The sequence below is a fragment of the Monodelphis domestica genome, chromosome 2, assembly GCF_027887165.1.
Source record: "Monodelphis domestica isolate mMonDom1 chromosome 2, mMonDom1.pri, whole genome shotgun sequence".
NCBI lineage: Eukaryota > Metazoa > Chordata > Mammalia > Didelphimorphia > Didelphidae > Monodelphis > Monodelphis domestica.
This window is the reverse complement of record NC_077228.1, coordinates 137,466,170-137,610,348: the sequence shown is the minus strand read 5'-3', so window position 1 is coordinate 137,610,348 and position 144,179 is coordinate 137,466,170. Positions and strand designations below refer to the sequence as shown.

The 144,179-nt window shown below is 36.3% G+C and overlaps 2 protein-coding genes, 1 long non-coding RNA gene and 1 pseudogene across 5 annotated transcripts; 2 read left to right on the top strand and 2 right to left on the bottom strand.

The window, feature by feature from the left end:
* The first annotated feature begins 33,632 nt into the window (after positions 1–33,632).
* LIN9 (lin-9 DREAM MuvB core complex component) lies at positions 33,633–130,685 on the top strand. Of its 3 annotated transcripts, none has more exons than XM_007481500.3 (15): positions 33,636–34,016; positions 75,124–75,156; positions 79,468–79,562; positions 81,381–81,485; positions 93,552–93,685; positions 98,601–98,726; positions 103,370–103,527; positions 106,444–106,577; positions 110,637–110,756; positions 111,061–111,162; positions 114,427–114,507; positions 119,376–119,501; positions 120,654–120,833; positions 120,981–121,078; positions 126,269–130,685. In XM_007481500.3, the coding sequence occupies exons 1-15, from the start codon at positions 33,938–33,940 to the stop codon at positions 126,282–126,284; spliced, it is 1,587 nt and encodes a 528-aa protein (XP_007481562.1). In that variant the 5' UTR covers positions 33,636–33,937; the 3' UTR covers positions 126,285–130,685. The 3 variants fall into 3 exon arrangements, with proteins under 3 accessions (XP_056671997.1, XP_007481562.1, XP_001376942.2); XM_001376905.5 differs by lacking the exon at positions 126,269–130,685 and adding an exon at positions 121,584–123,046 and having other exon boundaries at positions 33,638–34,016; XM_056816019.1 differs by lacking the exon at positions 120,981–121,078 and having other exon boundaries at positions 33,633–34,016.
* On the top strand, positions 62,740–63,774 carry LOC100019457 (glyceraldehyde-3-phosphate dehydrogenase-like; annotated as a pseudogene).
* LOC103101670 (uncharacterized) lies at positions 103,318–120,116 on the bottom strand. The gene is made up of 4 exons (XR_461761.3): positions 119,851–120,116; positions 118,841–119,065; positions 114,983–115,089; positions 103,318–103,750 (listed from the first exon to the last, which is right to left on the bottom strand). It is a non-coding gene; the product is annotated as an uncharacterized LOC103101670 (long non-coding RNA).
* On the bottom strand, positions 127,144–133,664 carry MIXL1 (Mix paired-like homeobox). Its single transcript, XM_016429517.2, has 4 exons — positions 133,541–133,664; positions 132,664–133,395; positions 132,466–132,482; positions 127,144–127,449 (listed from the first exon to the last, which is right to left on the bottom strand). The coding sequence occupies exons 1-4, from the start codon at positions 133,662–133,664 to the stop codon at positions 127,144–127,146; spliced, it is 1,179 nt and encodes a 392-aa protein (XP_016285003.2).
* Between the last annotated feature and the right edge of the window lie 10,515 nt (positions 133,665–144,179).

Below are 144,179 nucleotides of genomic sequence, written 5' to 3'. Positions count from 1 at the left end.
ACTGTTTTCATCATGTTCATTGTGGAAAGGATTATTCTTCTTCCTCATTGCTCCATTTAGTCATTTCCAAAAATACAGATTGTAATTATTATCAGCAATGCCACCTTTAAAAGAGAAATATATGTTTAATTCATATATGGGCTATCTTCCTCCACTGAAATGAAAACCCATTTTCAGAATAGATAAAGACCTACAACTAGGGCAGGGTATCTGGGTCTTTGTCCTAGAACACTGAAATATAGAGGGTACACAAAATTCAAACACACACCATACATAATTGAGCACCTCATTAGCAAGAATAATTTGTTAAAATAGGATGTCAAAACAACAAATTCTCCCCACCCCTATCAACTGAATTTGTTTTGATAACTTCTTGGTTTATATTCATATAAAGTTGATTCAAGGGCCCATTTATGGAAAAACAGTGTGAGGTTGCTTGACAGGATACTAGATTTGGAATCAGGTTGATGATGATCTGGATTCAAATCCTATACCTGGTGTCTCCTAAGTGAGTGACCACAGGAAAGTCACTTAATTTCTCTGTGTTTTAGTTTTATCACCTATAAAATGGGAATAGTAATACTGATAGAACCAATAGCCTTGAAGATTTATTATGAAGCTTCAATGATTATAATAGGAATATCATAGAGGTTGTATGGAAAGTTCATTGTATATGTTAAAACACTTCATAAATGATATTATTATTCATGAGACTTATCCTAAGTACCAAAATGTTAAAGCATTATGGAAATGATATTCTTACTCATGCAACTTGTCCTGTGTCTCTGGGTACTAATGCTGTACAATGTTGAATGCATGTGCTTAGGTTTTATGTAGTGTGTTTTGATAATTTGTTACCAGGAATCCCAAAATACTCCAGTGAATGTTCAACTAAATTTCCGCTTTTAAATTTTGAACAATGCTGCTAAATAGGCGGTCCAATAAAATATTAAAAGGAGAAAGCATACAATGCAAAATGAAATATACAAGTAGTCTTGTGTTAATTGTAGAGGGTCTGTAAGGGAGATATAGTAAGAATTGTAACAACTTATGAATTTATCTAAAAACATATCATTGCCCTTATATTATGAAGATACTGTATTCATGTATCAAGGGATATCTATAATGATCATCTAGCGATTGTTATATAAGTTTTACCTGTGGATGATAACTTGAGAAGGAGAAGGGAGCCTGAGGGAAATGGGTGAATAATAATGACTCAAAGACAAGTTAAAAGATATGAGGAGAGGAGCTTTCTCCTTAATATTTTCCTTTGGATAATTAATTAAAGGAAAATATGAGAAATAAGAAAACACGTGGGAGTAAGAACTCCTAGATAGGAAGCATGGGGGCGACAGTGTCGGGAGGAAAGATAAAGAAGAGGTTAGGACAGAGAACCTTGAGGACCCAGGCAGTAAGAGAGAGATCAGCTCTCTTTTCCTAGTATTTATTGGTAGTTCCAGGAATGTGGATTGGAAGGTGATCAATGAATATGTAACATGACATAGGTTTAAACATTGGTTGAATTGACAATGAAGAGATCAAAGAGGTAGAGATTAACCTGACATGCGCCTTTCAAAGGAATGTGGTTTGATAAGGTAAGAGCTAGGCCTTTGTGGCATCTCAGAAATTTTCTTGCCCTTTGGACTGTCTATACAATGATTATTAACTGATCTGACCATGTATCTGGTAAATGAATATATATGCAATACATCAATTATACTTCCCAAATGCCAACATGCCCGGTATGCTACAATATCTATTATATGCTACTCATTATTTTCCAATTTTTTTTTGCTTGAAATTGAACTAACCATGAGGGAGCATATTGTAGAAAGCATGCTGTTGGACTAGGTGTTGGAGCACCATTGTCCAAATCCTGATTTTGCTGCTACAGGAGTCATCTTCTGAGCATTAGTTTTATCCTCCATAAAAATGAGGCTTTAGATGAGACTCTCTAAATTCGCTTCTAATTTCTGGGCCAAGATGGTTTCAGAGTAGAAGCAAGGATCTTCTTCTCCTCACCACCAACCAATATGAAGCTCCTCAAAAGGTCAAAAATCAAAATCAGATGAGCGCAGGGGCTCTACTGTAGGGTACAGCCTTGAAGGTAGCCAGGGTTTTGGCATTTCCACATTATAAGGGAGTAAAATTACTCCTACCAAAGTGACCCCTCCCCACTCCACCTATAGTGCCAGAGTCAGAGTGAGTGCAGGGTAATCTCTAGGTTGTCAGGGACTGGCTGAGGACACCACAGACTTACCCCTGAGAGAAGTAAGACTTGGGATGCCAGGAAGATGAGGAACGTGGAGCTTGGACTCAGAGGTAGGGCAGAGAGGGGATACCCACAGCAGATGTGGCAAAAACTGAAAAATAGCCTCAGGGCAAAAACCGTTCTGTAGCTCAATACACAGAGACTAGCCTACCCTCTTCATTTAGATTTCTGACTGGGAAGGAAAGAAAAAAATTAACACAGTAATGGTCACCAACACCCCAAAATTACAGTCTACAACTACTAAAAAAAAAGAAAAGAAAAGAAATTAAGAAAGAAAGAAAGAAAGAAAGAAAGAAAGAAAGAAAGAAAGAAAGAAAGAAAGAAAGAAAGAAAGAAAGAAAGAAAGAAAAAGACTCTCACTCTAGATAACTTCTATGGAGGAAAACAGCAGACTATAGAGGAGACAGCAGAGGGCAACAAACAAACAAACACATCCAAATTTTAGAAAAAGAAAATAGAAATTGGTCACAAGCTCTGAAGGAACTCAAATTGGAGTTTAAGAACCAAGTAAGAAAGATTGAAGAAACTTGGCAAGAAAAGTGGAAAATAGTTAAAAAAGAAAATAGCAACTTAAAAGACAGAATCTCCAACTTGGAAAAAGAAGCCCAGAAATCAAATGAAATGATAAGCAAATTGGTGACCAAAATTGACCTATTAGAAGCCATGAAAAGCAGGATAGGCCAAATCAAAAAGGAAAATCAAAAGATCATAGTTGAAAACCAGTCTTTAAAGACTAGAATTGGGCAAGGAGAAGCTAATGATTTCACAAGACAGCAAGAATTAATAAAACAAAGTCAAAAGAATAACAAAATAGAAGGAAACATGAAATATCTCATTGAGAAGAAAACTAACCTGGAAAACAGGTTGAGGAGAGACAATTTGAGAATCATAGGTCTACCTGAAAACCCTAGAAATAAACAGAAACCTTGACATCATACTACAAGAAATTATCCAAGAAAACTGCCCTGATATTCTTGAACAAGAGTGCAAAATAGATATTGAAAGAATCCATAGATCACCCTATACATTAAATCCTCAAAAGACAACCCCCCAGGAATGTAACTGCCAAATTCAACAGCTTTCAAACTAAGGAGAAAATATTGCAAAAAGCCAGAAAAAGACAATTCAGATATCAAGGAGTACCAATCAGGATGACATAGGATCTTGCAGCCCTTCACACTAAAGGACTGCAAGGCTAGGAATATAATATTCAGAAAGGCAAGAGAACTGGATCTTCAACCAAGGATTACCTATCCATCAAAACTGACATATACTTCCAGAGGAAAGTATGGGTATTCAACAAAATTGAAGATTTCCAAGTATTTGTAAAGAAAAGACCAGAGTTAAATGGAAACTTTGATGTCCAAATACAAAATTCAAGAGAAACATGAAAAGGTAAACAAGAAAGAGGGGAAAAAGTTTTTAAAGGGCTTCAGTAAGGTAAAATTATTTATGTTCCTATATGAAAAAAATGATATTTGTAACTCTCAAAAACTATTCACTATCATAGTAATCAGAATAATTATGCATAGGTAGAGGTTGGGGTACTAAGTGGTTCATGATGATATGTAAAAAAAAGAAAAGGGAGGATAGAAGATGGCACCAAGAGAAACTTGAAGGAATAATAAAAATAAGATAAATTATACCATATAAAGAGGTGCATGAGAGGGGGAGAGGGAGAATACTATTATAAGAAGGAGAAGAAGAGAGTGCTAATAGGTAATACTTAAACCTTACTCTCAGTGGAATAAATTCTGAGAAGAAAGAGCATCTAGATCTATTGGGGTATTGAATTTTATCTTAACCTACAGGGAAGTTGAGAGCAAAAAACCAAGGGGGGAAATGAGGCGGGGAGTACCAAAAGGGAATGAAAGAGAGAGGGGAGGGTATTTAGTAGACCCTAAAGAAAAATAAGAGGGGAATAAAACAGAAGGGGATGAGAAGGGAAGAATATTATTGTGGGGATTAGGGGAACTGATTAAAAGCAAAACACTGGTATTGAAGGAAATAGTTAAAGAAGAAATGGCAAAACTAAAAGAAGAAATCAAAATTATGGGGAATACACAGATAGTAATCATAGCTCTGAATGTGAATGAGATGAACTCACCCATAAAATGGAAGCAAATAGCAGAGAGGATTAGAAACCCAAATCTACCATATGTTGTTTACAAGAAACACACATGAGGCAGGTAGACACACACACATAGCGTACAGGTAAGAGGCTGGAGCAAAATTTATTGGGCATCAACTGAGAAAATGAAGGCAGAAGTTACAATCATGATATCTGACAAAGCCAAAGTAAAAATAGGTCTCATTAAAAGAGATAGGGAAGGTAATTACATCCTTATAAAAGGCAGTATAAACAATGAGGAAATATCAGTACTCAACATGTATGCACCAAATGGTATAGCATCCAGATTTCTAAAGGAGAAACTAGTGGTGTTGAAAGAGGAAATAGATAGTAAAACTATACTAGTGGGAGACCTGAACCTTCCTCTATCAGGTCTAGATAAATCAAACCAAAAAATAAATAAGAGGTAAGAGATGTAAATGAAATCTTAGAAAAATTAGAGTTAATAGATACATGGAGAAAAATAAACAGGGACAAAAAGGAATACACCTTCTTTTTGGAAGCACATGGTACATTCACAAATATTGACCATGTACTAGGGCATAAAAACATTGCAAACAAATGCAAAAAAAGCAGAAATAATAAATGCAACCTTTCCAGATCATAATGTAATAAAAATAATAATCAGTAAGGGTACATGGAGAGGCAAATGAAAAATTAATTGGAAATTAATTGGGAAGTGCAGATCTGAGGCCAGATTTGAACTTAGGGCTCTCAATCCACTGAGTTACATAGCTGCCCCCGGATGAAAATTTATAAAAATATAAATTGCCTAGATTAGCAGAAGAAAAAATAGATTTACTTAAATAATCCCATATCAGAAAAAGAAATTGAACAAGCCATCAAAGTACTCCTTAAGAAAAAATCCCCAGGGCCAGATGGATTCATAAGTGAATTTTATCAAACATTCAAAGAACAGCTAATCCCAATACTATGCAAAGTATTTAACATAATAAGCAAAGGAGTTCTACCAAATTCCTTTTATGAAATAAATATGGTACTGATTCCAAAGCCAGGCAGATTAAAAACAGAGAAAGAAACCTATAGACCAATTTCCTTAAAGAACATAGATGCAAAAATCTTACATAGAATTCTAGCAAAAAGATTCCAGCAAGTGATCACGAAGGTTATTCACTATGATCAGGTGAGAGTTATACCAAGAATGCAAGGATGGTTTAATATTAGGAAAGCCACTTATATAATTGACCACATCAACAATCAAACCAACAGAAATCACATGATTATCTCAATAAATGCAGAAATAGCCTTTGACTCATTCCTATTGAAAACATGAGAAAAATATAGGAATAGAAGAGCCTTTCCAAAAAATGAACTGGAGGAATTCCATGTGAACTGTCATGATCTCCAGGAATTGATGCAGTGAAAGGAGCAAAACCAGGAGAACATTGTACACAGAAACTGATACACTGTGGCACAATTGAATGTAATGGACTTCTCTTATAGCACCAATGCAATGATATAGGAAAATTCTGAGGGACTTATGAGAAAAAATGCTTTCCATATCCAGAGAAAGAACTGTGGGTGTAGAAATACAGAAGAAAAACAACTCCTTGATCACATGGTTTGATGGGGATATGATTAAGGATATAGACTCTAAATGATCACCCTAGTGCAAATATCAATAATATGGAAATAGGTCTTGATCAATCTACACATTATTTTTACACATGTAAAACCCAGTGGAATTGCTCATTGGCTTTGTGAGGGGGATGGGAGGAGGGGGAGAAGGAAAGAATAGGAATCATGTAACCGTGGAAAAATATTCTAAATTAAATAAACAAACAAACAAATAATAAATAAATAAATTTGCTTCTAGGTTAAAATCTATGCTCCATGTACTATTTTGATGATCAAATATCTTACCATATGTCACTTTGCTCAAGACACAACTCCAATATTACCCCCACCACCAAAGACCCTGATGACACTTCTGCCCCGATGAAACTGATTATTCTTTCACTTAATCATATTGCCATTTATAGTCTTATTTTCATTGTATGTATTAAAAGGTATCATGTGTATTAAGATGCATTTTCATTCTATATGGTGAGGCATCATTTGGTTTAAGAGGCATAACAGTGTAAGCGGTATTAGCTTTGGAATCTGTTGCTGGTTGGAACTTAGGTTCTGTTATAGGGAAAGGAAGGAGCAGTAGAAAGGAAGGAGCAGGAGATTCTGCTGTAACAGTTTCAAGGCAGACTTAGGTTCAATGTATGGAAGTATTTCCCAACCATCAGAGCTGACCAAAAGTGGAAGGAGCTACTTGACTATCCTTAGGAGATAATGGGTTTTTCTTTACTGCAGTTGCCACAGCCTGTATGACTCCTTATCAGTTATACAACTATCACTCCACTTCTTCCATTCCACTCAATCCATAGTCCACAATCCTTTCCCCTTCTTTGGGTCCTCATCTCCTTCCTAGACCATAAGCCCATGTTGGCGAATCTATGGCATGTGTGCTAGAGGGGGCTGGTCCCGTCCCCCCTCAGTGTGCCTGAGGATGTTTCTGACAGGACCTGTCCCTCTGCCCAGCAACCCAATGGGAGCACTTCCTCCCTCCCTGTCTCAGGTAAGGGGCAGCTCACATGCCTCATGAGGGTGCAGTTTGGGCATTTGGTCTCTAAAAGGTTCATCATAACTGCCATAAGAAATAATCTTGTAATGGGCTCTTTCCTCTTCAAGCCATTCTTCCCAACTATGCCCCTAAAAAACCTTCCTGAGGTACAGGTCTAGTGTGTCATTTGCCCGATCAAAAGTCCATATCATTCCTCTTAGCTTCTAGGAAAAAATTCTAGATCTCAGCTTGGCATTTTAAGCCTTTTCATAGCCTACTTTCAGTTTAGCTTTCTAGACTTGTTGCATGTTACTCTGACCTTCCTACATACATACAGCCAAACTAGTCTTTTGCCTGGGCTATCTCTCAGGTGCCTTGAATGTATTCTTCTCAATTTCATCTCTCGGGGATAAAGTGAATTATAGATAGAGTATCACTTGAAGTGAGAAAGATCTGGTTTAAAACTCAACATTTATACTTTATTTAAGCCTATACTTCCCATTTTAGAATCAACACTAAGCATCAGTTCCAAAGCAGAAGAATGGAGAAGGCTAGGCAACTGGGGTTAACTGGCTTGCTCAGGGTCACAAAGTCAGGAATTATCTGAGGTCAAATTTGAAAGCAGGACCTCCTATTTCCAGGTGTGGCTCTCTATTTAGTGAGCTGCCTAGCTGACTACCTTTATAATTTAAAAAAGATATTTTTTTTCCATCCATAGCTCCTGTCTTAGAATCACTACTGTGTGTATTGGTTCTAAGGTAGAAAAGGGCTAGGCAATGGGGGTCAAGTGACTTGCCCAGGGTCATATAGCTAGGAAGTATCTGAGGCCACATTTGAATCCAGGACCTTCTCTCTCTAGGCCTGGCTCTCAATCTGCTGAGCCACTTAGCTCTCCCCTTCTCCATCTTTATACTTATGGCTTTGTGGTCACAATTTTTATACTTATTGCTATGTGACCACCCTAATTTTTCTGTGCCTCAGTTTTTTCATCTGTAAAGTGGGGATAATTATACCTATAGTACCTACCTCACAGCACCATTGTGAGATTCAAATGAAATAAGGTATATAAAGGGTTTTGCAAACTTTAAAATGTTACATTAGTATTAGTTATTTATAATTAATAATATTTCAATCCAATTTTTTCCAAGTTTGACTGCCACTTCCAAAATCTTTTCTAATCTCTCTCCCATCAAATTTACCTTGTACATTATTATCTGTATAAATGTTGCATTCATCCCCGCTCCCACCACTAGCGGTATGAAATGTCATAGAGGACCAGAAATCATTTTCATTTTGTTTTTTGGATTTCTGGCACTAAGCACAGAATGTCTTGCATATAGTAGGTTCTTAATCAGTGCTTGTTGAATTGAAATAAATAGAAATATAGAGGGAATTACTATTCAGGTATAAGTACTCTTCTTTACAATTTTGAGATTCTATTATTCTATGAAGATCCTAATTAAATGAAGAGAGGGAAGCCAGCATCAAATTGGCTTCATTAAGTACAGATCACCTAGCCTCAAATAATTATATACTAAGTTACAGAAGGAATTGGCAGTTGTGACTGATGAGTAATTGCTAATGATATTGGAGAAATCTTGGTGAATGAAGAGAAGCCAAAGGTCTCGAGGAGAGCAAAAAGCCTAGGAAAGTTGATCTTAGTTCAAGGAATCCTTCTAATATTTAAAGGACTGTCATAGAGAAGAATTGGACTTGTGCTGCTTAGCCACAGAGTAAAAAATAGATCCAGTGTTGGAAGTTACATAGAAAAGTAAATATTGGTTCAACATAAGAAAACACTTCCTAACAGAGCTTCCCCAAAATAGAATGGGTCACCTCATGGGGCAGTGAGTGAACTTCCTGTCACTGAAGCCTGATGATCACTTATTGGAGATGATGCAGTCACAATTCCAGGCAAAATTAGATTATTGACACCGGAAGTTTCTTCCAATTCTATAAATCTGTGATTCTATGAATGAGACTAACAATTTGAAAAGCACAATAGGTCTTCACCAGAGCCCCCTTATGACTTTCTAATAACTAAGATTCAGTGACTATGGGTCTGTATTTAGGGTGGTTAGTGTGTTAGTAACGTTCAGACAAAAGTTGAGTAATCTGCCTCAAAAGGATCTTACCCACAGAGACAGTGAGGTAGTACAAAGGACAGGATGCTAGGCTTACAGTTTGGAAGACCTCAGTTCAAATTGAGCCCTAGACAGTTACTAGCAGTGTGACTTTAATCTTTGTCTCAGTTTCTCAAACTGTAAAATAAAGGTAAGGACATCACCTACCTCACAGGAAATTGTTATAGAGATCAAATGAAATATTTGTAAAAAGCATTTGGCACATAGTAGGTGCTATATAAATGTTTATTCCCTCTCTTATTCTATCTAGGCTTTCAGACTAACTCCATTGTTTCTTGGTTTACCTCTGAGAAACTTTCAAATTGTGCAAATTCAACACACTCAGATAAAACCCTCAACATCCATCAGGTATTCTGTCTAGAGAATTTCTCTCAAAATTTCCATTTGAGAGTGGCCACACCAGACCATCTCTTCCCCTTACCATGACTATCTTCCCCTTCATATATGTGTATTCCCAGGGCTAAGCATGGTGCCTGTAAGATAGTAAATGCTTAATAAATGCTCTGTCTGACTGTTGATGTTGTTAAGTCTTTTTTTGTGTGTGTGATCTCATTTGAGGGTTATAGACACAGGAGTAGTCTACTATTTCCTATTCCGGTTCATTTTATAACTGAGGAACTGAAGTAAACAGGGTTAAATGATTTACCCAGGGTCATACAGGCCAGATTTGAACTCAGGAAGATGAGTCTTTCTTGACTCCAGGCCCACTACTCTATCCACTGCACCATCTAGCTGCCCCTCATTATACTTTAGGTCTTTTAATAGTTAAACAAAAGATTTACTTGGCCATAGTAAGAGAAGAAAGTTCAATAAGGATAGATTCCAGGAACACTTTGAGTTGATTCAAGCTTACTTGTGTGGATTTCCTGTTTTTTTTTTTTCCTATCAGCCAAGTATCAAAGAGAACATCTGGAGCTCCTTGAGGCTGTTTTATATTTTGATGATCAGGAAGTGATGTCAAAATTTTGAGCCAACCAGGTCTCTTAGGCCAACCAAGTCTTCAAGATGGTCTCAATACCTTTTAAAGAAAAACTACCCCAACTTACATGGGGGTATCATATTGCTCTTAGCAGACTTTTCATTTTTTGCATTTAATTATCTAGTGAGTAATGTATTGGCATAGTAATTGTTAGCACAGTGCTTGCACACAGTAGATAACAAATGTTTGATGGGATGAACTGAATTAAAAGATCTCCTATATGGTGCCTCAGGAATCTGCATTTGGCCCTATGTTCTAATTTATGATTTAGATGAAAGCATATCAAGTTTGTAGATGAGGCAAAGCTGAAGGATAGCTTAAAGAGTGAATAGCAGCACCAGGATGCAGAAAGACCTTTTTGTCTTCTTTTTGTGTCCCTAGTGCTTAGCCTAGTGCCTGGTACTTAGCAGGCCTTTAATAAATGTTTATTGGGTGGGGATAAAGCCAAGATGGCAGAGAAGTGTAATAATTAAAATTGGTGGCCAAATAAAATTAGTTAAAAATTTGGTCTGACAAAAATAATAATGGTTAAAAAAAAGAATTGTGCTCACTGTATATAAAATTAACTTATTAAATAAAAATTTTGTTAGCAGTTCTTAATAATTTAATTTAATATAAATATAGTAAAAGGAGGGAAATGTATGAGGGAAGTAGAAAATATTTCCTAGCCTATCACCCTAGAGCTCCTATCCAAAGAAATTCAATGCACTCCCTGAAAAAGTTCCAATTTCCATATGGAAGTCTGGTAACCTCTTCAACAAGGGTCTCACCAGCATAAGCCCCTTCCTTCAGTTCTGTAGCATCCCAAGCATATTCACATCTATGAATCATAAATGACTGTATGGCAACTGTGTCTCCAAGCATAAGGTTTTACCTATAAGGTTTGTGAAGGTAACCTTGACCTGACCACGCGGCCTGTTGCCTAAGACAAACTCATTAACATGTTCGGAGCACTCGCCCGGGAAAGTGCGGGTTATAATCTACACGCCCAAAAAGGTGTTACTCTCACCCCACTATCCAATCCTTATTGTCCATGCTTTGTAACGTGGTTACTACGTGCTTGAGAATACTTCCCTAATCAGAGGAAGGCAATAAATGCAGAGGCGGCAACCTTGAATCTCTCTCTCTCTCTCTTGGATCTTCAATCTTCTCTAGCAATGACTCTGTCTCTCTCCCTCTCTAGACCTTCTTCTTCCCCGAGGCTGTAAACCATCCCTGCCTGCATTCTCTCCCTTAATCTCCTCATTCACCTCCTGTTCCTTTCTACTCATACTTTCCTATCAAAGGGAGTATCATAGGTCTGCCTGCCTATTCAAACACTGACTTGTCCGTGTCTTTCATTTCCACCCTGGTTCTCGGTTCCTACCTCTCCTCGGGTCCCATCACAAAGGTGAGCCCCTTCCCTTGTGGGACCCTGCTAATCAGGGAAGTCCATAAGTGACACCCCACAAGTTCAAGTCACAATGCCAAATCTATGCAGCACAGAATGCTTCTTCAGCCTGACTCACCAATGCCGAATTTATCTTTGTAAAGTGCCTCACAGAATGAATCACAGAAAAAGCCTCCTCTTCAGCTGAATTCCTCCTAAAATGCCTCCTCAGGAGTCTTTGGGCTGGCTTTTTATAAGCAGTTTCTCCACATCACCTCCTGTCTCTCTCCCACTTCACAGGAAACAATCACAACCTCCCAATTTGTCTGGCACAGCCCAGGGGACAATGCTTGTGGTCTTTGGGGGTGTGAACTTTTTCTAGTAAAAGGCTCTTACTAAGTAAGTGTGAAAGGAGGGGTACTTCAAATTCTTGATTGCTTAATTTAAATAGACAAAGGGAATAAAAATTCCTTTTCACAGAAGGTACACAGACCCACCTGATCAAATTACCCTCCAAAAAACTATGGCATAATGCCTCAAAACAAATTCTAGAGCAGCATAACCCATAAAAAAAATGAGGTGAAATAAAAACAGAATAGGTCAACTAGAAAAAAAAATGCACCTAAATCCATTAAGGAAAAGAACTTTTTAAAAAGCAGAATTGGCCAAATGGAGAGACATTTAAAAATGCCCTGAAGCGAATTTTTTAAAAGGCAGAATTGACCATATGGGAAAAGAGGTACATAAATTCACTAAAGAAAAGAAGGTTTTAAAAAGTAGAATTGGCCAAATGGAAAAGGCGGTACAAAAGTTCACCCAGGGAAATCACGTCTTAAAATTAGAACTGGGCAAGCAGAAGCTAATGACCCCATGAGACATCAAGAAACTAAAGTCAAAAGAATCAAAAGAGAGAAGAAAATGTGAAATATCTCATAGGAAAAACAACTGACCTAGAAAATAAATCCAGGAGACATAATCTCAGAATTATTGGATTCTCTGAAAGCCATAGTAAAAAAAAAAAAGAGTTTAGACCACATCTTTCAAGAAATTATCGAGAAAAACTGCCTTGATATTACAGAACCAGAGGGTAAAATAGAAATAGAAAGAATCCACCATAGTCAAACTCCAGAACTTTCAGGACAAGGAGAAAATATTAAAATCAGCCCAAAACAAACAAACAAAAAACCCAGCCCAATCCAAATATTGTGGAGCCATAGTCAGGATGCCACAAAATCAGAATTAAGTTAATGAATTAAGAATTAAAATATCAGAGAGCCTGGAATCTGATATTTCAGAGGGCAAAGAACCTAGGACTTCATCCAAGAATCACTTGCCCAGCAAAACTGAGCATAATCCTTCCGGGGAGATCATGGTAACTGTCTTGAAATATGTAAAAGATTATTGTTTGGTAAAGGGATTATACTTGGTCATTTTGCTTGTTCTAGAGTATAGAACTAGGTACAAGGAGTCAAAGTTGAAAAGAAGCTGAAATAGAAGGAGAAAATTCCCTACAATGAAATTTTTCCAAAATGGAAAGAACTGCTTTAGGAGGTAGTGTGATCCCTTTTCACTTGAAGGTCTTATATCAAGAGTAGGATGGTCACTTGTTGAGTAATGGTCAAAAAGATTTTTGTTAATATATGAGTTGGATAAGATGGCCTCTGAAGTCCTTTCCAATGCTCAGACTTTATAATTGTCTCTAAAACAAAAAGGAAGCACCTTCTATTAGAGTTCTCCTGCCTCTGCATTTGCTCATCCTGTATCCCAATGCCTGGATTGTTCTCCCCATTCTAGCTCCACCTTCCCTTGAGTAAGCCTGTGAAATTTGCCAAGAAATATTTCCTGGTCTTCACAATTGGAAATAATCTCTTCCTCTAAATTCTTATAAACCTTTATAGAAATACTTCTTTTATATGCTTACTAAGCTCTATTTTGTTTTATAGTTACTTTTGCTTGCTTCTTATCTAACTTGTTACATTATATGCTACATGCAGGAAGAATCTGTGTCTTACTCATTTTTTTTTGTTCCTTTCAGTGCCTAGAACAAAGTTGATGTTCAGTAAGTTAATGCATGCATGCATGCATGAATAAATGGAGAGTTAATCTCAAAAAGTCAAAATGGTATTTGACTTGGTACACATATTATGTACCACCTCTTAGCTTAAGAGTTAAAAAAAAAACAGGTATTAAAAGGGCTCAAGAAAAGAACTCAGCTTAACAGAGAAAATGAATATTATTAAATAATATATTTGAGAGCCTTTTTGAATGGAATTCAAAAAGGTCTGCAAATATTAAGTTCATAAATCTGAATCTATGATTTTTTGAATATCATTCCTGGAAGTTTACACTGTGGTTGATAAGTGTTACAGGAATCAAAAGAGATTAATAAAGAAAGGGTAAGAGACCAGAGCTCATCTAGGCTCACAACTGAGGTGTTATCCTTGACTTCTCATTATTTTTCCATCCTATAGTCGATCACTCATCAAGTCCTATCATCTCTATCATCATGCCATCTCTTGTGCAGTTCTTTTTTCTAACACTCCTACCTCCTCTAGGCTCTCATCCTCTTCATGCCTGATGTAGCAGTCCACCCCTAGCTATGGGCAAGGGAAACAGTTGGTATGTACAGATTGCCTTAGAAGAGAGCATGCTCAGTCTTGAGCATGCTCAGTATTGCAAATGGCTGGGAAAGCCTCTGACCCTTGACCCCAGCTTCCCCCAGGTTAGGCGGGAACACAGGTTTCTTTGTGTTCACCTGGTTAAGAGAAACCACACCTATACCTTGTCATTAACCAATGATGATCATCCCTATGTACTGTGTATATTTGCATATCAAAGAGATTAAATATGCCTCAGCCAGCTCCGCCTTTCTCTCTTCTGCTCTTCCTCCCTTCCAGCTCGCACTGATGCCTGTCCTTGCTGGAGCCTGGCCCTGGGCCAGGCTCCATCTCTAATCTTTCTCTATCATCTCTCTGACCTGTGTGGTATTAAATCTGGATCTCTGGACTGGTAAAGGCCTTCAGAATGGTCCATTGATCGGAGCTTGGCTGTGGCTCATTGGTAATTAATAAAGACTCATTCCTGCCACCTCATATCTCTACTTCGACTCCGTCATCCCCCTCGTGGTATCTAAAACTTCTATCCTTTCTCTATCTTCCTACCTTAAAGCTTCTCTCTCCCCTCTGAGGAAGCTTTACCTGGACTCTTCCAATAGCCTCCTGGTTAGTCTTCCTACCACTAGTCTCTCCTATGTCTCATCCATCCTCCTCTCAACTGTTATTGATATTCCTAAAGGTAAGTGTAACCAAGTCACCTCTCCCCATCCCCATATTTAATAAATTCCAGTATCTCTCTATCAGATATTTAAAAAACCCTTCTGTTTGGCTTTTAAAGTCCTTCATAGGGGGCAGCTAGGTGGCTCAGTTGATAGAGAACCAAGCCTAGAAGCAAGAAATCCTGAGTTCAAATCTGACCTAACTGTGATACTGGACAACTTACTTAACTCCCATAGCCTGGTCCTTAATGCTCTTCTGCCTTCTAACTAATACATAATAATGATTCCAAGACAAAAGGTAAGAGTTTTCAAAACAATAAAATAAGATAAAGTCCTTCACAATGAACCCTTCCTGTTTTTCAGGTCTTCTTTTCCTTTAAGGTCCTCCACATACTCTGTGATCCAGTGACACTGACTTCCTTACTTTTTCTCAAACAAGATGCTTTATCTCCCAACTCCAACCATTTTCACTGGCTTCATCTGCAATGCTTGGAATTCTTTCCCTTTTCGTATCTCTCTCTTGGTTTCCTTCAAGTTTCAGCTAAAATCCCACCTTCTGTAAGAAGTCTTTCCCAGTCCCTACTTTTAGTGCTTTCTCTCTGACACTATCCCCAATTTATCCTTTGAGTTGTAGATTTGATTTGAAATTGTTTGTATGTTGTCTCTTCCAGTAAATTGGGAGCCCCTTAAAAACAGGAACTATTTTTCTGCTTTTCTTTGTATCACTAGCACATAGCATAATGCCTAGTACATAGAAGGTGCTTAATAAATGCCAGTTGATTGACAGATTGGGTACCTAATTCTCAGAAGGAGTAGGACTTATGGCAGCCAAAGGATGATGAAACTTTCTTGATACCAACAAATTCTATTTGTCCACAAGGTGTTGAGAGCCAGTTTTTTTTTTTTAGAAGATTCTGGCACTTAAGTCCTAATGAATCTGATTCACTTCAAAAGAGGATCATTATTTCATCAAGTGTTCATCTGGGACAGAGTGTGGTACAGATGTTCAAAATCTTACAGTGGCCCTCCTAGAGATGATGTTGCTGAGGAAACAGACAGAATCTGCCAGGAATTCAGTTGCAGGAGATTCTGCAGCTGGTTGGGACCAACAGTATGAGCTGCTCCTTTTTCCAGAATATTATACAGAGGGGAAAATTACATGTTTGGCAAGAGAAGAAGGAAAGAGATCATAAAAACAAGACTTTGGGCTTTCTTGTATGAGTTTGTTGCAATTATTTCATATAGATACTGGAGTGTTTCCTTTATTTTGAATTTATATTAAATACTGTGGGTTTAAGACACAGATATCTTTTTTTTTAGTCTTTCTATCCCCTGGGTAAAGTAGAGTTTTATAAAATGTTTGTTGAATTGAATTACTTAAATGTTCTCTTGGTGGAAGAGAATTTGATAGAAACAAATAGAATGAAAATTATACGCCTATGATTATCTTGAATATTGAACACTTGACAAGTTTAAATTAAGCCAATAGACAAAAAACATATGTAGAATAAGGTTTCCAACAAAAATTAAAGCCACAATTTTCAAAAGGTTGATAGTTATCTCAACTAACTTGGGATTCTAGCTCCACATCTAGAATATATAATTTTTAAAGAGCATTTTTCAAATTAATACCTCATTTTTTTTACAATTCTGTGGAAGAAGGTAGCCATTATTATTTTTCCCTTGTTGATAGGGAAATTGAGGCACAGAGAAAGAAATTAATTTATTCAGTGATATAAAGCTGGGTAGACATGGAATCAAGATTAAAGCCCAGGTCATCTGGTAGCTTTTCCCCCTAAACAAAGGGCACAGTCTGCCAAAAAGTGTTTTGTAAGAGGATTTTTCAATCAAACAATTTATTATTTGTGTTTTTAAAGGTGGCTCTGAAAGAATCAATCAATTAATAAGTATTTACTAAACATCTACTTTGTGTGACATATTTTGTTAAATTGATTGATTGTCATTCATATTTGAAGAGGGTCAAAATGACATCACTATATTGGGGGTCAATGTTTAGAATGTTTGACTATGGCTGATCAGACCAATTTGAGCTTGAAAGGCTCTACCACAGATAGGGTACAAATAGCCTGTATGAATATTTGGGATGGAGAGGTTTCATTTTTTTTTTTGTTTTTTTTGCTACTATAATTCTGCTTTGCTTACAAAGCATAGAGCCATCTTTGATTTGGGCATACCAAGCAGGATAATCCTGTGCCTGTGTCTTCCATGTTTCCATAGCCATACTAAAGTTCTTCAGAGACCTTGAGAATGTCCTTGTATCATATTTTTTTTTAATCCTTACCTCCTGTCTTAGAATCAATACTGTGTATTGGTTCTAAACAGTAGAAGTAGAGCAGGAATGTCTACACAATGCGAGTTAAGTAACTTGCTCAGGGTCACACAGCTAGGAAGTATCTGAAGCCACATTTGAACCCAGGACCTTACACTTCTAAATCTGGCTCTCAATCCACTGAGCCACCTCGCTGCCCTTGTATCGCTTCTTTTGATATCTCCATGATTGCTTTCCTTCTGTGAGTTCTCCACAAAATAGTCTTTTAGACATACCTACATTTGGTATTAAAATAAATGTGGCCAGCTCATTGGAGATGTGCTCTCTGCATTCGTCTGAATACTTGGCAGTTCAGTTCAAGAAAAGACCTCAGTGTCTAGTACTTTATCTTACCAGGTGAACTTCAGAATCTTCCCAAGGCAATTCTATTGGAAGTGATTCAGTTTCCTGGCATGGCACTGGTATACTAGCCAGGTTTCACAGGCACACAACAGTGAAGCCAGCACACTGGTTCTATAGACTTTTAGCTTAGCCAGCAATCTAATACTTCTCTCCCACACTTTCCTTCAGAGCCTCCCAGACTCTGAGCTAGATCTGACAGTGTGTGCATCAACCTTATCGTCTATGTGGACATCCTAGGAAAGTATAGTGCCAAGATAAGTGAACTTCTCCACAGAATTAAAAATTTCTCCATTTGCTGTAATTGATGTTTCCATGTATAGATGATGTAATATTGGCTGGTAGAGGATTTCTGTTTCTTTGGTGTTAATTGTCTGTTCAAAATGAGCACAAGTGTCAGAGAACAGATTCATATTCTGTTGCATCTAAGTCTCAGAGGCTGCACTGAGTGCACAATCATCTGTGAATAGAACATTCTCTCCCTTCACTTTAGTCTTGACTTGTAATCTTTTCAAGTTAAATGATTCACAGGAGTTGATCAGTGAAGTAGTAGACCTTGATATTATTTTCATCCTCATTGTCCAATAGCATCACTGAAGGCATCATGCTAAAAAGAATGTGTTGTCAAAGACATCACATATAGGAGAAAAGACCTTCTTGTACAAAAATATTTATAACATCCTTTTTGGGGTAGCAAAGAACTAGAAACTGAAGGGATGTCCATTAATTGGGCTGAACGAGTAATGGTATAGGATTGTAATAGAATGCTATTTGCCACAAGAAATGATGAACAAGACAATCATAAAAAATCTGGAAAGACTATATGAACTGGTGCAAAGGGAAGTGAGCAGAACCAGGAGAATATTATACAAAATAACAACAATAATATACGATGTTCAACTGTGAATTATCAACAATGCTATTATCAACAATGAAAGGATTCAGTACAATTCCAAGGGACTCATGATGAAAAAGGCCACCTACCACCATAAAAGGAACAGATGAGTCTGAATGCAAACTGAAACATTCTATTCTTCACTTTATTTCCTCTGTGAATTTTTATCAAGTGTATATAATATGTCTTCTTTCACAACATGATGAACATGGAAATATGTATTAAATTATGCCACATGTACAACCTGGGGCAGGGGGTAGGGAGGGAGAGAACATGGATTGCAAGTGGTCAGAAAACATGCATTAAAAATTATATTGACATAAAAATAACTTTAATGTGTTATATGTATGATGATTTTGTCATCATGTGTGATGAATTTTGTTAGATACTGAGGATACAAAGACAGGTAAGAAATAATCCCTGCCTTAAAGGAGTTTAAAGTCATTGAAGGAGACAATATATACATATATATAGATGACATGGGCACTGTACCCCAGGAACCCAGGTGAACTGTTATCAGGGAACTCCCTTGTTTCTTTCTGACTCTGAGACTAAAAACACCCAATGACCCCTCTAGGATCCTGAGATGACTATCTTCCTTTGATCATCCTCTAGATAGACAGAAAGATGCACCTTCAGGCCACACCTTGATCCTATCAGACATCCAGTATGATCACCCCACCTCATGCCTGAGTGACTCTCTTGTAAAAAAATGTATAAAATCCTCAGAACTGATGTCGTCTAGGGGATAGCCTCTCCATCCATGCTGTCCCCATTGGGGAACAGCTTTTCCTTTCATGCTGTCCTCCCAGGGAACTGCTCCCCACCTTGCTGTTCTACCTTGCTATCCTCCTGGCCACTCTCAACATTACTTTCTAAATTAATAAATCTCTTTTTGTTTTTAAGCTAAGTTTTGGAGTCATTGCATGCTTGCAAAAGGCATCCTTCCCGAACTCAAAAGGGTATCCTTCTGTGCCCATAACATATATATATATATATATATATATATATATATATATATATATATGCATACACAAAATCAAAAACATACACTGTAATTTCAGATGATGGGGATTAGGAAAGTCATATGGGAAATTATATTTGAGCTAAACTCTAAAAGAAGCTAGAATACTAAAAGGGGGAGATAAAAAGTGTGTACATGTCAGATATGGAGAATGACCTGGGCAAAGGAAAAGAGAGAAGATGGAATGTGAAACAGCAAGAAAAGTTGTTTGGCAAGACCCATAAATGCATACTAGAAAAGTAGGCTGCAGTCAGGCTGTAATGGATTTTAAACTCTAAAGAGAGGAGCTTATAGTTAATCTTACAGTGAAAAGGTGCCATTGTACAGGAGAGTGACTCAGAAAGATCTCTACCTTAGGAAAATGATTTTTGTAGCTTTGTGGAAGATGGATTTGAGAGGAGAGAAACTTGAGACAGGTTAACCATTTAGGAGAGTATTAAATAGCCAGTGAGGGACGATGAAGACTTGAACTTAGGTGGTAACTTGTGGGCAGAGACAATGGCGATCATCCTCTTCTCTTTGATGGTCTCTTCTTTCTAAGTTATTGTGGCACTGCTCTCTCCAGATCCTCTTCCTACCATTCTTAGTGCTTCTCAATCTCCTTTAAAAAACGAACTAGAAAATCTGGATCCTTAAGGGAATGTTTGATAAAAGGATCTTTCTCTTGTCAACATGGAATCTAGGAATCCCAAACTTGTGGCGTAGTGAGATCTGATGAACCCCAAGTTTCAGGACTAGCTTATAGGTTGGAGACCCCAAAGCTTATCCTTGTTCCCTTTTCCCATGGGAATCTACCGGGAAGGGAATTCCAAGCTGACAGTTTCCAACTGAGTGGGAGACCCTCAGGGTAATGACAATCCTCGTTGGATGAGACTAAGCATATGCTAAGGATCCTTTAGTATCCATTGTAAGTAGCCACTTCTCAACACCCTAGCCTCTAGCTAGCTGATTCCTTTCCCAAGCTTGATTGTATCCTGTCCTTGTAGTTTGAACACTCCCATTTTCTTTGTAGCTATAGTGATGTCAATCATCTTTCCTTGTCCCTTGACTCCCCAAGTGCTATATAGGTTCCCCAAATTCTTTTGTTCCCTGGAGTCCATCCTGAGTTGGTGGCACTCCCAGGGGTCAGTGACCAGGGCACCAGGGCGGCCAGAGTTCAATCCTCTGACTCTGTGCAGTCGAGTGTGGTGAGCAGCTCTGTTGTTGAGGCTTATTAGCGCTGAACCCCTTTTCCCCTTGATTTTTGCCCTTGATTAAAGAGTGATTTTGACTATTTAATAGTTCTGTGTTTTTTCCAGTAGACATTCTCTTCTTCCTTTGTTATTAGAGGAATAAATGGGACCAAATTCTCTTATCACTTTCTATACATTATTCTATTTAATCCTTTTTACATATCTGTGATTTAGATATCAGCCAATCATTCCATAAGCACTGATTATATATCTACCATATGCCAGACCCTGGAGATACAAAACCAAAAATAAGGTGGGGTTGGGGGCTCAATGAATTGAGAACCAGACCTAGAGATGGAAAATCTTGGGTTCAAATTTGACTTCAGACACTTCCTAGCTGTGTGATCCTGGGCAAGTTACAAGCCCCATTGCCTAGCCTTACTGATTTTTTGCCTTGGAACCAGTATTTAGTATTGATTTAAAGACAGATGGTATTAAATAGTAGGAGTTGGGAATTAATAGGAAAAAATAGAAATTAAAAGTTTTTAAAATAATAATAATAAAAATAAAGCAGTCTCAATTCTTACTATTTCCAAGGCAGAAGAGTGGTAAGGTTTAGAATCTTGGGGTTAAATGACTTAGCCAGGGATACACAGCTAGGAAATATCTGAGATCAGATTTGGACCCAAGTCTTTCTGATTCTAGGCCTAGTGCTCTATCCACTGAGTGATTTAACTACTCTTTCAAAGTTGTTTTTCTTTACAATATTATTGTCATTATATAAACTGTTCTATTGGTTCTGTTCACTTTACTCTGCATCTGTTCATATAAGTCTTCTCTGGTTTCTCTGAAACTGGCCTTTTCATATTTGTATACCATAACTAATTCCCAATTGAAGGGCATCCCCTCAGATTCCAATTCTTTGCAGTCTCAAAAAAAGCTACAAGAATTTTTGTAAATTTTTAATTAGGGTTCATTTTGTTTAGGACAAACCCCTCCCTTAACCAATCATTGTTCTTCCGTTGTGTCTGATTCTTCATAACTCCATGAACCAAACCAAACCAAACCAAAAAAAAAAAAAAACCCATGGATTTTTCTTGGCAAAGATACTGGAGTAATTTGCTATTTCCTTCTCTAGTGAATTAAGGCAAATAGAGGTTCAGTGACTTGCCCAAGGTCATATAGCTAGTATCTAATGTCAGATTTGAACTCATGTCTTCCTACCTCTAGATTTGTTGCTCTATCCACTGAGTCACCTAGCTGCTTCCTCCCTTAACCTAACCTCTCTCAAATTCCCCTTTTAAAAATTTTCTCCTTTCATTCTATTTCCCTTTTAGATGAAATGTATTGCTGTGGTGAACTCTGTGTGCATGTGTCCTCCCTTCCTTTGACCACTTTAGATGTGTGATGTTCAAGTGATATCCATTCTCCTACTCATTCCTCCCTGTTTATAAAAATTTATATTTGAAATCTAATTATGTGAGTTGGTTTTCCATAGCTTCCTTTTTCTTATCCTAATAGTGCATTAATTTTCTCTTCACTTTCCATTCTTCTTTTAAGATCATCAGGCATAATAGAACTACTCCTAGGTCCTCTAAGTGGATTCTATCATCCATGATAATGATATGGTTCAAAGGGGACCTCTTTATCATCTCTTCATATTGGAATATAAGCAGCTTCTCCTTATGATTGTTTGTACATGTTTATCTTTTAAGTTAACCTTAATATCTGTGATGGCACTTCAAATTTTCTATACAACTCTGATCTTTCCATCAGGAATGTTTGGAAATCCTCTATTCCATTAAATATATTTTCCCCCTGTAGAATTATCTTCAACTATATTGTTCTTGGCTAGAAGCCTATATCCTTTGCCTTTTGGAATAACATTGTCCAAGCTCTCAGCTCTTTTAAAATAATACATACTAAATAGTGTATGACACTGATTATGACTCTTCAGTCCTTGCTTTCTTGCTGCTTGCAGTATTTTTCCTTTGATCTAGAAGCTCTGGATTTATAATGATGCTAGGAATTTTAATTTGGGGATTTCTTTCAGGAGATGACCCACCTTTTCCTTTGGTTTTAGAAGATGCTTCATGTCTTCTGGGAATTCTAAATGAATTTGTGTCTTTGTGGCTATTTTGGAATCATTCTCTTTTTGAGTTTTGTGTCTTGATCAGGTCTGCCATCATAACTTTTTATGTGGCATTAATTTTTTATGTGCTCCTTCATACAGTCAACTTTCTGACTTCAGACTTTATGTTAGGACCAGATTGCACTGTTTGGAGGGAAGGTCTAGTCTAGTCCTATTGCTTTCAGGCAGCTCAGACTGGGGCCTTGCAAGTTTTAGTTCTTCTAAGGTGATCTGATCCAGGATGAAGTCTGATCACTTCTCCCACCCGTTAAGCCCTTCAAATTCCTGAGATGAATTTGAGTTTGAGCAATAGTAGACTGCTGCTGGACTTAATGGCTGGGAAGCTTTACTGAAGTGACAGAACGATAGGTTCCTCTTTGGGATGGGATTCCTGCTCTATGATTCCTTTTCAGGCTTCAGACTATGATAAAAGTTAGAATTGAGACTCTACTTTGTTTCTGAGATCTGAGTCACACAACTTCTGCTTGTTTCTGAACTTGCTTTTAGCTCAATACAGTCATGAGCTCATAACTATTCCTGACTCCAGAATGATACCACTGGGCAAAGGTCCCTTCCTCAGTCCACTCTTAATCTGTTGCTCAGAACCGAGTCTTGGGATGGAATTTGCCAGTTGGCACATATTACCAAGCTCTATATGAAGTCATCTTATATGAGACTTGTTCTTGGGTATATAGTTCCTGGGTGCTGAAATGTTCCATGAAGTCCTAACATCCTGGCAGGATCCTATTTTTTGGACTTTGTGATCAGGCTTTGGTCTGATGTTTTCTAGATCTATTTGGAGAAGTTTTGGTGGGATAACTCGGCTGTACTTTATCCTGCTAATCTTGACTTTATCCACCATCTTGACTTTGCCTGCCTCTATCTCCTTTGCTGGATTTTCATCTAGGTCAATTGCTAATTATTGGTGTCCTCCAAGACTCTGTGCTCAGCCCTCTTCTTTTCAATATTACTTCACTCTGTTGTCTCATCAACTTCTCCTGATTTTCATATCTATTTGTCTAGTCCTAACCTCTTTCCTTCCCTTCATTCTCTCCTCTGACTGCCTATTATGAGCTGGGAGTTTCATAGATATTTAAAACTCAACATGTCCAAAACCCAACTCATTATCTTTTCCCCAAACCCTCCCCTTTTCCTAACTTCTTTATTAGTGTCAAAGTTACTATCATCCTCCCAGTCACCATATAGGCATCATCACTATCTCCTTACTCTTTATCCCCCTTAATTTTTAGTGCCTTCCTCTAAGATTGTCTCCAATTTATCTTGTATCTCTTTTGTTTGTACATAGTTGTTTGTGTATTGTTTTCCCAATGAATTGTGAACTCTTTGATAACAGGGACTCCTTTTTTTGCTTCCTTTCATTTTATCCCTGGCATATAGCTCAATAAATGCTTATTGATTTTATCAGAAAAATTTGCTGCAAAAAATGTACTTCTAATTAGCTGCTTCCCTTATAATTTTAATTGCATTGATTTTGTTTGCTCAAAAACTTGTCCACTTTGTCCTCTAATTCTCTCTTTTCATTACTTGATCAAGAATTCTTCTCTCATCCATAATTGTGAAAAAGTATCTATGTCCCTGATGATCTAATTTGTTTATTACATGATCTTTCATATCTAGGTCATGTATCCATTTGGGGCTTACTGTTGAATATGGTATAAAATGGTATTTAACATGCTTGGTTATAAGGTGTGTCAAAACCTATGTCAAAAAACCTGGATTCTAATTTAGGCTCTGCATTTACTAGTTGTATGGCTATACATAAGTTAATTTACTTTTTCATTTTTCAGGATGACGGTTTGCAAAATTTAGACCATATACTATATAACAAGATTATTGTGAGAAAAACATTTAGTAAACCTTAAAATATTATATAAATGAGTTATTATTCATAGTTCCTGCTCTCTGATTTATGAATGATTAGTGACCTGTTAGAGCAGGGTTTCTTAAACTTTTGGAGTCAGAGGTCTGTTTGGCAGTCTGAAGAAACCTTTGGACTCCTCAGAAGTATGATTTTAAATCCATAAATAAAAATACATAAGGTTAAAAGTAAAACAACTAAATTGAGAGATATTTATCAAAATATTTTTTAAAAATACCACATACCTGAGGTTAATAACTATTATTCTAAAGGCAGACAGACCAACAACAATCAGAGATAGAGTCCTAACAACAATAAGGGCTAGAAAAGTTGTAAAAAAAAAAGATAAACTAAAAATGTTTAGCAACACAGGGTCATGTAGTGCCGGGAGCAAACAGCTCTTTGCTGCTTAATGGGCCCTGAGGATACTGCTGTAGGAGGACATATGGCACAATACAAATAATTGACGTTCCTAATGATTGTTGAGTTAACATTAAAAGATTTTATTATTATGTCATGGTTAATATGCTCTATTTAAGAAAGCAAGAATAAATAGATAATTTTCTTAGGAGATATGGTATAGGAGAAACTAAGCTCTTTTCAGTTTCAGGAGACTGACTTTCAAATTTTGCTTTACTACCTGTTATAATGCTTCTTCATATCCTAACTCTTATTACTAGTGTGCCAACAGGCAGTCCACTTAATATCTGTGAATCTGGATTTCATCTCCAAAAGACAGGAATAAAATAGCTGTACTTACCTAACTTAGAGGTCACTCTGAGCATAAGGAAGATAATATGACCAACAGAACTCAGGAGGTTTTATGTACTGCTTATGTACTGGGACTGGAGGTAGGGGAGGATTGAGATATGATTGATGAAGAGAATGTTGAGTGTGACACTCTATACATATATAGGAGACATTCTAGAGATACTCATGGAGAGTATTTGGCAATGAGAGATGTAGAGAAACTGTAGACATGTAGGAGAAGTTGGCTCTTCAACAGATGCCTGATTTTGAACTTGCCTTCCCAAAGACTTTGGAGAGAAGACTTCACTTTAGGTGAGATTGGATCCTTTTTCCTAATTTGAGCCAAGAACTTAATTTTGCTCCCAGCTAGAGAATTCACACACACTTTTGTATATTCTAATCTATGTAATTCTCAGATTTGTTTGGTTAAATGGGCTGATTGGCTATTTGTGATGATCTCTGGTATGACCAGGATTTGCTAGGAAGGACCAAAATTAGTGAAAATAAGCTAAGATCAAGCCCATCCTTTAAGAGTGACTAGGGCCAGGCCTAGGGAATAGGAGTCCTGGGTTCAAATTCGGCCTCATACACTTCCTAGCTGTGGGACCCTGGGAAAGTCACTTACCCCTATTTGCCTAGCCCTTCCAATTCTTCTGTCTTAGAACAAAGACAGGTGACTAGCAAAAAAGCTTTCCTTCTGAACTCAAACTCATAGCCCTACTCAAGAAATATTTGAGGAGTGACAGACATATAATTCTAGCTTGGTACACTTTGAAGACTGTAAGATTTTCTAGGTTTGACTTTCCTAGACCTTGACTACCACTCTAATCATCCATTCCTAACTTACCTTGCTTGCTAATAATGTAGGCACAGGCACATAATACATGGGGCTAAGAGGAAGGGTGGACATAATCTTTGCTATTTTGGGCTGTCCCACATGATTGGAATGGACTCTCTCCCTATCTACACATCACAGAGTATCTCTCTTCCTTTCAGTTGCAGATCAAGTACAATATTCTACAAGAAATCTTTCTTAATTGCCCTAATTATTAGAGCTCTCCTTCTAAAACTCCTCTTTGTTATCTATTTCATATATGTTTGCATTTATTCCTTTGTATTATTCTGTACACATTTTTATGTATACTTATCTCCCCCCATTAAAATGTAAGCTTATTTTTTTTAATACTTGTATCTCCTATCACAATACTTAATAAAAACTTGTCAACTGTCCACCATTCCTCTACTAATTTTGATCGGTGTTCTTTTGGGGTCCATTCAGTTTGTTCATACCACTCTCTGTTTACTCTTTGTTGTTATCAATTGACTTCCACATCATTCTTACAACTTTCTGAATGTGTGTAGGCCCCTACTTATAGTCTTTTGAGCTTAAATATTTCAGCATTTATGCTGACAATGCATCTTAACAGTTTGACTTCTCAACTCCTCCACCTAAACTCCTGCAATCTCCTGGTCTGTATATCAGTCACATACTGAAATAGCCTACATGCTACCATCTTTTGGAATTTAATTATTTGCAAGTTCTAGAACTCTGAAATTTCCCTCTGATCCCAACCTTCTATTCATGATATTAGTCTATTAAACCATCCCTATTCTACTAGTCCACCTCCTCTACTCTAGCTTCATTTGCTTCTATAATAGTTTGCAGTTATATAGCATTTAAAATGTTGCAAATTACTTCATATTTATTATTTCATTTGGTCCATAACAACCTCAACTCCATAGTATATCACTGTGTCACGAAAGTGACTACCTAAGTATCTGCTGTCCCTATGACCTTCTGCTTCCCTTGACCTGCAGATAATTATTCATTCATGGATAACCCAAATCATCTGATTTTTCTACTCTTGCTTCAGAATTGTGAAATTAAACTGATTTTAACCATTTTAAATTCATCGTACGTAGCACTGTCTAGGACTTTGCTAGTTTCCAATTGACAAACCCTATATTCTACCTTTATTGACCCCTTATTTAATTCCCTGCAGTCATAGCTTTTTTTTTTTTAAAGAATAGCTAAAAACCAGATGCATCACTTCAGTCATATTTAACAAAGTATTCCCTATCAAATATTCTACTAGATGAGAAGCAAACATGTTTCATCATTGGCCTTTGAAGTCATAATTGGTCACTGCATCATTAAGGGTTCAAAATATTTCAGTGTTGTTTTCCTTTATATTTTTTGTTGTTATCTTGCAAATGTTCTCCTAGTTCTGCTTACTCTCCCATCAGTTCATAAATTCTTACCAATTTTCTCTGAATTCTTCATATTCATTATTTCTTTCTTAAAATCAAAATAAAACAATTCTTGCCTTCTGTCTTAGTATCATTTCTAAAATGGAGGAGCAGCAAGGGCCAAACAATTAGGGTTAAGTGACTTGCCCAGGGTCACACATATAGGAATTGTCTGAGGTCACATTTTAACCCAGGACCTCCTGTCTCTAGATCTGGTACTCTATCCACTGTGCTACCTGGTGGCCCCCATTGTTTCTTTTTTATTTTTTAGGTTTATTTATTTATTTATTTAATTAATTTAGAACATGTTTCCATAGTTACATGATTCATATTCTTTCCCTCCCTTCCTCTGACTCCCCTCTCATAGCCAATGAGCAATTCCACTGGGTTTTACATGTGTCATTGATCAAGATCTATTTCCATATTATTAATATTTGCACTAGGGTGATCATTTAAGAGTCTACATCCCCAATCATATCCTCATTAAATCATGTGATCAAGGAAATGTCTTTTCTTCTGGGTTTCTACTCTCACAGTTCTTTCTCTGGATGTGGATAGCACTCTTTCTCATAAGTCCCTCAGAATTGTCCTGGATCATTGCATTGCTGCCAGTAGAGAAGTCCATTACATTCGATTGTGCCACAGTGTATCTGTCTCTGTGTACAATGTTCTCCTGGTTCTTCTTTCATTCTACATCAATTCCTGGAGGTCACTCCAGTTCACATGGAATTTAATTAATTATTGAACTCAAGTTCATTATTCCTTTTAGCACCATATTATTCCATCACCAACAGATAACCACAATTTGTTCAGCCATTCCCCAATCAAAGGGCATCTCCTCACTTTCCAATTTTTTGTCACCACAAAGAGCACAACTATAAATATTTTTGTACAAGTCTTTTCCCTTATTATCTCTTTGGGGTATAAACCCAGCAGTGGTATGGCTGGATCAAAGGGCAAACATTCTTTTAGCACCCTTTGGGCATAGTTCCAAATTGCCATCCAGAATGGATGGATCAATTCACAACACCAGCAATGAATTAATGTCCCTATTTTGCCACATTGCCTCCAACAGTTATTATTTTCCTTTGCTGTCATATTAGCAAATCTGCTAGGTATGAGGTGGTACCTCAGAGTTGTTTTGATTTGCATTTCTCTAATTAGAAAAGATTTAAAACACTTTTTCATGTGTTTATTGATAGTTTTTCTTTTTCTGAAAATTGCCTATTCATGTCCCTTGACCATTTATCAATTGGGGAATGGCTTGATTTTTTTTTGAACAGTTGATTTAGCTCTTTATAAGATTTAGTAATTAGACCTTTGTCTGAGGTTTTTGTTATAAAGATTTTTTCCCCAATTTGTTGCTTCCCTTCTAATTTTGGTTGCATTGGTTTTGTTTGTACAAACCCTTTTAAATTTAGTGTAATCAAAATAATTTATTTTACATTTTGTAATATTCTCTATCTTTTGCTTGTTCTTAAAATCTTTTCTTTCCCATAGATCTGACAGGTATACTATTCTATGTTTACCTAATTTATAGTTCCCTTCTTTATATTTAAGTCATTCACCCATTCTGAATTTATCTTGGTGTAGTATGTGAGATGTTGAGCTAAACCTAATCTCTCCCATACTGTTTTCCAATTTTCCCAGTTTTTTGTCAAATAGTGGGTTTTTATCCCCAAAGCTGAGATCTCTTCTTTCTTCTTCTTCCTTTTCTTCCTTCTTCTTCCTCCTTCCTCTTTTTCCTTCTTCTTCTTTCGTCTTCTTTTAAATCCTTACCTTCTGTCTTAGAATATCATTTCTAAAATGGAAGAGTGACATGGGCTAGGCAACTAGGAAGTATCTGAGGCCACACTTGAACAGTCTTCCAGCACTCTTCCATTGTTCTACCTAGCTGCCCCTCACCCCATCTCCAATGGCTTCTATTTGCATGTTACTCTGTGCTTAGGGTCCCTTCTAGGAAATTCTTGCTATGGACTCTCATGAATCAGATTCACTTTTGGTAGAACCTAAACCCAAGAGAGGAGATCAAGATTTTCCCTTATATCTGGTTTATTATGACCCAATACCAATACCAATTGATCCATCCATTCTGGATGGCAATTTGGAACTATGCCCAAAGGGTGCTAAAATAAAATTTGCATAATTAATTTAGAGTCTCCCCAAAATGAACAGGATCCTTTCTAGAAAAGCACTTAATGCACGAAGTATATATTAATTATAACATAGCTGTTTACTTGCTTCATCTCAACAGAAATTCTTAAAACTTGCAAAGACTCATAAGTGTATATTAACAAATACTTTGAAAAAATAACATATCACAGCTATTCTATTCTCCTGGGAGGTAAAGAGACTACTGAACAGACATTTCACTTTCAACTAATGCTTGTACTATCTGAGAGAGTCATAGGGACCAAATCTTTTAGGAAACCCCACCATGAATTGGGTTTTCTTAGTTCTCTCATTGAAGATTGTGATCATTTGAGTGATTGATGATCTGGCAGTGGTCATCATTTCTAAGTAATGATACAGTTACTGGAAGCATGTTCTGCAGAGCTGCAGCACGAAATCCTGATCTTTCAAATTCTCATGATTACTTCCAGAACTAGAAATATTCATTTCTCAGTATTATTTGGTGATAGGAACTTAGGGGAAAAAATCAAAATGGAAAAAGTGACCCTGGATATCAATTATAGTCTCAGACATATCTAGGAAAGCACATATTTTTGCTGCCATATGCTCAAATTATCACTACTGTTGTTGCTGAGAGGCAAAGATGAGATTTCTTCTGCAATCTATAGGAAGTAGGGCAATAAACTTTTATTAAGCTCCTTTTATGTGATAGGCTTTATGCCAAGCACTGGGGAGGCAAAAGAGAGGTAAAAGACACTTTGTTGGGAGCTCCCAATCTAATGGGGGAGACAACATGCAAACAGCTATGTACAAAAATGTCATATACAGAATAAATTAGAAATAGTCAACAGGGAAAAGGCATTATATTGTGGGGGATCAGTAAAGTCTTCATATAAGAGATTTTAGCTAGTATTGAAGGAACTCAGAGAAGCCTGGAGGTGGAGATGAAGAGGCAGTGAACTTTAAGCATGGAGAAAAGTGAAAGAAAATGTCCAGTCTAGAGATAGAGTATCTTGTTCAAGAAACAGCAAGGAGGCCCCTGGATTGCAGAGAATGTAGTTCAACTCGGGCTAGAGGATATAAAATGCAATTTGACTGGAGATGTGGGAGGGGAGGGTTACAAAGGGGTTTGAATGCCCAAAAGAGGATTTGATATTTGTTCTGGAGTTTATTGGACTAGAGGAGATAACATGATCAATTAAGATCACTTTGACAACTGAGGGGAGGATGGACTAGAATGAGAAGAGAATCAAGGCCGTGAGACCAATCAGCAAGTTAAGTGATGAGAGCCTGTATCAGGGTAGTAGCAATATCAGAGGAGAGAAAAGGGTGTATTCAAGAAATTCTTTGAAGGTAAACTTGATGTGATTTAGCCATAGATTGGATACAATGGGGATGAGACTGAGGAGTCAAGGATGACACTTGAATTGAGCTTAGCCTCCTGAGCTTCCTGAGGGCAGGGATCTGTCTTTTTTTAAAAACCCTTACCTTCTGTTATAATATCAGAAGAGAGCCAAGGGCTAGGCAATGGGAGTTAAGCAATTTGCTCAGGGTCACATTTGAATCCAAGTCCTCCTGATTCCAGGCCCGGCTCTCTATCCATTGTGCTAACTGCACTGATTGTACCTCATATAAATTTTGTATTATACCCTTCTTTTCACTAAGCACATATAGCACACCCTGGATATGTATTGATATGATATGTTGATCAGACACTGATCTAGTCTCATTTTACTACTTTGCTTCAGAGATTATGGAACATTATATGCTTGTAGAATTGTGTTAAGCATTCTTGGGAATATCTGACAAATGGACTATAGCAACAACTTCTGAATTGAAATAATTCCTTTATAAGCTTAGTATCAGGAGAAAGAAGATAAGGCACCTCAGGCCTGTCTCTCAACAAGAAAAATTGAAGTTAATGTTTGCTTTTTTCCTCCACTAAGGTCCCACTACAATGGATATTGTATTTCTTTAGAAAGCTGGGTCAGAGCAACACAAACTCTGGCAGTTTCTATCATATTAAAAATGCTTTGAATATGAGCCCAATGTCAAATTATGATGCTGAGGACTAGGCTCCCTAAATTTAGAGAGGATCACTTCAATTGGGAGAGAATCACCATCAGGTTCACCATAGGGCAATGCATTTTCAATCATACCCACTTTCAATACCTTCTATCAAATAGAGTAATTAAAGGTCTTAATCTGTGAAGGAAGGTATCCATGCTGACATCTCAGGACCCTGAGTTCCTTGAGAGCAGGGATTGTTTTTTCTATTTCTTTTTATCCTTAGCATAGCACAGTGTCTAGTTTATAGTACTAGGAGCTTTATAATTACTTATTGACTTTAAAGTATTGAGCAGCAAACTTGCTACTTCCTCCCAAGAATGAATAAGATGACTGAAAGTCCTCTCAGAAAGAAAAAAAAACCTAACCCATTAAGTTATTAAGAGCATAGAATTTCAGAGCTGGAAGAGATCTTGGAGACTATCCAATCTATCACCTTCTTGTGACAATTGGGAAAACTAAGGCCTAGAGAAATGAAGTTTGTGTGTTCAGGATCACTGGTACTAATATCATTAACTATTTGGAAAAGGGGAAAATGATAGAGGAGAAATCAAGTAAGATGTTTCCTATATAGGAAAGAAAATTGGAGACAAGGCTTGATTTTTTAAAATTTTACTCCACTTTTCCATACTTAAATCAAGAAAAATTTGAGATAAAATTGTAGGTAGCTAGGAGGCTCAGTGGATAGAATGTAGGACCAAAGGGTCAGGAAGTCCAGAATTTATAATCTAGCCTGGGCAAGTCTCTCAATTATCTGTAAAATAGGGATAATAATAGCCTACCTCCCCAAGTTGTCTGGGGGAATAAATGATAACTTTTTTATACCTCAAGGTGTGATATAAATGCTTTTCTTGTCATTGAATTGTTTCAGTTGTGTCCAATTCTTTGTGGCACCATTTGGTGTTTTCTTTGGCAAAGATAACTGGTGGTTTGCCATTTCCTTCTCCAATTCATTTACAGATGAGGAAACTAAGGCAAACATAATTTAGTGACTTGCCTACTGTCAGGCAGCTGTAGTGTCAGAAGCAGAATTTGAATTCAGGTGTTTCTGACTCTAGGCCTAGCAATCTATCCACTGTACTACCTAGCTGCAGGAACAGAGTGGTTATCATTGGTATAGGTTATACAGGGAGAATATGTGAAGTCTTCTTTCCTTCAGGCCAAATTTTAATCTGTCTAGGATGGATGATCTAGGAATAATTCATTTTAGAAGTAGCAAAAAGAGACTTCTGAAGACCTCATCTAGCTTTCTGTAATATAGAAACGATTAGAAAGGAAACCAATTATATTGAAAATTGTCAAAATATTAAAAAAGAAAAACATCAACTTCATAGACCTCTGGTTTAGAATCTTGATCTAGTCTACATCCCTGATTTTAAGGATAAAACTGAGGATGACAGCTGCAGGTCACACAGGTATTCGAAGACCTGGGTCAGGTTTCAAATCCAGATTGCCTTTTCTCAATCTTGTGCTCTTTAAGAGCGCTTTTTTAGGGGGAGTTACGCACTCCCGGGCGGCAGGAAGCGTTTCAGGCCACCTGTCATTCCGGAGACACTGGGGCTTGCAGCGACAAAGCCCGTGCCATCCGGGTGTCACCGGAGCCGTCATCTCCTCCCTCCCAGGCCCTATCCCGTGGGGGGAGGGGAGGCGAGCAGGAAGAAGTTGAGGCGTAAACAGGGTCAGGCTCAGCAGCCAGCGGAGAAGTGGGGGTGGGGGTGCAAATAGGGGAGGTCTCAAGCAGGCCAGGCCACCTGCACAGAAACGTGCTAGTAATTGGGCATCCTCGGCCCCGGGACCGCCAGGTCTGTCCCCTTTGCCTACTCTTCTTCCCGGCCCTCCCTCCCCTTTTCCCCCGCCCCGCCCCCCCTCCCCGCCCCGGCACCTCTGGGTTCCCTAGCAGGGCTGGCAGCTGCTGTATCAGCCTGGGGCTCGGTTGAGGGAACCCTGGGGCACCTCGGCCTGGGGCGGGAGGGCCGGCGGGCTCGGCTTCCCTGCCCCCTCCCCCCTTCCTGGGGCCGGCGCGAACCCCCGCGCGCCCGCCCCCTCGCGCGCCCTCTGCGCAGCGCCGGGGTGTCCCCGCGCGCGCGGGCCAGGCCGCGAGACTGGGGAGCCCGGGGAGGGAGGGAGAGAGAGGGCGAGCGGGAGAGAGAGTGAGCTCCTGCATTCGAACCTCCCTCGCAAAGGCTCTCTCCGCCCCACAATGCACCGCGGCGGGCAGCCTTTGAAAAAGCGGCGCGGCTCATTCAAGATGGCGGAGCTCGACCAGTTGCCTGACGAGAGTGAGTAGCACCTCCAATCGCCCCCCTCCCCCTCCTCCCCGCCGGCTGGCCGCCTCGGGGCTGCCCGGGCCTGGACAGGGGGGGGTGGGGGCTCTGCCCCGCGCCTGACGGGCGTGCGGGCTGCCGGACCTGCCGCCCTCCCCGCACCCTGGGGTTACCGCCGCTGCCGTCTCCGCCTTTGTTATGGTGTCTCTGGGTGTTGGGTTGTGTTGTTGTGAGAGCGCAGGGGCCGGAAACCGAAAGCCCGGGAGTCCGGGCTGTCCCCCTTCCCAACCCCTCCCCCCGGCCTGGGCCCTGTACCGGGGGGGGGGGGAAGGTGGGGGGGGAGAGCGGCATTCCCGGAGGCAGCCTCTGAAGGCGTAGTTGTGGAAGTCGCACATCCTGGGGCAGGGCAAGGTTGGGTTGGGGCGGCCGGTGGGCGCTGCCCCCGCCGTGGCCCCCTTGGCCCCGCATCCTATTCTGGCCCTCGCCCTAGCCTCCTCAGTCACTCGTGACACCTCCCTCCGCCCCCCTCCCCTCCGCAGAAGCTCGGGTGGGGTGGCTACCCCACTGGAAACATTTCCGTGTCAGGGCCCTGGTCCCTTCCCCTGGGTGTACAGGTGGCTTTCGTTGCTGTCCCCAGGTGACACAGGTGTCCAGACAGCCCCTTACCCATCCCCATTTTTGACGCCCCTCTGTGTGTACATGGGTCTGTCTCGAAGAATCCTAGAGTTCTATGTCAACATACAGATATGGCCAGCAGGCATACGTGACACCACACTGTGTCTACATGCAGGTGTACCCTCAGTCATGTTCACTCTATCATTCAGTTAAATGTTAAGCCCAGACATACTTGTGTTTAGTGAAGTATACACATCCACGGTATTTATTCGTACTTCTAATACAGGAGCTTTAACAGATCACCAGAAGAGACCTAGTGTACTCCACATATTGAAATATACAGAATGTTTTAATTCATAAATTCCTTTTGTAAATGCCCAGTGTTGCTATATTGATATATTGATGACATTGATGTATGTCATCAATTCAGTTCGTTACAATTACAAATTCTAAAGGATTTTTATTAGCATTTATTAAGCGCCCACATGGTGCCAGGCACTTTGCTTAGAGTTGAAGATACAAAGAAACAAGAAAGTCCCTGCTCTCGTGGAGCTCACAGTGTGATGAAGACAACGTGCAAACAACTGTGTACAATAAGCTATCTATAAAATTAAGAGAATAGGTTCAGTCACTGGTAAAAAATTCTTAGTGCACAAGGCAATTGGATGTGAGGAATAAGAAACTGTTGAATGCCTTACTTTTCTTTCGGTGGATCCTTAGCTTCTTTTTGTATTTATAGAAAAGGCCACAGGTTTTATGAATTTACTCTCTTCTAAAAGTGAAATAAAAGTTAGTAGTAAGAATTGTGTTAGTGTTTTCAGATTTTATAATTACTACAGACAAGTTCTTATGGCATTGTCAAAATACCTTTTTAGATCCTTGTTTTAATAATATATCACCCTAGGTGACCAGAACTTCATTGTGATCCAGATGTTCTAAAATAAGGGAATGCTTACTTTCTGCATTCTCTAAAGATTATATTCTCACTGCAGTTTTTGTGTTTCTTTTAATCCAGAAAGTCTGAAGAGCTATAGTTATTGATTACTTATCTATAGTATATGTAGATACATAAATATCTGCTGAAAATGAGGCCTGTTTCCTTTTGAATTAAGTTCATTGGTATGTTTGGCTTCATTATTTCATGTTTGATAATACATGTCTATTGAACATCTAATAGTCAAGGCACTTTGCTACAGGTAGGATGCAAAGAGATATAAAGTATGGTTCTTCATAGAATCATGGACTATCAGACCTGAAGTACAGTTTAGAAATCTTCTAGTCTATTTCTTTCATTTTACAGACAAGGAAACTGAGGCTCAGAGATAAATTCACTTGCTTAAAGTTCACATAAGCAGTTAGTAGAGCTAAGGCTTCAACCCAGGTCTTCTGATATCTACCTCTAGCGGTCAGAAAAATATATTGGAAAATAATTTGTCAAAAGCATAGATACTTTATTATGGATTATGTTGTTTGATTCTCTAAATATTGAAAATCAGAGTTACTTAAATTCATATAGAAAAAAGTTCTATATGAATTATAACAATTGTAGAATTTGACTACCTTCTAGGGTGTGGTAGTCTCTTCTTGGTGCAGCTTTGGAGAATATTGGTTAATTCTTTATAGGCATTATTGCTTGTATGAGTGCCAGTCTTTTGACTTATGAACCTAGAAGGTGAAGTGGGGCTTAGTTCCTCCAAAGTTCCTTCTAACTCAAAATCCTATGATTTTGAGCTACTACCTTTTCTATGCTTCTTTTGACTTTAAGGTGCTTACTATATAACTGAAAAGACAGGCTCTCTATAAGAGCATAAAAATATAAGGGACTATCTGATAAATGAAATATTAAAGGCAATTTGGAGCATAGTCTGTTTGCATTTTTATAAACCTTTTTTAGTTGATTGTTACTTATATATAAAATTAATGAACGTATACTCCTTAGTCAATATAAAAGATTCAGCTGAGATTATTTCAGCCTTATAGATAAATATGAATTATGTACAGTTCCAGAATCTTCCCTGGTCTTGGACTTATGTTTATCAGTTTAGCCCTTTACTTTTAACTCCATCTTTTATTATTCAAGATAATCATACTTAATATTTACCACAAAAAAATTGAGTAAAAGACTGAATTTCTACATTTCTATTTGGAGTGTTACTGATTTTTTAAAATACTAAATGCTAATTTATCTGGTTAAAGAGTTACTTCAATACTTGAGTGAATCTTATTGATGTGATGATTGCAGAATCAGTACAGTGCATGCTATATAACCCACACATACTCTCTTAGACTATATAATTCTTGTCAATGTATATGATAAATTTATATTTTTAATATTTTTAAAGAATTTTCCTTACTACATTAAACTAATTTTTTTGTGGGAAGGAGAATATATTTTAGAATCATGTAAATATTACCACTACTACTAATAATAAACATTTAGTAAATGGTCACAATGTGTTTAAGTGGCAAGCAGAGGATATGATTTGCCAGATGGAGAAACAGGTTATTCCAGCAGTTAAAAAGGAATGGAAATATGTTTCTGATGGAAAATAACCAAAGAAACTGAAAAGAATGGACTAATAAGAGTAAGAAAGGTAGGATAGTTAAGTCCTTACATCTTAAACCAAAAAATTTCTTTGCAGATTTACCTCTTGCTCTTCTCATGTGAATCCTGCACTCTAACCAGACCTACTATCTCTTAATAATACCATTTTCATTACTCTCTGATTTGCTTATACTGTTTCCTTCACTTTAGATGTTATCCTCTCTTCCCTCTCCTCTTTTCTGCTTATTCCTACTTGACCCAACTCAACTATCATCTCATTCATTTAACATAATTATTGAAAATCTCTTGTGTATATTCCATTGTTTTATTTTTTAAACCCTTACCTTAAATCTTAGAATCAATATTGTGTATTGGTTCCAAGGCAGAAGAATGGTAAGGGCAGTCACACAGCTAGAAAGTGTGTCTGTTGCCGGATTTGAACATAGGATCCACCATAATCAGGCCTGATTGTCTCCACTGAGCCACCTAGTTGCCCCATGTACATTCTATTGTGCCAGATTCTTGGAGGAATATGAAGAATTATAATACAGGATTCCTGTTTTCAAGGTGTTTATAATAGAAATATATATGTATATTACCAAGGGAGACAAAATATAAACATGTAAAAAAATAGCTCAAATGACAGTATTACATGCTACAAGACAGCATATGAGCGATAAGTGTTAAAACTTGTAAGACGGATAAACTTCTATATTCTGCAATAGTCAAGGAAGACTTTATAGTGGAAGCAGGATCTGGGTGGGATTGAAAGGATGTGTATAATGAGGAGAAGGTCCAGAGCATTGTAGACCATAGAACAGATTAAACAAAAATGAGAAAGGGCATAGTGTGAGTAGGCCAATCCATTTGGAACAGAAAGTTCTTGTAAGGAAATGGAATCATAACATTTTTATAACTGTAAGGTACTTTGGGAAGAGTATTTTAGTTCTAATCTTGACTTTTTATAGATGTTGAAACTGAATCTCAGGTTGTGATGTGTTCAGAGACACAGCCATAGATATAAAGCTAGAAGGGACCTCAGAGATCCCCTCATTACACAAATAAGAAAATTGCGATAGAAAGAAGCAACTTGTCCTAGTTTACAGGGTAGGAAGGTTGTAGAGCTGAGTTTTGAATTTAAGTCCTCTGACTCCACCTCTATTATTCTTTCCTTTGCACTACACACTGCCTTTCCAGTGTACTTCTTCCATCAGGGTAGGCCACTGCCTATAAAAAAATGATGCTTTTGTGGAAGGGCTATTTGTTAAGCACAAATTTGTTTGGGCTAATCAAAGCAAGGTATCAATTTTGTTTTTTCTCTTTAGTAGAGAAATGTCCATTACTGTACAAAACCCAAATCCCAGGATAAGTACCCAGAATATTAGGAATAGACTTTGGCTTTTTGTGAGTTCAAGTCAGCACTCAAAAGGAGTCTTGGTAAGCTAGTAAATATCAGGGTGGTGGGTTGGGGTGGGGAATGATGGTTCATCCAAGAAATCATTATTGGAAACTAGTTTCCTATAGTCTGCCTAAGAGTTTCCACGTTGGATTGGCTCATCCAAGTTCAGAAATATTTAAAAATTTTACATGTATCAGAAATATTTAAAAATTTTACATGGAATCGCACATATCTTGGTGCAGAGATGCATTAGAAGCCCAGAACAGAAATTATTATGGCAATATAATAGATCTAGAAAGAGTTGGAAAGGACCTCAGAGACCATCCAGTCCAACTCATTTATTTTATAGATGATAAAACAAAGTAATACCCAGTGCAGTACAATTGAAAGAACAGTAGATTTGGAATCAGAGGCAAGTTAAGTGATTTGATGACATTTTTTTACATCACCCTCCCCCTACCTAGCAGCCCAATGAGAGACCACAGGGAGTAAGGTGGGTGACTTATTACAGGCAGCAGAGTGGGGGTGGGGGTGGTGGAACTCTCAGGCCACTCCCCTTCCCTCTCTACACTTATTGAGGACATTCCTTACTTTACCCACCCTTTGTCCAGCAGCTCAGTTGGAGTGCTTTCTCCCTCCCCTGTGTAAAGGAATAAGGGAGGGGTGTACCCAGCATGTGGGGGCACCAAGCACCGAACTTGGTCTGGGGAATGGGGTGGGGGTGGAGCCCGGCACTTCATCCCTAAAAGGTTTTGCTGTGTCACTGGCCTATTGCCATACTTCACCTGCTTAATTTTAGCCTTAAGATTACCCCAACCCTCCTGATTTCACTTACTGCTGAACAAAACTGGAGAAAATCATGAAAGTACAGAATGGGTGGACTACAAATTTATCTTACATAATCTCAACTGAGTCCTTGCTGCAGTAAAGTAATCCTTTAACCATCCCTAAAAGATTCACTAACCCATTCACCTCAGCAGCTTCATTCAAACTTTTTCAGCTTCCCTCATGGTTTCTTCTCCTGCCATCTAAGCTGAGAACTTTGCCTCATATTATAATAAAGAACTTGATGCCATTTGGGGAGAACTCTGTCATCTCCCCATCTCATCTCATATGACTCAGATGGCTTCCATCACTGTATCCTTCGTCTCAGTTTCATATGAAGAGACTAAGGTCTCTTATAGGCAAGGATAAGCCCTCTATGCCCAAATGATCCAATATTATTCCATCTTCAAGAAATTGATTTTTCTATTTTTCATCATTTCTGTCTCCTGGCTGCTTCCATGCTGCTCTCCTATATTCTTATGCATCCTCCATCACCAAAAAGTCCAACTTGATCTTTGTCCATCCCTGACAATTATCATTCTATAATATTCTTATTTTCATAGCCAGACTCCTGAGAAGGCCATCTACAGTTGATGCCTTCATTTCCTTTCCTCTTACTCTCTTATCTCTGTAATCTGGCTTCTGACTTTATCATCATTACTGGAACTGCCCTTTCCGAAGTTACCAGTGCATGCTTGTAAAATCTAATGGTTTTTTTTTTTTCAATCCTCATCCCTTTTAACTTCTCAGAAACATTTGACAGTATTAATCACTTTCTTCTCTGGGATACCCTCTCCAGGTTTTTGTGACTACTGTTTCTTGGTTCTCCTACCCATATAACTTTTCCTCCTTATTTGCTGGATCTTCATCCAGTTTGAGTCCATTAACCCTACTTTTCCAGCCTTTCCTGACAAGGAACTAACTACCTCAAGCATTTTCTCTCTCTGGTTCTAACCTGAGCCCTCTTCTTTCTCAATACTATTTCACTTGGTCAGTTCCCATGGATTCAAATATCTTCTCTGTGCAGATGTTTCTCTGTCACTTTGTCTAGCCCTAACCTCTCTCCTGACCTCTATTCAATTCATATCTTCATCTGCTGAAACCAGAAGTCCCTTATTGTATCTTAAACTCATTGCATGTCCAAAACTGAACTCAATTATCTTTTCCCCAAAATACTCCCTTCTTCCTAACTTACCTATTACTATTAAGGGTACCACCATCCTCCCAGTTGCCCAGACTTGCCACAGAGGTGTCTTCCTTTACTTCTCTCATTCTCCATAGCCAATCAGTTGTGAAGACCTACCAATTCTACCTTTGTCACATCTCTCATGTATACCCCCAATTCTCTCCTCTGACCCTGAAATTATGCAGACCTTCATTACTTAACCCTTGAACTACTGAAAGACTGCTGGTTGACCTCCCTGCCTCAAGTCTCTTCCCCCCTCTAGCCCATCTTCCTCTCAGCTATCTAGCTAATTTTCCTAAAGTCAAGTATGACCATGTCTTTCCCTTATTCCAAGGACTATCACCTTCAGGATCAAATAGAAAATATTATTTTACTTTTAAAACTTTTCATAACCTGGCACCTTTCTAATCTTCTTACACCTTATTCTCCACATGCTCTACAGTTCAGTGACACTCATCTTGTTCAAGAAATTTCCATCTCCCAAATCTCTGAATTTTTACTGTCTTTCCCCAATACCCAAACTGATCTCCCTCCTCATCTCTTGGATACTGGCTTTCTCCAAATCTTAATTAAAATCCTACCTTCTGCAAGAAGCCTTTGCTAGTCCCTAGTGCCTTCTCTATGTAATCATCTCCAGTTTTATATATCTTATTTTTGCATTGTTATCTACATGTTGTTTTCTCCATTAAATTGTGAGATACTTGAAGGTTAGGATTGGAATTGTTTTTGCCTTTCTATTTAACATCAGGGTTTAGCATAGTACTTAGCACACATAATGTGTTTAATGCTTCTTGACTTCTCTGTTGTATCTTCTTAGTCTTTTACTTTTGCCTTTTCTGACTTCCACAGCTGTTAGAGATCTCTTCTTCTTGATGCTATTTTGTTTGTGAGCCTGTAGTAGAATGTAAATTCTATGTGAGCATGATTGTTTAATTTTTCCTTTTTTTATCTTCAATCCCAAGCACAGTGCCTTTCACATTAGTACATGTGTATGTATGACAAGCCAGTCAAGACATCATCCCATGATGTCATTGGTCTTCTTTGAAAATGAAGGATGAAAAACAACAGAACTATAATTTTATGTTAATAGAGGGAGTTCCAAGAAGCGTGTCCTTTTTTATCTTTCTTGACCTCTCTGCAACTCTTTTCAGTGTTACCCCTCCTGAGTGTTCTTTCTTTCTTGGCTTTTCAGACACTGTTCAATTATTGTTCTCCTACCTGCTTGTCTTCTTTGATCATCCATGTATCCTAAAGGCCTGTCCAAAGCCTCTCTCTTTCACTCTGTCTCTCTGCTTCTCCCTCTCCTTTACACTCTTTCCCTCTCCCCCCTCCTGTACCTCCCCGCCACCTCTCATCCCTTAGTTTCCATGGGTTCAATTCTCATCTCTGTGGATGATTCCCAAATAGACATATTGGTTAGTGTCTCATGGTCTTCAGTCCAACTGCATCTGTTTCTGCTGGATATCTCCACCTGGATGTCCCATAGACATCTCAAATTCTACACAGCCAGAATACAATCATTATCTTTACCACAAAGACTATCCTTCTTCCTAATTTTCCTAGTTCTGCTAAGGGTATCAGTATCTTTCTAGTTATCAAGATTTTCAACCTTGAGGTCATTTTGTACTCTTCCTCCTCTCTCCATATGTAATCAGTGACTAAATCTCATTGATTCTACTTCTACCCATCCTTTTCTCTACTCACATGACTGTAGCCCGAGGTCTGACCCTTTTGATCTCTGATCAAGTCTACTGTAGTAGCCTCCTAATTGGTCTTCTTACCTTCAGCCTTTTTTTTTTCCAAGCCAAATTGATATTCTTGAGCAAGTGGATAGCAAATCTGTGCTTTAAGGAATTCTGGTAGCTCCCAGTTTAGTTTTTTTTTTTTAATAAAATAAATCTTTGGCAATTAAAGCCTTTCAAAATGATTTCACATATTGTAGAGCTGGATTTAGAGTCAAGACTATGTTTTAATCTCAGCTCTGCTACACTTCCTGTGTGACCTTGGTTAACAATTTAATTGGGCCTCAGTTTCCTTGTCTTTAAAATGAGGAGGGTATTAGTCTAGACTTCTGAGGTTTCTTCCTCCCATTCTAAATCTATATTCCAGGTTTACTTTATATTATTCCTCTTCATACATTCTGTAGTCCAAACAAAATTTTGCCTATTTGCTGGCCTCTGTACATTCACTTTTCTGCTTCAAGTAGACTTTCTTCCTTTCCTGGTATATTCGTCCTATTTAGCTTCTCTTGGAATTCAAGGCTCAACATAAGTATGACTTGTTACAGAAGGCTTTTTTTGATCCCTCCCCACAATTGTTAGTACCTCAATTTGTATGTCCCTCCTTCCCAAAATTACTTTGTATTTATTTTTTTGTGTCCTTGTGTACAGATTGTTCTCCCTGTCCTCAGAATATATACTTCTTGAGGGCAAGAACTGTTTTCATTGTTATCTTTGTATCCTCAGCCTCTAGCAGAGTATCTGTTGTCAGTCAATAAGCATTTATTAAATGCCTACTATGTGTCAGCATTGTACTTAAGTACTGTGGATACAAGAACAGGAAAAAAAATATTGCTCTCAGAGCTCATAGTCTGAGGCGGAAAATAACATTTAAACAACTATGTACAAACAAGATGAATATAGGATAAATATGGGATAATCTTATGGGGCACAAAATTAAGAAAAAACCCTGTCAAAAGGGATTCTTTAGCTGAGACTTCCTAGCTATTTAATAAATGCTTGTTGAATTAAATTGAAAACTCCTCTACCAGTGCATATCAGCAGCCTTGTCTAACTTATAACCTTGAAGACTTTGACTAGGGACATTCAGAATATACTAAAGAAGAATCCAAAGTTTGGGAGAGGTGAAGAGACTTAGTAAAGTCATTTTGATCCCCTTTGTGAACAAAGGACAACAATCAACAACCAACTCACTTTTTTCTCTCTAGGATTTTGGGACATAATTTCTAATTTTCCTCCTACCTATTTGATGGTTTTCCTCATTCTACTTTGCTAGATTAGATAAATCACAATCTCTAACCATAGGACTCCTACAGTGTTCTTTCCTGGACCTTCTCTTTTCCCTTTACTGCTTTATGATCTTATCAGTTCCTATGGATTAATTACCATCTTCAGACTGATGATTCTCAACTCTACCTATCTTATACATATCTGTGTGTTGACTTCTCCAACTGTCTTTCAGATTTTTCAGATATCTCAAAAGTAGATGTCCAGTAGGCATTTTTAAACAAGTTTTTATTGTTATTTTCTGCTTCTTATATCCCTATAATTATTCCAAGGATTTGTCCCCCTACCCCTCCTAGAGAGCCATTCCATGTGGTAACCTTAAACTCAAGATATCCAAAACTTAATTCATTTTCTTTCCTCCTAACCTCTTCCCCCACTCCAAACTTCTCTATCCCTGTTAACACTAACACCATCTTCCTATTCCCCCAGACTCACTCACAAGCTAGGTGTTCACCCCCCTAATCTGTTCTAAGACCTGTCAGTTTCACCTTTGTGACATCCAACATGCCTCCTTTTCTCCTCTCATACTGTTACCACTCTGGTCTAAACTTTTGCAGTAACCAGCAGTTCATCATCCTCTCTTCAGCCACCAAAATAATTTCCTAAAGTATAAATCTAATAATAGTTTCTTAAAGAGTTTATACTACTCAATAAGTTCCACTGGCTTCCTGTCACCTCCAAGATCAAGTACAAAATCTTTTGAAGTACAAAGCCTTTCATAACCAACCTCTCCAACCCTACTATTTTTGTAGTCTTATGCCTTATTTCTTACCATGTACTCTTCAATCCAGTAACACTGGCCTCTTTGCCAATTCAGAAATGAGAAATTCTCTCACCTTACTCTGAGCATTTTCCCTGGCTGACCAGAGTCCTTGGAATGCTCTCCCTCCTCATCTCTGCTTCCTGGCTCCCTTCAGGTCTCAGCTTAAGTCCCATCTGCTCCAGGAAGTCTTTCCCATCTTAATTCTGGTGCCTTCTCTCTGGTAATTATTTCCTACTTATCATGTATATATATTTGTTGCTTATTGTTTTTCTCATTAAATCGTGAGCTCATTGAGGTGTCAGGGATTGTCTTTTGCTTCTTTCTGTGCACAGTTAAGTGTTTAATAAATATTTATTGACTGACTTCCTGTCTCCAAGGCCCATACCCTGCAAACTATAATACTTATAACATCTTGTCTTGACACATAAATGTTGGTTGAGTTGAATTGTGCAGGTTTATATTGGCCCCTAGTCAGTTTTATTTAATAAATCAGCAGCATGGTACATTGGAAATAATCTTGTCTTTGGATTCAGGGGATTTGGATTCAAACCTCAGTTTTACCATTTACTCTGCCTTTTTTTTGTGAATCAAATAATTTAAATCATTCTTGGTCTCCATTTCCTTAACTCTAAAATGAGTCATTTGACCTTTAAGGTCCTTTTCAGTTCAAAACCTAATTAGTAAATTTGTCCTATTTCTATTTTAACCTATTTTAAGTCTTTTGAATTATGACTTGACTATCATCTAACATGTTGTCTATCTGCCCAATTTTGGGTCATCTGAAAATTTGAAAAGCATCTATTATAAGCAGTTAGCCAATATAATGAAAGGAGCATTGTATTTAGAAGTCAAGAAGACCCGAGTTCAAATACTACCTTTCATACTTATTAGCTATATGATCCTGGAGAATCTATCTCAGCCTCAGTCTTTTCATCTATATAATAGGGACTGGAGACTGGAGCTGTGATTTCATTGGTGTATGAATCTACAAATGCAGGTGGATACCTTCTCTGTAACTTGTAGACTTAGTTGCCTAGAGCAATGAGAAGTTAAGTGGCTTCCCATGAGGAAGTCAGTTAATCTCAAGAGCCCTTCCTACATATAATAAATTAGGATAATCATATCCATAGTACCTACATCACAGAGTTGTTATGAGGATCAAATAAGATAACTTAAGTTCTCTGCAGAACTTAAAGTAGTATATATTTCTGTTCTTGTTATGTCAAGCATGTCCTAACTCTGCTTGAATTAATCAAAAAGCATTTATTTAGTGCTTATTTTCCATATGCTAGGCATTGTACTAGCTTTTGGGATTACAAAGAAAAATAAAACAAACCTTGCTTTCAATAAGTTTACTCTGATTCAATGACATTGGACTCCTTACTGTTCCTCAGACAAGATACTACATTCCTGAATTCCCTGAATTTTCATTCTCTGTCCCCCATGCCTGGAATTTCTGCCTCCTGGCTTCCTTCAAGTCCTTCTAGCTAAAGTCTGACTTCTAAACAGGAAGCCTTTCCTGGTTTCTCTTGTAGAACTCTTTCTAAATTTATCTTGTTTATAGCTTGATTGTACAGGTGTTTTCATGTTGTCTCCCTCCTTAGATTGTGAGTTTCTTGAGAGCAGGGACTTTTTAAAAAATCTCTTTGTATTCCTAGTACTTAGCACAATGTCTTTCATATAGGAGACATTTAATAAATGATTTTTAAAAACATTTAATAAATGTTTATTGATAGTCTGTTAGGGAAAGAACTTCTAAATAAGTACCTATATACAAAATAAATTAGGTTAATTTTTGGAGGAGGTTAGAAGCTAGGAAAGTTAGGAAGAAAATATTCATTCAGTATATGTATAAGGCTTCTGTTTAAGGATCAGCCCAAAATTTTTTTTCCTTTTTCTTACTTTAAAAAAAATTTCCCTTTTTTTAATCATGAACTAGAAAAAAGCAAACATTTCTATATACAAAGAACAGCATAAAGAAGAATACATATGAAATCATGAGTCTTTACTGTGTGTACAGCTTACTTTTTCTTAAAAGTATATTTTTAACATGGTAGTTGTAAAACTGCCTTGTCTGTTTGTGCCCTTCTGACTTTACTTATATTCTCTATGTTTTAAAAATCATTCATTAACATTTTTTTTTCTTTTCTATCCTACCCCCTTTCAAACTTTCCCTCTTTGCCCCTAAAAAAGGTTTCCCTTGAATAAATATGGTCACATATAACAAATCTTTATATTGACTGTTTTGAAATCATATCTTTCTTCACCTTTATTATTCTATTACCTCTGCCAAAAGATAGGAAACAACTCATCATCATTCTTCTGGAATTTTAACTGGTTCTTCATTGCATTGATAATGGTTCTTAATTTTTTTGAAATTGTTTTCCTTTATAGTGTTTTAGGATTCATGAAGAATCTAATGAAATGTTAGGGAAAAGAACAACTACAGTGTTGTAGGCATTATATATAAATGTTCTCTTGGTTCTCTTCACTTGGTTTCTGTACCAATTCACACAAGCCCTTCCAGGTTTTCCTGAATGTTTCTTTTTTTTTCATTGATGATATTTTATGACATTCATAATAATATACCATTACATTAAGATATCATTATCCATTCTCTAGTTATTGGATATCTACTTTATTTCCAATTCTTTGCTATAACAAAAAAGTGCTTTTTCTCTTTCTTTGACCAGTTTTAAGTATAAAAATTATATCATTGGGTCATGTAGTTTAGTAACTTTTTGAACAACTAGGTGGCACAGTAGACAGAATATTGATGACTTAGAATCAAAAAGACATGAATTTAAATCCACTCTTAAGACTGGCTGTGTGACCCTGGACAAATCACCACACTAGTATCTTTGCCTCCCCCTTACCCCACAAAGAAAAATCCTAAATGGGGTCATGAAGAATTAGATATAATTGAACAAGGAGTATATCTCCAAATTCCTTTTCAGAATGGTGAGGCCAGTTCTACCAGCAGTGCATTAATTCCTGCCACAGCAATTGACATTTTCTTTTTTTTGTTGTTGTTGTCGTCTGCCTGATGAATGTAAGATGAAACCTTAGAGTTTTTTTAATTTGCATTTCTCTTATTATTAGTGATTTGGAATATTTTTAAAAAATGATGATGGCATTGATTTCTTTTCATATCCTTTCATAATTTATTTGTTGAGAATGTTTTGTTTCTGAAAATTTGTTTTTTTATACGAAATCTTTATACGAAATTTTTATACGAAATTTCCTATTTATCTTAGATGTAACACCTTTGTTAGAAATTCATTATGAAAATTTTTTTACCCAACTATTTCTCTAGGCAGCTAGGTGTTATAGTAGATGGAGCTCAGGGCCTGGAGTCAGGAAGTTCTGAGTTAAAATTTGGCCTCAGACATTTATTAACTTGTCTTATCTCAAGCAAATTACTTAACCTCTATCTGCCTCAATATCCTCAACTATAAAACGAGGATAATAATAGCATTTGTTTTGCAGAATTGTTAGTGAAGATTGGATGTAAAGCACTTAGTACAGTACCTGGCACATAGTAGACCTTTAATAAGTAGCCGTTTATATATATATATAAATATATATACTGTTCCTTCTTTCTCCATACACAGTTTTAACTGTATTGATATTTGTTCAAAAACTTCTCAGTTTTCAAATCTGGTGATCTTCTTTATCATTTGCTTGATCAAGAACTCTTTCCCTACCCTAGTTCTGAAAAATACCTCCTTCCTTGTTCCTCCAATATGTTTATGATATCCTAGGTCTTATTTCCATTTGGTACTGTCATGGGACATAGTATGAGATGTTAGTTTATATTCAATTTCTACCATCCTGCTTTCTTGTTTTCCAGCAATTTTTGTGTTGGCAAATCTTTAATCCAGAAGTTAAAAGATACCTTTTGTTTTATCAAAAGCTGTGCTTCTCTTGCTTCTAGGTCTTGTGCACTTGTTTCTAGGTCTATGTTCCACTAAGTAGTTTTGTTTTGTTTTTTTCTTTTTTGAGACTTGATCTCCTTATTTCACCCATACTGGAATTGCAGAAACCTGTTCCCTTGGATGATTGTCACAGGAAATTTTGACCTGCTCCATTTTTCTAACCTGAGCCATTTTATCCCTCATCAGGTACCCTAATGCTGTTCTTCCTACTCCCAGTTCTCATTATATTGATGCTTGACTTAGTGTTGACACCCAGTTAGCTTTAGCCTTTTTTTAGCTCTGAGCCCGTAGCAATCTACCAGCCTCAGTCTCCCAGTAGGAATTTATAAGGAAATAATTTGCAACCACATTCAGCCAACTTTTGTTTTCCTTTTAGTTAGATATTTATTTTCCTAATTACATGTAACAATAATTTTCTACATACATTTTTCAGAAGTTATAAGATCCAAATTGTCTCCTTCCTTCCTCCCTCCTGGAGATGGTAAACAATTTGTTCTGGGTTATATGTGTATTATCATGCAAAAATACTTCCATACTGTTCATTGTTATAAGAGAATAATCCTATAAAGCCCAAACCCCAAAATAAGAGCACAAAAAAACTTAATTGGATGCTTTGACCTGCATTCTGACTCCAAAAGTTCTTTACCTGGAGATGGATAGTGTTCTTTGTCAAGAAATTTTCAGAACTGTCTTGGATCATTGTATTGCTGAGAGAAGCTAAGTTTTTCACAATTGATCATCATATATAATTGCTGTATACAATGTTCTCTTGGTTCTGCTTATTTTACTCTGCATCAGTTCATGTAGGTCTTTCCAGCTTAACTTTTCTGTTTTTTTTCTTAACCAGTACTAAATAGTTTTGATTTTTACTGCTTTGTAGTATAGTTTGAGAGCTGATATTTTTCTTCCCTTCCTTTTTCAAACTTTCATTTGAGATTATTAACTTTTTATCCCTTCAGGTAAATTTTATTATTCTCATCCATATTTTCCAACATTTTACATCATCTTCCAACAAGCTTTGGATTGCCACAGAGCACTATTGACGAAGGAGTGGACATGTGCCTAAGGGAGCTGCTCCATTTCCCCCATCCACCACCTGAGGACAATTTTCACATGCCCCATCCCTCCGTTCAGCAGCCCAATGCAAGTACTTCTTCCCTCTGCTCTCTAGGGTAATGCAGGGAGCTCACAGGCCGCTTGAAGATGCAGTTTGGGCATGTGATCTCTAAAAAGTTCACCAACACTGTCATAGAGAATTCAACTGTATGTTAATTTGGTAGCTCTTATTGGGTTTAGAATTTATTTTCCTGCAAAACAGATATTATTATATAAATTACAAAGCAGTTGCACCCACAGTGGCACAATAGGGTAATTATTTTAATAGTGATCTTTTTATTTATGCTTATCACAATCATTACACTACAAGGTGATCAGAGGTTCTCTTACATATTTCTTGTTGCTTTGGGACTCATGATAAAATCATTTTTCAGACTCTTATTTGCTTCTCTAAGAGAACCTATGAGCCATCTTTTAATTTTATTGCAACTCCCTTTTTTCTTCTGGTTTAATTTATAATGAGACTATTGAGATTAATACAATTTATTTCTTTCACCAATCTGTCCATTCATTGGGCCCTGAACAAATTTCTTACATTCATCAGGAATAATTGAGTTAATGTTTCTAGGTCATCTAATAGCTATGTGATCCTTTGCACAATCTGTCCCCTTTTCTGCTACTTCATCATCATTACTACAGATGTAGAAGGAAGATTATACAATACTGAGGACTATTTTATATTTTTCTTTGTTTTATGGATTGCCTCTGCCAAATAGTTGTCACCCTACTGAAGAGATGTCCATATTTAGCTATTGTTGTCAAAAATCAGATAAAATTCATTGCCAAGTAGTGGTAGTATTTAGTCATGTCTAACTCTTTGTGACCCTGTGTGGGATTTTCTTGGCAAAGATACTGAAGCAGCTTGCTATTTCCTTCTCCAGTGGATTAAGGCAGAGGTTAAGTGATTTGCCCAGGGTCACCCAACTAGTGAGTGTCTCAGGCCAGATTTGAACTCAGGTCTTCCTGATTCCTGTCCTAGCACCCTATCCATTGAACTTTCTAGCTGCCTCTTGCTAAAAGTATCCTGTAGCCCTTTTCTCCATGGTAGAATTCACCAGAGCGTACATAGCCTTCAAAAACCCCAGGTCACCTTTACATCAAGATGAGACATTAGAGTAGGACTTTGATATCCAAGTCAGATATCTAATTATGGTAAAGGCAAAATTGATAAGACTCAGTGATTGATTGCATATGTGGAAATGAGGCATACTTCAAAGCTTATTGTGAGATTTTGATATTCATGCCTGGGAGATAAACTAATAGTGACAGGAATAGGGGCGTTGTAACAATTATCTTTTTTTTTTTAACTTTTGTTTTAAATTTTACATTCTCTCTCTTCTTCTACTCCCTCCTCCTATTTAGATGGTAAGAAATGAAGTACCATTATACATATATTCTCATGCAAAACATTTCCTCATTTTTTTTCCCCAGGGAAAGAAGGCAAGAAAAATAAGGCAAGAAAAATGCCTTAATCTCTACTCCAAGGCTATTAGTTCTCCATGGTGGATCATTGTATTGATGCCTTTCACAGTTGATTTTCCTTACAGTGTTGTTTTATTAATTCATATGTCTTCCCAGGTTTTTCTGAAATCATCTACTGCATCATTTCTTAGAGTACATCAGTATTCCATCATCATGTACCAGAACTTGTTCATCCATTGTCCAGTTTATGGACATTCCTTAAGTTTCCAATTTGCCACTACAAAAAGAGCTGCTATAAACATATTTGTCATATGGATCCTGTTACTTTTTTGTTTGAGCTTCTTGGGGTATAGACTTAGTAGCAGTATTTCTGGATCATAGAGTATGCACAATTTTATAGCCTTTTGAGCATAGTTCCAAATTGTTCTCTAGGATAGTTGAATTATTTTACAGCTCTACCAGTAGTTCATTAGTGTACCTATTTTCCCACGTACCCATGTATTTGTCATTTTTCTTTTCTGTCATCTTTGTCAATATAATGAGTATGAGATTTGTACCTTAAAGTTATTTTAATTTGCATTTCTCTAATTATTGGTGATTTAAAGGATTTTTTCATATGATTTCTTTGATTTGCTTTGATTTCTCCTTACTATTGCCTATTTATATCCTTTGCCCATTTATCAATTGAAGAATTGACTTAATTATCTATATATTTGAGAAATGAGACTTTTTATCAGAGAAACTTGATGAAAAATCATTCCCCACTTATTACCTGCTTGTCTTCTCATTTTTACTGCATTGGTTTTGTTTGAGCAAAATTTTTTTAATTTTATGTAATCAAAATTTTCCATTTTACTGCTCCTGAAATTTTGTGTCTCTTGTTTGGTCACGAACTTTTCCCCTACCATAGATCTGACTGTTATTTCTTCTGTACTTCTCTAATTTGATGCCATCACTCATGTTTAAAATATCTACCCATTTTGAGCCTATTTTGGTATACAACTGATTTCCAGTTTTTCCAGTGGTTTTGTCACATCTCGAGTTCTTGCCCCAGTATCTAGGATCTTTGGATTTATCAAGCATTGGGCTGCTGGACTAATTTGCTTCTTTATATTGAGTATCTAATCTGTTCCATTGATAAACTACTCTTATTTTTATCCAGCACCAAATTGTCTTGATGATTATTGCTTTGCAATATAGTTTCAGATCAGGTATTTCTAGGCCTCCTTTCCTTCATATTTTTTTCCCATTGATTCCCATGATATTCTCAATCTTGTTTCTCCAGATGAATTTTGTTATTTTTTTTCTAGCTCTATAATTCTTTGGTAGTTTGATTGGTTTGGTTTACTATTGAGCAATTAATATATCTATACTTAGATTTGTATTTGTGTGAAGAATGTTTTGGTATCGTATTGAAACAATTCCTCTGTGTATTTTGGCACATGGACACCAAAGTTTTTTATATTTTCAGTATTTACTTTTAAATGAAATTTCTTTCTAAAATAAACTCTTCTGGGTTTTGTTGGTAATATAGAAATGCTGATGGTTTATGTAAATTTAGTTTCTTTTAAAACTTTTCTAAAGTTGTTCATTGTTTGAACTAGTTTTTTATTTGTTTTTCTAGGGTTTTCTAATTAAAGAAGTTAACATTTTTGTAGCACATACAGTGTTCCAAGCACTCTGCTAAACACTTTACAATTGTTTTATTTGATTTTCACAACAACCTGGGGAGGTAGGTGCTTTTGTTATCCTCATTTTACAGATGAGAAAATTAAGGCAAACAAAGGTTAAACAACTTTCAGAGGCCAGATTTAAACTTGTGTCTTCCTGAACTCTAGACCTGGTGCTCTATCTACTACATGGTGTAGCAGAAAGTGAAAGCTTTGTTTCTTCATTATCTGGGCTTATTCCTTTAATTTCTTTTTCTTGTTTTATTGCTATAGCTAATATTTCTACTATAGTATTGAATAATAATAGCAATAATGGTGAACCTTGTTTCACTCTTTGATCTTTTTTTTCCTTTTTTTTTAAATTTTTATTTGTTTATTTCCAAACATTATTCATTGGAAACAAAGATCATTTTCTTTTCTTCCCTCCCCTCCCTCCCACCACCTCTCCCATAGCCCATGCGTAATTCCACTGGGTATCACATGTGTTCTTGATTCAAACCCATTTCCATGTTGTTGGTATTTGCATTAGAGTGTTCATTTAGAGTCTCTCCTCAGTCATATCCCCTCCACCCCTGTAGTCAAGCAATTGCTTTTCATCGGTATTTTTACTCCCACAGTTTATCTTCTGCTTGTGGATAGTGTTTTTTAGATCCCTGCAGATTGTTCAGGGACACTGCATTGACACTAATGGAGAAGTCCATTACCTTCAATTGTACCACAGTGTGTCAATCTCTGTGTACAATGTTTTACTGGTTCTGCTCCTTTCACTCTGCATCACTTCCTGGAGGTTGTTCCAGTCTCCATGGAATTCCTCCAGTTCATTATTCCTTTTAGCACAATAGTATTCCATCACCAACATATACCACAATTTGTTCAGCCATTCCCCAATTGAAGGGCATCCCCTCATTTTCCAATTTTTGGCCACCACAAAGAGTGCAGCTATGAATGTTCTTGTACAAGTCTTTTTCCTTATTATCTCTTTGGGGTACAAACCCAGTAGTGCTATGGCTGGATCAAAGGGCAGACAGTCTTTTATCGCCCTTTGGGCATAGTTCCAAATTGCCCTCCAGAATGGTTGGATTAATTCACAACTCCACCAGCAATGCATTAATGTCCCTACTTTGCCACATCCCCTCCAGCATTCATTACTTTCCATAGCTGTTATGTTAGCCAATCTGCTAGGTGTGAGGTGATACCTCAGAGTTGTTTTGATTTGCATCTCTCTTATTATAAGAGATGTAGTGCACTTTTTCATGTGCTTATTAATAGTTTTGATTTCTTTGGCTGAGAACTGCCTGTTCATGTCCCTTGCCCATTTATCAGTTGGAGAATGGCTTGATTTTTTGTACAATTGATTTAGCTCTTTGTAAATTTGAGTAATTAAACCTTTGTCAGAGGTTTTTATGAAGATTGTTTCCCAATTTGTTGCTACCCTTCTGATTTTAGTTACATTGGTTTTGTTTGTACAAAAACTTTTTAATTTGATGTAATCAAAATTATTTATTTTACATTTTGTGACTCTAAGTCTTGCTTGGTTTTAAAATCTTTCCCTTCCCAAAGGTCTAACAGGTATACTATTCTGTGTTCACCTAATTTACTTATAGTTTCCTTCTTTATGTTCAAGTCATTCACCCATTCCGAGTTTATCTTGGTGTAGGGTGTGAGGTGTTGATCCAAACCTAATCTCTCCCACACTGTCTTCCAATTTTCCCAGCAGTTTTTATCAAATAATGGATTTTTGTCCCAAAAGCTGGGGTCTTTGGGTTTGTCATAAACTGTCTTGCTGAGATCATTTACGCCAAATCTATTCCACTGATCCTCCATTCTGTCTCTTAGCCAGTCCCAAATTGTTTTGATAACCACTGCTTTATAGTATAGTTTGAGATCTGGGACTACAAGTCCTCCTTCCTTTGCATTTTTTCCTTCTTTTTGTCAGTTGATGCCTAATAGATTTGGCTCCACCCTCTTACTTTCACCCTATGTGTATCTACCTTTCTCATATGTGTTTCTTGTAGACAGCATATGGTAGGGTTTTGGACTCTAATCCACTCTGCTATTCACTTGCGTTTTATGGGTGAATTCATTCCATTCACATTCAGAGTTATGATTACTAGCTGTGTATTTCCCAGCATTTTGATTTCTGCTCCTTTACCTGCCTTTTCTTCTTTCACTATTTCCATCTACACCAATGTTTGCTTTTGAACAGCCCCCCTTGTTCCCACCCTTATTTTACTTCCCTTTCTACCCCCCTCCCTATTTATTCCCCCCCCCCTTATTTTCCCTGTAGTCTTTCTAAAATTAACCCCCCGCTCCCTCCCTCTTTTGTACTGCTTTCCTCCCCACCAGACCGTTTGTTACCCTTCTACTCCCCTATAGGGTGCAAATCTATTCTCTGCCCCCAATGGATTGGATTGTTTTTCCCTTTTTGAGTCACTTTCAAATCACGTAAAAGTTGAGTATTACCTGTCTCTGACCTCTTTACCCTTCCAGTGTATTGATGTTCTCCCCCCTCCCACCATGAGCTTCTTTATGACATATAAATTTACCCCCATTTGTTTCTTTTCCCATTTCTTTTAATATTAACCTATTTTTAAGCTCTAGTTTTATATATATATATATATTTATATGCATACTCATGCATATGTATTTTTGCATGCATATATCTATATACCTATTTATGCCTTGTCCTTTCATCCTATACAGTTTGTTGCTGTTCCCTCTAAGTATACTTCTTTTTGCTGCCCAGCTAATAACAACAGTTTTTAAGAGTTACCAATGACCTCTTTTCTTATAGGGATACATATCATTTTAACTTATTGAGTCTCTCAAAAAATTTTTTTGTTTTTCTTTTTTCTCTCTTTTTTAATTACCTTTTGATGATTCTCTTGAGTTTTGTGCTTGGACATCAAATTTTCTGTTCAGGTCTGGTCTTTTCTTTACGAATTCTTGAAATTCTTCTATTTTGTTGAATGACCATACTTTCCCCTGTAAGAATATAGTCAGTTTTGCTGGGTAGTTGATTCTTGGTTGTAGACCTAGTTCCTTTGCTTTCCGGAATATCGTATTCCATGCCTTTCTTTTTTTCAGTGTGGATGCAGCCAGATCCAGAGTTATCCTCACTGTGGTTCCTTGGTATCTGAATGACTTCTTCTTGTCAGCTTGTAATATCTTTTCTTTGGTCTTATAGTTCTTGAATTTGGCTATAACATTCCTGGGTGTTGTCAGTTGGGGATTAAGTACAGGAGGTGATCTGTGGATTCTATCAATCTCCACTTTTCCCTCTTGTTCAAGGATTTCGGGGCAGTTTTCTTTAATAATTTCCTGTAATATAATGTCCAGGCTTTTTCTTTTTTTCATGGTCTTCTGGTAGGCCAATAATTCTTAAATTGTCTCTCCTTGAACGATTTTCTAAATCCTCTGTTTTGTGAATGAGATGCTTCATATTTTCCTCAATTTTTTCATTCTTTTGGTTTTGTTTTATAGATTCTTGCTGCCTTGTGAGGTCGCTCAATTCAAGTTGTTGTATTCTGGTTCTTAAAGACTGGATTTCATCCTTAGTTTTTTGGTCGTCCTTTTCCTTTTGGTTGGATTTTCTTTGGAGGTCATCTTTCATCTTCTTTACCTCATCTTTCATCTGCTTTGCCTCATCTTTCATCTCCTTTGCCTCATTTTCCAGCTGGTTGATTTTGGCTTTCAAGACACTATTTTCTGTTTCCAGATGACTTATCTTAGTTTTTAAGTTCTTTTACCAATTGTCTTTAGCCTCTCTTAATTGTGTTTTGAATTGCATTTTGAGTTCTTCCAAAGCCTGTATCCAATTCGCTGGGATTTTTGATTTTTTCTTTGCTGGGTCCTCCCCTTCTGTTTCATTCGCTCTTTGCTCATTACCTGTGCAGAAGCTGTCTATTGTAATGTCTTTCTTCTTTTTCTGTTATTTGCTCGAGTTTATCCCTTCTTTGCTCCCCGTATTTGACTGTGCTCTTGCTCCTTTCATTTTGTTTTGGTTTTGGGGCTGTCAGTCTCCCCTCTTGGAGCTTTGTCAGATCTTTTGGTACAGTCTCTAGGGGAGGAATGTTAGCTTCCCTGTCCTCTGGAGGCTTTTGATTGGATTGAGTTCAATTGGGTTGGGCTGTATGTGTTATGAAGCACTGAGGCTCTGAAGACTTCTGGAAGGCTGGGCTGCCCAGGCTCTCTTCAGTTCTCTCCAACTGCTTCTCCACTGTCCCCAAGTGCCTTTGCCCGCCTCCCTAAACTCTGAGGAGTTCTGATGGGATTAGTTCAACTGGATTGGTCTGGATGTGCCCGAGGCAAGGGTGAGATTGGAGCCCAATGGAGGGACCCCCAGCCACTGCCCGTTTCTCCCTGGCTTCCTCCCCGCTGTCCATGCTGGATGCTCCCAGCCCGGCGCCCGCTGCTCCCAAGGTAGACCCTGCAAACCAGCACCTTTGCCCACTCAGAGGTTCCCGCTGCTGCTGGGGGCTCAGCCCTCTGGGTTGTGGGGGAGAGGTCCTGGGACCTTCCCTCTGCTTTCCCCTTAGCCCTGAGTATTCTCAGAGTCTGGCTTTTAGCGGGACATACCTTTTGATTTGAGTCCAGAAGGAGGGTTCCCCGCTTCTGTCCTGTTGTTCAGATTGAATTTCGGTGCCCTAGGAGCATTCAGTCTGTATCAATAAGGAAGGGTCTTTCACTCACTCTTTGATCTTATAGCAAAGACTTCTAGTTTATCCCTATTAGAATTCTTGCTCTTACTTTTAGATACTGCTTACCATTTTAGGGAAAATTCCATTTATTCCTATGGTTTCTAGTGTTTTTAATAGGAATGGGAGTTGTAGATTGTCAAAAGCTTTTTTTCTGTATCAATTGATATAATAATATGGTTTTATTGTTTTGATATTGATATAACCAATTCATGCTTACTGCTTTCCTAATTTTGAATCATCCTTGCATTTCTGGCATAAATCAAGTCTGTTCATAGTAGTCAGTTTATATTTTATACACCTATTTTATTTAGATCATCAGTTTTATTGGCAAATAGTTGGACAGAATAGTTTCTTATATTGTTTTAATTTTATCTTTCATTGCTTATACAGTCACTGTTTTTATTTCTTATTCTGGTAATTTGGCATTCTTTTTTTAAAAAAAATTTGTGATATATTGATATATATTGTTATATCCTGATCTTTCCTTGCTTAGTATTTTATTAAAAATGTTTGCAGCAGTATTCATTAGGGTGAAGTAGTCTGTAGTTTTCTTTCTTTTGTTTGCTTTCTGATTTAGGCATCAAATCCATGTTTCTGTCATAGAATGAATTTGGTAAGATTTCTTTACCTATTTTTTCAAATAGTTCATATAATATTGGAATGATTATTTAAATGTTTGATAAAATTAATTTTGAAATATATCTGTTTTTGGTTGCTTTCTTTTGTCTTTTGGGAGTTCATGATAGCGTATTCAATTTCTTTATCTAAACTAGAATTTTTTCTATTTTATTCTATTTCCTATTCTCTTCATCTCAGAAACTCATATTTTGGTAAATATTAACTCATTTCATTTAGAATGTCAATTTAATTGCCATGTAGTTGGGCAAAATAGTTTCTGATGATTTCATTTTTTCTTCATTGGCAGTTCATTTACCTTTTCATTTTTTATACTGGCAATTTGATTTTCTTTTCTAAAAAATTAGTCAGTAGTTTATTTTGCTTTTTTTAATTAGCACTTAGTTTCAGTGATTAACCAATTGTTAATTTTACTTTCAGTTTTTACTATTTTCTCCTTTCGTATTCAAGATTTCCATTGTGTTTAATTGAAAAATTTTAATGTGTTTTTTCCTAATGTTTTTAGTTGCATTCTCAATTTGTTGATCTGCTCTATATTTATGTAAGCATTTAGAGATGCAGTATAAATTTTCCACTAAGTGCTACTTTGGCTGCATTCCACAAACTTTGGTATATTGCCTCATTTCCATCATTATCTCTAATGAAATGATTGATTTTTCTATGATGTGTTCTTTGCCTCACTCATTCTTTAGGATTATTTATTTTTCAACTAATTTTTAATCTATGCTTTAATCTATGCCCTTTATTCAAAGTAATTTTTATTGCATTATGGTCCGAAAAGGGAACATTATTTCTACATTTATTTATGAGGGTACTTATGACCTAATTTTGTTGTTGATCAGTCAAATCCAACACTTTGTGACCCCATTTGGGGTTTTCTTGGCAAAGATACTAGAATGGTTTGCCATTTCCTTCTTTAGCTCATTTTACAGATAAGGAAACTAAAGCAAAAAGGGTGAAGTGATTTGCTCAGGATCATACAACTAATAAGTTTCTGAGGCAGGATTTGAACTGGGTCTCTGACTTTAGGCCCAGTATTCTATTCATTGTACCACCTAGCTACTCTAATACATGTGAAGGGACCATGCATAGATAAGAAAAAAGCATATTTCTTCTGTTCTCATTTGTATTTTCCGGAGATCTATTATATCTCACTTTTCTAAAATTCTATTCATCTCAACTTCTTGTTTATTTTACAACTAAATTTATCTAGCTTTGAGAGAAATAAATTGAGGTTCTCTACTAGTATAAATTACTTCTATTTCCTCTAACTCATTTAACTTTTTCTTTAAGAATTTGGAGGTCATGCCATTTGATGCATATATGTTCAGTATTGATATTAATCCATTGTCTATGGCTCCTATTTAGAAAAATGTAATTTCTCTGATTATCTCTTTAACTAGACTTATTTTTCAGTTGCTTTGTCAGAAATCACAATTGCTACGCCTTCCTTTTTTGCTTGCTTGAATTGTAATCGATTCTACTCTAGCTTATTTTGCTTTGTTTCCTCTATCCTATTCTCTTCAATTTATCTATTTCTTTTTTTTTACTCTGACCTATTCCCTCAGAAGTCTATTTTGCGTTTGATCACAACCTCCCTTATTCTATCCACCCTCTATTGTGAATATTAAATGCCATACAAAGAAAGTTGACTTTCATCTTAGAAGTAATGTTAGCAAGCCATATGAGTTTATTGTACAAAAGACTGACATTTTTTATTTAGGAGTATTTAGGAGCTATTTAGGATTATTATTTTGTGAGTTGTGTGGAAGATGGATTGGAGAGAGAAGTTTGATTAAATGAGATATCCTAGAAGAGACCTGAATCCTGCTTCCAAAAGTTACTAGTTATATGAATGTTGACAAATCAATTAAAATTTTAAGCCTCAGTTTCTTCATCTATAAAATGGGGAAGAAAATACCTGTAGTAGCTCTTATTGTTACTAGAGGTGTGACAATGGTCAAGACAGTCAATCCAACTCTTGATTTCCTCAGTTGTAAAATGAGGTTGTTAATACTTAATGCTTTGTAAACCATATAATATTCTGTAAGTGTAGTGGTAATACCTAATTTTGTAACATCTTTTATACAGTGAGTAATTATGAACCTTATGTATAGGTTTGTAATTCTAGCCATTATTTGGTAAGCTGTATGGTTTTGCCTCTCTAATGGATTGCAATATTATCTTTCTCAAAACAAGTTACTATATTTTGGAAAGCTACCTAATTGCTTGTGCTGTTCAGTTCTATTGTTTGGTGGTCTAGTGGATAGGATAGAGTGCTGGACTTGGAATAAAGAAGACTTGAGCTCAAATTTAGCCTCAAACATTTATTGGTTTTGTGTTCTTAGACTAGTCACTTAACCTCTGGTCTCCCTCAGTTTTCTCTGTTGTAAATAAGGATAATAATAGTATGTACCTCCCAGAATTGTTGTAAAGATCAAATGAAATATTCATAAAGCACTAAGCACAGTGCCTGGCATTATTAGCAGATGTTTAATAAATACTTGTTTTGTCCTTAACTTCCCTCTGTTTCTTCCTTTCTTTGTTGCTCACTTGGTTTCTTCATTCCTAGTAATCACCAGGTAGAGCTGCTCAAAGTTCTTTAGCAAGCCCAGGGATGAGTAATGTATTCTACTAAACAAAATTTTAGAGAATTTAAGATAATTTAGTCCATTCCTCCCATCTTACAGATGAGGAAACTAAGCTTTATATATAGCATGTCTCCTCATTGCATTTATGATCATTTTGTTTTGCTAATGTCCTAAAATCATACATCCTTTGCACTTGTCTAGATAAAAGGACTGTGTAAAAGGCAAAGTGCTATGATAATTTGGTTATGGTGTTAATAGTTTCACCTGGGTAGTGGGATAGATGTGTCAAAGAATGCTGCTGGTGGAAAGTTGGACTTTGATATTGGGAAGAAAGGGAGTCTACCTCAAGAGTGGTTAATATGAGCAAATACAAGAAGGTAGGAAAGAATAGAACAGGAAATCGAGAATTTTCTACTTTTGACTGAAATATAGACTCTATAAAAGACAATGCTTAGTGTTCATGAGAAAAGGCTGAAATGTCAGTTCTTAGGAATGTTATAGCCAAGTTTAAGAGCTTTCAGACCAAGGAGAAAATACTGTAGGCCACCAGAAAGAAACAATTCAGATATCATGGAGCCCCAGTCAGTATTACACAGGATCTGGCAGCTTCCACATTGAAAGACCAGAAGTCTTAGAATATGATGTGGTAGAAGGCAAGAGAACTGGGTTTACAACCAAGCATCACCTACTCATCAAAACTGACTATATTCTTTTAGGGGAAAGTCTGGTAATTTAATAAAAATAGATTTGCAATCATTCTTGAAGAAAAGGCCATACTGAAACAGAAAATTTGATGTCCAAATACAAAATTCAAAAGAAGCATACAAAATAAATATGAGGGGGCAGCTGGGTAGCTCAGTGGATTGAGAGTCAGGCCTATAGATGGGAGGTCCTAGGTTCAAATCTGACCTCACACACTTCCCAGCTATGTGACCCTGAGCAAGTCACTTAATCCCCATTGCCTAGGCCTTACCACTCTTTTGCCTTGGAACCAATACACAGTATTGATTCCAAGATGGAAAGTAAGGGTTTAAAAAAAAAGTAAATAAGAAAGGGGGAAGGGAAGGATCGACTAAAAGCAAAACACTGGTATGGAGGGAAAGAGTGAAAGGAGAAAGGACAGGTTTAAAAGAGGAAATTAAGATGGCAGGGAATACACAGATAGTAATCATAAATGTGAATGTAAATGTGATGAAATTACCCATAAAAAGGAAGAAGATTGCAGAGTGGATTAAAAACCAGACTCCTGAGGCAGGTAGACACACACAGAGTAAAGGTAAGAGACTAGAGCAGAATCTATTAGGCTTCAACTGAGACAGAAAAAACAAGAATAGCAGTCATGATTTCAGACAAAGCTAAAGCAAAAATAAATTTGATTAAAAGAGAGAAGGAAGGTAATTACATCCTGATTAAAGGTTGTATAGAAAATGAAGTACTTAACATCAAATTATATAGCATTTTTATTTTTAAAGGAGAAACTAAAGGAGCTTAAGGAGGAAATAGATAGTAAAACTATATTAGTGGGAGACCTCAAACTTCCATTATCAGAATAAATATAACCAAAAAATAGATTAGAAAGAAGTAAGGGAAGTAAATGAAAATTTAGAAAATTTAGATTTAGTAGATAGCTGGAGAAAATCTAGATGTTTTGAATAGGTGTAAAAAGGAATATCGAATTGGGACAAAAAGAAATATATCACCTTTTCAGCAGCACATGGTATATATTCAAAGATTGACCATGTACTAGGCCATAAAAACTTCACAACAAAATGCAGAAGATCAGAAATAATATGCAACTTTTTTGGATCATAATGCAACAAAATTATAATCAATGAAGATTCAGAGAAAGACAAATTAAAATTAATTGGAAACTAAATAATCTAATTCTTCAAAAGGGATGGGTCAAAGAACAAATCATAGAAATAATCACTGATTTCTTTGTTAAGAATGACAATGAAGACACAACATATCAGAATTCATGGGATACAGCCAAAGCAAGACTTGGGAAAATTTCTATCCCTGAATGTGTATATCAATAAAATACAGAAAAAACAGATCAATGAATCGGGCATGCAATTAAAAAAAACTAGAAAAAGAACAAATTAAAAAAGACTAAATTGGAATTCCTAAAAATCAAAGGAGAAATTAATAAAATTGAAAGTAAAAAAATATTGAACTAATAAATAAGATTAGGAGCTGGGTCTATGAAAAGAACAAATAAAATAGAGTATTGGTTAATTTGATAAAAAAAAAAAAGACCTCAGCTCTTCTCCCAAGCTTGCTGCCAGGATCCTCTGCTGCAGTCACATCCCTTAGACAAGATGGTGAAGGTCGGAGTCAATGGATTTGGCCGTATTGGACACCTGGTGACCAGGGCAACATTCAACTCCAGTGAAGTAGATATTGTGGCCATCAATGACCCCTTCATTGACCTCGCTTACATGGTTTACATGTTCCAGTATGATTCCACCCATGGCAAATTCAAGGGCACTGTAAAGGCAGAGAATAGAAAGCTGGTGATCAGTGAAAAACCCATTACCATCTTCCAGGAGCGGAATCCCGCCAACATTAAATGGGGAGATGCTGGATCCGAGTACGTCGTGGAGTCCACTGGTGTCTTTACCACCATGGAAAAGGCTGGGGCTCACTTGAAGGGTGGAGCCAAGTGCGTCATTATTTCTGCCCCCTCTGCTGATGCCCCAATGTTCGTGATGGGGGTGAACCATGAGAAATATGATAACTCCCTCAAGATCTTCAGTAATGCCTCCTGCACTACCAACTGTTTGGCCCCCCTGGTTCAAGGTCATTCATGACAACTTCGGCATTGTGGAAGGACTCATGACCACAGTCCATGCCATTACCGCTACCCAGAAGACAGTAGATGGCCCCTCTGGCAAGCTGTGGCATGATGAGCGTGGGGCTGCCCAAAATATCATTCCTGCTTCCACCAGTGCCGCCAAGGCTGTGGGCAAGGTCATACCTGAGCTGAACGGGAAGCTCACAGGCATGGTCTTCCATGTTCCCACTCCCATGTTCCCACTCCCAATGTGTCCATGGTAGATCTGACTTGCCGCCTAGAGAAAGCTGCCAAATACGATGACATCAAGAAGGTGATGAAGCAAGCGTCAGAGGGATCCTTAAAGGGCATCTTGGGCTACACAGAGGACCAGGTTGTATCCTGTGACACCCGCTCTTCTACCTTTGATACTGGCGTTGGCATTGCGCTCAATGACCATTTTGTCAAGCTCATTTCTTGGTATGACAATGAATACGGTTACAGCCACCACGTAGTAGACCTCATGATGTACATGGCCACCAAGGAGTAAAGTGGAAAGCTGTGGATCTTTATCCCCATCCAAAAAAGAGTAGTTCTACCACTGGGGAGCCCACATCCATAACAACCTATGTCTCCTATGCCAGGGAGCCCATGCCCCGTTCATATCCCTGCCCCGAAGCACCCCTGTAGTGGGGAGAGGAGCATAGAGTCCTATCTTGTGTACCATCAATAAAGTCATCACATTTAGTGCAAAAAAGAAAAAAAGAAAGAAGAGAATCAAATTATCAGTATTAAAAATGAAAGGGGTGATTGAAATTAAAGCACTTATTCAGAGCTATTTTGCCCAATTATAAATAAATAAATCTGATACTCTTGCTGAGATGAATGAATATTTACAAGAATATAAATTGCCTAGATGAACAGAATACTTAAATAATCCCATCTCAGAAAAAGAAATTGGGCAAGCCATCCATGAATTGCCCAAGAAAAAATTCTGAGGGCCAGATGGATTCACAAATGAATTCTTTTTAACAGTTAAAAAACAGTTAATCCCAATACTATAAAAACTAGAAAGAAAATTATAGACCAATTTCTTTAATGAACATTGATGCAAAAATTTTAAATAAAATACTAGCAAAGAGACTAAAGCAATTTATCATAAGGATTATTAACCATGACCAGGTGAGATTTATACCAGGAATGCAAGGCTGGTTTAATATTAGGAAAACCATTAGCAGAATTGACAATATCAATAATCAAACTAACAGAAATCATATGATTTAACTTAATAGATGCAGAAAATGCTTTGACAAAATACAATACCCATTCCTATTAAAAACACTAGAAAACATAGGAATAAAAGAGCCTTTCCATAAAATAATAAGCAGTATTTATTTAAAACATCAGCAATTTAAAATACATGCCCTTTGATCCAGCAATACCACTATGAGGCTTGTATCCCAAAGAGATTTTTTAAAATGTGGATGGACCTGTTTGTACAAACATATTTATAACTGTGTATTTTGTGGTGCCAAAAAATTGGAAAATTGGGGGATGACTCTCAATTGGGGAATGGCTGAACAAACTGTGGTATATGATGGTGATGGAGTACTATTGTGCTGTAAGGAATGATGAACCAGTTGATTTCTTTTAAGATTTGGAAAGACCTATATCAGCGTTTCTCAACCTCTCAATTTGTAGCAATGAGAATACATAATGCCTATCAGGTATTTACATCCCGAATCATAACTGTAGCAAAATTACAGTTTTAAAGTAGCCACCAAAATAATTTTTTGGTTTGGGGTCTCTGCAACATGAGGAACTGTATTGCGGGGTCACGGTATTAGAAAGGTTGGAGCCACTGGCCTACATGAACTGAGGCGGAGTGAAATAAGCAGAACCAGGAGAACATTATACACAGTAACTGAAACATGATGGGACAATCAAATGTAATAGACTTTGCTACTAATAGCAATGCAGTGATCCAGGACAGTTCTGAGAGATTTATGAGAAAGAATGCTATTCAAAGCTAGAAAAAGAACTGTTGGAGTAGAAATGCAAAAGAAAATGTATGATTTATCACTTGTTTATATGGATATATGATTTGGGTTTTGGTTTTAAAAGATTACTCTATTATAAAAATGAATAATATGGAAAATGGGTTTTGAGTGATAATACATGTATAACCCAGTGGAATTGCTTGTCAACTCTAGGAGTGGAGAGGGTAGAGGAGAGGGAGACAGCATGAATCATGTAACCATGGGAAGAAATATTTAAAAATAAAATAAATAAAACCATCAGCAAGTATCATCTGCAATAAGTTAGAAGCCTTCTCAGTAAGATCAGGAGTGAAGCAAGGATGCCCATTATCACCATTGTTATCTAATATACTAGAAATGCTACCTTTAGCAATTAAGAGAAGAAAAAGATATTGAAGGAATTAAAGTAGACAATAAGGAAACTAAACTATCAATCTTTGTAGATGATATGAAGGTATTCTTAGAGAATCCTAGGAAATCAACTAAAAAGCTAGTTGAAATAATTAATAACTAACAAAGTTGCAAGATACAAAATAAACCCATCTAAATCATTAGCATTTCTCTATGTTTACAACAAAACTCAGTAGCAAGAATTAGAAAGAGAAACTCCATTTAAAATCACTCTAGACATCATAAAATGTTTAGGAATCTTATTTGTCAAGACAAACGCAGGAATTATATGAACACAATTGCAAAATACTTTTCACACAAATAAAATTAGATCTAAACAATTGGAAAAACATTAATTGCTCTTGGGTAGGCCAAGCTTATGATAAAAATGACAGTCCTAACTAAATTAATTTATTCAGTGCCTTACCTTCAGGTCCTTATCAAACTACCAAAAAATTTTTATAGAACTAGAAACAATAATAACATAATTCATCTGGAAGAAAAAAGGTCAAAGATATCAAGGGAACTAATAAAAAAATGTGATGGATGGGGACCTAGCAGTACCAGATCTTAAATTATATTATAAAGCAGTAATTATCAAAACAATCTGGTACTGGCTAAGAAATAGAAGGGTGGATCAATGGAATAGACCAAGGATAAATGACCTCATCAATTTAGTGTTTGATAAAGCCAAAGATCCCAGCTTTTGGACTTAAGAACTCATCTGACAAAAACTGCTAGGAAAATTGGAAAACAGTATGGAAAAAATTACGTTTAGATCAATATCTCACACCCTATACCTGGATAAGGTCAAAATGAGTATATGATTTAAACATAAAGAGTGATATTATAAGTAAATTAGGGGAATGTAGAATAACTCACCTGTCAGATCTATTGAGAAGGGAAGAATTTATAACTAAACAAGAGATAGAGAACATTACAAGATGTAAAATGAATAATTTTAATTATATTAAATTAAAAAGGTTTTATACAAATAAAACCAATGCAACCAAGATTAGAAGGGAAGCAACAAACTGGGGGGAAATTTTATAATAAATTTCTATGATAGAGGTCTCATTTCTCAAATATATAAAGAGCGAAGTCATATTTATAAGAATCTAAGTCATTCCTCAAATAGATAAATTCACATCCAAAGATGTAAATAGGTAGTTTTAAGATGAAGAAATCAAAACTGTCAATAACATATACAAATTGTTCTAAATCCTTCTTGATTCGAGAAATGTGAATTAAAACAACTCTGAGATACCACTTCACACCTATCAGATTAGCCAATTCGACAGTAAAGAAAAATAATAAAAGTTGGAGGGAATGTGGCAAAATTGGGACATGAATGCATTGCCGATAGACTTAGCTACTAACAACAATACAGTGATCCAGGATAATTCTGAGTGATTTATGAAAAAGATGCTATCTGCCTCCAGAAAAAGAACTGGGAACAGGAAAAGATCTGTGGGAGTAGGAATGCAGATGAAAACGTACGATTTATCACTTATTTGGGTTGATGATTTGAGGTTTTGATTTTATAAAATTATTCACTTACAAAAATGAATAATATGGAAATATGTTTTCCATGAAAACACATGTATACCTAAATTGAATTGCTTGTCAGATGCAGGATGGGGGATGAAAGAAGGGAGGGAGACAACATGAATCATATAACTTTGGAAAACTTATGTGGAAATTTGTTATTAAAATAAAATAAAGATAAAAATATTCAATAACTGGAAAGTTGGGAAGAGAAGAGGGTTGGAGGAAAAGACAATGAATTATTTTAAACATACAGCTTTCTAGTTGGTTACCCTACTTCTAGTCTCTTCCCTTCTTCATTCCATCCTCTGCCTAGCTATCAAAGTGATCTTCATCAAAGCACTAGTCTGTATCACCCACCTATTCAGTAAATTCCAGTGGCATTTTAATACTTTCAGGATCAAATATAACATCCTCCAGCTTTTAAAGCTTTTCATAGCCTGGCCCTTTCCTACCTGAGCTTAGATTATATTTATTTATTCATTTGCTTATTTATTCATTCAGCCTCTCCCCTGCCTTCCCTGCATCATAGAAGGCAATATCCAGCAAGGTATATATAATATGTCTTTCATGGAGGCAACTGAGTAGCTCAGTGGATTGAGTGTCAGACCCAGAGATGGGAGGTCCTGGCTTCAAATTTGACCCCAGACACTCCCTGGCTGGGTAACCCTGGGCAAGTCACTTAGCCCCCATTGCCTAGCCCTTACCACTGTTCTGCCTTGGAACCAATACCCAGTACTGATTCTAAGATGGAAGGTAAGTTTTGAGGTAGGGGGGAGAAAATGTCTTTCGTGTTTCCATTTCTCAGTTCATTCTCTGGAGGTGAGCATTCACAAGTTATTCTTTAAATACTAAATTTGTAGCTGTATATAATGTTCTCTTGATTCTTCTCTTTTCACTGTTCATTATTTCATATAGTTCTTTCCAAGTTTTTAAAAAAATTAATCTGTTCAGCATTTTTTTGGCACAGTAGCATTTCATCATAACCATATACCACAATTTGTTTAGCCATTCCTCTTTTGATGGACATCTCAATTTCTTTTTAAATTTTTTCCATGGTTACATGATTCTATCTCCTCAATTTCCAGTTGCTTGTCACCACAAAGAGAACTACTTTGAATATTTTGGAACATATAGGTTCTTTTCCTTTTTCCCTGATTTTCTTGGGAAATAGACCCAGCAATATTTGGTCTAAGGATAAACACAAGTTTTATAGCTCTCTGATTATAATTCCAAATTGCTCTCCAAAGTGATTGAATTAATCTACAGTTCTGCCAACAGTGTATTAGTGGCCTCACTTTTCCATATCTTCTCCAACATTTGTCATTTTGCCCTTTTGTCATTTTAGTCAGTTTGATAGGTGTGAGATGATACCTCAGAATTGTTTTGGTTTGTATTTCCTAATCAATATTGATATAGAACATTTTTTCATGTATTTTTAAATGACTTTGATTTCTTTATCCAAAAACTGTTCCTATCTTTTACCCCTTTATCATTTGGGCCCATTTATCAATTGGGAGATGGCTCTTATTCCTATAAATTTTACAAAGTTCTTCTAAAATTTTTTCAAAGATATTTTGCTTTTCTTTTAATCTTGGTGGCATTTGTTTCATTTATGCAAAAATTTTTAGTTTAATGTACTCAAAATTATCCATTTCACATCTCACAGTGCTCTCCCTCTCTTGTTTATTCATAACCTTATCCTTATCTCCTACCTGATAAATAATACTTTCCATATCTTTTTTAACCCTTAGTTTACATCTTAGAATTAGTATTGTGTATTGATTCCAAGGCAGGAGAGCTGTTTGGGCTAGGCAGTTAAGTGACTTGCCCAGAGTGACAGAGCTAGGAGGTATCTAAGGAACCCAGGACCTCCTGTCTCTAGGCTGGATCTCAACCTACTGAGCCACCTAGCTGTCCTTCTCTCTCTCTCTCTCTCTCTCTCTCTCTCTCTCTCTCTCTCTCTCTCTCTCTCTCTCTCACACACACACACACACACACACACACACTCTTCCAATTTGCTTGTGATATCTCCTTTTATATCTATATTATGTATCCAGTTTAAGTTTATCTTTGTGAATGGTGTAAGATAATAATTCATACTTCATTTCTGCCAAACTACTTTTCAGTTTTCCCAGCATTTTTTTTAATCAAATAGTTAATTTCTTTATCCCAAAAGCCTAAATCTTTTTGTCAAATACAAGGTTACTGTAATCTTTTACTACTGTTTGTTGTATGTCTGTTCTATCCTACTGATCTACTTTTCTAATTTTTGGCCAGTACCAGATAGTTGTTTGGGTTTTTTTTTTTTTAAACCCTTACCTTTTATCTTAGAATCAATACAGTCTTTTGATTCCAAGGCAGAAGAGCAGTAAGGGCTAAACAGATGGGGTTAAGTGACTTGCCCAGGGTCTCACTGCTTGGAAATGTCTGTCTGAGGTCAGAGTTGAACCCAAGAACTCCCACTTCTAGGCCTGGAGTATGAGATAGTTTTGATTATTACTGTTTTATTATATAGTTTAAAATCTGATACTGGTAGACTTCTTTTCTTTATTTTTTTTCATTAATTCTCATGATATCTTGGATCTTTTGTTCTCCCAAATGAATTTTATTCTTTTTTCTAGCTCAATAAAATAATCTTTTGATAATTTGATTGGGATGACGTTAAAGCTTTGATTACTCTTAAGATTGTATTAACAAGCCTGGTTATTTTTATGTTTATTTGCCTACTTTCCCCTATTATATCTGGCAAACATTATTATTTCCCTTATTGTATCCTCTATATGGAATCCTTTTAATATAAGTTACCCAGAACAATTCTGAAAAATAATTTACTGCCAAAAGTGGAAGGAAGAACATTTATAGACACTTATAAACCTTCAAGAGATGCCACCAGGAAAGTGGTTATGCTTCTTACTTGCACTTACACAATTGTAATCCCTTGGAATTTTGATCATCATTAGGGAGTAATTTGCTTATATTATCAGTAAAATATTGGTGGCAGATGAATGTATGAAGAGAATTGTGCACAACAGTATGCCATATTTTTAAGTAAAATTGCTTTGTTTTATTCTTAAACCATATCAGTTATCTATGATGGTTAATCTATTCCCAGAGCTTGATTTTAATAATAATACTAACAAAACAATAAAAATAATTCTTCAGTACATCAAAAGATCCCTCTGACCATTTTTGTGGGTTGCTAAGGCCATAAAAAAAAATCATTACTTGATAGCCAACTATTTAATGTCTATCAACAACTGTCTGAGTCACCATTAAGTAACACACATAAACTATCTCCAGGCCCATGTTAATTAATAGGATCATAAGATTTTAAGGTAAAGGGGGCCTCAGAAATCATCTAATCCAACTACTTCTAAATTCAAGAGCTATTAAGAGTGACTTGCCCAAGCCATGGTACATAAAATATAAAGGAATAGAAACTGTGGATCAGAAAGAGATACACTATCAAGTAGGTGAATGGTAGGGTAAAAAAGCAGGGAACTTGGAACTTGATGAGTGACTTGGGTTCTGGGACTGTTCTAAATAGCAGGAATGCACTTCTTTTATGCCAAATCAGCATTTTCCCCAGTATCTATTAAGCATAGTTCTATCCCCTCATTTTTACAGATTAGGAAACCAAGGCTTGATATAACATCAATGTGAACTTATGCTTTCTTTTAATTTACTTTCAAGAGTTTGGATTCATTTCTATGCCCTAATGATGCATTAGGCTCTTGTAGAGGAATAATAATAGTAATGGTACCTTATACATAAATGGAACTTTATTATTACAATGTATTGTTCCATACATTATCTTATATATATTCTTCACTATTCCTCCACATGAGGGAGGTAAAGCATGTAAGCATTTCTATTTTGTAAATAATATTTTTATTTTTATAATGCTTTAAATCTAAAAAGCATTTTGTCACAACATCCCTCTGAGGTGAATAGTACAAGTAGGATTATCCTGATTTTAAAGTAAGAAGAAACAGATTTAGAGAAACTAATTTACCTGCCTTGGACACAGCTAGCATATTATGGCACTGAACCAAAGGACTTCAAGTTCAGTGCTGCTTCTGCTTAACTGTTCTGTCTACTTCAGACTAGCTCTTCTTTCAGATTTCTAGCTTACGAAGTTTCTATATTTCACAGAATAATTTCCTGAATTCTGAAAAAAGATTTTAAGATTTTAATTTGTTTGCCCATGATGACAGGCTACCATTTCACTTTTTAAAAAATAAGGATTCTAGTAATTTGAGATGTTCTTTACTGAAGTTTTAATGTGACTGAGATAGAAGGGTAGGGTTTGGGTTTTTTCTTTTTTAATATAAATTTTTATGGATATCTTTTGTTTTAACATTAGTTAAAATTTCCACTTTATCTTTCTTACTATCTCATCATAGCCATCTTTTTAAATGAAACAAAAAAGAGGAAAGGAAGGGTAGTTCTGTAAAACTATTCAGCATATTAAAAAAATCTGATTTTATGTGTATCCTTTTTTGACTTCTGCAAAGAAGCAGGGGCCAGGTTTCTTAAGAAATTTGGTCATTTTTTTTAATTGACAATTTTTATTTAATTAATTTAGAATATTTTCCCATGGTTACATGATTCATGTTCTTTCCCTTCCCTCTTCCCACTCCCCTCCCATAGCTGAAGTGCAATTCCATTGGGTTTTACGTGAGTCCTTGATCAAAGCCTATTTCCATATTATTGATGTTTGCACTAGGGTGATCATTTAGAGTCTATATCCCCGATCATATCCCCATTGACCCATGTGATCAAGCAGTTGTTTTTCTTCTGTGTTTCTACTCCCACAGTTTTTCCTCTGAATGTCGATAGTGTTCTTTGTCATAAGTCCCTCAGAGTTGTTCAGGCTCACTCTCAGCTAACCACAATTTGTTAAACCGTTCCTCAATTGAAGGGCATCCCCTCATTTTCCAATTTTTTGCCACCACAAAGAGTGCATCCATGAATATTCTTGTACAAGTCTTTTTCTGGTCATTCTTTTTGTATAGTACTGTGATGGAGAATCTATAGTGCAAAAAAAAAGGGGGGGCACCCATAGCTCTCTCTTTAGGCATACCTGTAGTTGTATTTGTTTTTGTTTTTTACTAGAAAGCCAGAGGGACCAGAACTGTTCCCCTCCCCCTCTTCATGCACCTGAAGACCTTCCTCACTTTCTCCACTGCTCTTCCCAGCAGCCCAATGGGAGTGCTTCCTCCCTCCCCTGTCTGGGTTAAGATGCTGGGGGAGTGGAATGGGAGGTCTCACATGGTGTGTGAGGGTGTGATACAGATGGCAGCCTGTTGAATCTGTGGTGAAGGTGATTTCTGTGGTGGGATTGAAGAGGAGCTAGATTTGAGGAGAACAAAGCTTATAGTGTGACACATAACTGGAGGGGATCAAAATGTTGGGTCTACTCTCCTCCCCTTTCTCACACACACCTCTCTCATCATCTACCCTCCTGCATAGCAACTCAATGGAAGCATTTCCTTCCTCCCCGTTTGGGTTAAAGGAGATGGCAGGGCATGGGGGGTTCTTGGTCTGGGGGTGGGGCCTGGCACTCTTGTCTCTAAAAGGTTCACCATCATTGGTGTAAAGTTTGTTTTGCTGTTGTTATTATTTTTCGGAGTTTACATTTTTATAGACTTGTATGCTCTTTTCCTGGTTCTGCTTACTTCACAGTTCATATGTCTCTCCACACTTTTTGTTTTCATCATGTTCATCATCAAATTGTGCAATTTAATTTTCTTTTTGTGACCCTATGTCATATTACTGCTTGGTCCTAAAGTACTCTCTCTGTTACTAACAGCTGTCTTGCTTGTAATCAGACTTTGGAGAATAGGTTGCTTTTGTCATTGCTGATCTTATGAGAATGTAAAACTGTATAATATATGAATTGCAAAATAAAATATCCAAGGTAGAAAAACAAACAAACAAGGTGGCATATAGTTATAAGGCAGTAAACCTGAGATCAGGAAGACCCAAGTTCAATTTCTGCCTCAAAAACTATCTGTGTAATGTCACTTAACTTTCTCCTTTTCTCAGTTTCTTCACCTGTAAAATGGGGACAATAATGGCACCAACCTCCTACAGTTTTTGTAAGGATCAAAGTGGACTCTAACATATATAAGTTGCTTTGCAAACTTTAAAGAATTTTATAAGTACCTAAGTAATTTATGGTACATGAATGCAGTAAACTTACTGTATGTTAATAGTATTATAATACAATTATAGTCTGTTGCATTCATGCACCAAAATGTATATATTAATATTACAACAGTTATGGTTTATTGTGTTCCTGTTCCATAATTTATCTTAACCATTTCTAAATCAGTAGATATCTATTTTGTTTCCAGTTTTTTGCTACTTCAAAAAGTGCTACTATAAATATATTGGTGTCTTTTGGACCTTTTAAATTATTCTTGACCTGCCTGCAGCCTATGACATTATTGATCACTTCTTCTTGATACTCTTTTCTCTCTAGGTTTCCAGGACACCACTGTCTCTTTGTTTCCCAACAACTTATGAGAGCCCTTCCTTCTGTCTCCTTTGCTGGTTCCTCTACTTTAAACAGAGGTGTTACACTTTCAGTGTTCTGTCTGGGATCTCTTTTCTTTCTATACTACTTCACTAGGTGATCTCATCAGCTCCCATGGATTTAATTATTATCTCTATGCTGATGATTCTCAAATTTACTTATTCTACCCTAAACTCTCTGTTGACCTCCAGTCTTACATCTTCAACTGTCTTTCAGGTATCTCAAACTGGACAGTCCAAGAGACATCTTGAACTCATTATGTTCATTTGGTTAAACCCTGCCCCCGTCTACCTTCCTTAATACCGTAGAGGGCAATGCTATCTTCCCAGTCCCTTGGATTCACATCTCATAATTCTCACTATCTCCTATCCCCCATATCCAATCTGTTGATTTTTACTTTCACAACATCTTTTATATCACCTCTTTCTCTCTTGACAATGCCACCACTGTAGTGTGGGCCTTCATTACCTCACTCCTGGACTATCGCAGTAGCCTGCAGTTGGATCTGCCTGTGTTGAGTCTCTCCCCACTTCAATCCATTCTCTATTCAGCTATTAAAGTGATTTTCCTAAAGCACAGGTCTGATATGTCACCCCCTATTCAGTAAACTCCCATGGGTTTCTCTTGCCTTCAAGACCAAATAAAAAAAATACAGTTTGACCTTCAAAGTCCTTCTAATATCCTCCTACCTTTCCAGGCTTCTTACACCTTAATCCCCAAATAAGGATGATCCAGTGACACTAGTTTCCTGGCTGTTCATGAACAAGATTCTCCATCTCTTAGCTGTAGGCAATTTCTCTGGCTGTCCCCCTGTGCCTGGAATACTCTTCCCTCCTCTGGTTTGACTACTTACCTTCCTGACTTCTTTTAATTCTCAACTAAAATCCCATCTTGTACTGGAAACCTTTCCTAATGGCTTTTCTGATACCTTCCTTCTACTAACAATTTCCTATTTAACCTGAATATAGCTTGCTTTGAATATGTTTGCATGCTGTGTCCCCAGTCAGATTGTGAACTTCTTGAAGGCAGAAATAGTTTTTTTTTTTTATCCCCAGGGCTTAGCATAGTGAATGGTACATTGTAGATGCTTAATAAATGTTGATTGATTGATTGGAGTATATACTTTACAGATATTTCTGGATCAAAGAATATGGACTTTTTAATGATTTCCTATGCATAACTTCAAATTGGTTTCCAAATTGATTTTTTTACAATCAACCATCAACAATGCATCAGCATGCCCATCTTTTCATAATTCTTCCAGTATTGGCTTTTCCTACTTCTGTCAGTTGTCTGTGTCTGTGTTATTTTGGATTTCAAATTGTTGTTACATGTTAAAAAGACTTTTTTGACTGACACAATTATTAAGTTCTTTTATTTTTAATTTCAGGTTCTTCAGCAAAAGCACTTGTTAGTTTAAAAGGTAAGTGTGATTTTTTTTTAATGTGGCATATATTGAGGATAACTAACCAAGTGAAATTAATCTGCATATGTACTTATTGCAGAGCAATTTTAGTACTGTACCTTCCATAGTCATTAATTGATTCCATAGAAATTAGGTTAAAATTATATTATAGGAGATTGTCACACGGATGTAATGTTTATAAATGTGTTTGACTAAACAATGTTTCCACAAAGGTTTGTATCTGTATAGTGTTTAGCTATAATGTATTAGTAAATGTTATTGCAACCTTATATGGAATATGTCCATAATATATGTTCTTTTCTATCCATAGATACTAATTTGATTTATGGCTTTAGTTTTTTTTTCCATTTTGCTTTTTTTTTTTAATTTTCTTTTTTTTAAAGTTTTTTCAATGGTTACATAATTCATGTTTTCTCCCTCCCCTCATCCTTTCCCCATCCTGGAGTTGACAAGCAATTCCACTGGGTTACGCATATATATAATCACTCAAACTCATTTCCATATTATTCATTTTTGTAACAAAACAATCCTTTAAAACCAAAACCCTAAATCACATACCCATATAAACAAGTGAAAAATCACATGTTTTCTTATGGATTTCTACTCCTACAGTTTTTCTCTAGATGTGGATAGCATTCTTTCTCATAAATCCCTCAGAATTGTCCTAGATTGTTGCATTTAGTAGCAAAGTCAATCACATTTGATTGTCCCACAATGTTTCAGTTTCTGTGTGCAGTGGTCTTCTGGTTCTGCTTATTTCACTGACTTCATGTAGGTTCATGTTCATGTAGGTCTTTCCAGTTCTTAAAGAAATCCATCCTTTGGGCTGCTGGGCAGAGAGGCTGGGGAAGTGAGGAATGTCTTCAGGGGCATGGAGATGGGGAGGGGAACAGCTCCACCCCAGCCCTTCTGGCTTTCTAGTAAGAAACTCTGACTGGTGACTGCAGGCTTCCCTGCAGAGAGGGCTCTGTGTTCTCTTTTTGGTATGCATGCCATGGGTTTTCCATCACTGGCTTAAAGTGGCTATGTATCTTAAAAAAATGTACAGTTGATTTTCATTTATGTGGCAGAAAAAAATACCTCCTTTAATATTTTGCATTTTCAAGGGGCAGCTAAAGAAGTATATCTATTATTATTTACCTTCACAAAGTAACTAATGCATTAGGTTTTATTCATGAGATTTATTTTTTTAAACTTGTTATACTAACTGTTCTTTGTATTTTTTTTGCACTAGAAATTGAGTATGTATAATATAATTACATTTTTACATGCAAGTATTTAAGATATTAAAATAAAAGTTTCATGGTAAAGAACATGACAAAATTAGACTTACTAGAAAAATCATTTAATTCCTTCCTGTCTATCTTCATTTATGTTATTTACTTATTTATTTAAAAACTTTTACTTTCTGTCTTAGAATTGACACTGAAGTTCCAAGGCAGAAGAGCAGTAAGGGCTAAGCAATTGGAGTTAAATGACTTATCTAGGGCCCCACAGTGAGGAAGTCTTTGAGACTAGATTTGAATCTAGGACCTCTAGCCTCCAGACCTGGCTTCCTATTTACCAAGCCCTTTAGCTGCCCCCAAGATTATATTTAAGGAGAGGAAAGACAGCTATAATCTGACACCTATATTTAGATTTTTGTAAAGTAAATTAGGTAAGTTTCCATGAACTAAATTCCTCAGAGGAAGTTAGCCTCAGAGGGTTGGCAGTTTTTAAGAATAAAATTATGAAGGCATAAACAATACTAATTATGATGAGGAAAAGTAGTATAAATGAGGAAAAGTAAAAGTTGGTCTAAAAAAGAAAACCAGTATAAATGCACAGGGAGCTCATTAAGCAATTTATATTTTAAAAGAAATGCATAAAAGATAGAAGCAAAGGAAGGACACTAAAAAGGTGGATAGTGTCCAAAAATGGGTGACCATACAGGGCTTCAAGTTGATTCTGTATGAGGGCTGGCTAAAGAAATTAGGGGTATATAGCCTTGAATGGAAAAGATTTAGAGAGCATGTGTGACAACTGTTTTGAAGTATTTGAACTATTATATAGAGGAAGGATTATACATTTTTGGGTGGGGCCCAGAGAGTAGAACTAGAAATAATGAATGAAAATTTCAGAGACAAATTTAGGCTTGACATAAGGAAAACCTTCATAGCAATTAAAGTGCCATAAGCAGAATGGGCTGCTTTTTGAGGTAGCAGAACTGAAATACTCTATCTACTAGTTAGCTATATTTAAGAGAAGATTCTCTTAGATGATTGTAAAAAAAACAAACCAAAAAAAACCCCTTACTTTCCATCTTGGTATCAAGACTGTTTATTGGTTCCAAGGCAGAAGAGTGGTAAGGGCTAGGCAGCTTCAAGGGTCACACAGCTAGGAAGTGTCTGAGGTCATATTTGAACCCAGGACCTCCTATTTTTAGGCCTGACTCAATTAATTGAGCCTCTTAGCTACCCCTCTCATGTATGAATTTTGAGATTTTTTTGTAAGACCTAGACAAATATTGTCAGATATGATTAGGGACATTTGATTTAAAGCTACATATGCTCCATTAAGAAATTTTGTTTAACCGTTTTATTCTACTCTTGACTTCCCCATTTCACTTTCTCTCTAAGACAAACTTAAAAGCTGTTCTTTCCTTTGTGCATAGTTTTAAAAAATTAGTTGCTAATTCCTCTCAACTGACTTTCAAATTATTTTTTATATTCATACCCTTTCCCTTGCACTATTGCAGTAATCAGCAACATTAATTTTCCTGAGGCACAGCTTTGATCATATTACCTCTTACCTCCTCATCTCAGTTCCTACAGTCTTTCATTGCTTCATGTTGCTTAGCGTTCAAAGTGTTTTATAATTTAGCACCATCCATCCAGTCTTATTCCACTATTTTATTTTCACATACTACAAATTTCTATTAAACTAAAAAACTTGTTCCCTGAACATCCCCTAAAAGGTTTATAAAGATTAAAATTTAGGGGAGATTGGAGACTGAGGCATCTGAGGCAGGTAGAAATTAGTTTCTCTTTGCAAGGAGTATTATATTTTTAGAGGTTTATTGAAGATTAAGGATTAAAGAAAATACAGGATAAGAGACACGTGTCTAGGCCATAGAGAGGCCTAGACACAACCTCACCTACATTATGAAAAAAAGCCAGGCCTGCCCCAAAACGTAAGTCCCAGAGCCCAAAAGAGAGCCCTCAAAAGCCTTTGAATCAGCTTAAATACCTTCTCGGATCTCGGCCCAGGTGAGATTATAAGGCATTCTGGGGAAGTGGAGCAAAGGCTCATGGGGATTGTAGTCCTGTATTCAAGTCTTTTTTACAGGTTCCAATTTTGTACCTTTAGGTAGAATATTGCCTATACCTGGAATGCATTCCACCTTCACCTTAATGGTTTTGTTTGTTCACTTCCTTCCATCTGTCCTTTGTGACAAGGAAATCATTTTTAAAAGACTGATATATATTAATTTAAGGTCGCCTAGTTCAAATGTTACTTTCTATATGAACCTTTGAATGAAGTCTCTTAGACACTTTTAATCTCTGTCCTAATAAAGTTCAATAGCACTTTCATATTCTGTCTTATAGAGTTATCATTTTCATCCTCATGTCTTGTTAGGCTCTATGTTTTCTTGAGGATAATGATTGTATCCTCTTTGAATTTTCTGTATCACCTTTTACAATACCTTGCATGTAGTAAGTGCTTGTAAATATTTGTCAAATAAATGAATGTTAGTGATATAACATAATGAAAGTTTCAAATTATTTTAGAGTTATGCAGAAAAGTGTCTTTCTAATATGTAGGACAACTTAAAAAATTGATTCAATCATATATATGAGGATACTATCTTTATTATAAAGGAATATTCACATCATACACAGTGAAAGCAAAAATAAACTTCATATGGTCCAGCTCCTTTATTGATGAGTAAACTAACTTATTTAGTGATAGCTCATACCTATCATTTAAAAATATACAAAGCCTTTGCATATATTATTTTTAGCTAGTAAGGTCTGAGGCAGGATTTACACCCTTTTCTTCTTGTACCACACTAAGTGCCTTGCTCAGGATTTTTACACACACACACACACACACACACACACACAATGCACACATAGAGAGAGATGTATATCTATGTTTCTCTATTAAATTAGTGAAAGAGATGGGGCCTTAGGACTGGCTCTCCTGACTTCAAACCTAGTGTTTTTGACAGTATAACACTGCTTTTTCTTTGATGTATTTTAAAATCTTGTGGTCTCCATTGCACTAGATTTAAATTTGTATTAATGATGTGCAATTTTATCATAGAGGGAAGCTTATCCAATACATGGAATGAAAAATACAGTTCCTTACAGAAGACTCCGGTTTGGAAAGGCAAGAACACAGCTTCTTCAGTAGAAATGGTAAAGAATAATTTATCTTCTTATTTGTAATGATAATTAAATTATCATTTATATAGTATTACTGAGTAATTCTTATAGATCTCATTGCTGAACCTTCTTGAACATTTGAGATGTGTTGACGAAAATATTGCTTTATTATTTTTTCTAAGCATAATTCAATCATTGAAAATTTAATCAGTTCTTAATACTGTCTTGTTATTCTCAAAAAGTTTTCTGGGTATATTATTGTGTGTAGTTCTATGTAAGATAATACATTAAAAAATTGCACATATTTGATTCTTATTTCACTTTCATGCTGGAAAGTTTTGAATACAATCCTAGTAAGAATCCAAGACAGATTTTCTAAAGACTGACCTAGGTAAGTAGAGTTTCATTACTAGTAGACTTCATACTCAGTGATGAATTCTTTGGCAGGAAAATACCTGATAAAGAAAAATACAAAAGTAGCCCTTAGTCCTTTGCATTTTCCTTTGACTTCCACAGTGTTAGTGGCAGAAAAGGAGGCAGCCAGCAGTGTGTTAATACTAACAGTTTTTAGACTGTTCATAACTATGAGTATTCTAAATGTGACATAATTGTCAAATGACAAATGAGTGGCAGTTTTGACTATAAGTGAAAACCTAAGAAATAACAAATTTGTAGATAAATGGATCTATGAAGAAGCAAATGTTAAGTGATTGATGGAGTTGGTTTTGAGTATCCAAAGGTATCCAGAAAAATCACATCATGAGACATTTGATTGTCTTGTATTTCAGTTTTCATATTAAGTATTTGAAAAATTTCATCAGGAAAGTAATTGTCATTTATGAACTAATCTGTTGAAAAGGAAGAAGGAAAACTTTTCAAAGAATTTAATGGTATCTTACATTTTAAATTAACATACTTTAATGGCTTGGTGATTTCAATGCAAAGGTAAGAACATGTCAGGATAGCAAAAAATATGCAGTAAAATGTGTAGATTGCAAATGAAAAATCAAAGAACAATATTCTTTTGGTATTGGTACATGTCTGTGAGGCATAAAACATTAGTTTTCAAATAATTAAACAAGAATATAATTCAGAGGTTCATTGGATTCATACATGATGAAGAGAAGTACTCTGCAACATGTAATAAAATAAGAAAGTGAAGAATGAGAATAAAGAATATCATCAAAGCTTCATATGAAGAAGACAAGTTGATCAAGACCAAAGGATAGCTATCCTTTGTGCTCCACTAGTATTTCAAAATGTATTAGTAAAAAATGAGGAGGGACTCCAGCATATTAGGTTTACCCCTTATGGGAAACTTGTGGCAAAGTTGAGAGCTGAACTACACCAGGTTGCCAACTTGTATTATTAGAAATGAAATCTGCACTGATGAAATTAATAGGTCCTTTTGAGTTCTTGGGAGTCTTGTGCTCAATAAACTTATACTAAAAACAAATAGGGGTATTTAAATAACCAGGTAGAAGTAATGTTGGAATAGACAATAAGCAACATTTTGTATAAATCAAGTGAAAGCACATTTTAGAGGTAAATGATAATGGGTAAATAAACTTTTGATTTTGCTATTTGGAGGGTTTCCTTCTGTTCTGCCCAATCAGATCCTAAGTTGATGGAATAGAACTGAGACAGTAGGATCTGGAGACCAGCCATGTGAAAGCATCTGTTTGACTGTTTTCTAAATTAAAAACAAACTCTATTTGACATTTTTCTTCCATTGACATTTCTAATCAAGTCATAGCTATTTCATCCTGTTGTGGAAATATATGTCTTATTTAAAAACGGAAAATTGTTTTTGTTTTTTCCATTTAATTCTTTTACATTTCTGTCATACAGCCCTTCAGAAATTCAAAACGAAGCCGTCTTTTTTGTGAAGATGATGACAGACAATTAAGTACAAGATCCCCCAAAAGAAATCAGAGAGTTGCAATGGTTCCACAGGTATGTATGTTTAAAGCATTTCCTAAAATGAACAAAGAATGACAGTCTACCATTGCAATTTGAGTTTACATTTTACAAATTCATGGGAAATAATTTATTTGTAAAAACTGTAGCATTCAAAATTCAAAGTGATACTCTATTTCTGTTCTCTAGCTCAGTTTTTGTGCCAGAGTTCTCAAAAGGAAGTTATTACTCCACTTATTAGTTTCAAACTTGGAAATCAGCCCTACACCCTTAGTGTTCTTTATTGGGCATATCAAACATAAATAGATTTGTCATTGTGAGACCTTTTTTTCTTTCATGAAAATGAGGAAAAATAAGTCATGCTCATTACTACTAAGGGACCATGTAGTCCTTTTTCTTTTGTATCTCAAAGAAGAAAGTGTATGGAGTGAAATCAAATAATCCCTTTCACTATTAGCATCCCCTTTCCTTAGGTAATAATCTATATATCGAAGAAGGAATAGAAGCTAAGCAAAGAAGTCACAATCCTTTTTGCCGGCAAATCCTGTTTTTTGGACACCACATTTCTGACAACAATTTCCCCCCAAAAAATGCATCATTGTAATATAGATTATATTTTCCTATCAGAACATTGTTTTCATTAGGAATTGTGTTTCAGACCACAGACACTTCAACCATATTATAGATGTTACTGAGCATATTTCATAAAATTGAAGGTTTAGCACCAATATACTCTGTAGACATATAAAGTAGTGAAACTATGTCCTTAGTCCTCTGAAATGGCTATTAATGTGCTGTATAAGGAACCGTACTGCACTTTTTGGAGGAAAATACTTATATTTTTCCCCCCAATTAAAAATAATTTTAAACATTCATTTTTTTAAATTTTGAGTTCTAAATTCTCTCTTCCCTCACTCCTGTCCCCTCTCCTCAAGAAAGGAAGCAATTTGGCATACGTAGTCATGCAAAAACGTGTTTCCATATTAGTTCTGTTGCAAAAGAAAACACAGGCCAAAAAACTGAGAAAAATAAAATTTAAAAACTGTTTAGATCTGTGTTCAGAATCTATGAGTTCTTCCGCTGGGGGTAGATAGCATTTTTCATCATAAATCCTTCAAAGTTATCATAAATTCCTTATAATAACCAAGTCATTCAGAGTTCATCTTCATACAATATTGTTATTACTATATTCTCCTGGCTATGCTCACTTTACTTTGTTCTTATAAGTCTTCTCCAGTTTTTCCTAAAACCATCTTGCTTATTATTTCTTATTGCACAAGAGTATTCCATCACAATCATATACCATAAATTATTTAGCTATTCCCCAGGTGATGAACATCTCTTATATACTTTAAAATTTATATTTCGCCCTCAAATTAATCTTACTGTATAGAATATTTGAACTTCAAAAGCAATAGGGAAGCATAATAAATATCATTTAAGCATTTGATTTTAATTTTGCTTCTTCCCTAAGAATTTAGAAGGATTTAGAGGGGAGAATTGTTGATTGACCCACTTTTCTTTAAGTAGATTTTTATTGATGTCTTTGGTTTTTATATTCCTATATTTTCCCCATTATCTCTTCCTCTCCCCATAAAAAAGAATTTTTCAAAAGAGAATAAAAATTCAGTAAAAGCAGCCAATACATCAAAAAACCCAAAACTGATGTGATATGTGATGTTCTCTACCCTTAGACACCTCTTCCCCTAGCTATACAGAGGAAAGGGTGAGGTGTCTTCTTTAGTGTCCCACTTATTTTAAGCTTTTTATTTTTTTCAATGAAATTTTTCTTTCTCTCCTTTTCTCTCTTGCCAATTAAAAAGAAAAAAAGGAAAACAAAATCCATATGATGAATATACATAATCAAACACAATCACTTCCCATGTTAGCCATGCCCAAAAATGTGGGTCTAATTCTGTACTTTACTCCAACATTTCTTTGTCAGGATGTGGTAGCATTCTTCATTATCGATACTCTCAAATCATGATCCTTGTGTTCCTCAGAGTTCATAAGTCTTTCAAAACTGTTTTAACATTGTTATTTTAGTATGAATTGTTCTACTGATTCTCCTCCACTCTGTATCAGTTTATATAGGTCTTTCAAAGTTTTTTTGAAATTGTTCTTTTCATTATTTCTTATATCATCATTATATTCCATTATATTCTTATACCATAATTTGTTTAACTATTACCCACCAGATGGACATACTCTTAGTTTCCATTTATTTACCATGACAAAAAGAGCTGTTATAAATATTTTTCTGCATGTGTTCTTTTCTTTTTCCTCTTATTTCTTTGGGGAAAAGGCCTATATAGTAATGGTGCCTACTACATCAAAAAATATGTATAGTTGAATAATTTAGGGATCATGGTTCCATGCCTTTCAGAATGCTGAAACAATTCACAGTTCCACCAACAGTACATTAATGTACCTGTTTCCTTCCCTTAAAGTCTTCCAACATTTGTCATTTTCTTCTTTGCCAAGTCTGATGGTTGTGAAAGTAATCTTAAGCTTTTTCTTAAGTTTAAACCAGTTTTTTTCCCTTTTTGACTAAATTTTTCTATGATAATTAGTTGAACTTATAAACCCTTGCATCCAAATATTTGAAAATCTCATGAAACTTAAGTTATGAGAGCAAGGAGACTGAAGTCTCTTGAATCTAGTCCTCTTATTCATGTTTTTTTTACATTCTTGTTCTTAACTATCCCAAATGCCTCTGTAATCCAAACAATGTAAGAGCAGTAGGTTTCTGGGTTTTTTGTTTGTTTAACTCTTAACCTTCTTACCTTCCAAGGTAGAAGGGCAGTAAGGAATAGGCAATTGAGGTTGTATGATTTAAATTAATGTCCAATACTTCAAGTATTATTTTCATAAAATTTATTATCTGACAAAACAGACCTCCCTCTTTGTACAAAAATATTTATAGCGGTTCTTTTTGTGGTGGCAAAGAATTGGAAACTAAAGGGATGTCCCTCAGTTGGGGAATGACTGAACAAATTGTGATATATGTGGTGATGGAATACTATCATGCTATAAGGAATGATGAACAGAATGATTTCAGAAAGAGCTGGAATGACCTACGTGAACTAATCAAAGTGAAATAAGCAGAACCAAGAAAACATTTTACACAGTAACAGCATTATTGTAGAACGATCAAACTTAGCTACTAACAACAATATAATGATCCAGAACAATTCTGAGGGATTTATGAAAAAAGATGCTATCTGCCTCCAGAGAAAGAATTGTTGGAGTAGGAATGCAGATGAAAGCTTATGACTTATTACTTATTTATCTGGGTATGTGTTTTGAGGTTTTGGTTTTCTGAGATTATTCACTTAGAAAAATGAATAATATGGAAATATGTTTTGCATGATAACACATGTCTAACCCAGATTGAATTGCTTGCCAGCTTGGGGAGGGGAGGTCAGGGGAGAAAGGAGGGAGACAATTTGGATCATATAATTTTAGAAAACTTATGTGGAAATTTGTTACTGAAATTAAAATAAATAAAAAAAATAAAAAATAATAACTGGTGAAATAAGGATAGTGAAATTCAGAACCATTGTGTCTTGGAACTGTACTAAAAAATTCTATTAATATGTTAATTCAAAATATCTGTCTATAGAAAACTTTTTAAATAGGTAAATTCTTAAAAAGCAGCAGGTATCATTGTAATAAGGGCAACTAGGTAGCCTCCTGAATAGAATGCCAGGTTTAGAGTTAAGAGGATTCATCTTCTTAAGTTGAAACCTGACCGTAGACCCTTATTAGTTGTGTGACACTGGGCAAGTCACTTAACCTTGTTTACTTCAGTTCTTCATCTGTAAAATGAACTGCTGGAGAAGGAAATGGCAAACCACTCCAGTATTTTTGCCAAGAAAACCCCAAATGGAGTTACAAAGAGTTGGATGCAACTGAAAATGACCAAACAACAAAATCATTACAACAAAGAGTTCTTTAAGGTACAATTGGTATAGTCTGATTATAATAATTTTTCCCTTAATACAGTGTAACAAATACTTTCTCAAGATAGCACTTTTTTTATTTCACTTTTCCCTGTTGTACCTTACAACCCCTAACTTTGTTCTTCCTCACCATGACTTTGATTTCCATTCCCCTCCATTTCCTTCCTTTCTTTCCATTACTCCCACCTGGGCAACACTGCCCTTTTTCTACCCTCTCTTAACCGTTGGGTGAAACAACTCAAATTTATACTTTTTCTTCTCTTATCTATCCCCTTACTCTGCTAAACCTTTCCCAGCCCATCATTTCTACTTTTACTCACATAATCCAAAAGGGGAAAAAATCATTAAACTACAAATTTGTTATCTAATCTCTACTGGGCCCTCATTACAGGAATACATTTCTTCCCTCCCTTTTCTTTTCACCATGGTACTTTCCACTCCAGCTTTTCCAAACTTTGTCATTCCTCAAGCCTCTCACAAACCCACCTCCTCCACCCTTTACTTCTACTTCACTCAAAATATATTGTAATCATTTTGCAGACACTTCATCTAGACATATTACTCTACTTTCTTATTTTACGCCTGTCTCAGATGAGGAGGTGGTCCTTTTCCAAACTCTTATCTTTTCAGCCTCTATGTACTGGCTCCTTCCCTGGGGCTTACAAGTTTATGCTTGTCTTCCCCATCCTTCAAAAACCCTCTAGGGGCAGCTGGGTAGCTCAGTGGATTGAGAGTCAGGCCTAGAGACAGGAGGTCCTAGGTTCAAATATGGCCTCAGGCACTTCCCAGCTATGTGACCCTGGGCAAGTCACTTAACCCCCATTGCCTAGCCTTTACCACTCTTCTGCCTTGGAACTAATACACAGTATTGATTCCAAGACGGAAGATATGGGTTTAAAAAACAAAACAAAACAAAAACCCTCCCTTGATCCTACTATCTTTGCTTACTAACACTAAACTTTATGGTTAAATTCCATGAGAAAGCTATCTGTACTTAATGCTTCTTTTTCCTCTCCTTTTATTCTTTTTTTTTTAAACCCTATGCAATCTGACTTCAGTACTCATAATTTTATCTTAAACTGCCTTCTCCAAAGGTACCAATAGTCTCATACTTGACAAATCTAATGACTCTTTTTCAGTTTTCTTCCTTGATCCTCCTGTGCATTTGACATTGTTAATTACCTTCTATTCTGGTTATTTTTGCCTCTCTGCTTTCATAACATTGCTTTCTCTTGTTCCTCCTCCTATCTGTCCAGCCCCTTCTTCTTAGTCTCCTTTGTGGATTCTTTATCCATGTCATATCCCCTAACCCTGAGTATCCCCCAAAGTTTTTTCCTGAACATTCTTTTCCTCCCCTCTATGATGTCTAACTTTGTGATCTCATTAACTGCAATGAGTTCAGCTAACTTTTTGTAGACAATTTCTATATGTGACCAAGTTTCTCTTCTGAGCTAGTCTTCTGTCAACATATTCCTTTTTGATATATTGAAGTGGATTTTCCAGAGACATCTCAAACTTATTAGAACTCATCTTCCCTTCTACACCTAAACCTTCATCTCTTCTGAACTTTCCTTTTACTGTTGATAGTACCACCATTCTCTCAGTCATCCAGACTCTCTTCCTGTTTGTCATCCTTGACACATCACCCTCATGCACTCCACATATCCAATCCATTGCCTTTCTAGCTTTACAACAGCCTATATATCTTTCTTTCTACTTACATGGTCATGGTCTTTCTTAAGAACCATTTCACTTTTCACCTGGATTCTTATAACTGGTCGCCCTACCTCTAGGGTCTCCCTACTCCAGTTTCTACACAGCTGCTAAAGTGACTTTTTTTAATTTATAGAATTTATTTCCAGGTATCTCAGCCCCTTTCCATTCTCTATACCATATATATATATATGTAATTTTTCTTAAAGCACATCTGATTGTATCCTCTGCCCAGTGAGTTTCAATGGCTCCATAGTGGATCCAATATTAAATATGAACTTATCTCTTTGGTATTTCAAGTTCTTCATAACATAACCTCTTCTTGTCATTTCAGGGTTCTTATATTTTAGTCCTTTCCAATTTCATTGATCTATTTGCAGTTCCTCAAACTCAACACTCTATATCTCATCTCCATGCTTTTAGCATTAGCTGCTCCCCATGCATGCACAGAGATTTCTACCCAGTCACTTTCCCTTCTTCATTTTCATGTATTCTTCAAGACTTGGCTCAAATTCTACCTTCTGTGGGAGGGTTTTTCATGTCTCTTCAGCTGCTAGTGAATTCCTACTTCCCTTCCCACCTACTCTTTATATGTCTTATGTTTACCTAGTTATTTTTATTTGTTTTCTCCATTAGAATGTCTACTACTTTTTTCCTTTTCTTTTCCTATGTATCCCTAGTGCTTAGCATAGTACTCAACATGGAATAAGCACTTAGTAAATATTTGTTGACTGCTCTATTGTTCTTAAGACATTTTACCTGAAATATTTACCTAACAGATATCTAACTTAAGGGAAAAACACACCTGATTATAGATAGTGTTTGCTTTTTACTTCCTAATTCACTTTGGTTTCACTTGTTTCCATATCTAGCTTAAATGCATGGACTGATACTTTAGAATGCCTTACCTCCAAGACTTCCACGATTTCCATTTGCTAATTTTTAATCCTAATTGACTCTACCATTTGTTTCCTTTTTCAACTGTTCAGCATTTCTGGTGAAAGCCACAACATTGATTGAATTTCATTTATTACAAAATTAATTGTATTTGACTTTCTTGGACTTTTACTACTACTCAGCAGTTATTTTATTCAACCCAATTCCTTGTTTTTATTTTCTGGTGAAACTGCTCCAAACACGTTGGCTTCCAATAATTCATTCTCATACCCCATATTTACAGCAGATGACTTATCATCTTGCTTCCTTGAGAACATTGAGTTCAGTATGAGTATTCCTTTTATAATCTTTCCATACCACTTTCTTTTTGATTCTTATCTATACTTTTCTCCAATTTCTCCATTAAAGATCTACCTTCAAAGATTTACATTGTAAAGATAAAGTGAAGTAGAGGTAAAAGCTCAGAATTCTGCCATTTCAAGTTATTTTCTTTATGAATTAGATCTGTAGTTTTCATAAAAGCTATTTCAATATAATAGGAAGCCTGAGCTTCACAGCTAAAAATACACATTCAGTCTTACAGAATCATAGATTCTTCCTGTCCCTTGGGACCCCCTTCCTGTAAGCCTTGTAAACTGAGCTAGAGTTAAGATGCCATGTTGTATTTGGTTTGTACTTTTCTAAAATCATGCTTGTTTGGCTATTCTTCAGACTGGAAGTCCAATGGTAAGACAATTGTTTCATATGACTCGTGTTTATAGCATCATCATTATCCCATAAACTATCTTTGAAAGTGTGGAAGAGCTCTTATCCCCTCCCAGAACAGGAATTGGGCCTCCCCAGAAGATGTATTTTCCAATTTTTATGAAATCTATAACTCTTATGTCTTACTTTTGGCACACAATCAGAATTACCTTTGTTCATAGAACAATCTTTATCCTAAGGGGAGTTGAGCTTGCTTTTTATAGGCATATATTATATAAACCACTACAGCTATTTAGTACAGTGAGAAATTAGTATCACCTCTAAATTTTCTTAAAAGAATTGGAGTTAGACTTTAATGGAAACTAAGAAATATGTCCCTCCTTCCCCTACCCCCAAAAGGAAACATGCAAACTTATATACCTAAATGAACATTGTTCTGTGCAAAATAGACTCCTTGGGAGCTTATAAACTAAACATTTATACCCAGTGTTACTATTGTTCAAAATGTGTTTTGAACTTTACTCTTTCAGTTGTTTTCACTGTGTCTGTGACACAGTTATTAAAGCATTTGTCTAATTAAACAAACTTTTAGCACCTATGATTAGCTGGACCTTGAGAGAATATATACAAAAAGGAATGCAATGTGACTTCATTCTCCAGGCATTTTACAATCTAGTGGGGGCAAGTAACTATACAAAGAATACAAATGTATATAAGAAGGAAAATGTGCAAAAGTATTTTTATTAGGATTTAGAATATCTGGTATGGTGGCAAATCTTCATCCTTTAAGACTGTGTTTGAGTTTTTGAAATAGAAGTAATTGAGAGCCAAGTCTACTAGATGTAGTTATTGTCTTCATTGATCAATCAAACAATAAACATTTATTAAACACTTGTTATGTTGCAGATACTGTGCTAAGCACTGAGGATACAAAAAGAGGTAAAAGATAGTCTCTGTTCTCAAGCGGCTCATAATCTTGGAGGAGACAACATAAAGCAAATATATACAAAGCAAACTATGTATGGAATAAGTAGGAAATAGCTAACAGAGAGAAGACCCTGGAATTAAGAGGGGCTGGGGAAGGCTTCCTATTGAAGGAAGGATTTTATTTGGGAGTTAAAGGAAGCCAGGAAGGTCAGTAGTCAAAGCAGAGGAGGAAAGAGCATTTCGGGCATCAGAAACAATCAGAGAAAATGCCTAGAGCTGAAAGATAGAATTGTCTTATTCATGGAACAGCCAGGATGCCAGTAACAGTGGATTAAAGAAGACTGGAAAGGTAGGAGGGGACCAAGTTATAAAGAGCTTTGAATGCTAAACAGTATTCTGAATTTGGTCCTGAGGGCAATAGGAAGCCACTGGAGTTTATTGAATAGGAGGAAAGAGTGTGTGACATGATCAGACTTTAGGAATATCATGTTAGTGGCTGAATGTATTAGAATGGGGAGAGACTTGTTGCAATAATCAAGGTATGAAGTGATGAGGACTGTCATTAAAATGATGACTGTCAGAGGTGTATATGAGTGTATATGAGAGGTGAAGGAGGTGTATATGAGAGATGTTGCAAAGATGAAATCAAAAAGCCCTGGTAGCAGATTGAATATCATAAGGTGAGAGAGACTGAAGTGTCTGAGATGACTCTTCATTTGTGAATTAGAGGGATTGGGAGGATGGCGTCATTCTCTACAGTAATAAGGAAGATTGGAATCAGAGTTAGGGGAAAGTTTAAGGGGGAAAGATTTTTGAGTTTTGTTTTGGACATGTTGCATTTAAGATGTCTAATAGACTTCCAGTTTGAGGTGTCTGAAAGGTAATTGGAGATGTGAGATTGGATGTGAGTGGAGAGTTTGGGAGAGGATAGGTAGATTTGAGAATTGTCAGCATGGTAATTAAATGAGATGATAATTAAAATCCTGGGAGTTAATGCTATCAATAGGTGAAGTACAGAGGGGAGAAGAGAAGAGAGCCCAGACAGAACCCTGATAGCATAGTTTCATAGTCTCATAGGATCAAACAAAGGAGACAGAAGGAGGGTCCTTTTAGGTAGGCAGAGAATCAGGAGACTGGGGTCCTGAAAACCTAGAAAGAAGAGAATATCAAGGAGAAGAGAGTAATCAACCATGTCACAGCCTATATAGAGAGGTCAAAGAGAATGAGGATTGAAAAATGTCCATTGGATTTGGCAACTCAGACAGACATAGAGCAGTTTGAGTAAAATGATAAGATTGGAAGCTGGATTGTATGGGGTCAAGCAGGGAATGAGAAGAGAAAAAGTAGGGGCACCTTTTGTATATGATCTGAGTTTAGCTACAAAGAACAGATGAGTTACAGATATTAGTTAACAGGGATAGAAGGATCAAATGAGAAATCTTTCAGAATAGGAGAGACATGGGCATGTATTTAGAGAGTAAAAAGTTTTGGAAGAGCTACAGTGGAGAGTGAGATAATGAGTTGATGAGGTAGATATAATAGGATTATTTAATGACAGTAAGGGTCCAGTTGAGATTGTGTAATATAACTTTGTAGTGTGTAAGGGGGAAAAAGGGGTTAATTATATAAAAAGGTTGGATTGGATTATATTTAAAATAGGGTCTCAGGAATTTAATTTATTCCAAAGAGATTTATTTACAATTTATTTACAAAATATAGAAAGAATGAAGTAGGAAAATCAGAGAGAGGATAGGGTAAGATATCTAGCCTAAGCAATAAGTAATTTACTCTGACCCCTGGCTCAAAAACAGGCAAGGGAGTTTAATCCTTAACCAGAGAGGTCTTGGCCCTTGTAGCCAAGGACCTGGGGATACAGGGAGCCTCTCTCAAGAGGGTAAGTCTCTCCTGAGGCTAGTCTCTTCAGAAAATCCAGGAAAGGAGTCGGCTATTTTCACTCACCACATGTCAGTCCAAAAAGAAGAGATTTAAGAACAGTCTCACTAGGAACAGGGTTTCAGGTCCAGTCTGCAGATTCTTCTCCAGTCTCAACTCCAAAGAATGAAGAACAGGAAGTTGTAAGTTCAACTCAAGTAGAACTCCAAGTAAAAACTGCACTTGGGAAATTGTAACTCCCTTTTAAATATACTTTCTTTTGCATCACTTCCTGTGCCTTCCCCTAAATTTACATCTACCAATCACAATTTGAAGCTTTGCTTTAGGACTGCCCAGGGGCAGTCAGTTTAATTCTAATTCATCATCCACTATTGCACACATGTGTCACAGACCTCACCCACTCAAGTGTGAATGGAGTGTTAACACCTTTGGTGATTAAATCTAAAAATGGGTAGATCTCCCTACTCAACTTTAAGTAGGGTGTTTACACTTTTGGTGATTAAATCTAAAAATGGACAAGGAGTTAATTTAATTTTCACAATCAGGTAAGTTAATTTCATTTTCACAATCTTTCACAATTAAATTTAATCTTCACAAGTGAACACATTTAAAAGTTATGTGATTTTCTCCACTTCCACTTTCATTTAGCAGCACATGTGTAGGAAGAAAGGCCATGAGTGATCCAAGGTTAACATTTGGCCAGGTGTAATTGGCAATATGATAAAGGGAGATAAGGACTCGAGAGGGAGACATTTGAACACATTCTGTCAGAAATTTCAGTAGTGCAGTCATCACTGTGAATAACATAAACTGAGTATGAAGACTTTTTCAAAAAAGGCTTTCAAAAATGATTGAGCAATTGGAGCATAATCATGAATAAGTAGACTCCTATAAAGACTGTCAAAATAGATAACACTCAAGATAGCCAAAAAGCGTCGTCCCTCCCCCTCCCCCCCCCATCATACAACGTACATAGGCAAAAAAGATCTAGGAGCTTGAAAGGAAAAGTGTGAGGATAAAGTTTATCTTTCGTGCCTGTATATGTTCCAGTTAACTGTTATAGAAACATGCTGGTCATTAATTTTTGTACTTCTCAAAACCAAGATTCTAGTTTCTAACAACTCAACTATTCACCTATCTTCTTCTGATGAAATTACACTGCAACAAAAAAGTTTAAATACTGTGGTGTTTTTTTTTTAACAAATTATGATGCTTTAATAAAGTAGAATGTGAAATAACTAATGAAAACAAAGCCTTCTGGTTTAGTTTCCTATTCTTTCCCTCTTGATTTTTATTTTATTTTATGTTTGCTTCCATAGAAAAAACTTCTAAAAATACAATAATAGCCTTCCTGAGTTAATCTGTGTACTATCAGAGCATTGACTTGTTAGAACAAAGATAAAAATCAACACAGAATTTGAAAAATCAAAAGATAATTTTTGCCCTTTCTTTATTTACTCTTTGATATAATGTTATAATGGCCCTCTTTGGGAGGAGAAAAAAGCAGAAACACATTTGGAAATAAAGGTGTAAGAATAAGAGGTCAACAAAATATATTTTTAAAATATATGACTGGAGAAGTAAGTGGGTAAATCATAGAGCAAAATGAAGAATTATAAATGGATGGCCTTAATATTGCATTAGGTAGATATCCAGAGGAGGGTTTGTGGGAGGAAAAGCTTAGAAAGGGGTAGGTGAATTTTAAGCTATATCATTGCAGGTAATGCCCACATTGGAGGCATAGATCCATTTTTGTATAAGGGCATTTTTTGGAGTGAGTAATAAGATGATTGTCAAATTTTGTTCTTATAATGTTTTATGAAAACCCTTAGGCCTTAAATTAGAATAAATGATCAGACCTCATTAATAAAAAATTTTGAGCTTAGGAATTTTGAATGTTTTACAAACTTTTACAAAACTATTTGCCTTTTCTATAAAGGATCACAAATTGCCTTCTCTTAGGAAACTGAATTTCAAATAATCCCTGTATTTTATTTCCTAGAAATTTACAGCAACAATGTCAACACCAGACAAGAAAGCTTCACAGAAGATTGGCTTCCGGCTACGCAACCTTCTCAAACTTCCTAAGGCACACAAGTGGTGTATATATGAGTGGTTCTATTCCAATATAGATAAGTATGTATTCTGTTTTATACTGATTTGAACTATAAACTCAAGTTTTTCAAGCATTATAAATTTATAAATTATAAATCTTGTCTATAGACCTTTGGTCCTTAGCATAATTCTTTTTTAGATGAGGTATTGTTTTTTTACATGCTACCTTTGCTCATAGTAGGTGCTTAATAAATGCTTATTCTCTGGGGAGGCTAGGTGTCTCAGTAGATAGAGAGCTAGATCTGGACTCTGGGCAGGTCACTCATCAATCTCAGTCAGAGGAGCAGTAAGGGCTAGGCAATGGGGGTTTAAGTGATTTACCCAGGATCACACAGCTAGGAAGTGTCTGAGGCCAGTTTGAACCTAGGACTTCCTCCTGTCTCTAGGTCTGGCTTTCAATCTCCTGAGCTACCCAGCTGACCACATTTTTATTGATTTTTCTTTCTCCCTTTTTGGAATAAAGGAATTGGAAGGTCTGTTGATATATTAAATGGAAGCATCTTTTTAATGTGATTTTTTTTTTAAACCCTTACCTTCCGTCTTGGAGTTAATACTGTGTATTGGCTCCAAGGCAGAAGAGTGGTAAGGGCTAGGCAATGGGAGTCAAGTGACTTGCCCAGGGTCACACAGCTAGGAAGTGGCTGAGGCCAGATTTGAACCTAGGACCTTCTGTCTCTAGGCCTGGTTCTCAATCTACTGAGCTACCCAGCTGCCCCCTTTAATGTGATTTTTAAAGGACATTAGTAGTAGAGAATCCTCAAATAAGAATTCTGTTCATTTTTCAAAGACAAATTACTATCTGCAATGAAAGATACATTTTCTTGAAGTCTTATGTTAGTTTGATAATACAGAAATAATAAAAATTATTTAGATAGCATTTTGGAAAATAGTCTTTATTATTTTAAGAAGTAACATTTGAAGGGAGTGTCCTGTTTTTAAATAGGAAGAAATTGGGAAATATCTGATATTTTACTGGCAATACAGCAAGAAGAACTATGGGAGAAATTCTGAAGATTTTGGAAGACATTTGTTAGAAATATATGTTTTGTTGACTAATCATTGTCTTTTAACATCTCTGATTTGTTGGTCACCTACCTGATAATCTATTCCACTCTAGTTTTGAACCTTTGGCCCCATGAAGATTTAGATTGTAATTGGGTCAGGCTCAAGAGCCTCACAACTACTTTGTGTTAAATACAATGATTTCTGGGTCCAACTCCTTATTTTAGAGGCTTATAGATAATATGATTTCTTGCCTCTCTCCAGGTTGTTAATAGGTTTGATAAGATTATTGGGGGGTGGGGGGTCATGGTTTTATCTGAATCACAGAATCAAGATCATAGCATCTTAGAGCTAAAAGAGACCAAAGCAGCCACCTATTCCTGAACGAAAGTCCTTTCTACAAACATACTTGGCAGTATTTAGTCTTTCCTTCAAAATCTTTAGTACCTATATATAGTATATTCCAATTTTAAAAGGTTAACAGGTAATAGCCGTCATTGTTAAAAAAAAACATTTTCTTTGAATCAAACATATTCCTTGAAATAAACATGTCGCTCTAAAACTTCTGTCAATTGCCCTTAATAAGATTCTGCCCTCTGAGGCCAAGGTGAACAAGTCCATTCAGCTATCTTTATATTTTTAGCATCTAACATAACCCATTCTAGAATAGCTACTTAACAAATAAAGTAGGAAATCAAATGTCCAGGAAATTAAAATTCCCTATTACTAGTATATTATTCTTTTATCCCAGTCTTGTGATTTGACTGCTGAAGTTATCTATTTCCTTTTTCTGTTTGGAGATTTGTAGTGTATTTTGATGACATCACTTGTGTTACTTTTATTGATCTTCATCCAAATTCCTTTTCCTATTCCTGTTCTGCTCACATGTATTTCTTTTTAATAAGCAATGCTACTCTTAGATCTTTTTACCTATCCTTCTTTTGGTATAAGGAATACCCTTCCGTATTCCAGTTGAAAGCCCTCTTCTGCCAGGTCTGAATTGTTTGTTATCCGTGAGGCCAAATTTGTTTTCTTGTTCTAGGATCTCTGGTTTACCAAGTTTTCTCCCCATATTCTTCCTCTTCCTTCTCAAAAATACATTACTTAAAATAAATTTTTTTTTTAAGAGGACACATTAAAAAATAATTAGATGCAATGTCCTGTACCCATGACTCCTGACTTCTGCAATAGATCAGGGAGAAGGGTCTTATGTCTTTTCTGAGACTGTAATAATTAAAATTATATTTCTACCCATATATATATATTTTATAAAGTTTATTGGAAGGGTAGACAATGTTCCTATAAGTAACCTGACTGCATGGTGCTTAGCCTGCTAGTCTCTTCCTCATTCCTCCTCACCTGCCTGCTCTGCATCTTCTTGGTTCTCCCTTTCAATTCTCCTGAAGTTCTCCCAGTAGCAGCCCCCAACTTTGACTTTTATTGACTTACTGATGCAACCTGGCCCAGCTGTGGTATGTCAGGAATGATTGATAGACAGGTAAAGCTCCTCAGGAGGGGGAGGGGATAAACTTCTTTGACACAAGACCAAACTTATTCTTTATAATTTTGCAGTTTTTGTTATTTACATTGCGGGCATCATGTAAAATATTTTCCGACTGCTTACTTCATTTTGCATTATTTCTTGTGTCTGTTTTCCTGTGTTCATCTTGTTCATTTTTTACCATATAGTAATATTCTATTGCATTCATGATATTACAGTTTGTTATTACTATATTATATTTCTGTCAGTTATGTACATATTTTTACCTTATTAATTATGGATGGTTGCATTGGAGATTAAAATAAGAAAGACAACTGCCTGCCTTCAAGGACTATACATCTAATGAGGGAATACATTAAACCACATAAAAGAAAGCTAAAATGGGCTGGGGCCAAGAACTGGGGAGGTGTCCTCAGCAAGGTGGGTTGGTGGAAAAGTCAAAACATTCCAAACTGAGTGCACCCAGGGTAGGAATTATGACATCTCTGAGATAACTTTTCTGTGCAAACTCTTTCGCCATTAGATCAGAGGGGCAGAAAGTATTGATGACATGTAAGTTAAAAGATTTAATTAGTTCTTGAAAGACAATGAGATTTCCCAATGATGAATTTTCTTGGGGCACAGTGGAAAAGTCAAAACATTCCAAAATGAATATAGCCCAGTGGTAAAAGCCCATTTTATTAGATTTGTAGGATTATTGGCAAGTACATTTTTACTAGCTCTCACCCTAAGTGGATGCCAAACAAGATACCATCATTCCTACATGTTCCAGAAATCCAAGTTCATTTCTTAGGCCATTATTAACCAGCTATTTACTTCTCAAATCCACCACTCTCCAATGAAGCACTTAACTTCTATTGGACACAGTAAAGAAAACATATTAGTGGTACTCAAGCCTTCAGTTTCCTACCTAGAAGCTTCCCTAGGACTCCCAAGAGCCAGTCAAAACTCTTGAAACCATTATTCAATCATCCACATTCCTAGATTTCCAGGACTGACTTAATATCTTAGAGGACTTCCCATCATGCATTTTGCAATTAAACTAAGATATAGTTCTTTCTGTACCTCACAGTGCCATGCTACATCTTATGTCTATGCATCCACAAATCTGTCTTTCCATATCAAGAAATGCACCCTCTCCTAGAACTCCTGGTTTTCCTAAAAAAAAAATTTGCTTAAGCATCTGTCCTCTCAGCTTCTAGTGTCTCTTCCACCAAAAAAGTTCTGACATTTATATATTTGTTTTGTATATGCTTAGATATGTGCATGTTATTCCCCCTAATAGAATATAAGTTCTATAAAGTCAGGAATTGTTTCTTTATTTTATTTTTCATTTTTTTTCCCCAGTGCCTAGTTCAGTACCTGGTACATTGTAGGTGTTTAATAAATAGTTGTTGATTAATCTGTGTAAACTGCTTGAGGCAGTTTTGAAGTTGGCTCTTCTCACATCTGAGGATTTTCATTGATACCAGCCCATAACTAAGCCAAGACATGATCTTTAAGCCAAGAAAATAAATATTCTCTGCAGAGTCAGAATCAAATATATATTTCATTATTAAACATATTTATATTTATTAAATATTATTAATATTTATTAATAATAGTTCTGTTTATTAAATATATTTGTATTTAATTTTATTTATCAAATTTATCAAATTATTTTTATTAAAGTAAATATATTTATATTTTATTTAATATAGTTATATTTACTATATTAATTATTAATATTCAATATATTTATTTTTATTAAATATATTTATATTTAATTTTAAATTAGCAATATGGTCAGTATAGGAGACAGCTAGGTGATTCAGTGGATAGTGCTGTACCTGGAATTGGGAAGACTTGAGTTCAACTATAGCCTCAGACACTTACTAGCTGTGTGACCTTGGGCAAGTCACTTACCCTCTGTTGATTTAATTCACTGGAGAAGGAAATAGCAAGCCACTCCATGTCTTTGCCAAGAAAACTCCATAGACAATATAATACACAGGGCCATAAAGAATTAGACATGACAATGACAGAACAGTGACAAAATAGTCAGCCTTTTACAGATAATAATCCTTTTTCAGCTTTTGAGGTTAACATAACAAGTGTCAGTGACTTATGTATTTAAAGGAATAGCATTTTGAGTTATATACTTTCCAAGCTATGTGAATGACCCTTAACCTTTGCCTCACTTTCCTCAACTGACAAGTAATAATAATAGCTTCCTCCCTTAGTTGTTGTGAGCATCAAATGAGTGGTTTGTAAAGTGCTTTACAAATCTTTAAGCACTATGTAATGCTAGCTATTATTATTAATACATAACAGCAGTTATTTTTATAATGAAATGAAAGTTTAGCATTTAATCGACAGAATAATTAAAGTGTTATTCATTTTAATATTGTAAATTGCTTGAAAAGTATTAAAATGTCACCTTTGTTTTAACAGACCATTATTTGAAGGAGATAATGACTTTTGTGTCTGTCTAAAAGAGTCTTTTCCTAATCTAAAGACCCGAAAGTTAACAAGAGTGGAATGGGGGAAAATTAGACGGCTGATGGGAAAACCACGGAGGTAAAAATAAAGTTGTGATTTTTTTGTTTAGTTTTAAATTAATTGTTATCATTACAACTATGTGTTTGATAACCTATCCATGATACACCATTAACTTTGGTCTTATAATCTTATATGCTAAATATATTTTATTAACTTTAGTTTAAATGTTACAATAACAGTATGAAATACCCCTGATAAAAGGTGACATTGATATGATGCAACCTATTACTGTCTTCCCTGAAGTGCCTTCTGAAGAATTTTGATTTGGCCTTACCTACAAATTGTTTTTTTTCATTTTATTCTTAATAAAATACATGAAGTGAAAGTGGGTTAGTTAGTACTTAAGATTTGTTAATTCATATAAAATTACTTAACTTCTATGGTTCAATATTTTCAAAAAATATGTAGGAATAATTTATGCTAATTTTATTGAGAAATTCTAAAGTTTTTAGAAGCATTGATCCTAATTGTTCTATTGTACTATCCATAATAGGGCTAGAAAATTTCTCCATTTTACTCAGAGGAAAACTTGAAGCCTATTAAAAGTCTATGTGATATGACTAATTAGCACAAAATTTGGTTTTCCTAATTTGTAAATCAGAGGTACAGATACTAGTAACACTTTTTGTCAAGTGATTAATGTTTTATTATTGTTCCTTGTCTTCACAAATGACACTATAAACATTGTTATTAGAATTTTCTGTGCATATGAAATATTTAATGTATAAAATTTAGCATTTTTGAAATTGGTTATTTTTTGTTTGTTTTGTAGTGTCATTTTGTTAATGAATAGAAAATTTCAAAGATTGATTTAATCACAGAGTTTCATTTACCTTGAAACTTTCATATGTACTTTTAACTCTTAACAAATAATGATAATCACGAGTCATTTGAGGTGGCCAGACCCTGAGGAAATAGATGTCATCGATAGACAGTTGAAGTTTCCAGTCATAGTTGTTTGTTTTTTTTAAACCCTTAACTTCCATCTTGGAGTTAATACTGTGTATTGGCTCCAAGGCAGAAGAGTGGTAAGGGCTAGGCAATGGGAGTCAAGTGACTTGCCCAGGGTCACACAGTTAGGAAGTGGCTGAGGTCAAATTTGAACCTAGGACCTCCCGTCTCTAGGCCTGGCTCTCAATCCACTGAGCTACCCAGCTGCCCTCATCTGTCATTTTTTAAATGGTTGTGCTTTCTCCCTCCGAAGAGAACCTTGTCCTTGTATCTTATGTGATAATCCTTACATGTCTTAAATATTTCCTCTAAATTGCTTGGTTGCTCAGTTTTTGGAATTCTTTCTAATTTCCTATATTGTTGAAGGTTGTAGAATGCAAAGACTTCTTAAGGCCCAACTATCTGATTTGGGTTTTTTCTTTCCTCTTTCTTTCCTGTACCCAGCTCTCTGGTGCAGAAAAGACTGACAGTATGATTTTATTCAGAGAATTCCACCTATCCTTATAGTAGCATCTACACATTTTAGGGAACTATTCTACCCAGTTAATGGGCTCTAGAAATAACATTCAAAACTTTTTATAAAAAACTGTCCAACTCTACACAGTTTGGTTCATTATTTTAGGGAACTCTCTGGTAGCACTTTTCCTTTAATTTTGCCTCTGATCAAATTGTCATACTATTTCTAATTACTGCCCATTGGAGTGACCTTTGTCAATACTCATCTTTTTTTTAAACTCTTACCTTCTGTCTTAGCATCAATACTAAGTATCATTCTTATGCAGAAGAACAATAAGGGCTAAGTACTTAGGGTTAAGTGACTTGTCCTAGGGTCACGCATCTAGAAAGTATCATAGTTCATATTTGAATCCAGGTCCTCACAACTCCAGTTCTGGCTCTCCATCCATTGAGCCACCTAGTTGTCCCTACTCATTATTTTGCCATTTTGTTACTCTACTTAATTTTTAAAAAATGTCTTCCACATTCATTTTGTCTTCTCTTCCCTTATAAATAATAATTTCTCTTTCTTTTATCCTTCACCCTACTTGTCTAGGCTGAAATGACATGGCATTATTTATTAATATTTGTTGATTTTATTATTCCTTTTCTTTGACATTTTAAAGCACAGAACAAATTACTGCTATAAGAAATATTGAAAAATATTGAAAATTAAGAATAAAAATCAAAGAAAATAAAATAAAAAGGAAAGCTACAAAAAAAGAGGAAACAGCAATTATAAACATTTAGAGATCAAGTACTTCAATCTTGATATCTAAGAACATGTTTATCTACTTATTGGTATCCCGTCATCTTTCTTCTCTTATTTTCCCTCACCTCTCTCTGTGTGTCTCTGTTTCTGTCCTTGTCTCTCTTCCCCCTGCTATTCTCTCCCTAGCCCTAACGCTTCCACCCCTTCACACTAGGAAGACCTGAATCCAAATCCAGCCTCAAAATACTTAATAGAAATGTAACTCTGGGAAAATTAACCTTACAATTAAACTTAATCTCTGTTTGCCTCAGTTTTCTCATCGGTAAAATGGAGATGATAATAGCACCAACCTCTAGGATTTCTATGAGGATCAAATGAAGTAATTTTTGTTGAGTGCTTTACAAATTTTAAATCTCCATTTAAATGTAAGATATCGCTGTTATTGCTATATGGTTAATACTGCTTGTATATCAAGTATGGTTAATACTACTTCTGTATTAACTACATGTTCAGCCCACCCCCTCCCACATTATCCACGGTCATCTTTCTCATCAATCTTGTTGATACCACTTTTTTTAGTACTACTAGGGCACTATATTCCCTCCTTTTACTAGGTATATTCCTATGTGTATGAAGTTCAATCAGTTGTCTGCCCACTACTCATTGCTCTTTTCATTTACCCTAGGATTTGATTATAGGAGGCAGCCAGAGTTAAGAAATAGTTAGTTATTTAAATGTTTTGACATTTATTTTTGGTAAACCATTTCAGAATTTGAAATATGATGAATATTTTCATTCTAGTAGTATGATAGAAGCATAATTATGACCCCTGAGTCTTGAGAGACATAGCACAATTTTCATTTATTTATTTATTTGTTTGTTTTTGAACATTATTTTATTTGGTCATTTTCAAACATTATTCATTAGGAACAAAGATCACCTTTTTTTCTTCCCCATTTCCCCCCACCCCTCCCATTGGCGATGCGTGATTCCTCTGGGTATCACATGGGTCCTCAACCCGAGCCCATTTACATGCTATTGGTTTCCATAGTAGGGTATTCATTCAGAGTCTCTCCTGGATCATATCCCCTCCACCCCTGTAGTCAAGCTGTTGTCCTTCCTCGGTGTTTTTAATCCCACCCTTTGTCTTCCCCTTGTGGGTAGTGTTTTGTTTTTTTTTCTCCTTGATCCCTGCAGGTTGTTCAGGGACATTGCATTGACACTAATGGAGAAGTCCATTACTTTCGATTGTACCACAGTGTATTAGTCTCTGTGTACAATGCTCTCCTAGTTCTGCTCCTTTCACTCTGCATTACTTCCTGGAGGTTGTTCCAGTTCACATGGAATTCCTCCACTTTATTATTCCTTTTAGCACAATAGTATTCCATCACCAACATATACCGTAATTTGTTCATCCATTCCCCAATTGAAGGGCATCCCCTCATTTTCCAGTTTTTTTGCCACCACAAAGAACATAGTACAATTTTTAAGAAGACAATTATGGTAATTTCATTTATTTATTTACTTATTTTGGGGGCTTTTCTTTCTTTTTTTTTTAAATTGTGTACAAATCTTTCCTTCTCTAATTTTATTTTTTTATTATTTTTTAATATTATTTTATTTGGTCATTTCCAAACATTAATCATTGGAGACAAAGATCATTTTCTTCCCCCACCCCCCACCCCCATAGCTGACGCACGATTCCACTGTGTATCACATGTGTTCTTGATTTGAACCCATTTCCATGTTGTTGGTATTTGCCTTAGAGTGTTAGTCATATCCCCTCCACCCCTGTAGTCAAGCAGTTGCTTTTCATCAGTGTTTTTACTCCCACAGTTTGTCCTCTGCTTGTGGATAGTGTTTTTTAGATCCCTGCGATTGTTCAGGGACACTGCATTGACACTAACGGAGAAGTCCATTACCTTCGATTGTACCACAGTGTGTCAGTCTCTGTGTACAATGTTTTCCTGGTTCTGCTCCTTTCGCTCTGCATCACTTCCTGGAGGTTGTTCCAGTCTCCATGGAATTCCTCCAGTTCATTATTCCTTTTAGCACAATAGTATTCCATCACCAACATATACCACAATTTGTTCAGCCATTCCCCAATTGAAGGGCATCCCCTCCTTTTCCAATTTTTGGCCACCACAAAGAATGCTGCTATGAATATTCTTGTACAAGTCTTTTTCCTTATTATCTCTTTGGGGTACAAACAATTATGGTAATTTTAAACTGAACCTAGGTTCTAGATTCAACTTTATCAAATGCTCTTGGACAAATCACTTTTCTGCTTCAGATTATTTATTAAAAAATAGATAATCCCCATGCCTACTTGTCATGGTAAGATGCTGTTTTTAAGACATTAAAAGTTCCTTTTAAATATTAAAAAAAATCATTCTTCTTGTGAATGAGGTTTAATAAAGGTCTATTGAGTGTGTAGTTTGGAGATCAAAATTTTAATTAAATAAGCAAGATTTTATTTAGCTAATTTAATAATGTATCCTAGGTGTTCTTCAGCATTTTTTGAAGAAGAAAGAGCAGCATTAAAACAGAAACGGCAAAAAATTCGGCTCCTACAACAAAGGAAGGTTGCAGATGTTTCCCAATTCAAAGATCTTCCAGATGAGATTCCTCTTCCTTTGGTCATTGGGACGAAGGTTACAGGTAAGAGAGGGAAGACATGCCATACTTCAGTGAAGAGCTCTCTAAAAATGTGTCAAGAAGAATGTGAGCTGAGCAGTTATTTACAAGCTAGAAACTAAAACTCATAAACTTGGCAATTATTGAAGACAGACTGCTTCTTCATGTTTGACATACATACATGATATTTAGTTTTCAAGATAAAAGTATATACAGTTAATCCTCAACTTTTGCTTTGATGATGTTCCTAGAAAGTAAAAAACACAAATGTTGATACATTGAATCTATGGAAAATAGGAAGTTAGATTGACACACAACCACTAAAAACTAATCTTTCTCTAGAAAGTGCAGCAAATGCACTTTTCTGCATATAACAAAACAATAATTTTTATAATCTTCCCTTTTTCTAACACAATAACCATGAAGTTACTCATAAAATTCAACACACAACATGAAACAGGTAACATGGAAAACATTTTTTCTCTTGTAATTCACTAGAATTTTATGACCTTTACCAACAACATCTTAATTTGGGGTGGGGGGGGCGGGAAGCATTGATTTCAGACAATAGTCACTTTTCTTTCTTAACAAATGAAATTTATAGAGCTAAAAATATTGCATCGCAAATAAAATTCTTAAAACTAAAACATTTTAAAACTCTAATCTTATCATCTACTGTGTCAAATGGCAGTGTGAAGATATTGTACTGTATACTTTACTATTGTAAACCTCTCTACTTTGACTGCCCTCAGGAAAACTAAGGGAAAGGGGATTGGGACTTTAGTCACTGCTATCATAAGGTGCCAAGACTGGGTTGTGTTAATGACACACCAGCTTGAAATCTGTTAGTGACATCTGCTTTGTGCACCTTTTGAGATCCTTATGGGTTTCCTGGCCAGCAGTAGCAGCATATATTCTCACTTGAAGTTCATCTACCTACCTTTATTTTTTTAATAAACTACATTACTGGATTTTCACACTTGGGTTTAGATCCCAAAGGTTTTTCACTATGTTTTGGGGACATATCTGCAACACAAAACTTGAATCTTAAAGGCAAGCCATGAAAATCTGTAATGAATGCACCGGAAGCTCTTTACAATAATAATGTGAACAGACCAATAAAGCACCCAGAACATTCATTATGTCTCTCGTTTTTTCTCTACTGGGCCTGGCTTTGAATGTGCACATTACCAATGTAAAAGTAAAAATGATGTTACTATGAAATCATACAAGTGCTCAAAGACTGATTATAAATCCATATTTGGTTCAAAATAGAATTTGATAAATTAAAAAATATTAAAACTGGGGGGAGATTTAAAATTTCTTGGTACTTGTCAAATAACTCAAGACAGACTTTTAAAATTGTTTATAAATATTTTTATATCTTTCCCATCCTATTACTGACTAATCCAAATTAGTTTCACCCTTTTTCTAGTTAACATATCATTTTGTGCACAAGTTCTGCTGTTTCTGTAGACCTTAAAACTAGAAAGAGGTCCTTCCTAATAGTTAAATAATAAATAATTCAGTTAATTATTCCATTATTTTAATATTTTTATGAATATTTCTTTAGTTTTTACTAGTGAATTCATAAAAGTTCAATGAATAATGTTGAAGTATGTTAAATATGTTTTAATATGTTAAGTGTTATATTAAAAGAATAAAGTATCATTTTGGAAGGATCACAAAATATATCTAAGTTGAGCTAGACTTAACTTATTACCATGTAATAGAGATTAGAAGGCAAATATTTGACCTGCGTTCATGTAAAAAAGTTCAGTAAATAAGTGTGTTTTTGAGAAGGAAATTAATGATTATATTTAGGTTAGAGAATATAGATAGTATTATTTCCTGAAGGAGATAGACCTATTATGTTTTATAGCAAAGTAAGGAAATATCAGTATCTAGAGAAAAGCTGTTTTAAGACAAATTGAAGAGATTCATGTTATTAATTAGTGTGTCATAATGGATAGAGAACTATCCAGAGAGACAGGGAGATCTGTATTCAAGACCCTCTTTTACCACGTGCTCTAGAATATCTTCATATGAAATACCTATATTGAAAGGACAAGAGGACAAGGATGAGTGAGAGAAGCCACAAAAAGGTCAAGAATAGAAGTAAATGGACATTTAAAATTTATATAAATATTTAGACCTATCAATCCTAAAACTCATGATTTAATTGATGCTAATTGATTTACTCAGTTCAGCATTACTATTCTATATAAAAAAGCTCATCTTACTAATAAAATCTTAGTTTTTGCAACCAGTTATTTCATATTTAAAGTGAAAATAGAATTTATATTTGGTTTTGTTTGATATACTTGGTATGTTTGAATTCTTAACAAGTTACCAGTGAATCTTTCAATTTTACTGTGAAAGATCAGAAATCATCTTAGTGTACTTCAGTGATACTTTATACTCCTATCAGATGCTTACAAACCATTTTGTATTTTTTTCTGTATATGTCAAATGCCCTACTAAATTGTAAATTCCATCAAGGAAAATAGATAGATAGTAGGTAGGTACATTAGCTTATCTATGTGTTTATCCTCTCCTGTCCCCTAACAAAGTGCTCTTCATGTATAGGTATTTAATAAATGTTTGAATTCAACTGCATTGAAAGTGCATGTACTTAAAGTCATAGGGTCATTTAGAGCTCAAGAATTCTTAGACATCATCTAGGTCAAACCCCAGTTTTTTGTGTGACTATCATTGAGATCTACACATATCATAAAGTATTATTAAGGCAACTTATCATCAGCTTCCCTTTTTAAAATTAATTTCCATTTTTATTCCTATTACCTACCATCTCTGAAATGGTATTAAAGAGTATAATCATTTATATATTTAAGTAGATAAAATACACATAGTAATATTTTGTGTTTAATGGTGCTCCACATCCTCAAACCATTATTATATCTTTATTTCTTTTCTCAGCACGATTGCGTGGTGTTCATGATGGCCTCTTTACTGGGCAGATAGATGCTGTAGACACACTTAATGCCACTTATAGAGTTACGTTTGATAGAGCAGGACTTGGAACCCATACTGTCCCTGATTATGAAGTTCTGGTGAGTGGTATTTCTAGTATAATTTTGGATGTGATTTTATATTAAATATAGGTTGTAAAAGATTCACATCAATTATATTTCATAATAGATTTAAAACTTAAGAACATATGGGAAGAGGGACTAGCATATTCATAGTACTGCTCTTTGGGACTGCATAGAGTTGTAAAGGTTTTCACTATGACCAAATCAGATTTATATCAAGAATGCAGGGCTGGTTCAGTATTAGGAAAGTATCAGTATAATTGACCATATAAATTTTTTAAAATCATATGATTATTTCAAAAGATGCAGAAAAGGCTTTTGACAAAATAAAATACCCATTTCTATTAAAAAAAAAAACACTATAGAAAAATGGAACTTTCCTAAAAACAAAAGGTGGTTTCTATCTTAAACCATTAGCAAGCATTATCTGTAATGGGGACAATCTAGAAGCTTTGCCAATAAGATCAGGGTGAAATAATGATGCTTTTTACCACCACTGTTATTCAAGTACTTGAACTGCTAGCTGTAGCAATAAGAGAAGAAAAAGAAATTGAAGGAATCAGAATAGGCAATGAAGAAGCAAAATCATTTTGCAGATGATATGAACCCTTAGAGAATCCTAGAGAATCAACTAAAAAATTAGTTAGAATAATTAACAACCTTAGCAAAGTTACGAGAAATTCCATTCAAATTAACAGTAGACAATATAAATACTTGGGAGTCTACCTGCCAAAATAAACCCAGGAAATGTATAAACTCTTACTACAAAACACTTTTCATACAAGTAAGGTCATATCTAAACAATTAGAAAAATATTAATTGCTCGAGGGTAGGCTAACCAATTATGATAAAAATGACATTTTTACCTAAATTGATCTATTTATTTAGTACCATACCAATCAAATGCCCCAAAATTATTTTATATGGCTAGCAAAAATAATACCAATATTCATCTAGAAAAATAAAAGGTCAAGGATATCAAGGGAATCTTTTGGAAAAAAAAATGTGAAGGAAGGTGGTTTAGCAGTACTAGATCTCAAACTATGACAAAGCAGTAATCACCAAAGCAATCTGGTACTAGCTAAGAAATAGAGGAGTGGTTTAATAGAGTAGATTAGGTATATAATACCTAGTAATAAATGATGATAATTTGTCATTTGATAACTCAGAAGATAAAAGCCTTTGGTACAAGAACTCATAATTTTCAGAAACTGATGGGAAAATTGAAAATTGGTATGCCAGAGTCCTAGGATAAATCAACATTTCACACTGTATACCAAGATAAAGTCAACATGAATACATGATTTTGACACAGAGGGTGATATTATAATCAATTTAAGGGAGCATGGAATAGCTTATCTGTTAAATCTTTGGATAAAGGAAGAATTTATGACTAAATAGGACACAGCATTTTAGGATATAAAATGAATAATTTTGATTAGATTACATTTAAAAGGTTTTCTACAAATAAAATCAATGCAATGGAACCAAAATTAGAAGGAAAACAGATAGCTAAGGGAACTTTTTACATCAAGAATCTCTGATAAAGATCTTATTTCTCAAACATATAGACAATTAAGTCACATTTATAAAACCTATAAGTCATTTTCTAATTGGTCAGAGGATATGAACAAGCTGTTTTCAGATGAAGGAATCAAATCCACCTATATTCATATCAGAAAATTCTTTAAATCACTTTTGATTAGAAAATGCAAATTGAAACAGCTCTGAGGTACCACCACACACCTATCAGATTGGCCAATATGACAGAAAAGAAAAATGACAAAACTTGAAGGGTATATGGGAAAGCTGGGACTTTTGCATTGTTGGAAGAGTGAACTGATTCACTTAAATCTCAGGGGAAGAACTGATTGTGGACTGAAACATACTATATTTCACTTCATTTCTTCTTTATTGTTTATAATCTCTTCTACAAAATGACTAATATGGAAAAATATTTTACAAAATCATGTAAAATCAAGATAAGATTGCTTACTGTCCCAGAGAGGGAGATAATTTGGAACTCAGCATTAAAAAAAAAGAATATTAAAGTTGTTTTTACATGTTAATTAGAGAAAAAGAAAATATTACTTAAGGGTAGGGAATTACATAGCTTGAGGGATAAGAATCCACTGAGGAATCCCCACATTCCCAAACTATGTTTGAAATTTCTGTAGCTCCAAAGTTGCTTTGGGGAAATAGTTAAGCTCTAGCCATGTTCCATTACCCAAAGTAGGATTTAAATGTGTTACTAGGATCTAATTAACCGATTTATAGGGTCCTATTTCTGAACATAATGACTTCAGTCTATTAATCTAACTCCAAAAATCTCTATTTGTAAAAGTATTCTCCCATATATTGTTTCTTACTCTCATAGGAATGAGGTAGAATATGTTTTCTTGTTCTTGTGTTGCAGATGAGGAAAATGAGACATAAAGACAAGTAATACAGCCAGAGAGAAGCATGTGGCTTAGGGAATAGGGAGCTGGCCTTGGAGCCAAGAAGACCTGAGTTCAAGTTCTGCCTCTGATGCATCCTGGCTGTGTGATCTTAGAGTCAGTCACTCAGCCTCTCATTGCTCTAGGCAGCTAGGCCTAACCTGCATTTAAAAATGGAGTTATCTTAATAGGGAGTTCTCTGTTCCAGTGAAATCACACTTATTCTTGTCTATATTCTTAATATGGCCAAGATTATAGAATTAATTAATGGGCAGGTTGGTCCTATAATACAGATCTTCTGACTTAATTGGCAAATTCTCCTTCTAAATTAAAATAATCTTAGTTTGCCTTTTTTAGGAATGAACTGTCAACAGACATTTATTAAGTAACTACTTATGTGCCAGACATTAACTAAACTGTGAGATGACAGAAGGGCAAAAAACCAAAGAAAAAAAGTCTCTGCTCTCAGGGAGTTTATAATATAATAGGGGAGACAATATGCCAACAACTATGTACAAACTAGATACAGACAGGATAAATTTCTCGGAGAAAAGGCACCAAGATTAAGAACTATGAAAAGGCTTCTTGCAAAAGGTGGGACATTAACTAGGACTTGAAGAAAGCCAATGATTCAAGCAACACTTTAATTAATTACAAGTTGAAAATAAATCACTAGTTTGCATTGGCAGAGTTTCATATTATTGTAATCATATATGTACTCCTTTCCTAAAAGTTAGTGTAGCTGTGGCTTTTTTTTATGCTACAAAGCCTTATGCTATAAGTTGGAAGATCAGTTTTCATCCTGGTGCTGTATTTAGTTCTTTGTTACAACATTGATAAAGTCAAGGACATGAATTTATCATTTATGAAATAGATTATTTAACCTTTGAAACAAAATAGAGAGAAGAAAGTAACTATTTATGTTTTCAAAAAGTAAATCATTATACTTACCTACTTTGAAACTTTACCCATTAACTTTTACAAGGGGCAGAGAGGCTTTGGTGATTGTACTTTTAATAAATTACTACTTATTACAATAATTATTATTGTAATCATTTGTTATAAAATTGAAAATTATTGTTTCATGTATTACATATAAGATCTAAGTTTGTAGTCTTATTTCTAAGCCCTCAGATCATAGGTCAGTATACACTAACCTTTAGGAGTTATTACATTTAATAGATAAAATCTTTAATCTTGTATTTCAAGAAAGGATTTCTTTTACCATGTAATTTCTTCCCCAAACTATCAAATATTATTCCCTAGACAGAAAACATTTTACTTTTGGTTTTTATTAGAAAAATGTCAACAGTCAGACTTAACTAAAAACTTGTAAAGATGGGCATAGAATATTTGTGTCAATTTTAAATTTTCTAATGATCTGTCCTGCTAACCAATCCCTACTTTTTTAACTGATGCAACTTCTTATCCCCATGAAAGCATGATTTTCAAAGTCTTGACCGAAACTAAACTTTTGATCTTTGAGGATTAATTTATTGAATATAAGTTAGCAGAGAAGCTATGACCCTAATTAATGTAATTTTTACATCATAATGCAAATTCTATGAAGTTGTATTACTGATTGAGTGTTATGAACTTTCGTAGAAATTAACATGAAGCATTTTCCCTCTCCTAAAAGAGCAATGAGCCTCATGAAACAATGCCAATTGCTGCCTTTGGACAAAAACAGCGGCCGTCTCGATTTTTCATGACTCCACCACGGTTACATTATACTCCTCCTCTCCAGTCACCAATTACAGTAAGTGATGTTTTAGAAGTTCTATCAGTATTTTGTATTCATGTTGATAGATTTAGGTAATTCAATGTAAACTATTAATATGGAGTTGGATGCTATCACATACAAGTTACATTATTTTACTCCATAGGAGAAAGTTTGAATGCTTAAAAATATTTTTTTTTAATTTTTTTTTAATATTTCATTGAAATGGGATTTGGTATAATATTATTTGTTCTGTATCTGAAATACTAAAAATTAAAATATTTTCTTTTGAGCAGGAAATTGTCAAATTATCCCAACTTGCCTCCCTTTTTTTGTTTTGTAGGATAATGATCCTTTATTAGGACAGTCACCATGGAGAAGCAAACTTCCAGGTTCAGATACAGAAACATTAGGTGGTTTTCCAGTGGAATTCCTTATCCAAGTAGTAAGTATTTCTCAAAGTGGAATGAGTGGCAAATAGTTTTTTTTTATTGTCAAAGGTTTTTATTTTATCTTTTTTACAACTGAAGATTTTAATGCCATTTCATACTCAAAATAGTATAAAAATAAATTTGTTTTATATGTTTGCTTTTTGATAGCACATTCTGGTTCTAAGAACTTTGGTGTTAACTTCCAATAAAGAGTAATTTTCAAACTTTTGTAGTGACTTTGATTTTTAAAATTTTTCATCTATATCAGACTTTTTTTTTTCTAGTTCTTACTACTTTTCCATTTTGTTATTAGAACCTCATGACATTTTTCAACATACTAATAAATTATTTTTATACATATATGGTGACATCAAATCATTTCACGAACACCAACCTATTTTTTTATATGTCTTTATTAACTTTGTAGGCAGAAGGAATCAAACTCTTTTTTTTTGGTACTGGGCAATTGCTTTTTAAACAATAAGTTTGACATAACTTATTAATTGGACATTAAAAGAACTAGAATTAAATTAAATTGTCAGGTATTTTAATATATTATTCCTATCTTATCCCTGAATTACTTACAGTATAATTTTGGTATTGGCTCTCAAAGTAATAGTATAAGTCTCAGCAATCCAATCCATTTTGTATGTAGTCTTATCCTTATCCATTTGAAGTTTTTTAAAACAACAATTTTAACTTTGAGTTAGAGTAGAATGGATACCATTACAATGATATATTACAACTGTCATGTTCACATCATAGAACTTGTAAAATTAACATGTTTGTTTGATAGGGGAAATCATATGAATGAAAGGCCTGTATTGTATGTGTGTTTTTAAGATTTATATCTCCTTTGAGTTTTCAAAGAATTGTAAGCTATTATAAGCAAATTTAATTCACATGGAAAGAGTACAATCCACATTCACAACTTAAACATTGTGTTAACTAAAACATAAATGATTTGATATAGAAATCAGTAATTAATTAATTTACTGTATACTAGAGCTATTAGACATTTAAACATTGATGTAATTTGCAACATATATAGCCTATTTTTAAGTAAGAAGCTAATCTGATTTTTAATAGGTAGATGAAATGACTTAAAATGAAAGGTGCCTATGTAAAAATAACTAAAGTTTTTGGTATTTTCCTTTGAATGGTGAAAATAAAAATAATAAATATACATATATATATATATATATATATATATATATATATATATATATATATATATATATATATACCTTTTAATAATGTTTTCTAATTACATGTAAAAACACTTTTTAACATTAAAAATTTTTTTTTGAATTCCAAATTCTCTCCCTTCCTCCTCATCCTCCTTCCAGAGGTAGCAAGCAATTTGATATAGGTTATACATGTGTAATCATGCAAAACATTACCATACTAATCATGTTGTGAAAGAAACCAAAGACACCCCCCCACCCCCCCAAAAAAATAAGAAAGTGAAAAATAGTATGCTTCAGTCCACTTTCAGACACTATCATTTCTTTCTTTCTCTGGAGATAGATAGCATTTTTCTTCATAAGTCTTTCAGAATTGTCCTGGATCATTGAATTGCTAAGAATAGCTTAGTCATTCACAGTTAATCATCATACAGTATTGGTGTTACCATGTACAATATTCTGGTAAATATTCTTATGTGATTCTTATTCCTAATTTTTAAAATATTCTGCCATCAGCCAATAGTGAGAATAGTTTTGTTGTTGTTGTTTTAATATTAGTCACCCTCTTTGATGCTAACATTTTTAGCTTAATTTTCTAATTATACTTTCATCTCAGTGTGAAAAGAACTTGGAAAAAACCAAATGCCTTTTGTCTTTGTGTCATTTCTTGAGAACTACTGAAACCAGGTATTTAAAATTCCTGAGTGTTGCTAAGACAGTTGGAAAGAAGTTTGTCAGAAACTAAGTATAGATACATGACCTAGACATAAAATGAGATATCATAAGCAAATTAGAACAGAGACTATATGACCTATCAGATTTATTGGCAGGATAGGAATTTGTGAGTAAACGAGATGGAGATTATTCTGAAATGTAAAATGAATGATTTTGATTGCATTAAATTAAAAAGGAGTGCAAAATTAAATTAATGAGGCCAAGATTAGAATGAAAGCAGAAAGTGGGGAGGTAGGGTTTACAGATAGTTTCTCATCAGAGGTCTCAAATCTAAAATATATCGAGAACTTTGTAAAATTTATTAAGTATAAGAGCTATTCCCCAACTGGTAAATGGTCAAAAGATATGATCAGGCAATTTTTAGATTGAAGAAGTCAAAGCCATCAGTTCATATACGTCTTTCCAGGTTTGTCTGAACTCATCCTGTTTGTCTTTTTTTTTTTGGCGTAATAGTATTCCATTACAACTATATACCACAACTAATTCATCCATTCCCCAATTGATGAACAAGCCTGCAGTTTCCAGTCTTTGTCACTACTAAAAGAGCTGCTAAAAATAGTTTTGTATAAGCAGGTCCATTTCCCTATCTCTGATCTCTTTCATAGACAGACCCGGTAGTGGTATTGCTAGGTTAAAGAGTATGCATAGTTTTATGGCCCTTTGGGCATATAGGTCCAGACTGCTCTTCAGAATGATTGTATCAGTTCCCAGATCTTACAACAGTTATTAGCATTTCAATTTTCCCACCTGCTTTCCAATATTTATCATTTTCCTTTTTGGTCATATTAACCAATATGATAGGTATGAAGTGATATCTCAGAGTTGTTTTCAATGAACAGATTAATTTTTTAAGAACTTGCAAAGCTCTGTACAAAATGAGAAGTAAAACAAGTAGAAGTAAGAGAACATTATATCCACCTACAGAATTAATATTTGAAGAATGACGGAGAAAGAATTTAAAATTAATAATTAAAAACATGAAAGACATAATTTATAGATACATATCTTTTTGTTGGGCAATGCTTTCTCTGGTGTGGGGTGGGGAGAGAGGTGTGTGAGATACTTGAGAATAAATTGCTTCTTAGGTATGTAACCCTGGGCAAGTCACATACCCCCATTTTTTAGCCCATACCACTCTTCTTCCTTGGAACCAATACATAGTGTTGATTATAAGATGGAAGGTAAGGATTTTTTGTTTGTTTGTTTTTTTAATCGCTGAGTTCAAAAGATGGAAATCTGGTGTTTTTAAAAATGGATATCATATCAGGCCTTTTGTAATAAATAAGAAACATTTTATTTTAGAATTGCTTTCAAGATATATTTTTTTCCAAAAAATGTCTTCTTCTTTATCTATAGACTAGATTATCAAAAATTCTTATGATTAAAAAGGAGCACATCAAGAAATTAAGAGAAATGAACACAGAGGCAGAAAAATTGGTAAGGACATTTCTGTGGTTTTTTTTGTTAGTTTGTTTGAATTTTAAATAGTGAATTTTTCTATTTACTGGGATTTTTAGTTTTATTTAGGAAACTATTGTATAACTTTGTGTGTCCTCTTTTAACATAAATACCTTATAAAATTCAGCAGGTGTGTTTTGGGCAGATGCTATAAAATGAAATTCTAGGCATTAAAACTTCATTTCCAGGGGCAGCTGGGTGGCTCAGTGGATTGAGAGCCAGGCCCAGAGATGGAAGGTCCTGGGTTCAAATCTGGCCTCAGATACTTCCTAGCCGTGTGAACCTGGACAAGTCACTTGATCTCCATTGCCTAGCCCTTACCATTCTTCTGCCTTAGAAACAATATATAGTATTGATTCTAAGATGGAAGATAAGGGTTTAAAAAAAAAACAACTTCATTGACTCATTGATTGCAAATTTAAGTTGAAATGGGAAAATAAAGTCATTTTGGCACCTGGAGACTTGCTATCCCCATGTCATTGAGAGCCTCAAGTCTTGCTCACTTAATTCACAGTAGCAAGAAGCTGGTCACACATGTACATTAGTTGATGATGGCTCCATCTGCATAGAACAACAGCAAGAAGAGAAGTTAGCTTTCCTTTTTGAAAGTGATTATCTACAGATGTTTAAAACAAAACAAATTTGCTTTGAAATTGATAAAACAAGGAAATTGCTATTTTAGAATCTTAATACAAAGTTTATTCCCTATTTTGTTGATTTTATAAATTCAAATTTGTTTTCCAAATTTTTGTATTGTGAGAAGTACTGATGCTCTAAAAATTTTTACATAAGGAAAATGTTAGATAGAAAAACTGCAACAACATTTCATTGAGTGTCTGCATGTATATATGTAATGCAGTGGAGGTTGTGAGGAGGCAGCTGGTGGATCAGTGGAACCAAGGGAGGCATGGTACGATGGAAAGAATCTTGTCTCTGAAACCAGAGATCCTGAGTTCACTTCTCTATTACTGCCTGTATGACCCTGGGCAAGTCACCTCAACTCCCTGGGCCTTCGGTTCCTTGTTTATAAAATGAAGGGGGTTAGACCTGATGACCTCCATGAGCCCTTCCAGCTCTAGAGTTCAAGAAAAAAAGTACAAAAACTTTTATTCATACATTCATATAACTGTAGAGCTGAAAAGGATTTAGATTCCCCAGCCCTGGAATTCTTAACCTAGAGTCTGGTAACTTCCCTCCCCCCAATATTTTGGTAACTGTTTCAGTGTGATTGATCTCCTTTGTAATTCTATGTATTTTACGTATTTATAAACTTTACTCCTAGAAAGGGCCCAGAGGCTTTGCCAGATGGCCAGAGGAGTGTCTATGAGAAAAAATTTGATTAAGAATCCATGATCTAGGCCAACACTTATTTCACAGATGAAAAACAACAGTTCAAGAAAGATAAACCAACTTTCCCATATCATATAGCTAGTTAGTAATCAAAGAATAATAATATAGAATTTGGGTCTCCTGACTTCTAGTCTAGCACTCTTCACACTACATTGCCTTCACCTACTGTATAGGTCAAAGTATAATGTCAACTGAGAAAGGTTGGCACAGCTATTATACTGGCCTGAATATAAGGTGACTTTCCATTTCATAGGCTTTTTATCAGAATTATAAATGTATTCCTCATCAGTACAAACATTTACTTCTCTCCTATGTTTTCCCTAGTACTCTTTTAGATATCTCTTATAATCCCTATCAGAATTAAATTTCTTCCCAACTATTCTTTATCTACCCCATCTTTATAATACAACTTTAAATTTGCTGGCAGAACTCCCTGGCTTCTTTTCCAGGAACCTAAGTCTTTGTGGTGTTAAGCCCATATTTGCTCTGTCAGTTTTACCCAAGTAGACGTTTTTGGTGGCAGTGTTCCTCAAGCATGAAAACTCTGGAGAGGACATCGAGCTAGGTTGTTAGAGTAGCTCTCAGCTGGTCTTTTCCTTTGATTGGAGACTCTGTCTCTCTCTCTGTCTCTCTCTCTGTCTCTCTCTCTGTCTCTCTCTCTGTCTCTCTCTCTGTCTCTCTCTCTGTCTCTCTCTCTCTGTCTCTCTCTCTCTGTCTCTGTCTCTCTCTCTGTCTCTCTCTCTCTCTTTCTCTCTGTCTCTCTGTCTCTCTCTCTCTCTCTCTGTCTCTCTCTCTCTCTCTCTCTCTCTCTCTCTCTCTCTCTCTCTCTCTCTGTCTCTCTCTGTCTCTCTCTGTCTCTCTCTCTCTCTCTCTCTCTCTGTCTCTCTCTACAATCTAGGTGATGTCATGACCACCATGGACCTAAAAAAGATGCTTTTATAATACATATCAATCCTTCTGTCCTAAGAGAGGAAAATTACAAGGAACAAGTTCAAACTTGCTTGTCCAGCTCCTCTACTCCCAGATTAAATATAGTCTCCATTAAAAGGCAAGCTGTTTGGTAGGACAGTGCTCAGAATCATAGACTCAGAATTAGAAAGAACATTTGAAATCATTTGGTCTTCCTTCCATAGAGAAATCCTTCCTACACCATTCATGACATCCAACTTCTAACATTTCCAATGAAAAAATAACTCACTATTTTAACAATGCAGTTATTTCCCCTATTTCTTTTGTTTGATAGCCCTTGGTATTTGAAAATTCTTTCTTAGCTTGAACCAAAATCTACCTCCTTGTAACTTCCTTCCACCCAGTTTCCCCATTTGCCCTAGTTCTGTTTCCTGGAGGGGGCAACACAGAACAAATCTAGTCCTTCTTCTATATGAAAATCCTTTAATATTTAAAAACTGCTATTCTGTCTCCCCTTAGTCTTTTCTTCAGAATAAATCTCCTTAGTTCTTTCAACTGTTGCTTATATATACCATGGTGTCTAGACCCCCTCTCATTGTACCTGTTAGGCTATAGTTTGTTAATGTCATTCATAAGATGTGACATCTGGAATTGAGGACAATATTCCAAATATAATATGATCAACATAAATTACTGTGGGACTATTCCTATGATCTGAACATTATACTTAATTCATGCAACCTAAGATTGCACTAACTTAGCAGCTTTATCATACTTTTGGCTCATTTTAAGCTTATGGTTAATTTAAAACCTTAGACCTTTTTCAATGAACTGCTGCCAAGCCAGGTTTTTACCAGCCTGTATTTGTATAATTGATTAGTTGAATCTAAAATGCAGGACTTGGAGATGTTTGTCATCAGAGCCAGTTTATTAAGAGCCACACAAGAAAGTCAGTCTCATTACTTTATAATTAACACCTCGTTTGTGAACAAAAAAAATGGTATTACCCACCTTATTCATCAGACTTGACTCCAAATGATTTTTCCCAAAACTCAAATCCATCCTCAAAGGACAAAGATTTGCCATCATTGAAGATTTTCAAAAGAATGTGCTGCAAACTTTGAAGGCAGTTTCAAAAGAGGAATTCCAAAAGTGTTTTGAACAATGGCAGCATCGTTGGAAAAAGTATAAAGCCTCCCAAGGTAACTACTTTGAAGGGGACAGCACTCATTTGAATATATAACTTCCGGTATGTTTGTTTAAAAATGAGTCTCATTACTTAATGCTCACCTGTCCTATATTTACCCTTGTTTAATTTCATCATGTTGGTTTGTTCCAACCTGTCAACCATTCTGAATCTTGATTCTATCATCTGTCATAACTTTCTTCCCACTTTGAAGATTTGATAAATGTCCCTTCTATGTCTTCATCCCAGTCATTGATAGAAATATTGAATAGGAAAGGACAGTTCTGTGACACTCTACTACAGACTTCCCTACAAAGCCATTGATCTGTAATCAACCTTCTTTGGGGCTATAGTTAACTACATTCTGAATCCACCTAACCATCCTGTCATCCAGTCCACATTTCATCATGTTATACACAAAGATATTGTAAGAGCTAAGCTGCTTGCTGATGTCATGATATAAAATCTATCCACCTACCAATCAAAGGAAATTAGGTTATTTTATAAAAATATTATTCATTTTTAGTGAAGCCATGTTTGACTCCTACCAATCACCTCATTCTTTCTAATGTCCATGAACCATCTGTTGGATAATTTTAGACCAATACCCCAATTATCAGTATTTTGGAGTTGGAGGAAAAAAACACAGAAAACTCTGCTAATGGACCAAAAATAACATTGAGTAAAGCTGCAAATTGATGGAAGAAAATATAGTTCTGATAGGGATAACTGGAGAGGCAGGTAAAGGGAGAGAAGCAATATTTGGGAAAACAAAGGAGAACTTGAGGAATTCAAATGAAGGGAAGTAAAAGTTTAGGAAAAACTACATGTATGGGGAAATCACCGTATTCAAGCCAAATATGATACCTGCTCCTTTTTCTCTTCTGACTTCCCTTCTCCCTTTCAATGTCATAACAATGGCAAGGGCAACTTGGATACACAGATAGATCATCCCTGTGCTTTTGGAAATTTTCTTCTAATGATGATGTTTCAGCATTAGGAGAATACAACTGCTTCAGAAGATATTCCCTCCTCTTGTGTGTGTGGCAGCGGTGGGCAGGGATCTGAATGACAGGCAGGAGTTGTACATAACTGAAAGTAAAGGGGAAGAAATGTTAGCAAATATGATTAAAAAACTTTTTTTCAGGTTTTAAATCCACGGAAGAAAACTTAGGTTCTTTATTTGGTTTGTTTTACTTTAAAATTTATGTAAAGCTGTGAGTAATTACATGCAAATGTGTTATCTTCTATAGTTCAATTTTGAAAATGCTATTTTTACCTGCTTTGGTTTTGTTAGGAAACCTAAATAGCAAAATACAAGCAGAATCCCTCTCCTTTTATGTAAGATTGCATTACCCTTTTAGTAGGAGCTTTCTAAAAATAAAACTTTTTTTCTTCACAGAAGTCCTATTCTATGCCCATCAGCATTGAATTTCAGAGGAGATATGCAACTATTGTTCTAGATCTTGAACAGCTGAACAAGGATCTAAACAAAGTTTTACATAAAGTTCAGCAGTACTGTTATGAGGTACTTTCCTCCTGTATTTACTGGGGTAGGGGGGGATAGGGGGAATGGCCTCATTGCTTTTTGTACCTCCCCCTGTGTTATCTCTGTATTTTGAAATAATGTTAGTTTGTAAGCTTTTTGAGGACAAAAACATGATTTATGTTTTCTTTTGTGATTTCCTCATAGTGTCTATTTAGTACAGATAATATGTACACAAGTGACACTTCTAATGACTGACTTTGTTTTCTTGTCCTTCTAACATGTATAATATGCAAGATTACTCTGAAAATTGTCCGTTATATAAATAGGATTGTAATATGAAGACAATTCAAGACATATTTTTCAGTTGCCTTTCTCACTTGGGTCTTACCTTTGAACTTCTGGAAACTAGATGTTTTGACTTTTGAAGGAAATCACTTCTATGATTGACTTCTTAAAATGAACATTTTTGTAGACAAGTTTCAACTTCCATAGAGAGTTTTACTAGCTCACTCAAACTTTGTGAGGGGAAAGAACTATCATTCCCCAAAAGCAAAAGTATTAGTTACAATAAAAGCTCATTTCATTACACATCATTTTCCTCCCATGTGCTTTAATCTCTTTACTCTTCTGTGTCAGCTACCAAGGAATCCTCTTTGTCTTGGCAAATAATTATTTCTCCTAGAAATTCTAAAATGGTTCTCTAGAACAGAAATGTCAAAACAATGCCTGCCCACATGTGGCCAACATTGTATGACCTAAATTAGTTTAAAATTTAATTGGGAAATGTTTAACAAAATAAATTAAAACACAAAATAGATAACATTACATTTTAAAACTGATTCAGTGTGGGCCCAGAGGAGATCCTTAAGTTAGGATTAGTGGCCCCATTTCTATTTAATTTTGACATCACTGCTCTAGAATACAGACAAGATGATGAACTAATTTGGGGGGGAAGTTTTTACCCACAAATATCTAATTTTGTGTTGAATTTGTGTTGAGAGACAGCTTATGATAGATTAAAAGGAATTTTATTTCATTGGAAAACTCTTATTTTCTTCTTCCATTATATTTTTATATCTCTAAATCAACTTTTAAAAAAGCGTATACCTATAATTTCAAGAGAAGGAAAGAAAAGAAATGTAGAAAATATTAAGGACCTGTAAATTAACTTTTAATTTTTTTTTCATTCAGCTTGCTCCAGACCAAGGACTCCAGCCTGCAGACCAACCAACAGATATGAGACGCAGATGTGAAGAAGAAGCGCAAGAAATTGTTAGACATGCAAATGCATCTACTGGACAACCCTGTGTTGAAAATGAAAATCTTACTGAATTAATCTCTAGACTTACAGCAATATTATTACAGATTAAGGTAAATCATGGAGAAATTTTGTATACTTCATGCTAAGTATAATTTTAATTTTTTTTGCAAAAGTATTATTAGTGGATTTCATTTTAAATAGGTTTATATTTTAGCAAGTTAAGCTGTAGTTAAGTTTGAAATTTCCATTTTTTTTAGTGTCTAGCAGAAGGAGGTGACCTGAATTCCTTTGAATTCAAATCACTTACTGATTCACTTAATGACATCAAGAGTTCAATAGATGCTTCTAATATCAGGTAATTTACTTTTACTTTAGTCTTATTTTATATTTACTCCAATATTAAGCTCTCATGATATTTCTTTATTGAAAATTATGTGCATGCATGAATCTAAATTTTTTATGCTGTAATATCCTTTAAATAAATCAAGTAGCTTTTTATTGACAGAATCTGCTGATAGAATAGGAATTTAACATTTTTTTTATATAAAGGTTTCAGTGAGTTCCACATAGTGAATATACCTTTCTACTTGACCTCTTTTTAAGATATATGCATATTGATATTTCACTTTATACACTTTATGATCAGCTTGTAATGTATATACATAGTAATAACTCTTTATATTCAAGTATTGCTTCAGTATAATTATTGCTAATGTGATAATGGGAGGGAATTTATTTTTCCCTGATGTCAACTCATTCTCTTGGCCAACTCCTAAATAACTTCTCTTTCTTTTTTTTTTTCAACTTATTCCTTTGAATTTTAAAATATGGTTAGTTAACTATGTTTTTTCTTTCATTAGTTGTTTTCAGAATAATGTTGAGATCCATGTTGCACATATTCAGAGTGGCCTGAGTCAGATGGGAAACTTACATGCCTTTGCAGCTAATAACACCAACAGAGACTGAAAAGAAAGTTTAATTATTCCAAATGTACAAGACATAGTTTTGGAAAATCTTGCTCCATTATACAGGCTTTCAACACCAAATAACCTATCTGCTGGTAAACAAGAAGAAAGACTCTCCAAAAAGGCATTTTAAAAATATCATGCTGCTTCATAAACCAGCATTACTGACCAGCATTATATTTATTTTATTGTTTATTTTACAAGGAGCTTTGCTTAAGTTACATATGTTTATTAGCAAGTATTGTTTTAAGCTGAAAATGTCTGAATATATTTTAATATAACTTCAACAAAGACTATATATAAACCATTTTAAAAATATGGACGAATGTAATACAACTCATGCAGACAGCTGACAACAGTGAAAATGAGAAGAGAGGGTCTTGGTACGAATCAGTGGCTAAATATATTGAAGTTGCTTCATCTAGAAAACTACAACTTTAGTTGTTCTAGTTGGTCGCCATATCTCAGTCTTCAAAAGATGATAAAATGAGGTGTGTGAATTCCTAGTTTTTAAGGATGCCACTGGAATATGAATGGAAAATATGGACTATAAAAATGGACATGATGTATGCTTGAGAGTGTGGTGAAGTTCTGTAGATCAGTTAATAGCTTTTGAAATATGTTAATTTATCATAATTTATGAAAGAAGCCTTTGTCTTTTGTCTGTTGAAGGAAAATGAAGGAGCAGAAAAAAAACATAACTGCAGAATGCTAAGTTCCAACGAGTGGATTTGGCATGTCTTTTCCCCTCAGTTCAGGGCAAAAGGTGCTTTTGTTTTGGAATTTATAAGAATGACTGATAACACACTATTTTCATATTTTTGTTTGTTTGCACAACTTTTAAATTTAGATAACTGGTTATAATCTAATAGTATACAACTTATATAAAGACTTTTATAAGGAAAAAAAAATAACCAGTGCTATGAAACATAGAGGGAAAAGTTTTAAAAAAGGAGAAACCTGCCTAGGCTATTCTGGAATGTTAATCTTGTAAAAAGTATGTATTTGGATTTTCTTTTTGTTTAATATAGAGCATTGTAAAGTTTCAGTGTAATAATTTTTTTCCAGATTTGGAATTTAGAAAATAGTTGTAGAAATGGTTTTGATTCTTTTAGATGTCTCATAAAATGAGACTTTTTGTATGTTAATGTATAAAGAAAATTTAAACAAGGCTATTTTACATTTGAAAATTTTGTATAGTTAAAAAAATGCTTCTGTATTCCTTGTTGGTATGGTGACACTGCAAAACTTTAGGGCAGAGTATATATTTAGCTAAACTATTCAGTTAATTAAGAAATCCATAAATCTTTTATTCTCAATGACATTTGTAATTATAAATAAATTGGCCTATGAAAGTTGATATTTTTCTAAAAATCTTATTTAATAAACAAAACCATTCCCTGACATAGAAAAGGTTTGAAATTGTGCATTAACAGCAAATCAGTATTTATGGGGTGGGGGACAACAACTACAGAAATGAATCCAAGTCATTTGGAAGTAAAAATTTAATGCCATTTAATAGTGTTGGTTGTGACTAGTTACTTTTCTGATATTAGTGAATAAGATTCTCTGTCTTATTTTACAGCAAAATTAAATGAGTTATTGCTCTGGCTATATACTTAACTAAAGTCTAGCCAGAACTTGAACTCAGAGCACACCTAAATGCTGTAGTTGAATTTTAAGAGGGCAGATCTCTGTCTTTAAAATAATGAAGCTTTTTAAACAAACATTCTAGAACATATCTATCCAAAAGAGTTCTGTCCCCTTCAACATACTTATTTTAAGAGGCTATTTGTTGGGTTCCAGTAATGCTATCATTGTTCAATATATTTTCTAGAACTCCCTTTTCATATTGTTTTTAATTTTAAAGCCAATTAATTATCTACCAAGAGGAAATACAACACCCATTTTAGGGTCACATTTTGGTTTCACCTAAAAGAATATTAACCAGTTTTACCATCTATTTTATTTACTAAATTTGATTCCAAGTGTTTTTTTTTTCTGTTTATAAGAATTAAAATTCTCCTATAAAGGAGGGAGATTTGCCACCAATGAAGGTTTTCAAAAGAATATTCTACAGGCTCTATGCTAATTCCAAAGGATGTACCAAGAATGTTTTGAGCAACAATAGCCTTTGAAATGAGAGTATGCTCACTGACAAAAAAGGTGAACAAAAAACCCTTTTTTGTTAGTTTTGGCCTTCTGTAATGCTTACTTTTTTCCCCCAATTGCATATAAAATAATTTTTTGTTATTGATTTTCTAATATTTTGAGACAAAATAATTTATTAATAATTTTGATGCAACAAATACCCAAGCAAACTTCATTCTTACTAAGTCAAAGATGACTACTTTTGGATGGGTAAATTCTTGTATTTTTTTCATTAGTCATCATTAACTTTATAGTCACACCCAGGACTAACACTGGCCAAATAAGTTAAGAGTTGGAGAGAAATGTGTCATTTCATATTTAACATGGGCTTCAAGCTAATTTTATTTAAATGTTTCAGAACCTGAAATTTGCTACTAAGCTCAGAGCATTGATATAATGTCTGAACTGTCTTAGAATACTATCCATTTTTTTACTTCATTTGATTATTGAATTTCAACAGCAAAATGTTTGAATAATGTCTTTCATTTGCATGAAAATCAAATCTACTTGGCTATATAAAAAGAGTATGCAAGATGAAACATGACTGGAATAAGTGTAAAATCTTGCATTGGGATCCAGTAACATAAATTGCCCAGCTATCACTACAAAGCACTTGATATGAAAAAGACCAAAGATTTTGGTGAACTTTAAATATAAATGAATATTAAATAAGCATATCATTAAGTATAGTGAACAGAATGAGGACGAAGATAACCAAATCACATCCTACCCAGTCTTGTATTTGCTTTTGAGAATGAGAATGTCTTCATTGATAAACTAAGAGAATTCCAAAATAATTTTGGGATATATAACTTGGGTGTTTAAGGAGGAACTTGTACTTCATTTCAGTGAAATAGGAATTTCTTAAGCAAAATAAATTGGAAATAGGACAGGGAATAAATGTGATAGCTATTTTCAAGTATGGGAAAACTTATTATGTTGAAGAATACCAGTACTAGAGCCGATGGAAAGAGGCAGCAAGGATAAGAATTTATTTCAGTTTTTAAGGGAAAAGTTTCCTATTAGTGCTGTTCAAAAATGCAGTAATCCACCTTATAAGATTGGAGGGGTCTTCTAGCAGAGATAGAATAATAAAGAATTTTCCAGGGATATTGTATAGGGAATTCATGCCTCAGGTGAGGCTTGAAATAGATGAGCACTAGAGTCCTTCTAACTCTTAAAATTTTTACATTTTTTTTTCCTACCCAAACCCTAACAGAGGTTTCAGAATCTCATCAGCACTTTGCTGGTACCAATATGACAAGTGTGTCTAGTTCCTTCCAGTAGCTTCTTAACGATTACATTTTAAAATACCTTTGGAATGCGGTTGTATTATATTTTAAAATTTTACTTTGTTAAATTCTTGGGGTTTTTAGAAACTCAAAAATAAAGTCTAATCACTTATTTTAGGTCTATAGTTTATAAACAGTTGTATACCTTTATCAATAGTTTATCCGTTTGGGAGGGACAAACCTAAAATAAAACACCTTTATAAGTGCTTTCTTGAAAGGAAAAATGCTTTTTTTTTTTTTAAACAAAGCTGTTCCCCAAACTATCAATCTGTGTTAGGTTAATTAGGTAGCACTAAGCCGTGTTAATGTTAACAGTGTTCCCTTGTCCCCAATACTGACATCTGTGTATGTTAAAGTTACTTTGACAGAAACTCACTATTTTTCCTTTTAAATGGTTTCATGGCCCCCATTTATATTGTCATCATCTGCTTTTATCAAGCATTCATTGTGTGCAAAGCACTATACTAAGTGCTGTGGCATTTAAAAAAAAAATTTGTTAAAATTATATAACCAAACTAAGGTTCTACACAAATACAATCCATATTCACAAGTGCTAAGGATAGTGTTGGTGTGGCTAAAACAAAATAGGATGCCAGAAAAGGCTTTTGAGGTAATTCTTGATCCATATTTTAAGAAAGTGGATTTGTTTCTCTATTGAGAAGATAACATATCAGCAATATATATCTGTATATACATATAACTATACATGTACCTAGTTTAAGGGAATAAGTTGTGTTCAGGAGACAGGACACATATTTGTGTTGTATAGGGTAAAAAGAGAACAATTAAGGGAATTCAGAACCCACTAAAGATTTTCATTTGGTAAATGGTGATTAGGAACTACCATACATCTCTAAAAAGTAATGTCATAGCTAGTATAAGGCATTCTTGTCATAGCTAGTATAAGGCATTCTTAACTGTGGACTCTAGGTGAGATTTGAAAATTGGTCTCCCTGTGTTTTGTCCTTCAGATGCTTTGAGACTTTTACCTGTTTTCTATGAAGAGTCGAATTTTCTGACCTTTAAAAATGTGTATATATATATATATATTTTTTTTAAATTATTAACAGGTGTCCCTAATTGTAATGGCCCTATGTGTTGCACCCAAGGCAGCCACCTACTTTGTCTTTTTTCTAGACTCAGCCCGGAGTGACACAAACTAAGATTACAATGGAAAAGCCAGAGGCAAGGAGGTGGCCAGGGCACCAAATGGTTACAGCCTGGACTAGGGCTGTAATTGTGAATAGAGAGAGGAGGGACTAAATCCAGAAAACAGCAAGATTTGCAGATAGTCCAGGAGGAGTGATATACAAAGAGGACAGACACCAAGACTTTGAGGGACGGTAAGATTGAATGCTAGTGATGGCAATGGAGAAGTTAAAATCAATAATAATAATAGCTGATACTTATAATAGCATGTTAAGTTTACACACCACTTTACATATGTGATCTTATTTGACCCTCACAACATCCCTGTGAGGTAGGCACTCTAAATATTATTACCCTTATTGTGACTTGCTCACCATAATCATGTGCTCATATAACTCATTTATCAGAGGCAGGATTTGAAACTAGACTTCCCCGTCTTCCATGCTAGGTTTAACTAGCACTACAAGAGAAACAAGGCTTATTTGGGGGAGAAGTCAATGAACTCCAAAGATCCAATTGGAAATATTGTGTAAACAGTTAAAAGCATAGATTTGGCAAGAAGAAGAAAGGATATGCCTTGGGTTACATAAGTTTGGTTCGTAAAGGCTGAGTAAATGAACTCCCAAAGTATAGAAAAAACATGAAGACTTGACTAAAAGTTAATAGTTGAGAAGAAGGCCCAATAAAGAAAAGGAATGAGACTGGGAACTAAGAGCATTAGTTCAAATTAAGAAAGATGAACACAGTGGTCTTAACAGTAGGCTAGAAAGAGTAGATGAAACTTTTGATAGGTCTCTTGATCCATGCTTGGAGTCCATTGTACCTGTCCAAGATCATAAGCCAAGATTTTCCTTTAATCTTGATCAAGAATTGCTGAATGTAGATAAGACACGTTCTTCCCACAAGTCTAGTTTTGAACCAGTGTCTTCAGATATAGGTGAAAAGGTTTCAAAATTCTGTCCTTGGCTATGGGGGCCAGAGAGCCCAACTCCACCCCTGTTTGGATCAGGCAAGCAGTTCACATCTACCTCAAGAGGCAGCAGGGGAACCAAATGTTCCCCTTCAGTTCCAAGAGGAGAATGATTGAGGAAAAGCTCTGGTCCTGCTGAGGGATTATAGGACTTTCCTCTCTGCCGACGGGATTTGGCGCGTCTGTTCTGGAACCAGACCTAGGAGAACATAAGGAAAATTTGCATTTGATAAAAAGTTTTTACTACCACTACAGAATGGTCATAATTTAATAAATAAATAAATTCAATTCAAAGCCCTATATTTTAATAGCAAAAATTGGGTATCTGTCAGCTGATTTTGAATGTCATTTATGCCTCAGTTTCTCCAACTGCAAGACAAGTATAATACCTATACTTCTGAATCTTACAGAGATATTCTGAGCATAGAGTAAGATCATTTATGCAAAAAGTTCTCTTGTAGAGGTGAAAATGTGCCAAATTTTCAGAATAAAGATGCTTTTATACTGAAATATAACAGATATGACTTTTTCTCAGAAGCTTTTTTTTTTAACAGAATTCTATATAAATACAATGAACATATATCATTAGCATCCAGAAAAAATAAGCTCAAATAAGAGAAAGGCAAGAACAAAATTTTCCTTTTCATAAAATATTCAATGTCTCCCTCCATGCTCCAATTCGAATCTCATCTACCAAAAGGCTAAACAAAGGCTGCTCTCGCTTTAAAAAGATGATCTTTCTTTTCTTGTTAGAGGTGATAGACTACAGGCACAGAATGCTGCATGTGTCATTGGACATAATTGATCATATAAGATTACCAATATAAAGCTGGAAGGAATCTTGGAGGTTATCTGGTTCAGCCCACAAATTTTACAAATGAAGAAACAAGCCAAGAGAGGTTAAAGGATTTGCCCAAGGTCACACAGTATATAGGGAGTGACAGAGCCAGAATGGCCCCAATGGCAAATTTAGCATTATTTTCATCAGACCATGCACTGTTGTCCATTTGTTTTGCTCAACCATTTTTCTTTGTTGCAACAGAGGGTTGTTTGGGAAACATAGAGTACATAGTTATTACGAAATGACTGATGTAAAAATAAAACAAAAAAAAATTTTAAGGTATACAAAGAGATGGGTCAGTGACGCAAAAAGAAATCCTCAACCAGAAATGTATACGTACACATTGATGACAGACCTATTTAAAGAAAAGAAAAGAAAAGAAAAGAAAGCAAATATAGGAGAACTTCAGGGAGACTTAGAAGCAAAAGCCAACCACATGTTGATTTTGTTGTGAGTTCCTTTGGTTTTACTTTGTTAAATGCTAAAGAACTTGAGAAGGATTCTATCTCTTCAGTATGTTTTATCTTTGCTAGTTATTAAGTTTGAAACTACAAATTTCCAGAAATAAAATGAAATGATCTGTCAGCTAGTACTGTGTCAGTGGTAAGGATCCTCTCCCCAATCTGACTGGACATGTAGGCATTGTCTCCTTCGTTATCTCCTCTTAACTTCTTCCTTGGGTTGGCTTTACTGTCCCACTCTTCTGCTTCAGTTTCCTGGCTCACTATCCTATTCCTTAAACACAGTGTTCTGCCCTGGGTCCTCTTCTCATTTGCCCTTTTTATCCTCTTTCTTTTTTGGATTTTGTGAGCTCTTCCTATGATTCAGTTATCACTGCTAATGCAGATGACTCCCAAAACTATCACCTCCATTCCTAAACTGTTCAGAATTCCAGTTCTCTAGAATTTTTCTTCCTCCTCTTGCTGCTGCTACTCTTCCTCATCTTCCTCTCCATCATCCTCTATTTTCTTTTTCTCTTCCTTCTCCTTCTCTTCCTCAACTTCTTCCTCATCCTCCTCTTTGTCTTCCTCCTTTTCCATTTACTATTTGTATTGATATCAACCAGGATCACAACTTAGACCCTCTCTGGCTTCTCCTTCCTTACTTTCCACACTCATTAAGTGCTAAGCTGTTAATTTCTAGATCCAGCTCTCTGAAATATCTTCCCTTCCTTTTCATTACTGCCATAAGCACCCTTAGGATTCAGGACTTCATTTCATCTCTGACTTCTCTAACTAGTTGTCTTGCCTCTAGTCCAGCATTGGGGAATCTTTTCAATATCATGTGCCCAAAGTTCACCTTCAAGCTTCCTGTGATCTTTCCCCACCCATTATCCCAGAGAGCTGAGGGAGGAAGTGCACGCATTGGGTGGTTGGACAGAGGGGCGCTGGCAGGTGAAAATTGCCTTCAGGCTCTGTGGAGAGGAGAAGGGAGCAGTCCTCTCTGGCATACTGGGGTATGCATGCTATGCCTTCACCAACACTGTTCTAGTCAATTCCTGATCCAGTCTATCCTTTACATTATTGATACCCAGTAAATCTTTCTGATGTACTATTCTAGTCCTATCACTCAAAAAGCTCTATTGATTCCTAATGCCTTCCAAATAAAGTATAAATTCAGCCTGGCACTGAAAGCCCACCATGATCTGGCTTCATCCAATGTCTATTACAGCCTTATTTCATATGGTACCCTTGCCCCACACCCCCCCCATATTCCAACCAAAATGTACCATTTTTTCTCCTGTCATATTCCCCGTTCTTATCCTACTATTGTCTACCCTGATCCAATCCACTTTGTGCCTCTGCTTAATCTTCTTGATACTTGAAGTGGATTTCTCTCACTCCTGTTAAGCCCTTCCCTTCCTTTAGGATTCCAGTTATCTTCCCCTATTAGGTGAAGTCTTTCTGATTACTTGGAGAACACAGTGTATCATTTTCACCTTTTTCTCTCAACCAACCCATCCTATCTTCTTTACACTTAGTAAGCACTTAATCAATATTTGTTTAATGGACATACTGATTGTCTAAAAGTGTCTTCCATGGAAAGAATAAATTTTCATGCATGTTCTCAAACTCCTACCTCCTCCGAAAAAAAAACCAACCCACTACTAAAACCCCTTAAGGGCAGGAACATTTTTGTCTTTTTAACCTCATTACTTAGGGCAGCCCATGGCACATAGTAAGTGCTTTTAAATATCTGTTAAGTTGAAACAAATTTTTCTTGAGCCCTCAGTTATTTCAGAAGTGTAAACAGAAAAATTGTACATAGGAAAAAAAAGAAAAAAATATCCACTAGGTCAGGAATAGGGCCCTAATCACGAAGGGGCATTTTATAAATTAGCTAACATTTTTTAAATGCTCTTAAGGCATTTGCTGTACAATAACTTTGTAAGGAAAATAATGTAAATATCATTTTTCTTATTTTGCAGATGAAATTAAAGCTCAAAAAACATTGTATATAATATAGGTATTAAATTCATACTTAATAGCATTTATATAGCACCTTAATGTTTGCAAAGTGCTGTACATAATCTAATTTGATCCTCAACTTCTACTGTGTATATGTTCTATATTAGCCTAATAAATGTGTAAATGTATTTATTAACTTTATATTTATGCTTTTTAAAAAATATGTACTTGTCTCCCTATTAGAATGTAAGTTCATTAGAAATTGAGATTGTTGCATCATTTGTATGTGCATCTTGAGCCCCCAGCACAATGCCTGGCACATAGTAAGTGCTTAATAAATGTTGTTGATTAATTGATTGATTGATTGACATTGCCCGTCACCCACTCAGTTCCTTGATTTCAGTTGAATTTCAATGATTTTTTTTTCACTATACCCCACTAAACACTCTTCCATTTTTGGTAGCCCGGGAACTAACTGGAAGTACCCTATCCTCCATTCATACTATATGGTTCTATATACTACATAGCTATTAATGGAGGCCATTAATACAAAATTCAGCCTATGGTCCTAACCTGCAAATCTCTTCCAAAGCCCTAGGGTTTACGCCAAATCATTACAGTTCTGAAGAATCAGAACCCAGTTCCCAACAAAGAGAGATCTCTTCAGGGCATTCTCCTAACCTTTTCTCCTATCAAATTTTAACAAAAATATAACTCTGAAGGAGCCCCAACCTACTTTTCTATCCTAATTGTACATTGCTCCCCTCCATGCACAACAGGTGTACCTAGATAACCTGTCATTTTATTTCTCAAGTATGGGTTAACAGAGACAGTAGTTGGCACAGTGGATAGAGCACTAGGTTTGGATCAGGAAGAACTGAGTTCAAATCCAGCTTCAGGCATTTACTAGCTATGTGCCCCTGGGCAAAGTCACTTAACCACTGTTTGCCAGTTTCCTCAACTATAAAATGGGTATCATAATAGCACCTACCTTATAGGATTGTAAGGATCAAATGACATATTCGTCCAAAGACTTAACAGTGCCTGACACATAGTGATATATATATACATTCCTTACCTCTATCTCCCCAAATCTCTGTCGTCTTTCACAGATTTAGCTCAGATTTCACCTTAAGTGAGGTTCTCTCTGATCCTTCTCAAATCACTTTTGATCCATTTTGCATATCCCTGCATGTATACCATAGTATATAGGTATTCCCTATCTATACCATAAACTCCTCGAGTGCAAAGACAATTTTCTCTTGCCTTTTTATCCGCAATGCCTCATACATGTGGGCCCTCCTTAACTACTTATCTCTATCTTAAAGAAGTATCAGAATTTAAGAATACTCACAAGGAAGAAGAAAATGTTTGCATCCATTGCTGGGCCTGGTCACTAATGTTAGAAACAAAGGCACTGATCTCTCCAAGAGAAATGTAACATCTCTTCTGAGGCTCACCCCAAGTTTTAGGTCATATGCATATATGGTATAGAGTGGTATACAGAAAGCAGTCCCTTAAAAGTCTGCGGATTGATCGAAGTGGTTTCAAAACAATTTAATGCAATTCGACGATTAGGAGTAAGGGCTGAAAGGCAGCCGTCTCCCTGACACCTGGAGTGACCTCTCTGTGCCCGGGCAATCATCTCATCACTTGTCAATCAACAATCATTTATGAATAACATACTAAGGCTAGGCCATGAAGATACAGATACCCCCAAAACGGAGCGCTTCAACTCTTAGGGAGTTTATACCATCGACATAGGGCAAAGGCAGTTCCCTGAGCCTCCGTTTCCTCACGCTTCTGACGTCTTTTTCAGCATCTCATCTATGATCCTAGGAAGTTACAGGTGGATCCCTGACTTGCATTGGTGGAGTTACATTTTCTCGCTGATGCAATACCAGTTTGAGCCAACTTCTTTCCCTCACCCCTCGAAAAATAAAAGTTCAGAAAAGGCCCAAGTTACCACGCGAGGTGTCGAGGCTACACAAAAACAGTAATGACAGCCCCGCGTTCCAGATAGTTTCCACTCCTAGCGAAGGGGGAGAGAGAGAGAGAGGTGCACGATGTATCCAGAAACGATACGAGAGAAATGTGCTGAGAGGAACTGGAGGTGGGAGAGATCCCTTTGGCTTGGGAGTGGAGATGGGCTGGCAAGGCTTACCAAAGGCGGCGGCTGCTTCTCCGCTCTCCTCTCCACCGGCCCCGCCCCGCCCCGCCCCGTCCCACCCACCCCACCCCTGCTCCGCTGGGCGCATCATCACCTGGATCCTGGACTCCGGGAGCCTAGTGAGGGTAGCCAGGCGTTCCCGCAAGGTGATGTCCGGGTACATGGTCCGGCGAAACACCAGTTCCAGCAGCTGCAGCTGCTCGGGGCTGAAAGACGTTCTCTTCCTGCGCTGCGACCCCGACCCTGAGCCGGACGGAGCTGGCTGGCCTTTGAGTTGTGGCACTGGAGGCGCCAGACTGACTGGAAGCAGTGTAGTCGACCCTGGCTCCGACCCAGACCCGGGGTAGCCCTCGTAGGCTGAGGCCGCCGAGGGTCGAAGGTCTGGGCCCGAGCCCGCGAGGAGCGGCTGGCAGGGGGTGCACCCTGGACTCGCAGGACTCAGGTAAGCACTGCCGGAAAAGCTGGACAGGTAAGCTGGGTACTGAGGGCTTTCCCCAAATTGGAGCTGGTTGGGCGCTGCTGTTGCCATCGTGGTACAGACGAGGAGATCATGCTGCCAGCTGGTCGGGGACCCCTCCACTATTATACAGTTCCCATGGCCGAGGGCGGGGCGGAAAGGTACAGGAGAGGAAAGATCAAAGGCCAGGGTGGGAAGGCCGGGGCTTCCCGGCCCCAGCCCCGCTAGACACTGGTGGGTGATAATCGCTTCCGTAGGCGGGGCTTGGTCTGCAAGTCCAGCGAGGGAAATAGGGGGAGGCGTGAACTTGGGACCCCCAGCCTCCTACTGTGGACAGTTCCTTCCCTCACCTCCCCAGGCCCTCTCTGGCCAATCCACATCCCTAACCCTAAAGCTTAACTTCGATTCCGGGGCCGGAGGAGCTCAGGGCGTTCTGTGGCCGTAAGGAATGTTCGAGGGCTGGGAGTGTTTTTCCCTGTGGGTTCCCATGGCCCACTAAAGAATAAGAGCCCGGGAGGCCGGGGAAGACTGGCCGCATTTCTCCCAGAGCACTCCTCTCCCACCAGGTACCCTGCTAGGTGCTAGACCAAACACTGGAGCGGTCTACAGCCTCACTCCTCTGCCTTGGGACAGACAGCGGTGCGCAGATAAAAGGAACATGGGAAAGGGCGCCAAAAATAACCCTTGGACCCGAGGGTTCAACTGTGAGAAACAGGTTTGCGAAGGCGTGTCTCCCTCCCGGGAGTTAGAACCCCTTTGAGGATGGCTTCTCCCAGGCTTGCATTAGTAATAACGATTTCTGAACCAATTCTCTCCTGAAGAGATGGAGTAAAGCCAGATTTTAATGGAAACAATCCATACCAGGACGTCTGTGGCACTGAGGCAGCCTGCAGTACGTTTGTGAGAAAACAGATTCTCAGAGGCCAGATAACCTGCTGTGATTGGAGTCAGCCCTGAAAGAGAAGACATACAGCTTCTCCTAGTCCCAGGTCCTGATACTTAAACCACAGGACATTCCTTAAGCTTGGATTCTTAACCTTCTTTGCTTTGTGGATCCCATTGGCAAGACTAGTGAAGACTATGGACACGAAGAATAATGTTTTTAATACATAAAATAAACCAATCATATTGAAATAGTTTTTTTTTTTTAATAAAGATTACAGATTTCAGGTTAAGAATCCCTTCCCTGTGGGCCATAGGGATGGCCTACTTATTTAAAAGGATTAACCTCTAATATAAATCTCTTGATAGTTTTCATTTTCCTTCGACTAGAAAAGCCTAGTGTACAGAAATTCTGGAGGTGACTGTAGGGCTTAGTTCTGAGCCTCAACTACTTGGGTAGAATAGGTGTCCTAAGACTTGGGGACCACTGAAGAGCACCTGGTGGCACTCCTGCAGACTATAAGAGCCGAGCCAAATTTTTAGTTGATCAGAAGGGGACAAAGCCAAGCAAGATAGATTTTGTAACTATCAGGTTAAATTTGAATAAGAAAAAAACATAAACTGGGGCATGGGGGAGATTCATAGTTTCATATGTAGCCCTTTTCTTTGTCCAAATTAGTTAATATTTGTCAAGTTCATGAGAATGCAGGTTTCCAGGGACACATGGGTTCAAGTTCTGCCTCTGACACACACTGTGTCACACAGGCTATGCTACTCTGGGTAATGAGTATTTAACCTCCCTGCGTGCTAAGTAGCTCTATCAGAAGCTTACATTTCCAGAGAAAATTCCAACCTGCCTTGGTAGGAGGAGTTTCCTCAAAGTAATCTTACAGGTCTAGGCCCTAATGGTGTGACCAAGATTGAGTAAGGCAATCCAGCTTTGGGCCTCAGTTTCTTCATTTGTAAAATGGAGATACTGATATTATCTGACTGAGCTTTTGAGAGGAAAACACAGAAGTGGAAGAACTACTGTCCCTTCCCACAAGACGTAGGTGCAGTAGATCAGAACTGATTTGCCAACTTTAGGAACTCTTGTCTGGTGACCAGGTTATCGCGAGCATTTTCCCAGCTTTCATTAGGGAGGTCATTTCATGTTAGTACTTCAGTTTTCCCCTGCAGGAAAAGGTCATAATAAAGACAATTCACATGTCTAGAGTGCTTTGGTTACTTGCCTTTCAATTACCCTTTTGAGGTTAGCTGTGAACATATTATGTCATCATTTTGTAGATGTGAAAACAGGCAGTAGAAATCAATCCATAAACATGTATTAAATCCCTGCTATGTGTCAGGAACTGTGCTAAGTGCTGGAGATACAAAAAGAAGCAAAAGATAGTCTCTGTTCTTAAGGAGTTCACAGTCTAACGGAGGAGACAACATGCAAACTACATGCAGGATAAATTAGAAGTAATTAACAGAGGGAAGACACTGGAAGGAGTAAAGTCAGGAAGAATGACGTTCATATCCTCTGACTCTTTAGATGTGAGATCACATTGAAATCCCTTAATCTGAGGAATACTCAGTTTTCTCATCTATAAAATGGAAGCAACTGATAAAACTTGCCTCACAGGACGGTTGTGAGGCTAAAATAAGAACATGCACCTAAATCCTGATATGATCTTTAAAGTGGTACAAAAACAACTGATATTATTCTATTTCTCTAAAATGAAAAAATATCAAATGATGTATTTATTGCTCTGGATGGGAGTTGGTGGTCTGGTCCTTTGCCAGTGGAGCTAATTCTTGAGGTCACTGAGCAGGAGACCGTGGAATAGTGCAAATTTGCTTTTGATCCCATTCAAAATGGTTCTGCTGGCTTAGCATAGTGCCTGACACAGAGTAAGCCCTTAATGAAAATGTCCTTCAGGCTCCTGGACCCCTTTATTTTGTGTTAAAGGCACTAACTAGCAAGCAATTTTTCACAAATCTTAGTGTTAGAGATGAATGAAGTTAGCACGTTACCTCTCCAGCACCACTTTGACCTGTCTTTCAAATAGAGATTTCTCTTGCCTGTCGCTTCCTCTCCCAATAATGCTTAGAATCATTTTTCTTAGAAAAAAATTTCAGTGCCATTAATTAATTACCATTTAAAAAATAAACCCTAACAGTTGTTTTCATCCCTGCAGAGGCCATCTAAGAACAGAGGGAAACTCTTAGAAGGGTAAACAGGCCTTACAGCAAATCCTCCCTGGGAGGTTAGGAATCATTTTCTTCTGTTTCACAAGTCATCTGTTATTCCATAACATTTGTTGAACTAGGCATTGTTCTAGGCAGGAGAGCAAGTTTAAGGGGAAATAGAACACAGTCCTTGGAGGATGTTCTTGCTTAAAAGGTAAGCACAAATACCATGTGTAAATCCTAAGGCAATGACAGCTACCTTACCTTATCAGCCATAACCTAAGATGAGTTCAGAGATAATCAGCGAACGTTTATTAAGCCTCTGCTATGTGCCAGGAGTTGTGCTGAGGATTAGGGGGATAAAGCAAGCCCATTCCTCCTACCCCCAAAAAGGATCCTCAGTGCTGTGGGATTAGAGTGACCTGGGCCACTGTAGTTTTAACCCGTTTATAATTTCTCTTCAAGGTTCCTGTTACCATTTCAGCCAAATAATAGCACCAAGCCCAGAGTTTTCTTTTAAAGTGCTAAGTACCCTCTTCCCCAGGTCTGGCTTTGTTTTTCAAGGCAGTCTCTCCTCCCATCCTAGGACCCAATCTTGCAACTTTAGGTGTTTATTGAAGAGAAACCCAGGAAAGAACAACGGAGGGAAGTCAATAGCCCTGCTTCCAGTTTCTCAGCTGCCCAGGTGTTTGCCTCTTTGATCCTTCCGTACTTGTGAGTGAAGTCAAGGCCTACCCACCAGGTTGCAAAACCACCCTTTCTGTGGAAGTGAAAGACAAACTCTAAAAAATTACTCCCTTCCCTCCCCCCAAAACAAACAAATGCAAAGCAGATTTTTAAGTGCTTTGAAAGTTTTACTGTCTGTGTATCAAGGGCAAAAAGTACAGAGTAAAAATATGAAATAAAATGCAATTTGGACATAATACATTAAATGCTTTTTGTATGCTGGCCCAGTTTTTTTCTTACCAAAAGCTTTTTTCCTGGGAATCTCTGAATTCAGCCACTGAATTCTCCAATGACTTGATATGACATGATTAACCTTAGGGAGATTGAAGGAAGTACAGTAGTATAGTGAAAAGATCTCTGTATTTGGAATAAAATCACCAGTTTCAGTCCTGGATAGCACAATGGATAGAGTGCTGGACCTAGAGAAAGAAGGCAAGTGTTCAAATTCAACCTCAGATACTTAACAAATTTTGGGACCGCTGTCTGCCTCAGTTTCCTCAGCTATAAAATGGGAATCAGAATAACTACTCCTATACAAGCTTGCTTTAAGGATTGATCAGTGAGCTAATACTTGCAAAGTACTTAGCACAATTCATGGTTCTTAGTAAATCCTTGTTTCCTTCCTTCCTGTTCCAATCACTGACTACCTCTGTGACCTTGGGCAAGTGCCTTACTTTCTTTGGATCTGTTTCCTCATGTGTAACAGGAGGAAGTTGGACTCTTGGCCTTTGAGACTCTTTCCAGTTCCAGCTTAATGGTCCCATGAAGCATAAGGACACTGAGGCACTGTCTCCATCCTCCACGTAATATGACTGATTAAATCAGTCATTAGAGGAGAATTCAGAGAACTGGTGCTAAAGGTGTCCTGCCTCTAGAAAGATGTTGGATCTAAATGCAGAATGAGGCTAAGTGATCCCATGTGGCCATTATGCTCGTTTGCTTTTGCTTAACTATACTTCTTTATTAAAAAGAAAAGGCCCTGTTGGATGTTGTGGGAAGACACTGATTGGTAAGTGACATCAATGTAAAAAAAAGTTAACAAAATATTTTTTTAAAAATAAAGAACAGCAGGGTGGTTCAGTGAATTGAGAGCCAGGCATAGAGATGGGAGGTCCTGGGTTCAAATATGACTTCAGACACTTCCTAGCTGTGTGACCCTGGGCAAGTCACTTAACCATCATTGCCTAGCCCTTACTACTCTTCTGCCTTAGAACCAATACATGGTATTGATTCTAAGATGGAAGGTAAGGGTTTTAAAATAAATTTAAAAATTTTTTAGAAATAAAGAATCAGTCCAATTCTGGAAAACAATTTGGAATTATGCTCCGAAATTGCCAAAAATGTCCATATTCATTGACTCTCATATGCCATTGTACAGAACTGAGCCTATTACCTAGTATAATTGGTACCACCTTTGTTTGAAATATTCAGAAAAAAATCCAGTTTTGGTTGGTTGGTGGGACTTGAATTAGTTTCTTTAACAGTGTCATTGTGCATATGAAGGCATAGCTTTCATACAGGGGGGCTAGAAGTCAATGCACCAATACACAAGTCAGTAAACACTATTAAGCCCTTATGGTGTGCCATCCATTGTGCTAAACTCTGGGAATACGAATTTTAAAAACAACAACAACAACAACAACAGAAAGAAAGGCTTTCCCTGCTCCCAAAGAGCCCACATTCTAAATAGGTTTTGGAAACAATGCAGAAAAGGGCTGGGAGTGGGAGGAATGATAGAGAAAATCCTTTGGAACTGAGTATAAAGTACAGCAGGGAGAGTAATGAAGACAGTGCTGGCCTGGGCCTTCTGGTTAACAGGCAGGTTTGGGGAGGAACCAGGCAACCAGAGGGAAAGACCATGGAGCAGAGGACCAACCATGGCTCCGTTCTTCCTACCCTTCCCCACCTTCCCCAATGTGAGAAGTAGACCTGGAATGGAATAAACTCACCTTCCTCGGACTTTTTTTTTTAATCCTTACTTTCTGGCTAGGCAAGGGCTAGGCCAATGAGGTTAAGTGAGTTGCCAGGGTCACCCAGCTAGGAAGTGTCTAAGGTCAAATTCGAACCCAAGTCCCCTTAACTCCAGACCTGTCACTCTCTCCGCTGTCCCACCTAGCTGCCCCTATTCTTATTGTTTCAACAGAAAGGCAGTCTAGCCTGATGGGAAGACTATCTGACCTTGACTGGGGGAAGAGAACCTGGGTGGAGGTTTTACCTCTGACACTAGCTTTGGACTCAGGCTGGCAACAACCTCAGTTAATTGATCTGCAAACTAATGGTAGTGTTCCTTTGAGGGCAATCCCCCAGGGATAAAATAAGGATCAATTGAGGTCAGATATGTGAAATGCTTTGTAAACCTTTACATCTGCTAATATGACTGATTGTTAATGAGCTGATTCAGCCAGAATTGGGGTCTGTATTGTACCACGAGATAAATACCCCGTCCTTGGGTGGAGGATGTCGATATTGGGTAGGATCATTCCATTTCTTTCTCTTGTCTTCTCTACTTATGTCCAATGGATCATAATAAAGTGGATGGAAACGCTCCATACCTCCAGTGGCATAGATTGACTCTACCCGTGTCTTCTCATCCTGTAGAACTGTGGGTCGTGTCCATGGACTCTAATTTAAAGTGGCTCCAAGAAAGCCTTCCCTCAGCCCCCAGTTCACTGCCAAATGTGGAAAAGCCTGGGGACATCTTCCTGGCCCCCCACTTCTGGGCTGAGTCAAGCGTGGCTCAAGGCGTTGCTCCTTTCTTACAGATTTGGCATCATGTCCCCTAGTTCCAGGAGCCCAGCTGCTCTCCTTTGAAATGCACATGGTCCTAGGCTGGTCCATTCTGTCTCCAATAACTCCCTCGCCTGAGCTAGGAATGAGCAAACACCACAGAAACAGAGTAATAGAAGGCCCGTGTGCTCATGGCCTTCTGTGGCCCTGGGCAGACCGGTAGCTGTCTCTCTCCCCACCCATGAGCTTTATTACACTCTTTGCCTTCTCCCTAGAACAAACACAACCATTCAGGGAAACGTCATTCCATTCCAGCAGTCACTCACAAGTTCATCTTTTTCCCCATGAGGTTAGCAGATCCGAAATGCCCGCGTTCCAATGCTGTACATGCTTATAAGAGCTGGGCTCTCATTTCCATTCCCCTGCTATATATACTAGGATAGGGATAGGAACCAGATCGGTGGGCTCCCAGGTAGGGTGAACTCTTAGATGAGGAAACTCCCTCTACCACCACAGGCAGGTCTTCATCTTCCCTCCAACATATCATCTTGGAGGTCAAACATAAAAAGGAGGCGGGGGCAGGGCACTAAACCTTACCAAGAAGGCCCAGACCAGATTAAAAATAACTGGGAAACATTGAACAAAAATAAAAATACAATCTAGATAATGTTAATGTGTGTTTTTCTAAGTCAATAGGCAGCCTGTGGAAAACTGTATTTGAGTTTGACACCAGTCACTTAGAAACCCTAGGGCCATGTTTGACACCTCTGTCTTACAGTTGTTTAAAATACTGAAAGTTTAAATGATTTGCCCAGGGATAAGCAGCCCATATAATACCTACAGAGGTAGATCTGCTGGGTGTTGAGGCCAGCTTTCTATCCACCATGCTATATGATATGTATATGATGAAATCATTTTTTAAAAATTCCCTAATAAAATATACAGTAACAGAAGTAACTATTCAGTCCCCTGACTGCTAATATGAAATGAGACAAAAACAAGTAATAGAGTTCTCTAAAGGTGCTTGGTGTTACCATGTTAAATTTCACACACATTTTTATTTTTTTAATGTTTTATCTTTATTTTATTTTAATAACATTTCCACATAAGTTTTCCAAAGTTATATGATTCCTATTGTCACTCTCCTCCTGTTCCCCATCCTGGAGTTGACAAGTAATTCAATCTGGGTTATACATGTATTATCACACAAAACTTATTTCCATATTTTTATAAGTGAATAATCTTACAAAACCAAAACCCTAAGCCATATACCAAATAAACAAGTGATAAATCATATGTTTTCATCTGCATTTATACTCTAACAGTTCTTTCTCTAGAGGTGGATAGCATTTTTCCTTACATCCCTCAGAATTGCCCTGGATCACTATATTGCTGTTAGTAACAAAGTCTATTACATTTGATCATTCCACAATATTTCAGTTACTGTGGACAATGTTCTCCTGATTCTGCTTATTTCACTCTGCATCAGTCTATGTAGGTCTTTCCAGCTCTTTCTGAAACCATCCTGTTTATTATTCCTTATAGTACAAAAGTATTCCATCACCATCGTATACCATAATTTGTTCAGCCATTCCCCAATTGAGGGGCATCCTTTAGTTTCCAATTCCTTGACATCACAAAAAGAGCAGCTATAAATATTTTTGTACAAATAGGTCATTGCCTTTTTTTTATCTCTTTGGAATATAGACCTAATAGTGGGATTGCTAGATCAAAAGGTATACATTCTTTTATAACCCTTTGGGCATATCATATATTTTTTTAAATGGAAATAATCTATGCCCAACAGAGGTTTGTGGTTTCACATACAATCTTCTTTTTCTGTTCTTTGTAAATAGAAATATCCATGCTTGTTAAGTTCATAATTTTAAAAAGAAAAAATCTAGAGGGGGAGAAAAAGATGGGTTTTTGTTTCCAGAAGAAACCTGGGTCATTAAAAACTCTGCATTGTTTCTAACATAACAGCAAAGGAAAGTAATGAATGCTGGAGGGGATGTGACAAAGTTGGGACATTGATGCATTGCTGGTGGAGTTGTGAATTGATCCAACCATTCTGGAGGGCAATTTGGAACTATGCCCAAAGGGCGATAAAAAACTGTCTGCCCTTTGATCCAGCCATAGCACTGCTGGGTTTGTTCCCCAAAGAGATGAAAAGGAAAAAGACTTGTACAAGAATATTCATAGCTGCACTCTTTGTGGTAGCCAAAAACTGGAAAATGAGGGGATGCCCTTCTATTGGGGAATGGCTGAACAAACTGTGGTATATGTTGGTGATGGAGTACTATTGTGCTAAAAGGAATAATGAACTGGAGGAATTCCATGGAGACTGGAACAACCTCCAGGAAGTGATGCAGAGCGAGAGGAGCAGAGCCGGGAGAACATTGTACACAGAGACTGATACACTGTGGTACAATTGAATGTAATGAATTTCTCTACTAGCAGCAATGCAATGATCCAGGATGAGAAAGAACACTAACCACATCCAGAGAAAGAATTGTGGGAGTATAAACACAGAAAAAAAACAACTTCTTGATCACATGGGTTGAGGGGATATGATTGCGAATACAGACTCTAAAGGATCACTCTAGTGCAAATATCAATAATATGGAAATAGATCTTGACCAAAGACACATGTAAAACCCAGTGGAATTGAGTATCACCTATGGGAGAGTGGTGAGGGAAGGGGAGGGAAAGAACATGAATCTTGTAACCATGGAAAAATCTTCTAAATTAACTAATTAAGTAACCCCCGCCCCCAACCAACTCTGCATTGTTTCCATGAGGCAATTGAGCCTCAGTGGCTGCTAGAAAACTCAATGGATAGAACTGAGCCTAGATTCAAGAAAACTCAAGTTCAAATACAACCTTAGACACTAGTTGTGTGACCCTAGGTAAGTCACTTAACTTTTTTCTGCCTTAGTTTCCTCAGCTGTAAAATGGGGATAATAACAGCATTGATCCTGCAGGGTATTTGTGAAGATTAATTCAGTTACTATTTGTAAAATGGCTAGCACAGTGCCCAGTTGTTGTTTAGTAGTGTTTAGTTCTTCAGGACCTATATAACCTGTATAAGGTTTTCTTGGAAAAGATATTGGAGTGATTTGCCATTTCCTTCTTCAGAAGATTAACCAGAGATTAAGTGACCTGCCCAGAGTCAAAGAACTAGTGAGTATCTGATGGCATATTTGAACTGAGGTCTTCCTGACTCTAGGCCCAGCACTCTATCCACTGAGCCACCAGCTCCCTCTACCTGGTACACAGTAGGGGCTTTATAAATTCATATTACTTCTCTCCCCATTTCTACATATTTTTTGATCTGGGACTCAAGATCATTGTCCCCTATATTAAACAGACAAAATATATTTCTTTTTCAATTTAATTCAGTGAATATTAACTTAAGTGCCTACTGTGTGGCTATGCTATGTTAGGCCCTGGGGATACAAGTACAAATTATGAAGCAATCCCTTCTCTAAAGAAGTTAATGCAGGAGCAGCTGGGTGGCTCAGTGGACTGAAAGCTACTCTTAGAGACTTGTGATCCTAGGTTCAAATCTGGCCTCAAATACTTCTGAGCTGGGTAACCCTGGGCAAGTCACTTAACCTACCCATTGCCTGGCCCTTACTGCTCTTCTGCCTTAGAACCAATTGATTCTAAGATGGAAGGTAAGGATTAAAAAAAAAAGTTAATGCTCTAATTTTATTAAATTCAGATATTAAGTCCCAGAAGGCATTTTGCCATGTACTAGAGATACAAAATGCAAAATTGTCCCCACCCTCAAGGAATCTACATTTTACTGTTCTCAAATTAATATGTCAAATGTGGCTCCGAATCTGGCTTTGCTGTCCTGCCTACCAGAAGACCCAGTTACTGACTCCAGCTGCTCTGAGCTTTTGAAGCTCACAAGGTCACCATTTCGTCTGTTCTATTTTGAGATGATCAATCACTCAAGGTCAGGAAAAAACAAGAAATCAAAGAACCAGAATTGCCACGTGTTCATGTATGCACATAAGCCATGTTGGGGACCCACAAGCAGTTCTTCCTCCCCAAAAGCAGTCTGGAAACAGTAAGAAATCGCCTCTTAAATGGCCTTTTGTACATGTATGCTCAGTTCTAGCTCAGCATCAATTAAAAGAGCTTTCATCACTCTGTAGTACCTGGAGAGTACCCTGAATGAGAGGATGTGTCTGCGAGAGAAGAGGTCCTTCCACCCCACATTTCTTGAAGCATTCTCATCAGGCCTCCAGGTGGGCTGGTTCCAAGAAAGGCACATTGCTCAGGTTCTAAGGTCTGGGCCCTCATTGGCCAGTTCCCTCATCACATAAGTGATATAGCAAAGGAGCGATTCACACAAAGTGTTCTACAATTATTTGAAGAGAGAGAGAGAGAGAGAACCCTTGTACTTGGGGGGAAACTATGGGGAATGTGAGTTTTCTTTCTCTAACTTCCAGGTGTTACTCATGGTGCCATCTAGCCCATGGCACCTATTGTGGCCCTTGTAAGTCATCACCAGTTTCTCAGATTGCCA

Excerpts from the sequence above, each read along its gene's own strand:
- LIN9 (XM_001376905.5), top strand. The coding sequence starts at position 33,938 with ATGCACCGCGGCGGGCAGCCTTTGAAAAAGCGGCGCGGCTCATTCAAG. Across the intron at positions 34,017-75,123 it reads CGACCAGTTGCCTGACGAGA|GTTCTTCAGCAAAAGCACTT; the intron begins GTGAGTAGCACC and ends TTTTAATTTCAG. Across the intron at positions 93,686-98,600 it reads TTCTATTCCAATATAGATAA|ACCATTATTTGAAGGAGATA; the intron begins GTATGTATTCTG and ends TTGTTTTAACAG.
- MIXL1 (XM_016429517.2), bottom strand. The coding sequence starts at position 133,664 with ATGCGGCCAGTCTTCCCCGGCCTCCCGGGCTCTTATTCTTTAGTGGGC. Across the intron at positions 133,396-133,540 it reads GAACGCCCTGAGCTCCTCCG|ACCAAGCCCCGCCTACGGAA; the intron begins GCCCCGGAATCG and ends CTGGACTTGCAG.